Source organism: Canis lupus, chromosome 17 (assembly GCF_011100685.1).
Source record: "Canis lupus familiaris isolate Mischka breed German Shepherd chromosome 17, alternate assembly UU_Cfam_GSD_1.0, whole genome shotgun sequence".
Taxonomy (NCBI): Eukaryota; Metazoa; Chordata; class Mammalia; order Carnivora; family Canidae; genus Canis; species Canis lupus.
The window spans coordinates 53,963,067-54,102,369 of record NC_049238.1 but is presented as its reverse complement, the minus strand read 5'-3'; the positions used below and the strand labels follow the sequence as shown (position 1 = coordinate 54,102,369).

The following is a 139,303-nucleotide window of genomic DNA, read 5'->3' as shown; positions in this document are numbered from 1 at the left end:
CCTCATGACTGAGTCCCTGGAGTTTTTATCTCAAAGTTGTCTACACTGAGCCTCCAGCAATGTGCCAACCATAGTTCAGGTTTCCCTGCTCTGCTGCTCATTCCCAGGAAGGTTTCTTTCCCCACATTTCTGCTTTGGTAAGCTGGGACTCTGTATATTCACCTGTCTGTCTCCTCAGTTCAGAGGGCAGTGGCCTGCCCTGTGGCATCTCCCTCTTACTAATCCAAGAAGAGTTGTTGATTTTGTTGGTCTGTTCAATATTTTACTTGTTAGGATGAAGTGGTGACTTCCAAGTTCCTTACATGTGGAATCAGAGATCAGATATGCAGTATTGTCTGTTTTGAACTCTTGTTATTAGAGCTCATATACTGCTAATTATTAAAATGCTAGTCATGGTTTTATTTTTATTTATTTATTTATTTATTTATTTATTTTTTAGTCATGGTTTGAAACATCAAAATCAGACAGCTAACAAGTCAGATTGAAATAATTAAGTCCAATATTATGAGAGAAAGGTCAAGAAGGTCATTCTGGATATGTAAATGTCCTATTATTGCCTTGCACAGTAATCTTTCTGAATGATACTTTTTAATAGCTAGATATACTAGAGATTTTTAAGAGTATGTAAGAAGAAGGAGGAAGGGGAAGAAAAATACAAAATGAAGGTAACAGTTTTTATTTTGGAATAATGGAATAATTATGTGCTTTTATGTATGCATTTTTATACATTTTCTATAATGAGCATATGCTATTTATAATCAGCAAAAGGTGCATATGCTATGAATTCTATTTAAAATAAAACAAAGTAAAAACTTCATTTCTTGATGCTTCCCTTATATTTGCTTTCTAGTTTTGCCAATATTATTCTGCATAATTAGCAAACAGATTGAATTTTACAAATGTTTGAAAGTAGGAAAATATTATTAGCACAACTGTAAAGCATATATATCTGTGCTGGTTTTCTTTATTAAGATGTATCATGCTGAGGCAGGAAAGATATAAACAGAAGAAAACAAAAATATATGTAGGTCAGAGGCAGTAAGAGAACATTCATAAATCATTTTGCAGTACATGTCTATCTTTTCAAGGTAGCTATACAATTTCAGGGGCAAGTATTTGACAGAAATATTTGCAAGTATTTGGGGGAATTTCAAAAGAATCTTCAGAATGCATAACCAAACTCATTGCCCTCCTGCTTAGTATGAGTTCTGTGCTGGGTGCCAACAATGCAAAGATCCTACTGATTCCATAGATTCCTTCATTAGGTAAAGTTAGAGAGTCAAAACCAACGTATAAAGAATGGTATCATCAGTCCTGTACTGATAGGTCATGCCCCAGCTGGCACAGATAAATTGCTGTAGGGAATCATGGAGAGGAAAGCTGAGAGCACACTGAGTGCATACTAAGGAAGTAAATGCTATGGGAGGTAGGTGGGAGAGAGTATCTTAAGCCAGGACACAGGCACAGAGACACTGTCAGGGACAGAACAGTCCACCTGGAGGATGCCTGACTAGTTTGGAGACATTATCCAGGACACTGGATTGAAAGCTAAGATATTTTGATGTTTCCTTATAGGCAGTAGAGAGTCTTTGAAGGATTTTGAACAATATGCTGATATGATAGAGATTGTTCTTTAAAGTAACTTACTTGGCAGCTAGTTGTCTATGGGATTTTCCATCTCAACTAGCCTGTCAACCTTAGAGGCAGAGATTGTATCTGGTTCACTGTTGTCATGGGACTCAGAACTGATACTAGACATTTCAACATCCAGTGTGCAAATCAGAGAAGGGTGGCCCCTTTCTCAATCCTATAAGGCTAATGTTTGATGAGCTGACCATCCCTGTGTGAGCAAGACATTCCACAGAGAAGCAGTCCACGCAAAGTTTTATGGGTTGGCAAGTAGAGCACATTAGATTTCAGCCCCACTCATCCCTCACTCAGGTATCTTTATGCAGTACACAACCTAAAATTAGGTGCAGACCCTGAGAAGCCACACACGGGGTACTAGTTCAGAAGTGATCCCACTAGGCAGTGAACCAGGGTAAGAGCAGTAGGGTTAGGAAGAAGAGGAGAGATCTGAGTGATACTTAAACTCTCTAGCACTTTGGCTGAATGGCTGCTCTAAGAGGTCTTGGGTATTGTCTACCACAAACATAGGCCTTTCTTACAAATTTGCTTGATTCAGCTCCTCAATGACACCTCTAGTAGAAAATTCTGTTTTCAAAGCCTTGTCTGAGGCATTGGCTTCTCCATAGATTGGCCTCAGTTTCCTCCAATCCCATTTGATGGTGTTCAAGCACGAGAACTTACTCAAGGAAGTTTGTTTTTTTGAGTCAATAGTACTTATAAATCCTGTCCTTATGCTATCCTAGAAAGAAGCTTCAAAGGATGTTCAACAATTGGTTGTCAATAATATTGTGGTGGTGAAAAGAAAATGGTGGGGGTGGGGAGAGAGATTATTTCTTTTATGGGTTTCTGTGATATCCATGAAGACCACTTCTACCAGAGTGAGGTCCATCTGAACCCCACACCACTCAACATCTTCTATCCCAGAAACACTTGTTTGCCTTGTGTCATTTCTGGTTGCTCCATCTTGGTCTCTTTCATTGGTGCTTCCTCTTTCACTGTACATCTCTTTGCCAGAATTCCTTCTAGTGGTCTTGTGTTTTATTTTTCACTTACTTTACATACCTATTTAGCAGTCCTACCCATTCCCATGACTTCAAATATCCCACTTCCATGACTCCCACTGATAACCTCCAGTTCATGCCTCTCTTCCAAACACCAGGCCTTACAGTATCTTGACCATTTGGCATTTTCTTCTAGATATCTTGAGGATTTCTCAAAATCAACATATCTAAAACCTAACTCATTAGTTTTCATCTTCTATCATGAAAATAATAGTGAAACCATTTGAAATATAAAAGAAAAAATAAGAACTCTACCTTGCCTCTATATTTGTATACATATATCACTTAGGTTTTGTTTTGCTGTTTCTTTTTACAAAAATAGGATAATATTATATATACTCCTCTACATCTTGCCCCTACAATGTAGTGTATAAATCACTCCTCACTCTTGCCCTACTATGTTTGCTGCTATAGATAGAATGGACTCTTTAAATAGCTATATAGTAGTCCATTGTATAAATGCGCCACAATTTACTCCACTTCTGATGGGCATTCTTTGCCTGGAAGGTTTGAGGTTTCTGCCTGGAAACAATGCTGCAATTCACCTATCTTTTTCAGTAGTCTAGAACAGCTTAAATAATATAATAAATGTCTTTCCTTCAAAGCTCAGATACAACTTAGCTGCCAAAGCATTCTGGCCTGGTCTGGCCCTTTTAAAAGTGAAAAATCTCCATTTTTAAACATTTCTCAAAGATACTATGTTTAATTTTTCTACCCTTCCTAGAGTCAGTGTTGGAAGTTTACATGTGGCTCAAAAATCATCCATTTCCTCTAAATTTTCAAATTTACTGCCACAGACTTTACATAATAATGTTACTTTATGATTGTTTTCATCTCTTTCATACTAAATTCTTGATATTCCTCTCAAATCTTTTCTTCGTCTAGTTTTATGGATATCAGAAAAAAAGAACCACCATCATCCCCAAGTTGAAGTCATCTTTGACTCTTTCCCATACTTCATCTTCCACATTCAATCTTCCCTTCAACTCTGCTTGCCTCCAAGAAAGCTCCTGGGTCTACCACCAGTGCCACTGCTTCTCTATATCATCATTACATCTTCCCTGGACTATTCAGTATAAATCATCCTTCTACTTCCTTGCTTGTACCTCGCCACCATTTCCACACTGGGGTGAGCAGTCTTGTTTTTGTTTTTGTTTTGTTTTTTATACAGAAGTGGTGGAAACCAATTTTTATTTTATATATATAAGCCCCAAAGAGATGTGAGACTCCTGGTAATCTTAAAACGTAATCTTAAGGGATCCCTGGGTGGCGCAGCGGTTTGGCGCCTGCCTTTGGCCCAGGGCGCGATCCTGGAGATCCGGGATCGAATCCCACATCAGGCCCCCGGTGCATGGAGCCTGCTTCTCTCTCTGCCTCTCTCTCTCTCTCTCTCTCTGTGACTATCATAAATGAATAAAAAATTTAAAAACAAAAAAAACAAAAAAAAAAAACGTAATCTTAAAAATCTTAAAAAGTAATCTTAAAATACCCATTAGTTCATATCACTCTCCTGCTCAAACTCTTAAATGGAATTACATTTTTTCAATATATTTTTTAAAGATTGTATTTATTTATTTGAGAGACAGAGAGAGAGAGAGGCAGAGAGCACAGTTGAGTGGAGGGGGAAGAAGAGGGAAAGGGACAAGCAGACTCTGTGCCAAATGCAGAGCCTGGCAGGGGGCTCAATCCCATGACCCCGAGATCATGATCTAAGCTGAAATCAACAGTCAGATGCTCAACTAACTGAGCCACCCAGGCACCCCTGGAATTGCATTTTTGTGGTAAGTTCCAAAGTCCTTTTTTATGCCTACCACCTTGTGTCCTGATTCCTGACTACTTCTCAACTCTCATTTCTCAGTAATCCTCTCCCAAAGACTTTTAGCCCCAATTATCTTATTTCTCTAAAAGCACTAAGCTAGAAAGGATGCCTTGTTTAATAAATGCTGGTATAAAAACTGGTTCTCTACCCTGAATAAAATTAAGTTTTCTTCATCCTACCTCACACCATATTTTTAAGGTAAAATAAACTCAAATTTCTTAAATCTTGAAATGAATTTTAAGATAATACATGTAAAATCTAGGAAATTAGGTTTCAATCAAGAAACCCAGAAGCTATATAAGAAAATACAGGGACACCTGGGTGGCTCAGCAGTTAAGTGTCCTCCTTTGGCTCAGCACATGATTCTGGGGTCCCGGGATCGAGTACCACATCGGGCTCCCTGCATGAAGCCTGCTTCTCCCTCTGCCTATGTCTACCTCTCTCTCTCTGTGTGTGTGTGTGTCTCTCATGGATAAATAAAGAAAATCTTTTTTAAAAAAAGAAAAAGGAAATACAGATATATTTGATGATACAAACATTAAAACAGATTATGTGAACAAAGGCACCACAAAAACTAAAAAGGTAGATAATAGTTTGGGATAAAATATTCACAAAGTAAATGAAGAAAAAAAGTCACTATATGTGTCAACAAAGAGCTCTTACAAATGATAAGAAACAGACAAATATTCCAATAGAAAACATAGGGGAAAAAATAAGAGGAGAATCTCTCTCGTGCTCTCTCTCGCGCTCTCTCTCTCTCATATACACACACACACACACACACCCCATCACCACCACCACCAAATCAAAATGTCCAATAAAATAGGAAAGATGCTAAGCTTATCTTATAGTGCAGGAAATGTAAAACAAAGTAAGGAATTAAAGAAGAAATATCACTTTTTACCTATCTGACCAGCAAATGCTAAAAAGAGTAGAAAATTCTGTTGCTGACAAGGATTTGGGGGAACAATGCTTCTGACATTGTCAGTGGGACACCTGGGTGGCTCAGTGGTTGAGGGTCTGCCTTTGGCTCAGGTCGTGATCCCGGGGTCCTGGGATCAAGTCCCACATCAGGCTCCCTGACGCGAACCTACTTCTCCCTCTGCTTATGTCTGACTCTCTCTCTTTGTCTCTCATGAATAAATAAATAAAATCTTTAAAAAATGTTTTTGAAACACTGTCAATATAAGTATGAATCATTATTATATTTTGGAAAGTTTTCTGACAATATATATCAAAATTTTTAAAATATGTCCCAGAAATCTCACTCTTCAGAATTCAACCCCCCAAAATAATCATATATAAAAAAATATCAGATACAAGTAACAATGATGATGCCATCAATATTAATAGTTGACATATATTAAACACATTTCATGTCAGGTACTATTTTAAATATTTTACAAATATTAAGCCACTTTATCTACATGACAACCCAGCAAAGGTAAGTGCTATCATTATTTCCATTTTACAAGTGAGCTAGAATATAAGTACAAGAATGTATATTATAGCATTATTTATAATGGAGACAAAAGGACTGCCTATCGATGGTAGTTGAATAAAATATGACCATCCACATCATATGACAATGTGCAACTATTTGAAAATGATTAGGATTTAGTGGTTCTCGACATTAGCTAAATCATCTGTGGAGCTTCTGAAAAACATAGATGCTTGGAACCTACCCCAAACCAATGTATATATATATACATTAACCTCAGATGCTGATATATATGTGTGTGTGTGTGTATACACACTACCCTCATATATATGTATGTATGTACCTTATACACACACACACACACACACATACATATTTTTCCAGGTTACTATATAATATATAATGTATTATAATATGTATAATAACCTGAAAAAGTATGGAAACACGCAGATACAGTTATTAGTTAAGAGATGGGATAAAATGGCTCACAAGTGGGGGAAAGAGGGGGAGAAGGCAGAGACAGGTTGGGAAGAAACAAAAAAAGAAAGAAGCTTTCAGCTGCAGTTTACCAGATAAAACAACATATATTATCATAGTAGTTATCTCAAGGAAGTGAGATTTCAGGTAATTTTTTAATACTTTCCCATATAAAATATATTTTCTATAAGCACACATCATTTATATAATCAGAAAAAATATTCACATTATGATTTTTTTAAAATGATGTGTTACTTGTAGCTCAGATAATACCCTCTGCTGGATCCAGTTCCCCTTGATTCATTGCCTAGCTAACCCTTTTCCTTGAGGCCTCAACTAACATGGCAAATTCTCAGAATTACCTTGAGATGGGTATGTGCTCTTTCACACTCAATCCTGTCCCACCATCGTTTGCACTTAGTAGAAGCCTCCCAATTCATTCTCTCCCATTACCATGACAACCCCCATCAGTCACAAACAACCAGAACAACCAGCAAGTAAAGACTAAGCCTTTATCCTCAGCTCATGTGGTTTTATTTCAAATAGTCATCTTGTTTCTCTGTAAATTCTTGCCTTATTACAATATCAAGTGGCCAGTCATCAGCACTGGAGACATCCAAGGACTCTTGGACTCTCGGTACCATGAGCTGCTTAGATTCTGGTTTCCTCTTCAATATCCAATTAACAGAAAGATTATATAAATCCTCAGCTTTCCAGCTCAATCTAACTATACCTCAATCATTAAATGAGACTACAGTGATCTAAGATAAAGGGAAATGTTGAATGACATCAGACAACAAATAAATCATACAAAAGCCCTATCAACAAGGACATAAAGAAAACAGCATATAGATCAACCACATCTGCAATTTTTGTACCCCAGCTTGAGTGCCTAGTATAGTTCACCATAACTTCTTTTGATTAACAATCTCTGGAAGTTTCCTAAATGAAAATATCTATTATAAATATTTCAGGTTAATTGAGATGAGTTAAAGATATAGCAAATTATGGCTGTAATTACTGGGGAATTATAACATTTTTCTTCACAAGCTGGGGACAAAGCAATTATTCTTCATAGTTTATAACTCTGAATTGCATAAAATCCAACTACTTCTTGAAAGACTGATAAGTAAAGTAGACAGAAAAATACATTAAGTGACAAATTTGTGATTTGAGGATCTATCAATAACTTCATTTTAATCTCTTGATAAGTGAATTCTGCATTTCCTACCTCAGAGTCTTAAGTAAAGTCTTTACAATAGCTGCGTTCATTTAGGTTAAGCTGTAGAACACTGACAACATTCTTCTTTATGTTAAACATGGCACCACACTGAAAAGTAGCAAACTCATGGAAGAGAAATGAAAAGGACTTATTTTAATGATGAGAGAAACACAAACACTGAATTGTAACACAGGATGATAATGAGTACAACAGTGATAAATGGATACAAGACCATTAATGTTGCTAAAGTAAATAAAAGCAATGTTGCCCAGCAGGTTAGGGAAAAACTTCATTGAAGAAGGAACATTTAGACTGACCCTTAAAGGTGAAAATGATTCATGAAGGTTTAGGAAGAGAAAAATACTTATGAAAAGAAAATGCAGCTTCAAAAGCATGGAAGCAAGTGATGTCAGTGAAAACGGCAGAGTAAAGACCTTCAAAAATTCTCTCCTCCAGGATTCCTGGGTGGCGCAGCGGTTTAGCGCCTGCCTTTGGCCCAGGGCACGATCCTGGAGACCCGGGATCGAATCCCATGTCGGGCTCCCGGTGCATGGGGCCTGCTTCTCCCTCTGCCCGTGTCTCTGCCTCTCTCTCTCTCTCTGTGTGTGTGTGTGACTATCATAAATAAATAAAAATAAAAATAAAATTCTCTCCTCCATAAAAATAATGAGAAAATTGGCATCCGTGGACAGAATCAACTTTCTCGGAAAACAGTAAATTAATCAAAGCCTTGCAGCAATCTGGGCAGGATTTATGGTAGAAAAACTGCTGAATTTGGTAAGAAGAAAGAATTCTGTGCTGTTTTAACTTTTCCTCTATTTCACCCACCAATTCAATAGTAGCCTTGAAAATCAATAGCCCAGACTCATGGTGAAGACTAGCAGGCTGGTAGCCACCAGAGGAAACAGAACACGGGTGGAGTTCCTCCAAAGCCTCATTCCCAGAGAATTATTATTTCATCAGGCTACTAGTTCCTGTCCTTGCTGTCTATACCTGACCTCATTTGCTGTCTATATTTGACCTGACTCTGGATTTTTCCAGTACAAACAGACTTGTTCCTAAGTACATTTGTCAAAACAATTATAATCAATTGTTTAACTTTGTGGCTACCTGAAGAGATGAATAATATTTGCGGCAAACAATGGACCAACCAAGAACTTAAAAAGAAGAGCTGGGGAATGAGATGTTCATTCATAAAGGCTTTGGAAAGCTTCTATGTATTTCTGGAAATCTGAAAGGCTATGCCTACACACAGGATTGTGCACATTCCCATGGACTGTGAAAATGCTCAGAACAGACTTGCAAAGGCTCTATGCTCTCAACTCTGGGTGACTTGAGGCTTTCCACCGCAGGATGTTAAAGCTAAGGCAAAGTTATAGGCTGCTGGGCTGTTTGTTGAAGGCATACCTCCAACACACAACAGAGTCCCCTAACAAAGACTGGGAATCATATTGGTTCCAGGTGGTTAAGGAAATCTCTGTCTAATCACTGGCTAACCACTGAGCTAAATGAGCAGAGACTTCAAGGGCCACATATAACATAGAACACAGACTAAAGAATTAGGCCAGAAAAATCAGTAAATAAACAAAATAACCATAATAAGTAGAAACAACAACAACCAGGGAAGGGAGGAAGCTGATTTACACATTTGTCATGTTATATATTTAAGATGTCTAGTTTTCAACAAAAAATTATGAAACATTCAAAGAAAAAAGAAATGATGCAGCATACACACACACCAAAAAGCAATTAATAGAAACTGTCCATGAGGGAGCCTAGACATTGGATTTACTGGACAAATACTTTAAGACCACGATCTTAAATATGTTGAGAGAACTAAGGGAACCACTTCTAAAGAAATAAAGGAAAGTATACAAACAATTTCTCATCAAATAGAGAATATCAATAAAGAGAATTTATGTAAAGGAACCAAGTGGAGGGCAGTCCCAGTGGCGCAGCGGTTTAGCGCCTCCTGCAGCCCAGGGCGTGATCCTGGAGACCCAGGATCAAGTCCCACGTCAGGCTCTCTGTGTGGTGCCTGCTTCTCCCTCTGCCTGTGTCTCTGCCTCTCTCTCTCTCTCTTTCTATGAATAAATAAAATAAAATCTTAAAAAATAAAAAAAAAGGAACCAAGTGGAAATTCGGGAGTTTAAATGTATAATAACAAATGAAAAAATTCACTAAATGAGATCAATATCAGATTTGAACAGAAAGAAGAAAGAATCAGCAAACTTTAAGATAGGTCAGTTGCAATTTTCCAGCCTGATGAATGGAAGTGAAAAAAGAATAAAAATCAACAGAACCTCAGGGACTTGTGGGAAATAATTAAGTATACCAACAAACTCATTATAGGAATCCCAGAAGAAGAGGAGAGAAGAGAGGGCAGGAAGAATATTTGAGGAATTCCTAAATGTGATGAAATATTATTCTACATATCCAAGAAGCCTAATAAATTCCAAGTAGCAAAAACTCAGAGGTTCACACCTACACACATCATAAACTGTTGAAAGACAAAGAATCTTGAAAAACTCAAGAGAAGAGTGTGATGAATCATATACAAAAGATTCTCAATAAAATTAACTACTGATTTCTCATCAGAAACCATGGAGGCCAGGAAGTAGTGGAATGACATATATGATGTGCTAAAAGGAAAAGGAAAACACAGGGGTGGGGCAAGATGGTGGAGGAGTAGGGTCCCCAAGTCAACTGTCCCCACCAACTTACCTAGATAACTTTCAAATCATCCTGAAAAACCTGTGAATTCGACCTGAGATTTAAAGAGAGAACAGCTGGAATGCTACAGAGAGAAGAGTTTGTGCTTCTAACAAGTACAACTCTTTTTTAGCCACTCTGCACTGATCAAAATGACTAGAAAGAAGAACTCACCACAAAAGAAAGAATCAGAAACAGTACTCTCTGCCACAGAGTTACAGAATTTGGATTACAATTCAATGTCAGAAATCCAATTCAGAAGCACAATTATAAAGCTACTGGTGGCTCTGGAAAAAAGCATAAAGGATTCAAGAGACTTCATGACTGCAGAATTTAGATCTAATCAGGCTGAAATAAAAAATCAATTAAATGAGATGCAATCCAAACTGGAGGTCCTAATGACGAGGGTCAATGAGGTAGAAGAAAGAGTGAGTGACATAGAAGACAAGTAGATAGAAAGGAAGGAAGCAGAGGGAAAAAAGAGAAAAACAATTAAAAGACCATGAGGAAAGGTTAAGGGAAATAAATGACAGCCTCAGAAGGAAAAATCTATGTTTAATTGGGGTTCCAGAGGATGCCGAGAGGGACAGAGGACCAGAAAGCATATTTGAACAAATCATAGCTGAGAACTTCCCTAATATGGGGAGGGAAACAGGTATTCAGATCCAGGAGATAGAGAGGTCCCCCCTAAAATCAATAAAAACCATTCAACACCTCGACATTTAATAGTGAAACTTGCAAATTCCAAAGATAAAGAGAAAATCCTTAAGCTAGCGAAAGACAAGAGATCCCTAACTTATCTGGGAGAAATATCAGATTAACAGCAGACCTCTCCACAGAGACCTGGCAGGCCAGAAAGGGCTGGCAGGATATATTCAGGGCACTAAATTAGAAGAACCTGAAGCCAAGAATACTATATCCAGCAAGGTTCTCATTCAGAATAGAAGGAGAGATAAAGAGCTTCCAAGATAGGCAGACACTGAAAGAATATGTGACTACCAAAGCTCTGCAAGAATATTAATAAGGATTCTGGAAAAGAAAGAGGAAGTCCAAGTAAACAATCCACAAAAAAGGGACTGGATAGGTATTATGATGACACTAAATTTCATATCTTTCAATAGTAACTCTGAATGTGAATGGGCTTAATGATCCCATCAAAAGACACAGGGTTTCATACTGGATACAAAAGCAAGATCCATCAATTTGCTGTCTACAAGAGACTCATTTTAGACCTAAGGACACCTACAGCCTGAAAATGAAAGGCTGGAGAACCATTTACCATTCAAATGATCATCAAAAGAAAGCTGGAGGGGGGGGCGGGTAGCAATCCTCATATCAGATAAATTAAAGCTTATCCCAAAGACTGTAGTAAGAGATAAAGAGGGACACTATATAATACTTAAAGGATCTATCCAACAAGAGGATCTAACAATCATGAATATTTATGCCCCTAATGTGAGAGCTGCCATGTATATCAATTAATTAATAACCAAAGTAAAAACATACTTAGATAATAATACACTAATACTGGGAGACCTCAACACAGCACTTTCTGCAAATGACAGATCTTCTAAGCACAACATCTCCAAAGAAACATGAGCTTTAAATGATACACTGGACCTGATGAATTTCACAGATATTTACAGAACTTTACATCCAAACGCAAGTGAATACACATTCTTCTCAAGTGCACATGGAATTTTCTTCAGAATAGACCACATACTGGGTCACAAATCAGGTCTCAACCAATACCAAAAGACTGGGATTGTCCCCTGCATATTTTCAGACCATAATGCTTTGAAATTTGAACTCAATCACAAGAAGAAATTTGGAAGAAACTCAAATACGTGGAGGTTAAAGAGCTTCCTGCTAAAAGATGAAAGGGTCAACCAGGAAATTAGAGAAGAATTAAAAAGATTCATGGAAACTAATGAGAATGAAGATACAACTGTTCAAAATCTTTGGGATAAAGTAAAAGCAGTCCTAAGAGGGAAATACATCACAATACAAGCATCCTTCAAAAAATTGGAAAAAACTCAAATACACAAGCTAACCTTGCACCTAAAGGTACTGGAGAAAGAACAGCAAATAAAGCCTATACCAAGCAGAAGAAGAGCTAATAAAGATTCAAGCAGAACTCAATGAAATAGAGACCAGAAGAACTGTGGAACAGATCAACAAAACCAGGAGTTCGTTCTTTGAAAAAATTAATAAGATAGATAAACCATTAGCCAGCCTTATTAAAAGCAAAAGAGAAAAGACTCAAATTAATAAAATCACGACTGAAAAAGGAGAGATCACAACCAATACCAAGAAAATACAAACGATTTTAAAAACATATTATGAGCAGCTATATGCCAATAAAGTAGGAAATCTAGAAGAAATGGACGCATTTCTGGAAAACTGCAAACTGCCAAAACTGGAACAGGAAGATATAGAAAACCTGAACAGGCTGATAACCAGGGAGGAAATTGAAGCAGTCATCAAAAACCTTCCACAACACAAAAGTCCAGGGCCAGATGGCTTCCCAGGGTAATTCTATCAAACGTTTAAAGAAGAAACCATACCTATTCTACTAAAGCTGTTTCGAAAGATAGAAAGGGATGGAGTACTTCCAAATTCGTTCTATGAGGCCAGCATCACCTTAATTCCAAAACCAGACAAAGACCCCACCAAAAAGGAGAATTATAGACCAATATCCCTGATGAACACAGATGCAAAAATTCTCAACAAGATACTAGCCAATAGGATCCAATAGTACATTAAGAAGATTATTCACCATGACGAAGTGGGATTTTTTCAGAGAGTTGGAACAAATCATCTTAAGATTTGTGTGGAATCAGAAAAGACCCCGAATAGCCAGGGGAATATTGAAAAAGAAAACCAGAGCTGGGGGCATCACAATGCCGGATTTCAAGTTGTACTACAGAGCTGTGATCATCAAGACAGTGTGGTCCTGGCACAAAAACAGACACACAGATCAATGGAACAGAATAGAGGATCCAGAAATGGGCCCTCAACTCTATGGTCAACTAATATTCGACAAGGCAGGAAAGACTACTGGAAAAAGGACATCTAAGAAATAGGCAGGGCAGCCCAGGTGGCTCAGTGGTTTAGCGCTGCCTTCAGCCCAGGCCTGATCCTGGAGACCCAAGGTCAAGTCCCATGTCGGGCTCCCTGCATGGAGCCTGCTTCTTCCTCTGCCTGTGTCTCTGCCTCTCTCTCTCTCTCTCTCTCTCTCTCTCTGTCTGTCTCTCATGAATAAATAAATAGAATCTTTAAAAAAATAAAATAAATAAAAAATAAATAGGCAAAGGATCTGAATATACATTTCAACAAAGACATACAAATAAGTCAATAAGCACATGAAAAGATGCTCAACATTATTAGTCAATAGGAATATGCAAATCAAGACCACAATGAGATGCTTTTTCATATCTACTAGGATGGCTTTAATGAAAAAGACAGACAATAACAAGTAGGATGTGAAGATAGAACTCTCATACACTGCTGGTGGGAGTGTGACATGGTGCAACCACACTGGGAAACAATTTTGCAATACCTAAAAAATGTATTTATTTATTTTTAAATTTTAGTAATGTCTACCCCCAACATGGGACTCAAACTCAAAACCCTGAGGACGAGTCACATGCTCTTCTGACAAAACCACCCAGGCAGTACTTCAAAAATGTAGAGTTAGAGGGGTGCCTGGATGGCTCTGTCGATTAGTATCTGCCTTCAGCTTAGGTCACAATATTAGGGTCCTGGGATCAATCCCCACATTGGCTCCCTACTCTGGGGGGAGCCTGTTTCTCCCTTTCCCTCTGCCTGTTGCTCCCCTTGCTTGTGCTCCATCAAATAAATAAATAAAATCTTTTAAAAATTTAAAGTTGTCATATATCCCACAACTCCATTCCTATATATATATCCAAGATAAGTGAAAACTTAATGTTCACATAAAAATTTGTCCATGAATGCTCATAGCTGCATTATTCATAATAACCAACAAGGACAAACAACCCAATTATTCACTGACTGATAAATGAATAAATAAAATGTGGTATATTATTTTTAATGGATAAAAATTGGCAATGGCAAAGTGGAATATTATTTGGCAATGAAAATGAATTAAATGCTGTCACATACATGCTCCAATATGAAAGAACCTTGAAAACCCACTAGGGGAAAGAAGCCAGATACAAAAGGAGTCATGGAGTATCTATAATTAAGCAAATCCATACAGACAGAAAGTAAATTAGTAATTGGCAGTGGATGGGGCAGGTAGGAATGGGGAGTGATTGATAATGGGTACAATGTTTCTTTTAAGGGTGATGAAAATATTCTGGAATTAGTAGTGATGATTACATACTTCGTGAATATGCTTTAAAAAACCCCTTCTGAATCCTACATTTTTAAAGAGTGGAATTTATGGCATGTGAATTGTATCTCAATCAAAAAATAAAATCTGGAAACATAACAATTTTCCTAAAGCATTCTCTGTATGCTTCCTACTAACCTACAGGACACTAGTTATCAAAACTGGATTGTAATTAATGATACATTTGTCTCCCTCCTCAATCAATCTTATAAGATCCTTGAAGGTAGAATTTCTCAGAAAGACTGTTTTCCCAGGGTCCAGCATAATGCCTAGCAGAAAGTTGGCTTAAGTCAATATTTTAAGAAAATTTATGTGCATATATTTGCAATATAAGGTACTTAAGAGACTGGAAGCAGTTTGTTGTTGCTGGAGAAAGGAGGAAAGTGAGAAGATTTGAGACCCTAGAAGTCAGCAGTGTTCAGGTAATGGCTGAGCCTAACGTGAAGACGCAAATGAATTTTGTCCTATAGATAATGGGGAACAATGGAGAGTTTTTAAGTTTGTGAGTAAAATAACATCTGTATCTATAAATAAATCCCCCTGATGGTAGAAAGAAAGGTGATAGCAGAACAGAGATAATTAAGTTTTAAGGACCCTGAAGGACAGCCCACTTCCAATCAAATGGCAAAATAAGCCCAGGCATCAAAATCACTCCTCTACGTTCACCCCCAAATCAACTGAAATGGCCAATGAGAAAAGAAAATATGTTTGTTTTCAGATTCACATTGAAACTAAGGAGTGATACTATTGATATGTCAAAAACTACAGATAGACACCAATGGGAAGACACCAAGAACCAATTCCCTGCATTGATAGGGTAAGGCTCGATATGTTATAGTATAGTAGGTAAGTATAGGTTCTTCCAAAACCTTTTAATATTCCCTAATTTGGAAGGAGAAGGTAGGATACTGAGCAAAGGAGAGAGGCTTCACCTCTCTGGTTCCCAGTTCCCAGCTATTGCTTTGGAAGCCCCTAGATGAGAGGAAGCCAAACCAGACACTGATCCTTTTAAAGCCAAGAGAATATCCTACAAGGAATCTAAATATAGCCACATGACCAACTGGGATGGCAGTCAAGATAAGCAGAAAATGAAATTCATCAAACCAGACCCTGGTTCAGAGCCTTCACCCGGCCTGGAGGAGACAAAGTTCCCTTGCTGGAATACCATGCAGCTCCATTTGTTACCCCTCCCAAAAGTCATGGTACAGTGAATTAGTAGGTAAACTTTGATTAGCCATCTCCCAAAGTTAAAATCCAGGGAGCAAAATTCTAATACTATCCAGGTGAGGGGATCCAATAAGGATCCAACGAATTTGCTGGAAAGCATCATGACTAGATTTGACCCTTTGGTTCATTGGTGAGCTAAAAATGAACAAAGAATTGTGCAAATATTATACAATATAAAAACATGAAGGAAAAGCATCATTCAAGACGTGGAGAATGAGAATACTTATGGGAGGATTTACTATAAATCTTTTACATAAATCTTCTTTATGAAGATTTAGGAGATCCCTGGGTGGCTCAGCAGTTTAGCACCTGCCTTTGGCCCAAGGCATGATTCTGGAGTCCTGGAATCGAGTCCCACATCAGGCTCCCTGCATGGAGCATGCTTCTCCCTCTGCCTGTGTCTGCTTCTCTCTCTGTGTGTGTCTCTCCTGAATAAATAAAATCTTTTTTTAAAAAAATAAATAAGGGATCCCTGGGTGGCGCAGCGTTTTGGCACCTGCCTTTGGCCCAGGGCGCGATCCTGGAAACCCGGGATCGAATCCCACATCGGGCTCCTGGTGCATGGAGCCTGCTTCTCCCTCTGCCTATGTCTCTGCCTCTCTCTCTCTCTCTCTCTCTGTGACTATCATAAATAAATAAAAAATTTTTAAAAATTTAAAAAAAAATAAAATAAAAAAAGAAATAAGATTTAGAAAGTTTCTGTTTTCATGGTGTGTACAAAATTCAAGAAAATGTAGAATTGATTAATGAATGATGATCTTCAAAAGCAACAAAGAGGGATCTGTCTAAACTGAGTTAAAGGAGTATAAGAAATATAACAATTACCAGAAGTGAATTTAAAACAGAATTAAAAATAGAAAGAGAAGAATCTGTGTTCCTGAAAGTCAAATTAATCATGTGAACAAGTTTGAAAAATCTCTACTATAATAGCAAAGAAGAAAGACAAAAATATTAAAATGATGAGAAAGTGATGGATATGAAGGAAAGAAGATGGAAACCCAATGCAGAAAACTGGTGTACCTTCAGAAGAGATCAGAGTACAACAGAATCAATAATTAAATAAAAAATGGAAGCCTTCATCCAGTGAAACAATACCTGAATCCAGGGAGGGAATAAAAGACTCGTGTGTTCCCTACAATGTAAGTGAAGAGCCAAGATTATTTAGACATGCCCAAGCAAACTTTTTTTTTTTAAGATTTTATTTATTCATTCATGAGAGACACAAAGAGAGAGGCAGAAACACAGGCAGAGAGAGAAGCAGGCTCCCCTCCCCACAGGGAGCCTGATGTGGGACTGGATCCCAGAACCCCGGGTCACAACCTGCACCAAAGGTAGCCGTTTAAGCCACTGAGCCGCCCAGGCATCCCACACCCAAGCAAAGCTTTATAATTTAAATGATAAGCAAAGAAGTCTACCAACCAGGATGGATAAAAAAACAACCTAAAAAGGAGCAAAAAGTGAATTGGTTTTTATGATTTAAATTCAGATCTTACTCAGAGCACACTCTTCCTGAGTGTGGAGGCCGAGAAAATTAAGGCCATTCCACTTTAAGTTCAGCATTAGCACAAGTACAGCTATCCCAGGCCCCTGTGAATAAGAGCTGAAGTTTACGTTATTCAGTTACAGGAAGAAAACAGCTTACAGCTTAACGCCCTGGAAAGCCCCATATTAGAATAAGAACAGAGCCCAAGCCAGGGGCAGGAAGCCCCTAATAGAATGAGAGCAGAGCTCAAAGCTCTTGAAAGCCCCATATCAGAAGGTAAACAGAACTTGAGAAATTCCTCCACCCCTTCTGGAGGTCCCCTAGACCAGCCCTTAAAACTAAGCTGAAACCCACTTCAGGGTCCAAGTCCCTGCTCCGCTGTGTCGGGTATACTTGGACCCAAGCTCGAGCTTGTAAATAAACCCTCTTGTGTTTGCATCGGTGTCGGCTCCTCGGTGGTTTCTCGGATTCACAATCTTGGGCACAACATTTTGGGGCTTGTCCGGGATCCAAGAAACCCCCAGGACCCCATCCGGAGGGTTTCACGCGTGGTGAGTGCACTCAACTTTTCCCACCTTTTGCGCGCATATTTTCTGAGAGCTCTAAACTGTACTTTTACCTGTAGGAATTCCAATCTGTATTGGGTCGGCATTGGCTTAGGCGGATGCGCTGGCGGGCCATCGACCGGGGGTCTTGAGGAGACGTCCCTTGCCCCCGCCTGGAGGACGGGGTCCTCGTCTGTAAGGAGGAAGGAGGTCCTCATCTGTAAGGAGGGCTGGCTGCCAGCCCTTCGGGTTACTGTGTCTGTTTTGTCTCCACGGCCGCACTGGAACGTTTGTCTGTGTTACTATGTCCTTGTTAACTGTGTGCATTTGTCTGTGTTACTGTGTCTTTGTTAACTGTCATAACTGTTTACATAAGAAGAGGGAGATTTCAATTTTTTTGCATATCAGAATGGCCAACCTTTGATGTGGAAAGGCCCCAAGAAGGAACTTTCCACCTACCTATTATCCTACAGGTTAAGGTCATGATCTTCAGGGACAAACCGGACGGCCACCCTGACCTGGTGCCCAACATCCTGGCCTGGCAGGACATGATCCAGAATTCCCCTCCTTGGCTAAAACCCTTTTTACCCCCCAAAGCGCACAACTCGGCTGAAGGTAAGGAGAGACTCGGGTCCACGGCCAGACTCTAGGGGCAGGTCTCCAGGCTGCCGCGTGCGAGCCTACCAATCTAGCCAAGGTGTATGATGTGAGACAGGGCAAGGATGAGAGTCCAGCAGCCTTCTTAGAGAGAGTCATAAAGAGTACATCGCTGTGAACCCAGAAGCCCCGGAAACAAAGGCCGCAATTATCATGGCTTTTGTAAACCAGGCCGCTCCGGACATTAAAAAGAAATTGCAAAGAGTAGAGAGACTAGGAGAGAAGAGCTTGCAGGACTTAGTAATAGTAGCAAAAGAGTCTGTAATAATAGAAAGAGTCCGGAAGAGCAACAAACCAAACTAAGTGACTGGGAGACCCGAAACCTGGCCAAGATCCTGCTGGCCACAACCATAGACGACCCACAGGAAAGACAGAGGCACCTCAAGAAGCTGGCTTCAGGGACAGGTAAGGAGGATGGCCCTGGTCCCCGTCGGGAGTGCCCTAAGCTGAACAAAAACCAATGTGCTTATTGCAAAGAAGAGGGCCACTGGGTGAAAAACTGCCCTAACAAAAGATCTAAGGCCCCTGCCAAGATCTTGCAAATGGAGAACTTGGGACGATTAGGGGATTCGGGGTTCGGCACCCCTCCCCAAGCCCAGGGTAACTCTTAAAGTGGAGGGGCAACCTGTTGAATTCCTAGTGGACCCTGGGGCACAACATTCGGTTTTATTATAGCCCCAAGGGAAATTGGCAAACAAGACTTCATGGGTACAAGGGGCCACGGGCACCAAACAGTACTCATGGACTACCCGAAGAACTGTGGATCTCGGCACGGGCCGGGTATCCCACTCCTTCATGGTCATCCCTGAGTGTCCCTACCCGTTGTTAGGTTGGGATTTGCTCACCAAGATGGGGGCACAAATTTGCTTCCACCCCGAAGGGGCAAAAGTCCTAAACTAGGGCGGGCACCCTATTCAGGTGCTTGTCCTGAGTTTAGAAGACAAATATCTCTCTACCCTCAGCCCCAATGACTGACACTGACCGTTGGCTGCAGGAATTTCCCCAAGCATGGGCAGAAGCTGGGGGAACTGGGCTGGCCCGGCACCGACTGGCCACATACATAGAACTAAAGACGGGGGCAGACCCTGTCAGGGGCTGCCAATACCCCATGCCTCTCGTCTCCCTAACCCAGACTGGGACCCCCGTCTGCATGACTGTCAAGAAATTTTGGCACAGGTGCACGGAATCAGAGCTGATCTCCAGGACCAGCCACTGCCGAACGCGGACACCACCTGGTACATGGACGGCAGCAGTTTCATCCAAGAAGGAATCAGATATGTGGGGGCAGCTGTAACCATGGAAATGGAGACCTGATCAGGGGCACCAACCCTGCAACCCTGCCTGACACCCCCAACTATACTGATGCGGACTTACAGTGGATCAAATGCTTGCCTATGACCCAGTGCTTGCATGGCTGGGAGAGGGCCACAGACTCCAGCACCATCCTGCCAGAGGAACTAGGACGGCGAGTCCTATCCCAAATGCATCGGAGTACTCACATGGGGACACGGAAGATGGAAGACCTCATACGACATGCAAAGATCACTATTAAAGACTCTCGAGCAAAGATCGAGCAGATTGTGGTGAGCTGCCACAAATGCCAGTTAACTAATGCCACCGCCCATGGATCTTACCTGGGCACCCGGCTCCGAGGGGACCGCCCAGGAGCCTACTGGGAAGTGGACTTCACTGAGGTAAAACCTGGAAAATACGGATACAGGTATTTACTAGTGTTTGTAGATACTTTTTCAGGATGGACAGAGGCATTTCCCACCAAACATGAAACGGCACAGACTGTGACCAAGAAACTGCTGGAAGACATCTTACCGAGGTATGGTCTTCCTGTTAAAATTGGATCAGACAACGGCCCAGGATTCGTCTCAGGGAGTGGCACAAATACTTGGGGCAGATTGGAAATTACATTGTGTGTATAGGCCCCAGAGCTCAGGACAGGTAGAGAGGACGAACAGAACATTAAAGGAGATCTTAACTAAATTAGCCCTGGAGACTGGCGGGGACTGGGTGACTCTCCTCCCCTTCGCCCTATATAGGGTGAGGAATTCCCCATATAAGATGGGACTGACTCCCTACGAGATCATGTTTGGTCTTCCTCCACCTATTATCCCCAATTTAAAACCTGAGGTGCTTGCTGAATTTGATGATCACCAACTTCTTTTCTCCCTCCAAATGTTACAACGAACCCATGAGCAGGTGTGGCCTAAGCTGAAGGCCCTCTACGAGACTGGGCCACCCCCGGGCCCCCATCGATATCGGCCAGGTGACTGGGTGTACGTGTGGAGATACAAACACCAGACATTTCAACCTCGCTGGAAGGGACCTTACATCGTGATCCTGACCACTCCCACCACTCTCAAGGTCGACGGGATTACTCCCTGGGTCCACTACACCTACGTCCGTCCAGCCAGCTGACCCACACGCCGTTCTCAAGGACTTTGTTCCAGAATGGAAAAGTCAACTGGACAAGGACAATCCCCTAAAGCTAAGACTGCACCGTTCTCACTTATTTCCCACCTCCAAGACTCCCTAGTCTGAGGTTGTCCTTCAAATAGAAGGGGATTAGATTTAGTCTTCTTACAACAAAGGGTGGGGGTGGGGTATGTGCTGCCTTAAGCGTAGGATGTTGCTTCTCCACTGAAATGCAAATGGGAGCGAGAACAGCAACAAGGTTGGTTGGAATCCTGGTTTAATCATTCCCCCTGGCTCACTCTGAGAGCAACCTGGACCCAGGATTGGGTCCTTCCTTAGGTTCCTCTGAGAGGGGGAAATGTGGAGGCCAAGAAAATTAAGGCCATTCCACTTTAAGTTCATTGTTAGCACAAGTACAACCATCCCAGGCCCCTGTGAATAAGAGGGTTTACGTTATTCAGTTACAGGAAGAAAACAGCTTACAGCTTAACACCCTGGAAAGCCCCATATTAGAATAAGAACAGAGCCCAAGCCAGGGGCAGGAAGCCCCTAATAGAATGAGAGCAGAGCTCAAAGCTCTTGAAAGCCCCATATCAGAAGGTAAACAGAACTTGAGAAATTCCTCCACCCCTTCTGGAGGTCCCCTAGACCAGCCCTTAAAACTAAGCTGAAACCCACTTCAGGGTCCAAGTCCCTGCTCCGCTGTGTCGGGTATACTTGGACCCAAGCTCGAGCTTGTAAATAAACCCTCTTGTGTTTGCATCGGTGTCGGCTCCTTGGTGGTTTCTCGGATTCGCAATCTTGGGCACAACACTGAGCACATCCAAAGAATCCTCAAGGATCATTCTCTCTCCCCTGTGGCCCAGATCTTGGTGCAACCAGGGATCCTGGCTTCATCTCCCCAGGTCCCTGGTAGAGGTTTAGATGAAACAACACACACACACACACACACACACACACACACACACCCTTCCCAATGACCTCTCTCACACTTACCCCTCCAAGCTGGGTCCAAAAGGGTAAGAACGAAGATCTGTTGAGCAGGGCTAGAGGAAGTGATTTTTAAAAAATCCTTCCACCCCTCCCACCCCACCTGGAGGCTATTTCCTCCTCCCAACCTCCTCCCCCAGAAAAATGGGTGGGGGAGAAAAGGGAGGCAGCTTCCAGGCATTCTTCTATGGGAAATGCAGATCTTCAAGTACAATAAAGAAGAGGGAAATAGCTTTACAAAAATTTTATCTCCTCAGCTACATGATTAGTTGGCAAATAAAGTGGATCAGATGAAGATATGTTTTCTTGAAACATTTTTTATCAATGACATTTTTGGAAAAAATATGGCACTATGAGAGTTCACCTTTTTTTGTTGTTTTTTAAAAATGTGTGTATTAAGTCCTTGTTTTAAAATCCTTGGCAGTTCCTCAGTGGTACCATTTATTGAAGCCCTCCTACTTGGCAGTTGGAATTTTACATGCATATTGTGTAGTAATCAGCATAACAGACTTATAATAAAAAATGGCATTATCAGCATTTCATGTTAAAGAAGAAAATGAGAGTAAGTCCCCCTGATTCTAAAACCACATTCATGTGATATTGTGAAGACTATAAAAAGTACTTGAAATATCTTTTGGGAATATTTTGAACTACTACAAAGCTAAAATTTATTAAATATCAAATAAAAATGTTTAATGAAAAATGTGGGAGAAAAAAGTGGTGGCAGTTGGGAAGGCCTGGTTGGTTTGCTCTGGGCTTTGTATCCTGGCTAATCTGATAAGGGGAAATGTATTTATAAGAGAAAATGTTTGTTTCCCTTTGCTATTAGCAGCAAGCTTCTCTTCCCCAGATGACAGGGTTTAGTCTGTTAATTAATTTTAATTATTGGCATACATTGAGGGGTAGCTTAGAAGCTATATGACTTAGACTTCCCTTGAAATCACCAGTAGAAGTCTCAGCCATAGATCTTACTTCTCAAGAAACTCTTCTTTGAAAAAAGAAATCCATTTCTATTTCTAGCTTTCCCAAACTTGGATCCCAGAGACTATAATGTCTCCGCAGGCTGTAAAGCACCTTTGCTGTAAAGCAACCCCTCCCACACCCCATGTAGGTCAAAGACTCTGGGAAGGCTAACTGCTTCAGCAACCCTCATTGATTGCTGACAATGACAAGTCTATTATAGTGACTGGCACACAGTAAGCCACAATCTTTCTTGAAAGTACTTGGTGGAATGGCAGGTTAATAGTAGCCCTAGAGTGAATAATGAAAGTAATCCCAAAGGGCACCCTAGAGACATGGAGAACTTTTCCATCTCCTCTACAAGATCATAACTGGATTTGATCCATTAATAAGGAGTCTGAATTTTGACAAGCTTTCCAATTCATATTATTGACAAATGAATTCCTCAACTCATTTAATTCTGAAGAAAAAAAAATCTCAATGGTTCTAAAATATACTAATTAGAATCTCTCTTAAAATGGCCTGCCAGCAGGAGCCCAATCAAAATGTCTGAGCCTTGGTCTAGAATCAAGAAGACAAGAAACAACAGGTGTTGGTGAGGATATAGAGAACAGGGAGCACTTGTGCACTGTTGGTGAGAATGTACATTGGTGCAGCCACCATGGAAGACAATAAGGAGGTTCTCACAAAACTAAGCAGAGAAATACTATATGATCCAATAATTTCACTATTGGGTATTTACTAATTCAAAGTGATATATGCACCCCTATGTTCACTGCAGCATTATTTCCAATAGCCAAGATATGGTATCAAACTAAGTGTCCATCAGTAGATAAATGAATAAAGAAAATGTGTTGTATATATACAGTATATTATTACACAGCCATAAAGAAGGATGAGGTCCTGTCGTTTGAGACATGGATGAGCCTAGAGGGTATTATGTTAAGTGAAATAAGTCACACTACAAATACCATAATGTCACTCATAAATGTGATCTAGAAAAATAATGAATAGGGTTCCTGGGTGGCTCAGTTGGTTAAGCATCCAACTCTTGATTTTGACTCAGGTCATGATCTCAGGGTTGGGAGATTGAGCCCTGCATCCAGTTCTGCATTGAGCATGAAGCCTGCTTGGGATTCTCTCTCTCTCCCCTCTCTGCTCTTCCCTGCTCGTGCTCTCTCTCTCTCTCTCAAAAATAAAAAGTAAATAAAATAAATTTAAAAATAATGAATAAACAAAAAAACAATTAGAACTACAAAGAACAAACTGGTGATTGACAGAGGGTTGGGCAAAATGGGTAAAGGGGAGAAAGAGATGCAGACCTCCAGTTATGGAATGAACATCACAGGAATTAAAAGCAGAACATAAGGAATTCAGTCAGTGACATTGTAATAGCAATATAATGGGACATATGGTAGTTATACTTGTGGTAAGCACAGAATATAATGAGTAAACTTGTCAAATCACTAAGTTTTATACCTGAAACTAATGTAACATTGTATATCAACTACACACACATACCCATACATACAAAGTCTGCGTCTTGATTTCATAAGGATTCTACCAGTGTCTGTTCTTCTCATATTACTGTTCTTGCCCTGAAACTTGTCTGGAAACAGTCTTTGAAGGAGATGTGACCCCCTTTCCTTCAATTACCTCTTTCACAGGAGGCAGGCCAGAAGGGGTAATTAAGTGCATGGACCTTGGCAAGAGACAAAGGGGATCTAGACCTAGCATCACTACCTAGCTGTGTCCTTGAGAAAGTTACTGAATGACTCTAAATTTATTATTTTCACCAACAGAGGAGGGATTATAAGCCTCCCTAATGGAGTCGTTCTTAGAAGTACATTTAACATGGTGACATGGCACAGGGCACTTGATGCGTGGCAGTTACCATCCCCACTGCCAATAACATTATCATTGAACAGCCTGGCTAAAATCAAGAACCTGCAAGAATTCACAGTATAGCAGTCACTTAAGAAGTGAAGTCTGATGATCCAGGCTTTGCTAATGATGAGTTGCATGATGGGAAAGTTACTTAATTCCAATTAAGCTTGTTTTCTCATTCATAAAATGGAATCAATAGCATATATTCCATAGTTTTCTTTCTGAGGATTAGATGTGCCAAGGAATATAAATTTTTAAAATGATGCTCAATACGTGTTATCTCTATTAACTTGGAAACCCAGAATAGAATGCAGCACATAGTAAATACTCAAAATATTTCATGAATAAATAAATGTGATTTTTTTTTTCCTCCTGAAATAATCTTTGAAATACTAGAAACTAGTTAAGGAAATCTTTTGATGTTCTGTGCACAGCATCCTAGGATAAACTTGGAGCTATCTGAGATGGTTTGAAATGCTTGAAAGGAAACTGAGACACACAAAGCCCAGGTAGCCAGTCCGTTCCTCACTAGATGCCATTTTATGACACCTTGTCACCTAAACTTGATTCTACTGTTGTGCTTAACTCAAACACTTTGTTCTACAAGACAAAACCAACACAAACTTCTCTCCTTGAAAAACGTTTTCCCCAAATTCTCAGCTGCCTCCCTAGATCTGTTCCCCCTTCTCCTTATCAGCCACCTCCTTATCAAGCCTCATCCTTCTCCAGGTGGACTGGACTGGGAAGATAATAAATTCTTTCACTGTGAGAAATTTGTCTCTGCTTGAAGATGTTTGGGCAGCTACTTATAAATTAATGAATAGCGTCTTCTGGGATGTGGCAGACTGGAGAAATAAAGGCAATTATTTATTGTTCAACATCTCCCTTAGGGTTTACTTCCAGTTGTTTTCAGGTATGTATTCATTCCTCTGACAAAGCATTCCCCTGATAAATCAAAGGTGACTTATATATTAGTCAACATACAAGAGCCAGCTTCTCAGTTACCCAGGAAACAAAAATCTAGACATTGATCCAATTCCTAATGATATTTTTTTCTGAATATGCTGATCCCTCAAATGCCTGGAGTCAAACTGACACCATTTCTGAACTTTTTACATGTTCCCATTAGATGAATTATTTTAGGAGACCTAAATGTTACAACATTGATGGTTGTGCCAAAAATTCCTTAATTTAGGAATTTAGATAATACATTGCCTCTCTCTGGGGGCAGGGAAATGTCTCAGTTAAAAAGAAATCACCAAACCCATTTATTCTGTAACTCAGTAGGATGAATGGTATTTTGGTAAAAGTCTGTAAGCACATGGACAAGATTATTATTATTTTTTTTACAATACCATTGGCTATATTCTCTATGCTGCACTTTACAACCCCATGCCTTATTCCTGCCATAACTGAAAGCCTGTCCTTCCCACTCTTTTCCCCTTTTACCCACCCTGCTACCCCTTCCCCTCTGTCAATCATCAGTTTGTTCTATGTATTTATGGGGTTGTTTTTGTTTTTTGTTTCCTAGATTCCATATATAAGTAAAATCCTATATTTGTTTTTCTCTGACTTACTTCACTTATCAAAATACCTTCTACATACATCCCAGTTGTTGCAAATGGCAAGATTTCATTCTTTTTTTATGACTGAATAATGTTCCATTCCATATATATACCACATCTTCTTTATCCATTCATCTATGGATGGCTAGTTAGGTTGTTCCCATATCTTGGCTATTGTAAATGCTTCAGGGGTGCCTGGGTGGCTCAGTTGGTTAAGCAGCCCACTCATGATTTTGGCTCAGATCATTATCTCAGTGTCCTGCGTCTGGCTCTGCCCTCAGTGGGGAGTCTGTTTCAGAATTTTCTCTCTCCTTCTGCCCCTCCCCCTGCTGTCTCTCTTTCTCTAAAATAAGTAAATCTTTAAAAAATAATGCTCCAATAAAAATGGAGGTGCATATACCTTTTTCAGTTAGTATTTTCATTTTCTTTAGGAAAATTCTCAATAGTGGAATTACTGGATCATATAACATTTCTGTTTTTAATTTTTTGAAGAATCTCTATACAGTTTTCCAGAGTGGCTATACCAGTTTGCTTTTCCAACAATGCACAGGGGTTCCTTTTTCTCCACAGCCTCACCAACGCTTTTTATTTCTGATTTTGTGAAAAAGATCATTTAATAATCAATCCTTCTTTGCTTACTTCCATTTTCAATAGACATCTCAGACCTGGTTAAAGGGGATTATTTCTCTCTTGAATGTATTCTTGTCCTAATTCTAATTTTGTACAAAATGGTGAGGTTAGGTAGCAAGATGGTTAAAGTGGAATGAAGATCTTTCAGGTTACCTCCAAGTAGCTTTCTCAGATAAGTAATCCTTAAACCCCTTCTCAAGTTAATTTTGAGGAATAAGATCTCTTTGGAGTACACTACTTGATAGACCAGTTAAGCTAATCTTGACCGTCTTCTGTCTGGACATTGGTTTAAAATGTTAAATTCCTACTGCCTCACAAATACTGTGTCAGTTCTTAGTTACTAAGCGAATAAGATACAGTTTTTTTGCTTTTGAATACAGTGTAGCAATAGAGTTGATGTGGAGGAGTGGTGAGATATTCATGTATACCTTCAAAAATGTTTGAATGCCTAGGACATGTAGGGGCTGGCACAATGAGCGTTTAGTTAAAATAAAAGAAAGTCATGTGCCTTGTTTTTATAGAGCTTATGGCCTATGAGCAGCCTAGAGAAGACATCACCATTTATTAAATTATACAATAAGCACTATAATGGAAAAAATATAGGATGCCTAAGAGCACATAACAAAAGTAGGAGCACATAACAAACATAAAACATGACAAAGAACTAACAATAGAATTGATTTTGATAAGAGACTCCTGGAAACTGATAAGACACAGCAACAAATAAAACTCAAAAAGTTTTAGTAGAAAAAAAATAAAATAAAGAAAGTTTTAGTAGATTTAAATACTTTTGTAAGCAGTTCATTCTTTCAAACAATAAGTAAAAAACTTCAGGCTTAGCCAACGGGGTCAGTGAGGTCAAAAATAAATGTACATTTGAAGGTGTTAGCCATGGTCTGAGTCTAGTTTCTCCAGCAATGATGAGGTTATTCTAGAAAACTTACAGTCATACACTGAGCCAGCAAGTCCTGTCTACTTGGGATCCCTTGACAACGCACACTTAAAACCTGTGATAAGCTACATAGTTGCCCCCAGACATCCACATTCTAATCCCCAGAACCTGTGAATGTTACCCTTTATGGCAAAAGAGACTCTACAGATGTGACTAAGGTAAGGATCTTGATATGGGGAGATTAGCCTGAATTATCTAGGTGGGCCCTTTTAAGGCAGAAGCAGATCAGAAGTAGTAGGCTCCATGGCCACAGAAGCAGAGATTGCAGTGATGAGGCCAGGCCCAAGGTTTGTTGTGGCCTCTGCAAGCTGCAAGAGACAAAGCATGGAGTTCTCCCTGGAAAATTCAGAAGAAACAAGCTCTGCTGACATCTTCATTTTAGTTCCTGAAGACTCATTTTGTAGTCTGACCTCCAGAACTATCATAGAATATACTTGTGTTATCTAAAGCCACTAAGTTTGCGGTAACTTGTTAGAGCAACAGGAAACTAACATGACACCCTATTACTTATGGCAACAAAAAGGACCTTGGGAGTCTTTATGGAAAGGTTAGTAGAACTGGCATTTCCTTTCCACTGGTCTTTCCTGTTGCCATTCTTCCCATAAAAGCAAAATACTCTTCATTCTCCTCCTCTCCCTTCATTATAGTGTCTATTCAGAGGAAACTATAATGGAAAAATTAATTACAGTAAGTAATTTGGGAAGATTACTTGAAAGTGAACTACTGCTCTCTGCCAATTTTCTTCCTTATAAACTTGTGAATTACGCTTTTCAATCTATGCTGCATTAGAGGCAGGCATGTTATAGACATAACAGTTCATTTCAGATCACTGTTTTTCTATTTGTTATCAGGATTAGTGCGGGGGTTGGGGGAGACATGAGGCTTTAAATTATTTGCTGATGACAATCTTTATTGCCCCCAAAAGGATCAGCAATGTGGTGAGATGCCACCCTTGAGATTACCAGTATTTCTTTAGTGCTCACTGAGGAAATTAGTGGGCGGGGGGGGGGGGGGTCGGGGATATAAGAGTGGCAGAGCCCACTCCAGTTGTAGGCAGTGTAACACATGTTCCGGTCCCTCTTTTTCTACATAAACGTATCCATAAACGTTTATATCCATAAACGTATAACTTGATCGTGCTGCAAAATTAGATGGATACTTGCCGCCGGCAATAGCAAACAGGAGAGGAAACATCGGGTAATATGAAATGCATCTATAATCATTAAAGTGGTTCTAGGAAGCAAATGAGTCTGTTGTATCACCACCTGCAAGAACAGCTTAACCTCCATGATTTTAAAACCCTAATGATCTGATGTGACAGATATTCGCCAACTTTCAAGTGCCTCCCAGTGTTGAGTAACTCCTGTCTGCTTCTCTGGATCCACTCCTCACCTGCGCTGAGCCCCAGAAGGCTGTCCTGTGTCCACTGTTATCAATGGCCTTTCTTCTGCATACTGACTCCTCTTCTGTGGTTTCTGGAAGCTCTGCCCACATCTTGGTAAATCATTCATTTATTAAACTCTCCTCTGAGCTGAGTACTTTTTGCCCATTTTATACAATTATTTCATTCCATTTCTTGAAATTATATTTTGAGGCAAAGCAATTCCATCAGAATCTATTCTCTTCAAAGTCAATTGTTCTGTGGGGTCTGGACTGAAGTTATTTTAATACTAATTTGGCTACATCTGTCCTTGACGTTTTTCAATAAATAAGTAATCTCTTCTAAGCTCTGTATGACAGAGCTCTAGGGTCTCAGCTGAGAAGTTGTCTAAATGTTTCCAAAGATGCAAAGCTCTTTTTCAAGAGAATTTTTACCCTATAGAGAGGGATAAATGGGAATAACAATGAGATTTCTCTATTTTCTTGTCACAGAGTATCAATCTTGACTGAAACTATGGCTTAAAAATATTTGAATCTCTACAATTAGCAAGTACTCCAGTTGCTTACTAAAGAATTTAATCATGACATGACTCTGGTCTAGAAAAAACTCACCAACATTATTTTGTTCAAGAGTGTGGAGACTTCAATATATAAAACTCCTGATTCATTCCATTCCCTGAGCATAAAATTGCAGGTATTTTACATCCCCCTACTGAAGGTATTTAATTGTATTGTTTTCTTATAACTAAATGGAAATTTTTATACACATCTCCTTGCACACATGCATCAGGCAAGTAGTAAGGCAAATACTAAGCTTACCAAGTTTTTTTTTTTTTTTTACTTTTACCAGCTGTTTTGACCTGCTTATGAATTATGAAATCACTCTTCTGTGTCTTTATCAACATTCTTTTCATTTTAAAGTGAAATGTTATAAAATACAAAGCAATGCATCTACAAAGGGTAAGGATTATCTTACAAAACTTTATTTTTTTATGTATATGGCTATGTACACAGATGTGTGTACTATGTGTGTCATAGTGTAAAACACTTTTCTTATAATGAGTTAGTCAAAAATATCTGAAAACCATTCTATGATAAATACACAGAAGCACAATTTCTGTATCATAGAATATGCACATTTTCAACCTGCCTCACTATTTTTTTAAAATATTTTATTTTTTTTCTTTTTTAAAGATTTTATTTATTTTTTTAAAGATTTTATTTATTTATTCATAGAGACACAGAGAGAGAGGCAGAGACACAGGCAGAGGGAGAAGCGGGCTCCATGCAGGGAGCCCGATGTGGGACTTGATCCAGGGTCTCCAGGATCACGCCCTGGGCTGCAGGCAGTGCTAAACCGGCTGCACCACCGGGGCTGCCCAACCTGCTCACTATTAACAATCCAGTTGATGAATAAATTTATGCTTCTATTAGATATAAGCGAATTCTTTTTTCTTCATATTTTTGAATTTTAATTTCCTAAACTTCCCCCTCAATCTTTTTTTAAGATTTTATTTATTTATTCATGATAGTCACACACAGAGAGAGAGAGAGAGAGAGAGAGAGAGGCAGAGACACAGGCAGAGGGAGAAGCAGGCTCCACGCAGGGAGCCCAACGTGGGATTTGATCCCGGGTCTCCAGGATCACGCCCTGGGCCAAAGGCAGGCGCCAAACCGCTGCGCCACCCAGGGATCCCTTCCCCCTCAATCTAATGGATTTTAAACAATATCTTAATGTCATTTCAATTTACATTTCTCTGACCCTCCAGTAAAGTGGAGCATCTTTTCATCTGTGAACTGCCTAACAACATTTTTGTAAACTTCCTATTACTTTTCTGATATGCATTTTTTTAAAGAAAAATCTTAAATGTTACTTAAGATTACACATCTAGTAAATGACAAGGTTCTGAACTACACCCAGGCAATTTAATTATAAAATTCTTATGGCTTTGCTTGTAATCTGCTGAAATGACTTACATTTTCATTTTAATTTCCAATTGTTTGTTGTTAGGACATAGAAATACCTGATTTTTACATATGGACCACATCCTGTCACCTTGCTAAACTATCTACACCTCCTTGTACAACTTTTAGATTTTTGAGAGAGAGACAGAGAGCACGCGAGCGAGCTACGGAATGGGGGCTGGGGCAGAGAAGGAGAGAATTTTTAGCAGACTCCCTGCTGAGTGCTGAGACTGATAAGACACTCCATCTCACAACCCTGAGATCATGACCTGAGCCAAAAGCAAGAGTTGGACGCTTAACCAACTGAGCCACCCAGGAGCCCCAGCTTGCACAACTTTTCAGTTGTAGTAGCTTTTTTGTAAGTTTTTTAGATCTTTCTATGAGGTGGATGTTCCCTCTCCTCTATTTTCTGAAAGACTATGTAGAATAGTAACATTACTCCTTTAAATAGTTGGTAGAATTCACAAGTAAAGCCACCTGGGCCTCAAACTTTCTTTGTGGAAAGGTTTGTAACCATGACTTCAATTTCTTTCAAAGACAAAGGGTATTCAGGTTACATATTTTTTCGTGGGTGAGCTTCAGCAGTTTGTGTCTTTCAAAATATTTCTCCATTTCATCTAAATTATTTAATTTATGGAATAAAATTGTTTATAATGTTTTACCACCTATAGGATCTTAGTGATGTCTATTGTTTTATTCTTGATGTTGGTAATTTGCTGTACTTACTCTTGATACATTCTGAATATTAATTCTTATCTCTTAATAGTGTTGCAAATATTTTTCCCAAATTATTGCTTTTCTTTGAACTTTGTGGTATATTTAGTCATATAGAAGGAAAATTTAAGTTTAGATATAATCAAACTATCAATTTTTTTAATGATTTGTGATTTTCACTTTTTGTCTTGGAAATCCATCTATCTCACAAGGTCATAAGAATATTTTTCTATATAACTTTTTTTAAAAGGGATTTTATTTATTTATATATTTATTTGAAAGAGAGAGAAAGAGAGGGAGGGAGGAGAGAGAGAGAGCACATGTGCACACAAGAGTGATGGGAGGTGCCAGGGGGCGGGAGAGGAAGGGGGAAAGAATCTCAGACAGACTCTGTGCTAAGAACACAGCCCAAAGTGGAATTCGATTTCCTGACCTGGAGATCACAACCCCAGCTAAAACCAAGAGTCAGATGCTCAACTGAACTGAGCCACCCAGGCACCCCTCTCCTATATCCCTTTCTAATAGTTTTAAAGTTTTGCTTTTTTCTGTTTAGGTCTTTAATTCACCCGGAATTTATTTTTGTTATGGTGAAAAAGAAAGGACCTAACTTTATCTTCTTTGATATGGAAACGCAGTAGTTCTCACATTCATAATTGAATAGGTTGCTCTTTTCCCACTGATTTGTGATACCATCTTTTTAAAATGCCAAATTGTTTATATGCTTGGTCTTGTTCTGGGATCTCTCTTATGTTCAGTTGTTCTACTTGTCTATTGCTGCACCAATACTATAGATTATTTATAAGTTTCATTATCTGGAGAGTCACGTCCCTCTGCTTGCTCTTATTTTTTACGATTGTCCTAAATATTTTTGTATCTTTACCTTTCCATATAAACACTGGAATTATTTTGCCAGGTTCTATGTTAAAAATCTTGTTCTTGGGACGCCTGGATGGCTCAGTGGTTGAACATCTGCCTTTGGCTCAGGATGGAAGCCTAGTTGCAAGGGGCTTTGGGAAATGTACATTTTAGCTTTAAAGCCTCTGCAGTACACAGTAGTAAACAGTGGATTTCACACTATAGGTGGCAACCTATTAGTGGGTTATGAAATCACAAATGGTATTTAAGAAAATGAAATAGGGGACACCTGGGTGGCTCAGTGGTTGAGCATCTGCCTTCAGCTCAGGGCATGATCCCAGGGTCCTAGGATTGAGTCCTACATCAGGTTCTCCGCGGACAGCCTGCTTCTCTCTGCCTATGTCTCTGCCTTTCTCTCTGTGTCTTTCATGAATAAATAAAAAATCTTAAAAAAAAAACCAAAACAGAATATAGGTTATCAGTGTGCCTAGCAAGAATATTGTTTCATTAAAGTTTTATGTATACTTTTCTATAAGTTGTACCAAAACATCTATTTCTTTCATTTGTATCATTCCTTCAAATAAAGTAATTTGGTACCCCCCCCCAAAAAATATATATATATAAAACTATATACTACATATATGGAACTTCTATGAAACAATATTTATTCTTTTTTTTAAGTATCTTTTCCATCCAATGTGGAACTCGAACTTCCAACCCTGAGATCAAGAGTTGTATGCTCTACCGACTAAGCCAGGCATCCCAAAACAACACATATTCTTTTATATATATATTATAAAATATATACATAAAATACATGCAATATAAATAAAATAAAATACATAAAAATATATACATAAACATATATACACAGATATATAAAATATTTTAAACATTATATATATAAGGGTGAGAGAAAGAGAATATATATACATATATATATATATATATATATATATATATATATATATATAAACATTTCTTATTATGGGTCATGATCAAGAAAGTTTGAAGGCCAAGGTCCTAAGGAAGGTGCAGAGACACTGTGCTAATTCACCACATGGACTACAATATCCCTTATTTTACTAAGGAAGTTTCATCTGCTAATAGCTTTTATTTTGAATAGGTGAATTCTGCCAAATAATATTCACATATATATTGAGGTAATCACAAGTTCATTTTCCTTTAATATACTACGTTGATGAATTTTCTGACAACCCATTATCTTTGCATTTTTCTCCCTCTAAAAATATTTTTATACTTGCCTATTGTGCCCTACCTGTCATGACTCCCTTACTTTGCTACAGTTCTTGTACCACATACCATCCATAATTTCTAGCAGATTCTATACTTGTCCAGTTTGCCAAAGATGCCACTACACATCCTGACACGTTCTCTAAGAACAAAAAAGGGCTATGATTTGTGATTCTTTCCTAAATTATAGGAAGCCAAAATATCTGCACTTTATTTAGTTAAAAAATCCTTTATAGATATCTTTCAAATTCCAGAACCAATGATTTAATAAGAATTTGTAGTGGAAAATAAGTCCTATTGGAAAACCGTACTTTAATTCTGATTTGCCAGTGACAATTATTTCCATGTTCTTGTTAAGAATATAAATCTACTAACAGTTTCTTCATCAAATTGACCTCCACTACCTACCTACCTACCTAGGTAGGTAAAAATACCTACCTAGATTAAAATCACTTAAGCAATGTCCCTAAAACTTTCATTTCCTTATTTGTTGTATTTTCTTTGCTCATTTAAAAAAAAAACTTATTTATTTATTTATTTATTTATTTATTTATTTATTTATTTATTTATTTATTTATGAGAGAGTGAGCCAGTGAGAGAGACAACAGGAGCAGTAGGCAGAGGAAGAGAGAGAAGCAGACATCCCCCTGAGCAGGGAGCCCAATGTAGGGCTTGATGACAGGACTCCAGGATCATGATCTGATGATCCAAAGGCAGATGCTTAACCGACTGAGCAACCCAGGGGCCCCTCTTTGTTCATTTTTAAATACTAAAGAATATCTATATTGCTTGAAAGCAGCCAAATGACAAATACTGCATTTTCAATGGGCAATGGTTTTAACTCACCAAATCAGGAAACTTCAACACTGTTTCTTTTAACATATCAGTGTGGTACCAAGGTTCTGGACAAGCTGTTTTAAGACCTTTGACTCTAGAAACTGGGGGTTTCTTATGTGTCTTACATTTTTCTTGCTGCTTTTGAAGAGAAAAACATTTAATTTTGAATAGAGTAAAAAAGTAAAAAGGATGCTTTTTACAAATCATCTGCACAAATTATGTTACCTATAAATTCAAAGCTTTCTAAGAATTTAATCAGTGCAAATATACACATGTACACACTCTCTACAATCCTATTCTTCAATACTTAATATCAAAAGGAAAACAATCTGTCTTTATAAAAGGCGGTAGGATGAAAAAACAGTAATTATGAAACTTTGCCAAAAGACCATCTAGAAAGAAACAAGTACCTTATTAGTGACACAACAGACACGGGCAGCTGATGGCCTGCCTGGCCTTTGTAAGCAACATGTGTATCCCCCCTTCCTTTTTTCCACCCCATAGCTGGGAAAGCAGGATACCCAGGGAGGGAACTAATGGAATCCTCATTTATTTAGCCAGAGACAGAGAGAACCCCAGTGACAACAGAGAAATGGATTCCCAACTGGTCTTCAGTTAGAATGAAGCTATCACGCTGGCTGCCTCTGGGTGACAAATTTATTAACTTCTGGTTTCCAAATTTTCTGCAATGGGATGTATTGCTCTTAGAACGCAAAGAGCGCTCTGACTAAAGAGCACATATATGCTAGTTCATTGCTTTATTTTTAACTCCTGATCATTAAGAAGAGCTTCTAAGAGTCCTTGTAAGTTCCTCATCTCTTCCTCCCCTGGTGGTGGGCACGGTCTCTCTAATTGCCAGAGAAAGGCAGGATTCCACAGTTTGGGGGTTTGGGTCAGATTTGCCTGGGATTTATACAAAAGATACTCCAAGGAGTTCCCTAGTTTTCTCCATGTCTAGAAACAGTAATATTTATTAGGTCTTTCCTGTGTCTAGTCCATATTCTTCTGGGCACAGTAGATAGAAACAAACAGCAATAAAGATGGCCCCTATTTATGAAGAGCTCCAAACATAGCCAAGGGCATAAAGGACATAAAAATACTTTAACAGGTACAAAGGTACAGCCTGACAGAGTGCAAACCAAGAGGCTGATGTGGAAGGGGATGGGGTAGGTAGGGTCAGAGTCAACGGGGGGCAAGGCCAACAAGACATCCAGAAGCAGTCCCAATGACGTCTTCCCTTCATCTCCGATGCAACTTCCTTTTCTGCGAGAGTTAGTAGAATGGGAAATCCTGAAGACACAGAAATGTTCCCACTTGGGAAAGTGGCCCAAAGCCATGCTGTGCAAGCTTGCTGACTCCAGGCTAATACTCCAACTTTGAGAGAGTGTTCAAGTTTTGAGGGAAACAGATACTTCCAGCACATGGTTTTGGAAGTTGAAGTGTGGCAGACTTATTTGAAAGTTGGTGGTACTTCATGAAAAACCAATATTTCCTCCAAAATTACTTGCTTTCCACTCGGACTCCAGAGGCAGGGACTGATCTGGGATTGGAAGTGTTTAAGGTCTTAAATGTTGCCCAAGCCCCTCACTGCACAATGCCCAAACAGACCAAACAAAAACTCGTGACAGATGGTTTCCTTTTATTCCTTCTAAAAGCTGTACCTCTTCAAGGGTCTGACGTGTCACTTTGTAACTGCCCTCCACCTTTACAGAAGAACTTCATTCCTTACTGAGCACAGTTCTGAAGCTACTTGCTGGTACTAGAATCTGAGGTGGGACCTCCTGGAGGTGCACCTCAGAACTGAGGACGTGATACAAGTGGAATGTCAAAGGGAGTTAAGAGGGCTCTGCGGCCACACTTCTGGCTCTGAGAAAATCGTATCGGTACAGTTGGTTTTTCCCAGGGGATCGTCTCTGGAGCTAATGGCAGGAGGTGAAGCCAACCCTCAGCCTGCAAACCAAGGGGCAGCCCACCTTTCATCAGTTAGGGGAAAGCCAGAGGCCTTGGGGTACATTTAATCAATCACCTCTCAGTGCTTCTCCTCTGGCACAAAACTGAAAGGTGAACAGCAGTCTGGCTCAGGAGATTCCTGGTGAGGCGTCAAATATGGTATTAGGATGAAATCTTAAGGATGGTTTATCTTATCCCACTTCGCAGTGCGAAGAAATTTTACATGTCTGCCTTTAGGTCATGATCAAGGATAAGCAACATGATCAAACTTCCAGAAACAAATTAGCTTTCTTTTTTTTTTTTTTTTTCAAATTAGCTTTCCACTCCGGCATGTGTTTTTGAGCTCTCTGGCCAGAAGTCATGGTTCAGAAATAAACCAGAATTTTGGACTAAAGAGTGACTGTACCCTCAGAATGGTCATATTCTCTCTCATGAAATCCCTTCCCCAGCTTCCTCTGTGCCTGGAAAAAATGAGCCCATGCTGAGTACCTTCCACGTATGTTCAAGCCTGCACTTCCACCACTCTCTTAGGTTTCCTGGAAAACCTTGCCTTGGCCAGAGACAAGGAGACCATCTGTTTGGGAGGGGGAATCCGAGGCTCTTCATTTAATCATCTGGGTTTCTTCATCGGCATCAAAAAACTCCTCTTCTTCCTCACTCTCACTGCCTAAAGTGTTGTCCTTGTCAACAGACTGAGACAGGAAAGGAGAAAAGGATGGTCACATGATGCCATGACATTTCTAAAATGAAAATTATTATCTGACACTCAACTGACAAACGCACTTTCATGACATCTACTCTCCAAAGAATTTACCCTGCCATGTTCCAAGAAAGCCAGAGAGCAAATGACTCACTGGCTGTCTTTGTTCCTCTAAACCAACCAGCTGCTATTTATCCCGTATCTTTGTTTTTCAACAGTTTTGCTCAGTTCTGTTAAATCTAACCAGAACATTCTCCCCCACACCCAGAAAACTATCATCATCCAAGTGGTACAACTGAATGATCAAAAGAACTATGCCATACCTGTGGGGGATCCAAGGTCTGTAAAGATAACGCTTCCTCCCCCAGCCTCCGATACGAATACACCTGAAGGTCAGAAAAAGTCTCAAGCAATGGGCTGTTAAGGGTTTCTGGCAATAATAAACTTAGGAGGCCCGAAGTCAGGCCAGTGGCTCCAAAGACAACGAAGGGTAGAGACCCCTGCACATACCTCTGTGGGGGCAAGGAACAGAACAGAAACACACAAAAAATTAGTATCCGTTTCCTGCCACATGACAATCAGCAGTCTTATGACCGAGGGATGGCTGTGTTTACTACCCAATTCATGCCTTCCCACCAGAATCCACTACAAGCCACTTCTCTCCCCATGGCGAATTACCCTGGAAAGCCATGGAGTGGCTGCTCAGGCACGCAGAAGTGGGAGTGGGTACACAGAAAGCAGCCAAGGTATGCGGGTCAGAAGCAGTAGGGGAGGGAGGTATTGCTTTCACTGCTAGAGATTCACTTCTAAGACAAGGGATCTCCACATACTCTTGGCTTGGGCAACACCCCAAATACTCACGATAAATGTTAAAGTTCTCAACACTGGAATCAGTGAAAGGATCCCATATACGGTGGCTGACTCACTTAGCACCGAGTAAGGGACAGGTGGGGTGCAGTAGGGAGGGATAGGTAGGGGACTGCAGGATCAGGCTCACAGAAATCTCAAAAATGAGGAAGTATAAGGAAACAAGAGATAAGTTGCCCTAGGTATCTGAGGGGGGGGTGCTTTTTTATGACAGTCATCTGTGACCAACAAAGAATAACCAAACCCTAAAAAACTGTAAGGCATTAAAGATGTTATCACTAGTCCTTACACAAAGGTGCTGTGGGTGGAGACACTAAAAAGATTTACGTTCCCTGGTTAGCTTTCAATAAAAGACCAACCCTAAAAGCCCTCAGTGGCAACCTCATGAGGACCCCTCTCATTCCTGAGAGCTTTTTTTTCTGTACCCTTGCTTAATAAAAACTCTTTATCACTTTACTTGCTCTCCTTTGTCCGTGAGATTCATTCTGTGACTCCATGAGACAAAATCTTGGCTCTCCCGCTTCAGCATCATACCTCAAGGGCAGGGGTTAAAGGTAGGACTCTCCACCCCCGAAAAAAAAAAAAAAGAAAAGCCTCAAGAGCCCTAGAATATCCATGTGGTCTGGAAACAACCTGAACTGAACATGGTGATACAACATCGTTTCTGAGACCCAGAAGACATTCTCAGGAAAATTTGTTTCTTTAAACACAAACAGGTTCAAAGATAACATAGAAAACTTGCTCTAGAGCAACTGGGGTGTTGCTCTAGGGTCCTTCTGAGCTAATATTCTTGAATTCCTATACAGGAGTTGCTTAGCTTTATGATCTTCTCACTTGGGCTTCCACATTGTGTGGATCGGAACCGCTACTAGTTAGGATATCCTCTCAGATAATGGGTTGCTGATTTTTCAGAAGTAAAGAGATGATGGAGAAGGCGGGTGGAGGGCGGGGGAGGTGGACAGGGGGAGTCTCACCTCTGGAACCCACACACACACAGAGGTCCAACACCGTGGGTGTGTCATTGGAGGAAGGGGGACACAGCACTCTCACCGCTTTTCAACTGAGCAGGAAGAGAGACACAGTACTAGGTATTTGAATGTTCTGGGAGAACCATCCAGAGTCACAGATCTTTAGATTTAAACACCTAATGTCTGACACACTTGGCAGAATGGAACTAATTTATATTAGAGAATGGTCTTATAGTGTAAAATTAGGCATGAAACATGGAAAGAGATACTTATATAAAGGAAGTACACTGCAACTCAAAGACAGAAAGAAAGAAAAGGCTACAGCGACATTCCAGAGATATCCTTCTGTACTGGTGAGACAGGAAAACCAAAGGGACACCATGAGAGAAAAAGCTGTTTTTGCCCTTTGCTGTTTTTCCGGCTTCTCTTCTTGCTAGGACCTGCACCCTCACTCCACTTCACACAGGTCTTCATATATATATATATATATTTTTTTTTTATTTTTATTTTTTATTGGTGCTCAATTTGCCAACATATAGAATAATACCCAGTGCTCATCCCATCAAGTGCCCCCCTCAGTGCCCATCACCCAGTCACCCCCACCCCCCACCCACCTCCCCATCCACCACCCCTAGTTCGTTTCCCAGAGTTAGGAGTCTCTCATGTTCTGTCTCCCTTTCTGCTATTTCCCACTCATTTTTTCTCCTTTCCCCTTTATTCCCTTTCACTATTTTTTATATTCCCCAAATGAATGAGACCATATAATGTTTGTCCTTCTCCGATTGACACAGGTCTTATAATGCAAATAGCATAGGTCCTACTTGTAAGGGGCCAACACTTAATGATTTCTCTAGAACAGATAACGTCTAAGGAAGGACCAGGTGAGAATGACCAGTTGAAGCTATCAGATGCGCATTCCAGACTACTGGGAGCTAGACATCTAGACATCTCCACACCAAGACCCCCTGGCTCCAAGGAATAACACTGGGGCCCTTGTCTTCGGTTCTAACCAGTCCCTGGATGCCTCAGAGGACACGTACACCAGACCACCTCCAGCCCCCTGAACAAAGATGAGACTCCCTCCTTTCCTTTCTGAGCCTCCCAGTCACTCCATCTGTATCTGCTCTCTCTAGATCTTCGATAAACTCTGCTTTCACTTCCTGCTGGCTCACATTTGATTTTCATGTTGCAGGAAGCCAAGGACCCTCTTGGCTGGTCCTGTGGGAACCTCCCCTCCCCGGGTCCTTGGACCCAACCTGCCAGCATTGCTAGGAAGTGGGGAGAACAGTTGTCTACACAGCAAATCTAGTCACCCTTTGATGAACTCTGGCTGCAAGGGCCACAGATCGGACCAAGCAGAGACAGGCGCAGGGGCTCCATGGATTCCATCTCTGAATCCGAACCTTTCAAGACTGGAAGGACTTTAAGGGCTGCCATTAAGTCTATCCCCTTTCTTTTGACTATGAAATTTAGAAAATGCTAAAAACTCTTAATAGACACACTGTCAGGCATGTTTCTTTTCCAATTTTCTTTTCTGAGTGGTGTGCCTTTGGGCAAGTTACTTGACCTGTTTCTGAAAGAATTTCTCATGTTTAATAAAGGGTAATACCAATGCCCACCTCACATGGTTATTGTGAAGCTTACACGAGATGATGTGTGCTGAAGAGCTCAACACAGGGCCCAGCACACAGTAGAAGCTTAATAAACATTCACTAATTGATTAACTTATGAATGGTGACTTCCTAGGAGGGGGCAAGCTGGCTGTTGCTAACTCTCCACAATGAATGTAGATAAGCAACCACTCAGAGCCTTCAGGGTAAAAGCATCCTGGGTAACACCTCATCTGCCCTGAGGGATACGTAATCTAAAAGATATAAGGTTTACACTTGGTCAGGTTGATCTTAAGTAGCAGCTGTTCATTACTACTTTCTTTCCTTTTTTTTTTTTTTTTAAAGAATGTATAATATTTATTTATTTGAAAGAGAGCAGAAGCAGTGGGAGAGGCAGAGGGAGAAGCCAACTCCTCGCTGAGCAGGGAGCCTGATGTGGGGCCCGATCCTAGGACCCTAGGATATGACCTGAGCCAAAGGCAGATGCTTGACCAATTGAGCCACCCAGGTACCCCTATTACCACTTTCTACTCAAAAGCACAAGCATTTCCAAAGCAGAGAATCTAGAAAAACAAAACCAGGAGGTACAAACCAACCAGTGAGGGGATGAAGGGAGCAATAATCCCACCGATTCGGGAGAACATAGAACAAGTTCCAAGTCCAACATTCCTGAAAGGCATAAAAAAGGGGGAAACATTAGTAAAGTTTTAGGAAGGGAATGTAAAGACCCTGTGGGACAAGGGCCTATAGTAATAATAAATCCCAAAGTGGAGGGAACACAGGCTCCTTTAAAGCAGTGCTGCCAACTGGAACATTCTGAAATGCTGGAAATGTTCTGTAACTGCATTATCCAATATGGAAGCCACTAGATGCCTGCACCTATGAACACTTGAAGTGTGGCTAGTGAGAATGAGGAAGTGGATTTTTAATTTACTTCATTTTAATTAATTTAAATTTAAATAGCCACATGAGGTTAATAATACTAGACACTGTAGTTATTACAGAGGACAGTACAGAAATGACCATGTGAGTATTTCTTTGTCAGATGTTCTTGGGGGTTTTGGTGTGTGAGATATCCTATGAACTAATATATTCATGGAGAGCCAGGGGTTTATTATCTGAGATGTCTGCCCATTTATTTAGTTTCAACTAATTGACGATTAAAGGGTCAGGCAAAAAAAAAAATAAAATAAAATAAAGGGTCAGGCATATGACTAGGAACTGAGCACATATTCTCAGGAAACCAGGAACATTACCTTCCTGGGGAGTATGGACATGGAAGAGGTGAGAAGAAGTGGGAATGAGAGTGGTTGCAGTTGGGGTGGCCACCCATCACCCTTTCACCCCAGCCCAATTGTTGGTAACACCCCAGTTTGGACAAAATGGTCACCCCCAGTACCACAGCCAGCAGCCAGAGAAAACAGGTCAGAGGAATAATTAGGAAATAACCAGCCAATAACAGACAGCCTAGGAAAAATTGGAGGGAAAGAGATTTTAAATTAATAGGTAGAAAGAATCATTAAGTTTGCATGGATGAGGGAAAACATCTGGAATGATCTTGAAAAAGACAAGGGAGATGTTGAGCTAGGGAATACCTTCTGGGCCAACAGAGCCAGTTCTAAGAAGACTGAGCTATATCCCTGCCCTTCACATTTTGTTTTCAGACTTATGAGGGGAAATTCATATGTTCTTTTTGACACAAGCAGGTCCTACACATTAGAAACCACATTTAACAACTAATAGGTACACCTCATCTTCACTTCTTACTGGGCGGAATTACCTTTTTAAAAATGTGTCTTATTTTGAGCTAAAATGTAGGTTCTGTGAGAACAGGGACTCATCCCCTTGCCTGTCATGTACCTGACACAGGATGAGTGACTGAACAAATCCAGTCCACTGAAATCAAAATGGCATCCGGGCACTATCTGGGTGATGGATGCATTCAGTGGACAGTACTTCTCTTACGATTTACAGGAGGGAACTCAGGCCAAACTACAGCTATGTTTTCTCTGCTATGTAGCCCGAGTATCATCTACACATTTAGTTTCTGGGCTCACACCTGCTTGTTGAATTGTTGCTGGCGCACGCTAACGATGGGCCTGGTGGAATGAGAACTGGGCCTCTGTTGCTGCAAGCACCCACAGCAAGACATGCAGGATGTGGGAGGCGCACCTGATGACGGTAGGGTACAGCTCGGAGGTGTAGATGTATACCACGTTAAAGGCAGCGCTGATCGTCAGCTTCCCGAGCAGAGACAAGGAATGGCTGTTCACCACCGCAAACACACCTGTGTCTGAGGAGCACAAAGGTGACACCCGTGAGGTCCTTTAGAGAGAGAAAAATTTCTTTAAATGGCATAGTTAATTCTGAAGGAGCCAGAGGCATGAATATTGATCTCAAATGGGAGGAGGGGGTATAACGGAATACACATTCAGAAGGCTTGGTAGGCCCTCACAACACACACACGTAAATACTTTCCAAGTGTCCTGGCTGTCCCCATGACATCTTCCAAAGGGTGGTCATTATGGGTGATGAAAATTGCTTACTCCTCAATGACAGGGCTCTTGGAAGACTTCTGCCCTGCAGTAAAGCAAGCTTCATGGGGATCGTTAAGTCGCATCCACCATGGGGCTCCTTGCCTCTCTTTCTCAACCTTGTTCAACAACCAGTGAGGTGAAATGGTGGTTAGCATGACAAGCCTTGGCACGGGTACAGAGTAAGTCTGATGGATACAAGAGGCAGAGGTGAGGTCCAGGAAAACAACTCTCTTCAGTTTGCATTTCTTGGTGTTCCATTGGAAGACATGGAATAACCCTGTTAAATTACTACCAGAGGATATAAATTGTTCATGTTCTTTAAAGAACAAGATTCTAAACGTGCAACTACTTTTAATCATTCTTCCTGCTCAACTTCTTACTTGAATCTATTGATCACTAATGCTATTTGTTTCCTAATGTGACATCTTTCCATAAAATGCAAAAACACATACTAGGGCTGTTCATTTTCCTATCAAAATACTACTGATTATCCTGTGGTTCTTTCCTTTCTTAACGTTATCCTCCCTGGGGTCTTACAGTGTAATTATTCCCTTTCAAATATATTTAACCTCTCCCTTCAATAACACACTAGCCTTTGCTTTCAAAATAACAATTTTTCCTTCTGAGGAAAAAAAAAATCTCATTGACTCTGTTGTACTTTCCCCTTCACCGGCAGACATCATCAATGAGTGACCAATCCTTCATCTCCCCAATTTCTCTGCCCTGTAGCTCACTACAATCTGGCTTCTGAGAGCATGCTCTCCTCAAAGTCCTCCTCCTGAAGGTCAACAGCGAGGTCCTAATCACCAAAGTAATTTCCTCTCATCCTCCTTGACATTTCTGCCAAATAGAATACACTTGTCCCCTTCCTTGGGGCTGCCTGCATGGCTCACAGAAACCACTCTTCCCTTAAATAACTCACAAGCAATATTCCTTCCTTCCTTTGACCTCCACTATCTCTAGTCCCTGATCTATTCAACTGCCATGCTTCAGAAACACTCATGTAGCTGCTTCCTCTTCCATCTCATCTGCCCCAAATATATTTCAAGATACTTCAGGGGAAGGCTGGTATCTCGTTTGTATCTGTGCCCCTTGCACCATCTCCCATAGTATAATACTCCGTGGTGCTTGCTATTTGTTGAACAAATACGTAGAAGGACTGCAATGGGGATTAATTTAGTGAAAAAGAATCTGTGTTCATGCTCTCTCAACTTCTAAGGAAGGAGGCATTTAAATACCCCATCCTAAAATATGGTTCACCTTCCCGGCTGGACTATGAAATAAATCTTCATCTACATTAAAGATGGTGTCCTCGACACAGTGGCCCAGGCACTGCCCAACCCGACCATCTGGGGCTTTCTCCTCTTCTGCCAGGCCATTTGGAAGAAGATGCTAGCTTTTTAAAGTACTGAATATATTATTTTAAGCCATAAATGCTTCTGGAAAAAGAACTCTGTCTTCAACGTTTACTCCAAGATATATGTCTGCGCCTGAGATCTAACAATCACTTCCATTATAACAATTGTAAGGGCAATTCATCAATTATTTTCCAGAAAACTTAAGTGTGTCAAGAAAAGGTATTCGGTAGCTTTGAAGCAAACATGAATATGCTCATTTGCTCTACTGCAAATGATCTCTGGGACTGTTTTCAACCCATACATGATGGCATCTTTCAGAGCTGTATAGCAACACTCTGTAACATCTTTAACAACAGGTTAGGGGATTGCTATCCCGAAAATTGAATTTAAATGGCACACCACAGAAGGGTTTTATCCAAACACCCACAAGATCCAAAGCTGGAAGAAGTCTTTCACGTAAAACTCAGGACGCTTCCAGCTGTAACCCATTTGGGGAGCCAGGGTCCAGCCACGTATGCACAGAGCACTCACGTCAGCCTAACATCTCATCAGATGCCTGAAAAAACTTCTCTCCTGTGGTCCTGACAATGGAGTCTGCAGTCACCACTTGAACCTGGGGGAGATTACCTTATCCCAAGGTAGCCCGTATCAATGTCAGATAGCTCTGTTTATTAGAAAATTATTTTTTATCCTTTCTGGGGCTCCTGCCTGGGGAGCTGTTGGGCTGTTGGTCATCCTGAGTCAATGTTCAGGAGTGCTTTGCAGCCACTGGGCTGGTTCCTTTGATTCCTGACTTTGGTTCTTTATCTGAAAATAAAATCAGATGTTACTGGCTATTACCAGCAAATGTCCAAAGTGACTGTTTGGGTAAAAAAAAAGGTAATTTAAAAAGGAAAACTAAACTCAATTATTGGTGAGGGGAAAAAAGGTAATTCTCAAAACACCCGTATCCTTTATAGCACTGAATGTGAGAGGTTTTAAGTTTATTCCAATGATGCAGCTCTAAGGACATCATTTTTAGAACCAGCTATCTGAAAGTTTTCTCAGAGCCCATCTGAGGTTGCCAGAAAAAAAAAGTCTCAGTATGTTATAGTCATATTTCACTGACCTCAAATAGTAAAAATTCAACTTATTTATCTACTTCAGGGGTGCCTGGGTGGCTCTGTTGGTTAAGCACCTGCCTGTGGCTCAGGTCATGATGCCAGGGTCCTGGGATGGAGCACAATGGCCTCCCTGCTCAGCGGGGGAGCCTGCTTCTCTCTCTCCTTCTGCTTCTCCTTGCCTCTTCCCCTCCCTACTTATGCTCTCTCTTGCAAACAAATTTTTTAAAAAATTATCTGCTTCATTCACTGAGTGATTATGGAAAATTTCTGGTTGCTCATGCATATGTTAAATATCTTTAAGATAGCAGTATGCTCTTTGCTATGATACACAGGTGGGCAAAAAACTCCCCAAAATTATTTGCTTTCCATACATTTAAAAAAAATTTTTTTTAAATTTTTATTTATTTATGATAGTCACACAGAGAGAGAGAGAGAGAGGCAGAGACATAGGCAGAGGGAGAAGCAGGCTCCATGCACCGGGAGCCCAATGTGGGATTCGATCCCGGGTCTCCAGGATCGCGCCCTGGGCCAAAGGCAGGTGCTAAACCGCTGCGCCACCCAGGGATCCCCCATACACTTTTTTTTTTTTAAAAGAAAAATAACATATATGCACAAATTTCTGTCACTATAGTTTCACCATTTCTAAAATTTCACATGAATAAAATAATTCAATTTGTAGACTTCTGTGTCTGGCTTCTTTTAGTTAGCATTTAATGTTTTTGATATTTATCCATGTTGTTGTGTGTATCGGTAGGTCAGAGTTCAATTCTTTTGTTGTTGTTCTTAAGCAGTATTTCACTGTATGAATATGCCACAATTAGTTTATCCATTCTTCAGCCAATGGGTATTCGGGTTCCTTCCACTTGGGGGCTATTATTAATAAAGCCACTATGAACATTTGCATCAAAGTCTTTGTGTAAATCTGCGTCCCTGATTCACTAGGTAATGGTGAGTTTATATAACTCGATAATCCTATGAATGGGTTTCTGATTTCTCTCCTTCCGGGGGATAGGTGGAGAATGCTCATTAGGATTTGTAGTTAGAGGTTAACCATGTGAGCCCCTCATAGAGTCCATCCCCTGAGGTGGCACAGGAGGGCTGCACATACCAGTTCCTGTCCTGAATCCGGGTCAGGCCCAGTTTCTCCTGGATCTCATGGGGTTTCGTGGCATCAGGCAGGTCCTGTTTGTTGGCGAAGATGAGGATTATGGTGTCCCTCATCTCCCCCTCGTGGGGCTGTCACAGCTCAGGCCTCCTCTCTCCTCTGCTTTCCAAAGCTGGTTCCTGCTTGCTCCACCACGTCCCCAGCTGCTCCCCTCTGTCCCAGAGTGGCCTTTCCAAAGCACTGCTTTAATCCCATTACCTTTCTGCTATCAGTTCCAGAATCCAGAGAGGACTTTTCAAGAGCCTTAGCTGCACCCACGGCCCTTCTGAATCTTCAGCCTCACGAACCCCCTCTGTAGCCTGTGTGCCTGCCTCCTCCTCGCTGTAGCAGGTCTTTGCCCCCTTGGTCCCCCCTTCACAAGGCCAAGTTCTACCTGTCAAGGCCCAGCAAGACCCCGTTTCCTTCAGGAAGCCCTCGCTGATGCGTTGGTTGGAGGTCCCTGGGCCCCGCTGCACTGTCTGCCCTTCAGCCCAGGCCCCTCCTAGGACCCCCTGAAGTAGTGTGCCTTTCTCCCTTCGCACAGCCACACTCAGCACACACGCACCGAGCACCTGCTGTGGGCACACTCCCGTACAGCCCGGAGTCAGAACAAACCCTGGTCCTCGAGCTGCCCAGGCACTCCATGCTGCCACGCTCCCCATCCCCTCGCCCCTCCGTGTGTGCAGGCTAAGCATGTTCCACGCTGGGCCAAGCAGAGCTGGAGATACAGGCATGAGTGTCAAGGTCCTTGTCAGAGGGTGCTGACAAGGGGTCGGGGGTACACCTCTGTTTCAAACAAGTGTGTGCTGAAAGTTACAGATGCTCCAACAGAAAAAAAAAAAAAAAAGTGAGTGCAAGTGCAAATGTATATTTCCCTTTTAAATAAGCTACTAATGTTTTTCAAAGTGTCCATTTTACATTTCTATCAGCCTGGTTCTTCCTCATCATTGCCAATGACGGTAATTTTAATTTTAGCCATTCTAACAGGTGCATACTGGTATATATCTCATTGTGATTTTGATTTCCATTTCCCTAATGTCACATGATTGGACATCTTTTCCCATGCTTATTGACCATTTTCTTGTCCCTTTGGAGCAGCGTCCGTTCAAATCTTCTGCCCAATTTTTTTTCTTATTATTAAGCTGCAAGAGTCCAATTCTATATTCTGGGTATAAGTCCTCATCAGGTATATGCTTTGTAATTACTTTTCTCAGTCTGTGCCTTGTTCTTCATTTCTTTGTCTTTCAAAAAACAAAAGTTTTTCATTTTGAAGTCTAACTAATAAATTTTTTTTTTCGTTTTCTGTCTCATTTAAGAAATATTTGCCTAAATTGCAGTAAGGTTTTTCTTCTACATTCTCTTATAGAGCTTGTATAGTTTTAGCCTTTACGTTTGAGTCTCCCATCCATTTTGAGTTAATTACTGTATATGATGTGACAAGCAAATTGATGTAAAATTGTTTGCACATGGACATCCAATTATCCCAGCACCAATTGGTGAAAAGATTATCGTTTCCTCATTTAACTGACTTGTCATCTTTGCTAAAAATCAATTGACTGTGTGCAATTTTATGTATGTTACAATTGGATAAAACATTTTTAATAAGTGATCAAAATCTCAGGCCAAAAAATAAAATAAACCAAAAAAATAAAAATAAAATAAAAAATACCAAACCAAACCAAACAAACAAACAAAAAAACAAACTGACCGTATGCATGGGTTTATTTCATACTAAATTCTATTATCTATACAGCCATTCCTATCTGCAATATAATATACTGATTAACTTTGTAATAAGTTTTAAAATCAGGTAGGATAAATCCTCCGACTTTCTTTTTCTTGGTAAAAGTTATTTTGGTTATTCTAGATCCTTTACATGCCCATAAAAAATTTTGTTATTAACTTGTCAATCTTTTTCTCCACAAAAAGTCTGTTGGAAATTGTATTGAGATTGTGCTGAAGATAGACTGATTCGGGGAGAACTGATGCCTTAAACAAGATCTTCTGACCCTGAGCATGGTAATTTCTCTATGTAATAATAATACTTATTATTAATTAATTATTAATCACCACCAATTCATTTATTTAGTATTTTCTTTGACTTTCTCTCATCAATGTTTTGTATTTCATAGTTCTCTACAGGTCTCAAATATATTTTGTAAAATTTACCCCTAAATATATTTCATTTTTATTTATTATAAATGGTATTTTCTTTCAGTTTTGTTTGTTGCTAATACATAGAAATAAAAGTGTTCACATGTATTAATTTTAGTAGATTTTTTTGTATATTCCCTAGGATTTTCTATGGGGACAACCATGTAGTCTTGTGAATAAAAACAGTTTTACTTCTCCATTCCAACCTGGATCCCTTTAATTTCTTTCTATTGCCTTGTCATATTCACTAGTAATTTCAGTACAATGTCCACAGAAGTGGTAAGAATGGACATCCTTGCCTTTGTCCTGATCTTAGGGAGCAAGTATTTACTTTTTCACCATCAAATGTGATGTTAGCTGTAGGCTTTCCCTTGATGCCCTTTATCAATTACTTCAGTTTCTTATGGTTTTTATAATGAATGGATATTGAATTCTGACAAGTGCTTTTTCTACTTGTATTGACAGGATATGATTTTTTTTCTTTTGGCTTTTTAAAATGGTGAATAACACCAATTAGCCTTTGAATGTCAAACTAACCCTGCATTGGTAGCATATACCCTGCTTGGTCATGACATACTACCCTTTTTTGTGCACTGTTGAATTCAATTTGTTAATATTTAGTTCAGGATTTTTGCATCTATACTGATCTACAGTTTTCTTGTAAAGTCTTTCTTTGGTTTTAGCATCACGATAATTGCTGACCTCACAAATTAAGTTGGAAGAGTATTCCTTCCTTTTCTATTTTCTGGGAGAATATATAGAATTGGTGTTATTTCTTCCTTTAAGTGTTTCACAGGATTCACTGGTGAAGCCATCTGGGCTTGGAATTCTCTTGTAAGAATGTTTTTACCTACAAATTCAATTTCTTGAATAGATAGAGGGGTATTTAGGTTAATTGTGTTTTTGAGTATACATTGGTAGCTTGTATCTTTCAAGGAAGTGATCCATTTTTGCCCAATTTGAATTACTGGCATAAAAGTGTTCACAATATTCCCTTATAAATGGTGACAGATACTATAGGTTCCCCTCTTTCATTCCCGATATTGGCAATGTGCATCTTCTCTCTTTTTCCTCTATTCATGTGGCTAGAAGTTTACAGATCTTATGGATTTCAACAACCAACTTTTGGTTTCATTGATTTTTTTTCTCCTAGTGTTTTCCTGTTTTTACTTCATTGATTTTTGCTTATTATTTGCTTCCTCGTCCTTGTTTTGTGCTTAATTTGTCATTTTTTTTAAGTTTGTCTATTTTTTTTAAGAAAGAAGCTTACATCATTAATTTGAAGACAACTTTATTCAGACATTTTCAATTAAATTTTTCTCTAAGCACCGCTTTACTGCATCCCACAAACTTCCATATGCTAAACTTTAATTATTGTTCAATTAAAATTTTCTAATTTCCTTTGTGATTTCCTTTCTTCTTTGACTTGTGGGTTTTTAGAAGAGTGGTTTTTAAAATCCAGATATATGAGGATTTCCCTGATACCTTTCAGTTACTGATGGCTAGCTTAATTCCATTCTCATCAAATAACTATTTTTGGAATATTTCAATTCTCTTCAATTTATTGAAACTTATTTTATGGCCCAAACACTTGGTAAATGTTCCATGTGTCCTTCAGATGGAATGCACATTCTGCTGTGTTAGGGTAGAGGGTTTGACAAATGGCAGTTAGGTCAAGTTCAAGTCTTCATATCTGTAGTTTTGCTGTCTGATTTTTCTATCAATAGTTGAAGGGTACTGAAATATTGAACTGTAATTTCGGATTTGTCTATTTTTTCAATTCTATCCAATTTTGCTTCATGTATTTTGTAGACGCCTGCACAGTCAGGACTGTTTACATATCCTTGATGAACAAACTTTCTTGTTATGTGTTTATAGCTTTCATCAAATGTCAAAAATATCTGACCATCTTTTCTACAAGTAATTTTTTCTTGACTATCTCCTTCTTTGACTCCAATTACAAATATGTTAGGCTTGGTATTGTCCTACAACTCATTGATGCTTTTTTTGTTAACTTTTCATCCAATTATATTTTCCTGCTTCATTTTGCATACTTTCTTTTGTTCTGTCTTTTCACTGATCTTTTCTTCTCTAGGTAATCTCATTCACTGCATTTTTTTTTCATATAATGTATGCTTCATCTCTAGATGTCACACGATGTCTTTTTTATATCCTCTACTTCTCCGTTCAGGATGATCATACTTTCTTCTATCTTCTTAAACATGTGGAACATATTGATAATAGCTGTTTTAAAGTTCTTGTCTCCTCATTTGATCTGGGTCATTTCTGGCTTTGTTTCTATTGATATGTCTCCTGGTTGCTGGTGGTATTTTCCTGCCTGGTAATGTTGGTTGGATGCCATACAATGTGGATGTTATATTGTTAGGTGCTGGATTTTGTTGTATTCCTTTAAATACTGTTGCTCTTTGTTCTGGGATGCAGTTAAGTTATTTGGAATCACTTCATCCTTCTCAGACTTTTAAAGTACTTTGAGGGCAAGCATAGAACAGCCTTTAGTGTAGGGCTATGTTGACTCAGGAGGTCTCTACCTAGCACAGCATATCTGGCTGAAAAGAAACTAGGCATGGCCTTGGGTTCCAAGAACTGCTCTGAATGCTGCTTACTGGTGGTCCTCTGTGACCTCAGTAGCTTCCTCAAACTCATACAGAGATCAGTAAGCAGCCAAAGACTCGGAGGCCCCTTCTGCAGATATCTGGAGTTCTTCCTCTGTGTATCTTATTCCTTTTCAGTATTTTTTCCAGCCAATTCTTGAAAATTTGGCCTCCTCAAGTTTTAATACTGTCTTTTCAATATAGTAAAGCACTGAGATTTGCTGGGCTCCCAGTCTTTGTACAGTGGCTCAGAGATGCTAGGCTATGTAACTCTTAGGGAGCACTTTATTTCCTTCCTATTAGGGATCACTGTCTGTCCTGTGTAGCCTCTTGTCCAGTGTCTGACAGTGCTTCTTATAGTTTGTCTGGGTTTACAGTTGTCTAACACAGGAGGAAAGCTGGTCTCCATTAAGATTGTGGTCTGAAGTTCAAGTCCCCATAGCATTTTGTTGTCAATTCTCATATGGTACCTTCTGACTTTTATTGTTGTTGTTGTTGTTCTCTAATCAGTCATTTTCCCTAACAGACTATAAGCCTCTTGAGTCAAGGGTTTAGGTCTTGTTTATGAATAGCATCCTGTATATGGCAAGCACTAGAGAAGTCAAGTGAATAAAAAATGGACAGAGGTTGATAAAAGAAATGAGATATAAAGGAGCTCAGAGTAGAGTCTGAGGGTACTCTTTCACCTGTGAAACTCGTTTATCTGGTTGTGTGCTATGACTCCCTAGTACTTGGTCTCTGGCAGGACCACAACTGCCAGGACCTTGCCAACAAGAGCTCAGTGTCACTCTGACAATCTGGGTTCTTGAACCCTGGCCCATTCCCATCAGACCTGCCTACTGAAGAGTGAAGAACCAGCTCTAATTAGTTGGTATTAATTCTCTAAGACAAGAGCTTCACCATGTGCAATGAATACTCTAGTTATAAAACTCTAAGTGGGCAAAACAGCATTCCCTCAAACAGCACTGATTTTAGAGTCAGAAAGACCTGAAATCTGAATCCTGGGTGTGCTGCTTATTTGCTGTGCAAACTCAGACAAGTTACTTGACCCAACTGAACTTTAGTTGCTGTATGAAATGGGGACATTACATATTATCTTCTATATATGAAGAGAACCCAGTATATAGTTAACCTTTATAAATGACAGTACTGTAGGTTTAATTAGGGTCTTTTGAGCAAGGACAGAAATCAGGTAAAATGAATAATGAGAAATCTGTAGAAAAATATTAGTGGCCACCTGGTAAACTATCCCCAGGGAGAACATTTACTTGGAGGCCAACCAATGTGCAAATATGCACTGGGCAGGCTACTTTGCCTAATAACTATAAACCACAAGTTAAGGAATGCCAAATCATCTGTTTTCTAGCTTACTGGCTGTTTCTTCTAGGGGTGTACCTGTCTATATGTCTGTCTGCGCCTCTGACACAGAGAACCACAATCATACATAGGTACCAAAACAAAAGTCGGCCAGCACTGGGACATCTACATTGTCAGAAAGAAGACAGTGAATGTGTTTAGTGGGAAAAAGTAAGGGAAAATGGACATAAAAAGCAGTGAGAAGATGTGTGGTCTCCAAGCTCACACAAGATGCTAACAGAGGTTTTCAAACTATTAGATCTCTCTCTTAATATATATTTATCAGAACTTCTATAAGAAGTAGCTTAAGGTTCAGAACTTTGAAAAAAACAGATTTAAAACTGAGCCATCGAAATGCTCTAAGGAGTAAGTGTGAAAGGTTCAAAGAAAGTTTAAAGAACAAATTGTTTCAGCTCAATGAAGAAAAGATTCAGGAATACTTAAGAACACTCCCAGCAAATATAGAAAGGATTATGCAAGAAAAGGGACCGGCCATCTTTTCTCCATCTCTGGTGGTGAATTAAAAGGAAAGGAAATGGGCTCAGTTGTGGTGGAAGAGGCCCGTTCTAATGGCTATTAAAAATAGAATTTTCTAAGGGACACAGTGAGGTTTCTTTTCCTAGAAATCTTCAAAAATAGACCGGATGTCTACTTTTCTAGATATAACAGAGGTACCAAGTTGCTGAGACATACTCCTGGAGTACGAAAGATATCCTGCTAGCTGTTCCTTATTCCCTGTCCACCCAGGGGCACAGCCAAACAAAGGGCTTGAGCTTCTCTCTCTTAAAACAGACTTGAAGTGAGCAGAGAGTGAGGACGGGTCTGGATGGAGACCACACATCTCACATATCCTTTCACTTTGGGCTTTTGTAGAAAGGGCCATGTGCACAGTGTTGGGCTGGGGGGTCATTTCCCTGAAGTGCATAGCTATGTGGCAGGAAGAAAGACATTAACTGGGCAGGCTGGCAGAGGTGTGACAGGTTACAGGGGTGCTTATGGCAACAAGGAAAAATGTTTCTTTACAGGCAACAAAGAGAACACAGGACTATTACAGATAGAAAGCAACTGGAGCACCTGGGTGGCTCAGTGGTTGAGTGTCTGCCTTCCGCTCAGGGTGTGATCCCAGAATCCCAGGATCGAGTCCCACATCGGGCTCCCTGCATGGAGCCTGATCATCCCTCTGCCTCTCTTGCTGCCTCTGTGTCTCTCATGGAAAGAAAGAAAAGAAAGAAAAGAACAGAAAAAGAAAAGAAAAGAAAAGAAAAGAGAAAAGAAAAGAAAAGAAAAGAAAAGAAAAGAAAAGAAAAGAAAAGAAAAGAAAGAAACTGAGTTTCCAAGTTGCCTAGGAAAAACAGTATCTGAATCTCAACCTATGACTCTAAGCCTGCTACAGCCTCTCTCGCTGCCTCTCTCTGTGTCTCTCATGAATAAATAAATCAGAAAGAAAGAAAGAAAGAAAGAAAGAGAGAGAGAGAGAGAGAGAGAGAGAAAGAAAGAAAGAAAGAAAGAAAGAAAGAAAGAAAGAAAGAAAGAAAGAAAGAAAGAAAGAAAGAAACTGAATTTCCAAGTTGCCTAGGAAAAACAAAATCTGAATCTCAACCTATGACTCTAAGCCTGCTACAGCCTATCCCAGACAAACAGAACTGGGTGCTTGGTTCTATAAACCCACAGGAAGGTGAGAGCTGAGGACTCTCCCTTTTCTGGCACTAGCAGAGGTGACGATTTCCTTGGAGAATAAGAACTAGGCAAACTTACTGAATTTTCTAGTTTCTGTGATTCCATGAAAATCACTATAAGGTTGATCTAAATATGAGTCACATCCACAGTAGGGAGCAAACTGTCCCCTGGACTCAAGGCATAGAACTTGAGATGGCAACCAGCAGCACAGCAAGTGTTCTGGAGGGTTACAGAACTAGAATATGTGGCCTTGGGGGTCTTCAGTGAGACACTGCTACAACTGAATCTCAAGGAGAAGCAATGATCAAAGGAGTGTTTCATATGTGATATGTTGTGTCAGGAAGTAAATTCTTGTGTTTCTAGCAGCTGTCAAACTTTACATAAACTGCCTCACGATTCGCACTGAAGTAAAAGCTCCAAGATGGAGGCCTATTAAGATCCCAAAGCCCCCACAGGAGGGATTTTGTTGTACCATATGCCCCAGCTGCAGTGTGTTATAATCCATTCTTTATTGCCAGAAATCAGTCTTTGACACAATAGCTAGCTTCCTTAGGTGTGCCAGAGCAAAGAAAAAAAAAAAAAAAAAGATTGAGAACCATCACTGTCTATATAATTTCTATAGAGGGGCAGAAATCAAGTTAGATGAGGATGCACAGCAAAGCTACAAATATATAAAAACACCAGATTTCCTAAAGATGTTTTGTTCATACTTTATATAATACTGAGAAAATGTCAGTTGTCACCAATAGTGAATATCACTTTTTTTTTTTTTTTTTAGATTTTATTTATTTATTCATGAGAGACACAGAGAGAGGCAGAGACACAGGCAGAGAGGCAAGCCCCCCAGGGGAGCCTGATATGGGACTTGATCCTGGAACTCCAGGATCACGCCCTGAGCTGAAGGCAGATGCTCAACCACTGAGCCACCCAGGAGTCCCTATCACTCTTATTATGCTGTTACCATCAGGGTGCCCTGGGAATATGGATGGATATGCCGAGGGTGCCAAGGCTGCCTTTGAGAATCAGCGGCTCTGACCTCTGATCTGTGATTGGCTGGGATGGGGAGTGCAATTTGTAGCCCTGGATGGAGTTTCTCTCTCTGCAGAGCTAAATGGTCCTCCCCATCATCAAATAAACAACTCTAACATCACCGGTACCGCAGCCCAGACACCCCAGATGGTAGCTTAATCGCCTGAAAGAATTAATAGTGCACCTCTAAGCACATTATTCACCCAGAGAATAGTTTAGGCAATGGGAAGAATCTGGCCCATTATACCCCACACAATCACTAAATAATATGCAATCACAGAAATGAAGCATGGCATATGGTAATCTCTCTACTATATTGAGATTCATTGTAATAAAAGTGCTGTTCAAAACCCTTCTGTAGAATTCTGAAAGGCATACCTTTCTTTTCTGGAAGAAACATTACAATAAGACAAGCCAGTCCTCCTAGGCACAGAAATGCTGCTAATGTGCGCTTCCGACCAAACCTAAACAATAGAAAGAAATGACACATTTCTCTCGAGGATCTTATAAGTTCATCTGCTTCATCTCCTGAACCTTCTTTCTGAAATGTCCCCGGTTTCATTATATATGTTCATCGTTGCTTAAGGAATGGGTGGCAAATGTGACTGACCGGGACATAAAATACGTAACCATCACAAAACAAGGGAAAACCAGCTGGATGGCAGAATGGAATGGCGTGTGCAGGAAAAGAACAGAGAATCATTCTATCTCTGTGAGGTTCACTGTGTTTCAGGCAGTGCTGATGCCTTCCACTGAGTATCTTACTTAATCCTCACTATGAACCTGTATGGCATGTGCTCTGCTCTACATCTCCCGGAGGATGCAAATGAACCATGGAGAGCGCAATCTTCCAGCTTACTTCCTCTCCTCATTACATGAATCTTTTAGCAGTTCATTTTTTGAATTTTAGTTAAAAATCAATGAATTAACATACGGTGTATGAATAGTTTCAGAGGCAGAGCTCAGTGTTCATCACTTGTATTCAACACCCAGTGCTCATTACATCAAGTGCCCCCTTAATGCCCATGACGCAGTTACCCCAACCCCCGAACCATCTCCCCTCCAGCAACCCTCAGTTCGTTTCTATAGTTAAAAGCCTCTTATGGTTTGCCTCCCTGTTTCCCTCTTATTTTTTCCTTCCCTTCCCCTGTGTTCCTCTGCTGTGTTTCTTAAACTTCCCATATGAGTGAAATCATAGGGTATTTGTCTTTCTCTGACACTTCATTCAGCACAATACCCTCTAGTTCCATCCACGTCATTGCAAATTTTAAACACTGTAAAACAAAGTTCTCTCTCTTAAAAATACAAACTGAAAGACATTTCTTGCTAGTATGTCAGAATTAAGTGATGTGTGTTGCACACTTTATTAAGGGAAATAATTTTCAAAGAAGAGCTGGAGGCTTGGGGGAAAGGGACTGGCATTAACAAGCCTCCCCTCCCTAAGGGCCTATGACGTGGTAGGTCCCTTGGAGGAACTCTGGTAGTGCTTGTGACCTTTGTAACAACTCTGCCAGGGAATTTTATAAGTCCTAGTTTAAGGATAAGTACATGGAAGCTAACTTGTCAAAGCCATCCCCTGGCACAGCCATAAAACTACAGCTGGGAAACGGGACAGCATGTGAGCCTCCAGTTCGTGGCACCTCATTTAACATCAGTACTGAACGCCTTTCAACGGACAGGCACCATGCTAGGCAGGCAGTAGGGATACAAAGCCATACAGGCTACTCCCTGGGATGGCATCCTTCTAAAACCTTATGTGGTCATCAGAGGCATGCACAGAAGCTGTGACAACACAAATGAGGGATGTCTGGCACCCTAGAGGTGATGCAGACAGATTTCTGAATGTGCAGCCGGACTTGGCTCTTGGACTGCAATGACAGCAAGTTCAGTCACTAATAGAGGGGTCAGCGGAGATGACCGGGACCGCTCCCAGAGAAAAGCCTTCAGCTGAACAGAATCCCAACCTGCCCTTCAAAACGCACTGAGCCCGCTATCCACGACAATAGCACTGTGCATCACGCAAAAGGAACACTGTTTGGGTTAAAATGAGGATTTCTGGAAAATGAGAAATGGCACAATCCAGCTGGTTCACCCTGAGTGGGATGCTCAGTTGCCCTGGTCAGGGGCTCAGTAACAGAAGTGACCTAAGGAAACTGAGAAAGGTGCTCTATAAAAGAGCTTTTAAAAAGCATTGCTAAACTGCCTGCTGACAAGTAGCAAAAGCAGGATGCATTCCTCCCCTCAACAAAGTCGAGTGGGCCTTAAGAGGTTAAGAAAAGTCTTGTCAGGTCCTCCAGTTCTATGCCTTATGTAAGGACTTCTAGATGATAGGGGCTGGGTCCATGGAGTTCTATCTCCAGAGAGTCAATAACCTTATCTGTTGGGGCTCTCAGATTACACACAGACTATGCAAAACCTTCCAGTGGTAGTGTATTTCCATATTGGATTGATATCCTGCAGAAAAACTCATAAACACAAAACCCAAGAAATACCACACTAAAAAATGAATTCCAACTGCATTTGGTCTGAAAAGCATTCTAATCACCATGAAGCACTTAGCAGATACTGCCTATGGACAAAGACAACAGAACTTAAGTACTTATGGATTTAAGGGCATGTATATGTGCGTACCCTATGTGCTGCATTTCATATTCATCTATACTCACCATTTTTGATTAATCAAGTAGATGCAGATAGGGTAAGAGGGAATCTCTATGAGGCCGGACAAGGCCAGGTTGGCATAAATATTTCCGCCTAGATCGCCTGCGCTGAGAGTGAGGCCATAGTACACCAAGCTGCACACAAACCTGCAGTTGGGGATAAGAGACAAGAAAGCCAACAGAAAAAGCATATGAGAATCTGCCAGAGAAGATTCAATCACTAGCTCAGTATAATGTCATCTGTCTAAAGCAATAAGCTTGACGTTCCCAGTGACCTTCCTATCGCAACCTACATTTATACTAGGAAAAAAAATACAAATGAAAGGGGCCGTTGAGCTACAGCTAGATGCTTTTTGGCCGGCTCCCAAAAGGGCAAAGACATTGTCTGTCCTTTCATCAGGCATATCTGCATTTAATAGAAGACAATGACTATTCTCGCTTTATTTAATCCGGCAGTTTATGGAACACTTGCCACAGGCGACTGCTGTGATATTGTCAAAATGACTCGAGAAAAGAGCTCCCAAGGGGAAAGCCAACAGAGGATGGTGTTGAGAATGAGTGCTGAGAAGCGACTGGATGGCCAGTGGGTCACCTGCAGGCCAGAAATGACTGGCCCTCCAACCCTTGACCAGGTTCTCAACTCGCCCAGCATTTGCCAGGTGTCTATGCTGCCAACATCCAGATGGGAAAGAGAAGACCAGGAGCCCAGCAGGGGCTGGATCCTCCAGGAGGAGCAGCTGAGGAAGGACCCTTTGAGAAGCCATCAGTCTATTTCTGCATGCTCTTGCTGCAACACTTGGGGAGAGCCTGCTAGGCAGCAGGCACTGTGCCAGGTACTGATCCTACCTCCCATGGGCCAGGAACTGAGGAGCCCGGGAGCTCATAAGCCCAACAAAGAGCCATCCTGAAGCTCCAAGCTGGGGCTTTCTCTGACAAAGAAACAAACAAACGTCTGTGCCTAGGAAATGGAATTATTGAAAATAAAATGAAACAGAACAGAATGAACAAAAGCAAAACCCTAAAACTAGGCTTTACTAGTCTATGAACACATTTTGTAAACCATACATTTCTACCAAATGTACTGCAGGCTTTGAAAATCCATCAGTTTTTATGTTTTTGCAATTCAGCTTGACAGGTGTTTATTACAGGGAAGTTCCTGTTTGGTTCCCTTAGGTTTCCTTAGAAAACATCCGATGAGCTATGGCTATAAGGAGATCAAACAGAAGACGGAAAGCTTTCTTTCCATATCTGCCAAAACAGCAAAGTGGGTCATGTGTCCAGGGCTATTAAGAAGGGGCTGCAGGGAACAGGAGAGAGACAGGAGGAGGCGAAAGGGCCGGAGATGGACTGCTTAGTGGGTCATCCCTCCCTGGCAAATGAGCCAGTGGCAGCACCTACTTCCTGCTACAGCTCACTGGGTGGAGCTGTCACTCGTGTACTAAGGATGATGAGCAGTGTCGGAGCCAGGCCATCATGTGTGAGGATGCAAGGTGACACTGGGCTGTCTGTGTTCCCTGTCCCTAGCAGCTTGTCTGCAAGCAGTAAGGTAAACAAATTTAAACCCATGCAGCTTTCTAAACTATTTTAAAAATCCTTTCTACCTGCAGTAAACACCCTCTTCTGCCATGTGTTGTGTGTATCAGTGTGTGACTACTCTGCACTGAACACAGAAATCCTGGGGCTCCTAGGTAGCTCAGTTGGTTAAGCATCCAACTCTTGATTTTGGCTCAGGTCACGATCTCAGGGTTGTGAGACCAAGCTCGCATCCTGGGATTCCCCCCTCCCCCTCTTTGCCCCTCTACCCCTCTCTCTGCTTGCTCTCATGCTCCTTCTCTCTCAAAAACAAAATAAAACCCAAATAAATAAAATATATATATATATATATATATATATATATATATATATATATCCCAGTGAAGTAATTCCAACCATGGAAACACACATACATATTTAAACACAGTTTGAATAGTAGCAAGTCAGACACAAATAAACTAAGCCAGTTCAGGACATGAGAGGCATGCAGAACCTGCCAGTGGTGGGAGAGCATGGGAAAGGAGGGACTATGGTCCCAAGGCAGGGACTCTGCTCACGAGGTTCCTTAATGGCAAGTGGGTCATTGGGATGCATAATTACAGCTATTAAAATCATTTCAATCCTTTTTATGGGCTTCAATAAAAATTTAGAATGCTTGCAAAATATTTAACAGTATATTTAGGGCATCAAAGAACTATTTAAAAAAAAGTACTAGTGTGGGAAATAACCAAAGGAACAGATGTGAAACACAGAGGTATCATTTTACTCCCTGGTAAGGGCCTTCTTCGATGACAGATCCACAGAAAAGACTTGAGTTTTATGGCATCTTCAAAAACAACAGCAGTTATGTGCAATGACACTGTCTCTATTATGGCATATTTTAGCATTTGGAGCCCAGGGGGAAGAGGTTTATTTGAGAAGAACTCCTTTGGCTGTGTAAAATATAAAATAAACAGGGACATTCTCCCTGGCTCCCAGTCTACTTTGTTTGTTCGTCTGTTTTTTATCCCCTGAAGGCCAGAATCCAAAACTTAGTATGCCTCAAAAAAACCCAAAAACTTTAAAAACAAGAAGTAAATTATCCTCAAGAAGTAGGCAGAGAGTTTGCCTGTCTATATGACATGCAAATGTGGAATTTTTTATAGAGCCCAAAGCACCTGAACATATTTCCTAAGTGTCTGCGATAGGCAGATCCTCAAATGATCAGCTCCTGTGCCAGATTGTCAGGTTTGCTTTTAAAAGTTCCCTTAATCTCCATGTCTCCAAGCTTATGTCCTCTGTTCCACATTTATTCTGCATCTGTGATATTCCAGCACTGTTCTGGGTCTGTGGGGAAGGCAGCAGTTGGTGTGGCCCTGGCCCCTAACCATACAGGTGGCAGCCAGTGCTTGGCTGCATAGAAAAAGAGAACCATGATATAGAAAAATATATTCACAGCATCTTCCTCTCAATCTGCTGTTCTTTACAGCTTTCTATCTAAGATCACTTTCATAGATTATGCTCCTTAATTCCCACATGAAAAAGGTTGGTTTCCACGCTGCCTTCATGGCAAATGCATACCAACCAGCACAACAGTCCTTCAAGCCATTAAGTATGATGTTCACACCCTAACAATGGACCCGAATTATGGCACCCGAGCAGAATGTACTGGCATAACTAGGAGATGCTGTGGGTGAGGTTCTAGACTACCACAATACAGTGAGTAGATGTATAAAGCAAGTCAGATGAATTGTGTGGCTTCCCAGTGCATATGAAAGTTATGTTTACACTATATTCTAGTCTATTAAATGTGCAAAAGCATTATTATCTAAAAAAAACAAGGTAGATACCTTAATTTAAAATATCTTATTGCTACAAAATGCTAACCACCATCTGAGCTTCTGAGGCAGTCATAATCTTTTTGCTGGGTGAGGGTCTTGCCTCCATGCTGATGGCTGCTGATTGAGCAGGGGGCTGGTTGCTGAAGGCTGGGGTGGCTGGAGCAATTTCTTCAACTAAGACAACAGTGAAGGTTGTCACATCGATTGATCTTTTCCTTTCATGAATGATTTCTCTGTAGCATGTGATGCTGTTTGATAGCATTCTATCCACAGTAGGACGTCTTTCAGAATTGTAGTCAATCTTCTCAAACCCTGCCGCTGCTGTATCAACAAAGTTTATGTAATATTCTAACTCCTCTGTTGCCATTTCAACAGTCTTCATAGCATCTTCACCAGGAGTACATTCCATCTCAAGAAACCACTTTCTGTGCTCATCTGTAAGAAAGTGACTTCCTCCATTCAAGTTTGATCATGAGATTGCAGCGATTCAGTCCCATCTTCAGGCTCTAATTCTATCTAGTTCACTTGCTGTTTCCACCACACCTACAGTTACTGCCTATACCGAAGTCTCAAACCCCTCAAAGTCATCCATGAAAGTTGGAAATCAACTTCTTCCAAACTCCTGTTAATGTTGATATTATGACCCTTTCCTAGGAATCATGAATATTCTATTTTTTTAAAGATTTTAGTCATCCATTCATGAAACACACACACACACACACACCACACACACACACAGAGAGAGAGAGAGAGAGAGAGAGAGGCAGAGACACAGGCAGAGGGAGAAGCAGGCTCCATGCAGGGAGCCTGACATGGGACTCGATCCCGGGTCTCCAGGACCATGCCCTGGGCCGAAGGCAGGTGCTAAAGCGCTGAGCCACTCAGGCTGCCTGGAATCATGAATATTTTTAATGTCATCTAGATGTATCCTTTCCGGAAGGTTCCCAATTGACTTCGCCCAGATCCATCACAGGAATCACTATCTATGGCACCAATGTCCTTATGAAATGCAGGTCTTAAATAATAAGGTTTAAAAGTTGAAATGGCTCCTTGATACATGCACTGCAGAACAGATGTTGTGTTGGCAGGCATGAAAACAATATTAATTTCATTGTACATCTCCATCAGAGCTCTTGGGCACCCAGGTGTATTGTCAGTGAGCAGTAATATTTTGAAAGATCTTTTTTTTTTCTTTTTTCTGAGCAGTAGGTCTCAATAATGGGCTTAAAATATTTAGTAAACCATGTTGTAAACAAATGTGCTGTCATCCAGGCTTTGTTGTTCCCTTTAGAGAGCATGGGAAGAGTAGATTTAGTGTAGTCTTAAGGTAGCTAGGATTTTCCAAATGGTCAATGAGCACTGGTTTCAATTTAAAGTCACCAGCTGCACTGGCCCCTATCAGGTGTCAAACTGTCTGGGCACTGACTTCTCCTCTCCAGCTATAAAAGTCTTACACGGCATCTTCTTCCAAATGAAGGCTGTGTCATCTACATGGAAATTTGTTTTTTAGTGTAGCCTTCTTTGTGAATTATCTTAGCTAGATCTTCTGGATAACTTGCAGCTTCTTTGTTAGCACTTGCTGCTTCACCTTGTGCTTTTATATTATGGAGATGGCTTCTTTCCTTAAACTTCACGAGCTAACCTCTGTTAGCTTCTGACTTTTCTTTTGCAGCTTCCTCACCTCTCTCAGCCTTCAGAGGGTTGAAGAAAATTAGGATCTTGCTCTGGATTAGGCTCTGGCTTAAGGGAATATTGTGCTTGGTTTGATCTTTTATCTGGACCATGAAAACTTTATTCATATCAGCAATAAAGCTGTTTTGCTTTTAATCATCCGTATGTTCACTGGAGTAGCACTTTTCAGTTCCTTTAGGAGCTTTTTTTTTTTTACTGAAAATTCAGCTAACTGGCACAAGAAGCCTAGTTTGGTCGGTCTTGGATCCTCACTAAACTGATTCATTTCTAGTTTTTGATTTAAAGTAAGAGACGTGCAATTTTTCTTTTCACTTGAACACAAAGAGATCATGGTAGGCCTAATTAACTGGTCTAATTCCAATATTGTTGTGTCTCAAGGAATAGAGAGACAAAAGAGGGAGAGACACAGGGGAATGGCCAATCAGTGGAATGGTCAGAACACACACATTTATTAGATTCACTGTTGTATATAGGTGTGGTTCATGGTGCCCCAAAACAATAATAGTAATACCAAGGTTTACTGATCACAGATCACCATGACAAATATGATAATAGTGGAAAGGTTTTGAAATATTGTGAGCATTAACAAAACGAGTCATGAAGTGAGCAAATACTGTTGGAAAATGGTGCCAGTACACTTGCTTGATGCAGGGTTGCCACAAATCTTCAATTGTAAAAAACACAGTATCTGAGAAGCACAATAAAATGTGGTAGGCCTATAGAGTACTAAAACACACATGCAGTTCATATATTCTCTTCACTGCCCATCCACTTCTCTCCTTTCCACTTCATGCTTTAAGTGGAACCATCTTGAATCATTCAGTGTGATTCGCATGAATGCTAAGAGCATTTTGAGAGGCAGGAAGGAATAAGGTAAACAAGAAAATCAGGTTTAGAGAATGCCAATCTCTTCATTCACTGATTTGTACATGTGACTTTGAGTCCATCGTTTCCCACTCTCAGGATTCCATCTGTGCAAGGAACACCACTGCCTACCCACCCCCAGGAGTGAGTGAGTGAGCTAGCAAGTGGAAATGCCACTCAAAGTACAGCCCAGGGCACTACAACTAGAGCATGGTAACTGACCACTTGCTGCTAAAACCAAAGGGAGGTACTTTAAGCTCCTATTTAGAAACTCTTCTAATATGCTTTCTTTCCTCTTTTTTTTTTTTCTTGAGTTTGGTGGGGGGGTACTTAAATATTTACATTGAAGAGCTCAGGAGCAAAGATGTGTTTCTGCTGTCTATTTACTCAAGTTCAGTAAACATTCCATGGGTAAACCATGGGTTTCTCCTTGACCAGAAGAGGATGCTGCAAAAGCAGAGGAGAGAAGATGTGTTCTTATGAAAACAACTTCAAGCTGACAAATCAGGTCAAATTTTCTGTAACCCCGTAGAAGGAACATATTATCAACAGCCCATTTAGCAACCAGAGGTGAGGATCAAGCCCTTAGATATAATTACCAGATGAACATCAGGGTCAGTGTGTGCCCCAAGAGGATCCGGTAACGGAACAGATCCAGGAAACTTCCGGTCTCTCTGTAGCTCCTGCTGCCCGGGTGTGTTAGTGAGAACGTACACTTGAGCTTGCGGTTCCTCTTGGCAATGAGGTACAGAGCGGCTTCAGCCTCACTCAGCCGACCCTGGGAGTATAACCAACGAGGTGATTCAGGAATGAATCTGAAAGAGATGTCATTAAAGGCTGTGTATTCATAGAGGAATATGGGCACGGGGAGGAGAGAATTCACCTTGGAATATGTGGATTCTTTCACCACAACCAGAATCCATGTGAGCTTTCTTTTTCTTTTTTTTAAGGATTTTTATTTATTTGACAGAGAGAGGGAGCACTAGCAGGGGTAGGCACAGGTGTAGGGAGAAGGAGAAGCAAGCTCCCCGCTGAGCTGAGAACCCAATGTGCAGCTGAATCCCATAAGCCTGGGATCATGACCTGAGCCAAAGGCTGCCACTTAACCAACTGAGCCACCCAGGTGACCCCCCATGTGAGATTTCAAACTAACTCTCCCAATAACAGGTGAAAAAGAGAGGGGGGGGCCACTTTCAACAGTGTGCCAGTGTTAAAAAGTAGCCTGCTTTATGAATGGAATGGAAACCAAGAACATACTTCTAAAACAGCAGTGGAAAAAAAAAAAAAAAAGGTAAGCAGTATGCATTTATTTTTTAAACAAATTTTAACAGATGAATGGCAAGTTAAACCTAAAATAATGAATTATACAAGTTTTTCATAAAGCATAGGTCAGAAAGAGGGTTCTAAATCCTAACAAAGTGTGAAAATAATACTACAGAGGGGCAGCCCTGGTGCCTCAGTGGTTTAGCACCTGCCTTTAGCCCAGGGTGTGATCCTGGAGACCCAGGATTGAGTCCCACATCGGGCTCCCTGCATGGAGCCTGCTTCTCCCTCTGCCTGTGTCTCTGCCTCTCTCTGTCACTCATGAATAGATAAATTTTAAAAAATTAAAAAAAAAAGAAAATAATACTACAGAGATAGCAGGTAGTTAAGTTCTTACAAAGCCTCACAATTTTTATTGTCTCATCAGAAAAAATAAATTAAAAAAAATGTTTTTAACATAGTGATGTTTTTTAAGAAGGCAGAGATTATTTTAAGACTACATAAAAATTAAACAGGGTTTATCACATCTCAACTACTTTCAAGCATTTACTGCTTCAAAACACTTGAATCAGCTGACACACTCTGTCCTCAGGATATTTCCTGTCCCCCACAACCTTAAAGAATAAAAGTCATTTCCTGGTTAACTTCCAGGTACCAAACAATTGTTTTCTACTCTAACTACAAAGTATTGAACAATTATATCGCCACCGATATTTTCCGATAGTTTTAAGACTTAACTCTCTGATGTGTCTTTTTCCTCTTCACGCTTCTGTGTGCAGGTCTAGAGGACTTGCCAAAGACAAACTTGGACAGGAACAGAGATGCCTTATTTACTAAATACAGCATCTAGTATCTTTTGATCTACTGTGACATTATTTGCATAAAATGAGACTTCTATAAGTACCACCAGCTGTGGAAGATGCCTTTTAGAATTCTCCATGCCTTTCCATAAAGGATGGTGAAGTGGCAACAAATGCCACGGAATCTGGAACTTCATTGATGGCCAGTCCATCAATAACCACTTGTTGAGCACTTTCATTTTGTATCGAGCAATGCAGTAGGTGCTCAGAGGAAACAAGAAGGCACGAATCCTCTGAGAGCTTTGCTAGTGGGGAGAGAACATTTGTGCACATTCGTGCATTTGATTGTCAACAAAAGCAGGGACACAGGCCTTCTACAACAGCCTGAAAAATCCCTTGATTTGCAACTTCATTACCACTTGATTGTTATTACTGATACACAAGTAGATAATCAAGTAAAATATTGTTGTGTTGGAAATTAGGTCTGCTGATCATCAAGGGGACCCACTGACCCTCTCCACTGGGCCGCTTATGAGCTACCATGTAAACCACCTGTTTGAGTCTAAATGCAAATACAAAGAACATAAACGAAGCCTACTGTGATGAATAGAGAGAGTATGCCTGGGAAGGAAAAATAAGTGACATACCAGAAGACCATTGCAATAAAAATTAAAACTGAGGGAGGTGGGGAGGTGAGAGAAAAGAGATAGGAAAGAGCAGAAATACTAATAATCACTATCTCTGGGGAACTTAGGTCCCTGTCCTTCTCCTCCAAATTTCCCTGTTTTCAGAATTGTTGATAAGCATTAATCACTGTGAAAATGTTTGTAAATGACTGTTCTATAAATGTTTACATTACTGTTAAATGTTTATAAATCATTTTTATACTTGAGAGATGTTACTTGAGAGAGATTTTATACTTGAGAGATTTACATTACTGATAAATGTTTATAAATCATTTTTATACTTGAGAGATAGTCAAGCTTTGGAAACTTGAGTTAATACACTGTGTGAGGGAAAGGGTTTGACATGTACACAAACCTGACCCCAAATGTTCCCACATTTGGAGAAGGCAAATTACACAAAGGCTCACTCGCTGCCAATGGGTAGACTTGGGAAGAGAAATTCTAACACATGCAGATTTTGCACAGCAAACAGCAAGATGTGTTTTAATTTTTAATTTTTTTTTTAAGATTTTATTTATTTTTCTGAGAGAGTGAGTGAGAGAGAGCATGAGCAGAGGGAGGAGCAGAGGGAGAGGGAGAAGCAGATTCCCCGATGAGCAGGGAGCCTGATGCAGGGCTCGATCCCCAGACTCCAGGATCATGACCTGAGCCAAAGGCAGATAGCAGACACTTAATGGAATGAGTCACCGCACGCCCCACAGGATGTGTTTTTAAAAGAAAAAGCAGTCTTGAACATGCTGCCCCCTCCACAGTGCTGGGGCCACCTTTGGAAGCTGTAGTGCTAATTTAACAACGTTGCCTCTGCTCAAAACATGTCCTGTGAATTTCTTAGAAGGCGGGAAATCTTTGTAAATTTGGGGGGCACTGATTTTTAGAGTAAAACTGTTCAAATTCAAGTATTGTGAAAATGAGGAATTTTTAAGCACTGCAATAATATTTCTAATAAGACAAAAAAAACCAAGGTATGACTCTAAAATAACATGACTTATTCTTATGTCGTTGACAGCTAATCCTGGAGGTTAATTCCAGCTATTTTTGTGCCAACACCTGTCCCATGGATACGAAAGATCATCTGTGCGGGAGGCCCTGGGCTTTACTGTTGGGGGACATGTAACCGAGCAGAGAGCCTGCAGCCATCGGGAGGGAGCTCCTGGGGCAGAAAGAGACAGACTCCCACGTGAGTGGGAATAAGAGCACTGCTCAAAGGGCATGAGGCACATGGGGTAAGTGCTGTATAATTCAGAAACAAAAGCAAATGATGTGTAGCTGGAGATGTGATGGGGTGAAGTTTGCAGAGGGTGGCAGTTGAACAAACCTGGAAGGCCAGGAGTTAAATAGGAAGAAATGGAGAGCAGGGTATTGGAAGAGCAGGGGCAGCAGCAAGCAGGGGGCCTGGACAGGACAGCACAAGCTGATGCCAAACTACAGGCAGCTTGCCGTGCCTGGAGCACAGGGTCTGGGAAACCAGCTGGGAGACGATCCGAAAAGATACACTGAAGGCTGGCTGTGGGAAGGCCTAATGGAATAAATATGTGTTTCAGTTTTATATGCTCTTTTCTCTCTGCTTCCTATTTTTTCCTGACCTAAATTCATTTCCTAGGGTGTGGACGTCCCCACCTAGCACTAGGCTGTAACAAACTCAGACTACATTCAGGAAAGAAAGGCAGAACAGCTCATGCCATCCATTGAAGTTGCTCTAATAAGAGACTTATTAGCCATTTAAAAGGAAGATTCATTCATCTGCCCACATTTACATGAATGCTTATTAATTCAAAGACAATACTAGGCACCCATTTATCGCAAAAATTTATAATACATGAACTAATAAAAGGTTGTTAGTTTCCCTTTCTGGTAGAATTATGTCATTCCAATTCACATAACTAAATACATTTAATACATTTTGCTCTTTTAAGTATAGGCAAACCATTTCTATTATATTCTCTTTTTTAAAAGATTTTATTTATTTATTCATGAGAGACACACAGAGAGAGGCAGAGACACAGGCAGGGGGAGAAGCAGGCTCCCTGGGGAAGCCCGATGCAGGACTTGATCCTGGGACTCCGGGAACAAGGCAGGCGCTCAACCACTGAACCACCCAGGTGTCCCATATTATATTCATTTTTTAAAGCTTGTTTATTCATTTTTAAATAATCTCCACACCCAATATGGGGCTTGAACTCACAACCTGAGATCAAGAGACCCGTGCTCTTCTGCTGAGCCAGCCAGGAGCCCCACTATTACAATCATTTTTACATTTAATTCTCTTATTTCAAAGAGAATACAAAAACAGACTTTAGTTCAATCCTCAATCCACCAAACCTCAATTAGTAGAACTTGAATAAAGAACGACTCTACTAAAGAAGCATCTGAAGGAAAATTCTACTACAGATGTCCCTTACTTTATGGCACAGAAGCTGGTACCATTGGCTGAAAATTTTATTTATTCCAAAGATTTTATTTATTTATTTATTCATGGGAGACAGAGAGAGAGAGAGAGAGAGAGAGAGAAAGAGGCAGAGACACAGGCAGAGGGAGAAGCAGGCTCCATGCAGAGAGCCTGATGTGGGACTCGATCCCAGGTCTCCAGGATCAGGCCCTGGGCTGAAGGCAGCGCTAAACCTCTGAGCCACCGGGGCTGCCCCTATTCCAAAGATTTTAATGATTAAAATTAGAGGTCTGATACCGCAGGAGAAAGTCTTTCCCCCTAAGCATGTTAAAACTTCTGGTGAAATAAAGCTAAAAACTCAAACTTTTAAGGATTTAAAAGATTATATTTATTTATTCATGAGAGACACAAGGAGAGAGAGAGAGAGGCAGAGACACAGGCAGAGGGAGAAGCAGGCTCCCTGCAGGGAGCCTGACATGGGACTCGATCCCGGGACTCCAGGATCACGCCCTGGGCCAAAGACAAGCGCTAAACCACTGAGCCACCCAGGGATCCCCAAACATTTGTTTTTTTTTACGATTTTATTTATTTGAAAAAGAGAGGGAGAGAGAGAGCGTATAAGCAGGGGGAGTGGCAGAGGGACAGGGAGAAGCAGACTCCCCACTGAGCAGGAGCCCAACATGGGGCTCGATTCCAGGACCCTGAGATCATGACCTGAGCAGAAGGCAGACGCTTAATTGAGTCACCCAGACACCCCTAAAAAGTCAAACTTCTTAAGCACGTCATTAAAATGATGAAATAAGAAAGGAAATAGCATTATTTCTTTGTGACTAAAGATCAGAATGTAGTACCGTATTTATGAGTGAAACTGGGTGCCAATGAGATGGTCAGTATTGAATGTTAGTTCTATGGAGAACTCTGTAAGTTTGTCTTAAATATGTTCTATTGTTACTGGAGCCTGAGGCTATTTAGGGCTGATGTTAATAAGTAATATTCTTCTATATTGTATAATATATTATTACATAACACTGTTAATGGCATTATTAATAATAATTAATATAATTAATAATTATATAATTAATAAAGTATTTGCTACAGGAAGAAAGAACTGGTAAAACAGCTCTAAGTTGGTAGCTCGCCTTACAGCATTTAGAGCACCACCGTGTGACATTTGAGCAAGTTGTCTGGAGCATACTGCCCTTGACCAGGGAATCACCCTTTTACTGCTTTGAGTCCATCCACCCTAAGGATTTCTCCCACATCTGAGAGTTCCCACATCCACAACCATTTAGAGGCCCTGAGATAAGAGTCACCTATTGGATGGATAGTTGCTGCTACATATTCGATATGAATGGACTGTGATATTTGCAATCTCATACCTGAGTCAGACACCTAGCACCCGACCTGATTCAGCTTGAAGATCTTTAGGCTTGAGGCATTAGGTTACAAAAGAAACTGGTACCCTGTGGCAACAACTAGAATGTTAAAATACAGTCTATGGAGATGTGACTTGAAACAAGGGATACCTGCCTTCTGAATTAATTAAGCATCTCTCTTCCCGGCAGCTGCCAAGCATTGGAGCGCTTGCGGGATTTAGCTCTTCACCAAAGTCAGTTCAGGCAAACTCCTGAAAGGGAATAACGCTGCTCACTGACCCACATCCTCTTAAGATGTTCCTTCTGCTTATTCAATTAAACCTGTATGAGGAAAAACTACTTACAGAGATAGGAGAAAGACCACTGTTCCCTGCAGATTAACCAGAACGGCGAGGGTCCTCCAGGAGCGGATGAAGTATCCCAACAGGGCATACTGAGCGATGCCAACTGCGAAGAAGAGGCCACCAATCGATCCTAATTCAGGGAAAAGACACCTGTTACTAGAGAAATGCACCATCCATGCCATCCCTTCCAACCCAAGCCACAGAGCCAACACCGTCTTTGGGAGGTGTCAGCAGAAAAGACGAGGCCTCCACAAATACTGACCAAAGATGCTAAAACTGGAAGAGAGGCCAGTGAGTGAGTGGAAAAGGAGAAAGGAAAGGTGAAAAATACAAACTACGTGTGGTCAAGATGAATTTTAAGCATTTGCCCAAGTGCTTTCTGCACCGAATGCTCTCCTGCGGTCCACCTGAACATGTGCTGAAGCTTAGAAAGATGTTTTGCTGGGTGATGATAAGGTTTTCAGGTGATGAGATCATCGCAGTACTGGGACTTGATCTTCTCACAAAAGTTGTGCCTCAAATCCTCATCTTAAATCCCAGGCTGCTCTTCAATTCTCCCTCTTGCCTTTCCCTATTTCTTGTATCAGCACCAGATATATGATATTTCACAGCTATCTATTTCTTGTCTGCCTCCCCGAAACATGGATTTTTGCCAGCATGCTGACAGAAAAAAACAACCATGGGATTGTCAAAAATCCTATGCTTTTCGAAGTGCTGAGATGGTTATTAAGTCCACTCGTTTGCCCAATATACTTGTGAATTTATACCTCTGACATACTTTCTAACACTACCAGTAGTAATACTAGCTATTTTTATTGTGCATTAAGCCTTTTACATGCAATGTCCTATAAAGCAGGTGCCATTATGGGCCATATGCAAAGAGGAAACAGCACAGAGGTTAGGAGCCTCTGTCTAGGACACAGAGCTACACATAGGATGGTTGGGACCGTATCCTGTGTGCCTGACTACAGAGCCCGTGTGCTGTTCCAGTCTTCTCTCTCTACCCTTCCAGGGAAAGGCAGGCTTCTGCAGGGAACCCATGGCACAGGACCTTGTCGATCTTGTTACAAGAACTTTCTACAACAATTCTGTGAAAGAAATGTGTTCTTGTGTTCTTGCCCATAGATGATCAATTCTCTAGCAATAATGACTTGTATACTCTGTGCCCCAGTGAGGAAAGGGGGGCAGCAGGAGGGGGAGCTGAAGTGGCAGGATGGCCAGCATGTCAGAACACCCAATCAGAACATGTGGTCTGATGAGTAAGGGAGTGGGGACGCTATGATTTCCCTGGGAATTTAAGATAATCAATAGCTATTATAGCTTCATTATGGTGCATCAGACAGCACCTGGCTTCCAAGAATAACACTTTCTGTCATTGCTCAGAACAGCTCCCAGCACTTAGTATCCACTGACAACAATGTAGGCAAAAGGAAAACGGCCCATAGAATGGGACTGTTTCAGAGGGACTGAGTTCAGACCCTAGTTCTGCCACCTGCTGCTGTGTGATCTCATGCAAATCACTAAACTTCTCTGAGACTCAGTTTTCTTGAGGTGGTTGTTAGTTTAGGATGAAATAATGTGGGGCGCCTTACTGAGCATCTGCCTTTGGCTCGGGTCATGATCCCAGGGTCCTGGGATCGAGTTCCACATCAGGCTCCTCTCAGGGAGCCTGCTTCTCCCTCTGTCTGTGTCTCTGCCTCTCTGTGTCTCTCATGAATAAATAAATGAAATCTTTTAAAAAAATCATGACCTTTTTCTTAAAAAAAATTTTTTTTTACTTTTTTTAGAGAGAGAGAGACTGCACAAGCAGGAGGGGCAGAGGGAGAGAGAGAATCCCAAGCAGACTCCATGTCAAGTGTGAAGCCTGATGCAGGGCTCGATCCCAGGACCCTGAGATCATGACCTGAGCCAAAGGCAGATATTTCACTGACAGAGCCACCAGGCACCCTAGTTGAATAACCTTAAATTCTGTGATGACATTACTATAGATAGAGGTCCCAGAAGATGAAGATCTTAGGTAAAAGAAAGCAATAATTTTTATTTGAGGGTCCAATTGACCATTCATATCTTACGTTCAGCAAGAAGCTACACATGTATGCCTAGAAATGACAACAGAGGTAAGGTGTGGAGATGGAGATGTGCTAAGGCTGTAGGTTATTTGGTTAAAAAAAATTAATTAAAAAGTGAACATTTCAAATCACTGCTTTTGCATGTTGTAATTCTGGAGGGGTTTTATAACTGCTTATGGGCTGTTACATATTTATCCTATTTTGCAGATTTCCAGTCTGCTTATTTTAAATAATTTTCAAGTCTACTATTTTTGCTCAGTGTGCACTAGTAAAAACTACATTTCAGCAGGTTAGACTTCATTTTTGTCAATGGTACCAGCAATCCACCCAGTTTTCAAGCAAAGCCGTGAGGTTCAATTCCTTTCTTTCCCTGCTCTGATCCTTCAGTAAGTCACTGTCCCACCAAAATCCAGCTCAAGTGGCCGTCTTCCCTGCTCCTCTCCCCCTACCTTGTCTAAGCAAGCCCCCAACATGTTTCATGGGTGAACCACAACTACCTCCCGAATGGCCCCTCGATTTCTCCTTCTACCCTCCAATGGTCCATTCTCCATACCTCTGCGAGGGTCATCTTTCTGCATCCCACCTGATTCTATTGTTCTACTATTTAATTCGTCCACTGGCTTCCCATTGCACTTCAAATAAAAACAAATGTCTCATTTGGCCTAGCACAGGCCCTACATCATCTGGTCCCTCCAACTTGCCGTTCCTCCGCAATGCCCATGAGATAAATATTTAATAAAAAACATGACGGTGCTGGAAAAGAAGTGTCTAGGCTTTCTTATGTCCGCACTATTTTTCAGTTTAAGGTATAAACAGGTAATACCCTTCTGAGGAAAAAGACTCTCGGGATAATCTGGAGGCAATCTGTGAGGACGGGAGGCAAGCTCACCATCTACAGGAGGCAGGCTCCAGGGGAGAGAAATACGAATAGAATGACTTGTGCAAGGTCATACAGAACAAACTCTGGAAAGCAAATGTAATGCTTAGATAGAGTGCTTCAAGTCCAAGTGCATTTTTAGACTCTGGGATTAAACTGGTTCCCTGTGAGGTTTTCTGGGGCAGCTCACAGTCTGTTATCTGCATGGAGTGAAGCAGTACCTGCGAGTGCCCAGTAGGCGGTGCCCACACATTCGTTCAGCAGGACAAAGGCCACCAGGGACATTCCTCCATTCATCACGCCCACCAGGAAGCGAGTTATTGCAAAGAACTCATAGGAGGGGGAAAACCCATTTGCAATAGCAAATAAGATGTCAAGAGCAAAACCTAGAATGAGAGGAACAGTAGTCAACAATCTAGATGTAAAACAGCATTTGATCAAAGTAATAAATTATACTCATTTTACATTTGTAAAGATAAACCTTTGTAAACTTAAATTTCCTAAGCTATACTTTTTTCATTAAGAACATTTTCTCTTAGGGCATGTGAGTGGCTCAGTGGCTGAGCATCTACCTCTGGCTCAGGTCGTGATCCCAGGGTCCTGGGATCGAGTCTTGCACTGGGTTCCCCACAGGGAGCCTGCTTCTCCCTCCCCCTGTGTCTCTGCCTCTCTGCATCTCTCATGAATAAATAAATAAAATCTTAAAAAAAAATGTTCTCTTAAAAACTATAAAGAAAACTAAGGTTTCTCTATCTTTGTTACAAGTTGGCATCTACCAGGCATGCACAGTTTTCAATTATTCACAATAATGTTGGAAATAGAAAAATCCCAGCTCATGCTCAGCTTGTCAAGAGAACTATGCTGGGCCTTATAGAGCATGTTTGAAATGAACCAACATATAAGATACACGGAAATGGATTTAGTACACTGGCTCAGTCTCTGTTCTCTTTAGAAACATGGCTTAAGTTAGAATTTGGGAGTTGCAGAGAGCACCATCAGCTCTGAAAGGCTTAGATGCAAATACATGGCCTCCGTCAAGTATGGTGCTGGTCCCTTTAAAACGCTTGGCCAGCATCAACTCTGGCGGCAGTGTAGCCTCTTGCCAGTGTAATAAAAATCAGTTCTGTATCAACATGGCAATTCCCCAAGAACCTTAGGGAAATAAGTCCTCCTATTCATTTCATGAACATGCTTAACTGATTACCTGTGAGATAGACTTTTTTCCTTCCAAAGCGATCTGAAAGCTGACCAAAAGAGATAACTCCCACAAACACACCACTGAAGAAGAACGAGCTTGCTGCACTGACTTTGTAAGATCTGTCAGCAATTAAAAACCACTAAAGGAAGAAAAAACAGAAGAGACATTGAGATCACAGAAAAGGTGGATGGACTGAGTTAGCTATTAAAAAAACAAATGTGCAACCAAAACTTGTACACTGTAAATTCTCAACTGCATTACCCACTACTAACCAAAATGTGGTAGATTACCTATCTTGGATAAACTCCAAAGAAGTTTTGTCTTCAGAAACAAACTACAAATCATTATTTTTCTACTGTGCTCCCATAACACTCTATACATATCTTATTACAGCACTAAATATAGTATATAAAACAAACTACAAATCATTATTTTTCTACTGTGCTCCCATTAACACTCTATACATATCTTATTACAGCACTAAATATAGTATATAAGAGCTACTTTCATTTATGCATCTGGTGATAACGTTCCTTCTCCTAAACTCCTGCATTTCCTGAGAGAAGGAGCTGTGATCCATCCGTTCCCATTTCTCTGATGCCTAACATACTATAGGACATATATGAAGCAATCAATGAACAGTCCTTTTCTCCAGTAAGTTGATGGGTTTTAATAAATCCCTTTAGCATTTTTTCTTAAAAAATTAACCATGGAATTACCATATGATCCAGTTATTCCACTTCTGGGTATAGGCACAAAAGAACTGAAAGCAGAGATTCAAAGAAATATTTGTACCCTTCCGTTCATGGTAGCACTACTCACAAAAACCGAATGAAGGATAACCAAAGTATGGTATACACATACAGTAAAATATTACGCAGACTTGAAAAGGATTGAGATTTTCGGCAAGCTAGGACACAGATGAACTTTAACCTTATGGTAGAACTGGCAGGACTTGCTGATGAATGACACAGGGTGAGGGATGGAGAATCTAGGTTTTCACCTAAGGTGTTATAACTTTGGCCACTCAGTGGATTGAAATAGAGAAGGTGGCAAGTGGGGATCTGGTATGTGGTGGGAAAAAAAGAGCTCTGTTTAGACTTGCAGAGGTTGAGATGCCTAGAGAATACCCAAGTGGTGATGCCAAGCAGATATCTGGACATGAGCCTTGAGCTCCAGAAAGAGGTTATGAGGGTTTATGAACCTAGAGAGAGGGAAGAGGTTCAAGACTGAGCCCCGTGTTCATGTTGATGAGGGCGAGCTGACAGAGAAGATATCCTTGCAGGAGAAAAATATCTTGGGATAGGGTTGAGGGTACAAAGCAGAGGTCAGCCTTTCAGAGAAGCTGGGAGATGTTACTGTAAGGTGAACGAGAGAGGAAGGCAGGATGTAGGCTCAGAAGTAGGCAGCGGGAAACTCCCACCCGATTGCTTCATTTCTGTTTTATTGGAGTATCAAATGAGCTGAAGGAGAGCAGAAGTAGAGGGGTCATTTCAAGTTTCAGGAGGAATAGAACAGACAGACTCCTCTCAGAGTGGAATGTGACCCATTCAAGGGAAATGTCGCGGGATTGCCAGGCCTTGGTGAATACACATTTAAGCTTTGTGGTTAATAATTTTGTGAGGAGGATGGTGGAAGTTAAGCTTACATTGAGTTGGGGACTTCCCAGAAGTACTATAAAGAAAGAGAGGCAGCAGGGGGCATTGTGGGGATTCACAAAGGAGTGATTATGGAATATATGCTATTTAAGGAGAAAAGGCAGACAGAGGGGGATGGTGGGTAGAGAAATAATTTCATCATCAGAAAAATCCCCTACATCATTAACTTTCCTGTACTTCCCATTCTTGCCCTAACTGAAACTTGATGATCCTCTGCATCCCCTGCAGAAATCATCCAGTGAACTGGATCCCTCTCACCTGGAGGCTGCTTTTCCTTTTACACCTATGGACCTGAGAGCCTGGATGGGAGAAGATAACCAAACTCCAAAATCGTCAAATTGCCTGAAGATCATATTACCAGACAGGGTAATCCACGGCCCGCTCCCCTCTTTTTTTTAATCCACAGCCCTTCTAGAGCCGATAGAGATGCTTGCTTGTTTTGAAATAACCATTCTTTCTCTCTTCCATAGTAATAATATGCTTGCTGGGCATATGGCTACCTAGATTGAAGGCTAATGTCCCAATCTCCCTCACGATTAGGTATGACACATTATCAGGTTCTACACAATGAATGTAAGCAAAAGCACCATGTCCAAAGCTTCCAGGACTTTGTCTTAAGAGACAGGTGATTTACCCTTTGCCTCTTCTTCCTTTCTATCCTACTACTTAGAATGTCCACATGAAAGCTGGAGCTTTATCTGGGACCATGATGAATAAGGGCCACATATTAGAAATGGTTAAGTTAAAAGCTGAGAAGCCTGGGTCCCTAAGAACAATGGGGTAGGACTTGGGCATTGTCATATTTTTTAAGTTCTCCAGATGATTCTCATAGGCAATCAGGTTAAGAACCCCTGTCTTAGACCTGATCATCTTCAATAGCTGCTTTATCTCTAAAATCCTACTTGCTATGTCCTCCTATCCCCTACTCTTCCAATTTACTTCTCCCAGTACCCTACTCCAAACATTCTTGAACCTCCTCAAGATCCCTGGTCACGGGATCCCTGGGTGGCGCAGCGGTTTGGCGCCTGCCTTTGGCCCAGGGCGTGATCCTGAAGACCCGGGATCGAATCCCACGTCGGGCTCCCGGTGCATGGAGCCTGCTTCTCCCTCTGCCTGTGTCTCTGCCTCTCTCTCTCTGTGTGACTATCATAAATAAATAAAAATTGAAAAAAAAAAAAAAAAAAAAAGATCCCTGGTCACCACATTCTACAGTAAGTATGGCCTGAGTCTGCAAAAAAATAAATAAATCATGGTAAGAAGATTTAAGGATTTGTAAAGAATAGGGTAAAATATGTTGTAAAGTTTCACATAAGAGATTAGAAGGGCTCTGGAATTTGAAGGATAAATTTTATTTTGTGAAAAATTAACTATTTTGGATTATAAATAGTTCTATGGTAGATTTTTAACTCATGAAAAATGTCTATGGTGATACTTTTTGGGTTGAAAAATAAATCAAATCTTAGATATCTGGTTGGCCTACAAAATAGAGGACTGTGTTTCTTACAAGGATATTCCTTCTCCTACAATGGCCAATAAAGAAGGCCTCATTGTACTAATTTTTAATATCTTGAAGTTCAAACAACTTTTTTTTATGGTGTTAGTGTTTGCTTTGGTGTTTTCATATCTCTAAAATATAGACTGCACCTTTAGCTTTGATTATCCTATACCTCAATTTGTGCTAGTCTGTTTATATGGCCAAGATGTTTAAGCTCATACTGATCTGTTTTATGCTTAATTAACAAAAAATGGCTGATGTGTCTTGCCAGTAATCAACTGTTCTGTTGACCACATTTGCAGAACTTCTCAAATCCACCATAAAGGCCATAATAATCATCCTTCCAACAACTGGAAAGCCGCCAACTTGGATGGCAGTTTTAGGAAGTAGTAGCCCACCAGATGTTTGACCGGCAAATTCCAAATTCTTATTCTCAGGCTGCCAGCTTCATGTATATCAAGGAAATTTCTAGTAATTCTTCTTCATGTCAATGCTGACTAGGGTAGTACCCTTCCTTATTTCTCCTAGAATACATTCAGGAATGGGTAGAAAAATCTAAAGGCACTGTCAAGTTTTTTAAAAAGCAAATTAAAGCATGTGAAGCTGGAATGCAGAATTCTCTGACAAATCTAGGTAAACTGGGTATGGTGGACTCAAAAATGTCAACTCAAGGACTTAGGACAATATGTTTACAACCAGCTTTCCATATGCATCATCCCCTAACATGTGAGACTTTGGTTTAAATGTTTTGCTTCCAGGGATCCCTGGGTGGCTCAGCAGTTTAGCACCTGCCTTCAGCCCAGGGTGTGATCCTGGAGTCCCAGGATCAAGTCCCATGTTGGGCTCCCTGCATGGAGCCTGCTTCTGTCTCTGCCTCCCTCTCTCTCCCCCTCTCTTTCTCTCTCTGTCTCTCATTAATAAATAAATAAATAAAATCTTTAAAAAAAATAAATGTTTTGCTTCCAACTTTTAAAACTTTTCAAATATATTTTATATATTTATCACATACCTATTATGTGATCTGAAGAGTTCTATTTTCTCAAAGCTCAGACAAGATACACTATGATAGTGGTCCCAACAGTATTTGAGAAGTGTACTGGTGTAACCTATTTTTTTTTTTAATTTTTATTTATTTATGATAGTCACAGAGAGAGAGAGAGGCAGAGACATAGGCAGAGGGAGAAGCAGGCTCCATGCACCGGGAGCCCGACGTGGGATTCGATCCAGGGTCTCCAGGATCGCGCCCTGGGGGCCAAAGGCCCGCGCCAAACCGCTGCGCCACCCAGGGATCCCCTTTTTTTTTTTTTTTTAATTTTTATGTAACCTATTTTTAAAGTTTTGAAAAGAGGTCTTCCACCAGACTAGACTCAACTGCTAGCACATTTTTCTTGTGTCTTTGTCAACACTTAGTACCAAAGTAAAATCCAAACCAGGATATCACCAGGACATTGGAAACTAAACTATAATAAAATAAATATGATGGCTGTTACATTCTCCAAAAAATGTGTTTTTTATGAAGCTTTAAATGATAAAATTCATAAATATATAAGTCACTCAAACCCTTAATTGGCTAGAGATGATTAAAGGGATGACTCTCCTATTATTTTTTAATGATAAGTCAAATTCTAAAGCTAGCATGTTCTTTTTATACTAATTTGTTTCAAACTGAAAAAATCACTTGCAAATTGAAAAAGCTGGAAATCTTCTATTCCCATACATTAACAGAAGAGGAAGAATATAAAAATACAATATTTTCAGTCTTTCAGGATGACCTAGCTAAGTCTATTTTTGTCTTCTAACCCACATCTTTATTTTTGATCATACGCTTACCACAATCACTGAGTTCATAAGATGGGCATTTATTATACTGTATTTTCAAAAAGGATTTGAGAGGGATAATACTAAAGGCAAAGACACAATCATTCACTCATCGAAAGAAAGTAGACCTGAGAGAAAATCAGACCCTAGCAGCAGGTGCCTCAAGAATAAAAGATGAAAGAAACATAAATATGGCGAACACTGGTGTTGAGTACAGCGTTCCAATATGGTACAGCTGGTGCCATGCAGAGCCATCCAGCTCTTAAGGATGAAAAAAGGCATGCTAGCAGAAATGAAGAGGTTGACTACTGACATGGAAGGAGTGAAGCATCCAGGAAGCTTTTTAATATTTGGATTCTTACTGCTCAGAGGCTAAGAATAAGATGGCACGCCCACAAAGGGATGAAGTATTCCGTATGTCAAGAAAAGGTCCTCTAGCTGCAACACAAGACTGGAATAGACCCATCAAGGTCATTATGGTGATCCAAGCCAGCTTGGACAGGGTTGGGACCTCAGAGAAGAGAAAGGATTCAAGCTGGAAATAGAGACTTGGGTTGAGCCATCCATAAATAGCTATCATTTGACACCAAACAGATCAGTCACAGATTAAAGCTAGAAGATAAGTTTTAAAGGAAGTTACAAAATGTGTTTTTAGCATCTCCCTTGAAATCATCAAACCTTCAGCTTTATGGAAATGTCACAAGTCAAAGCAGTCATTTTTCTGACATGGCAGAAACAGGATAATCTAAAAAAAATAATTATTGCTTTAAAGTGAACTTCATGCTTCTACAATCCTAAAAACAAAATTAACATCTAAGTGATGAAAAACAGGTACCAAAGATGCATCAAATGGGAAGGCTCAGTACTTTACAACCAGATAATTAAAAACCAACCAACTGGGGATCCCTGGGTGGCTCAGCGGTTTGGTGCCTGCCTTTGGCCCAGGGCACGATCCTGGAGTCCTGGGATCGAGTCCCGCATCGGGCTCCTGGCATGGAGCCTGCATCTCTCTCTGCTTGTGTCTCTGCCTCTCTCTCTCTCTCTCTGAATAAATAAATAAAATCTTAAAAAAAAAAAACCAACCAACTTTCACATAGTATTCTCCCCTAATGCCAACAACCACCTTTTATAATTGGTATTATCATTATTATTCCCATTTTCTAGATGATGCGGCTATAGATCAGACAGGAACACCCTAGAGTAAACCAGAGAGCCTGTACCTGATGCTGACATCGGTCTCAAAATCGCCTACTTTGAATACTGTATGCTTGAATTAATTAAGCCTGAGAATTCTGGAGCTAACCAGTGATACATAACACTACATTTAAGTGTGTTAAATTCAAAGCACAGCAGTTACCATATACTATTTCTTCACATGTTCCATCCAGGAAGCTATAAAAAAAATCAACAGTATTCGAAGGAACACTAGAAACATGTAGGTCTTTCTGGCTTAGGGTAACAGAATCGGGGGCTCCTGGAAAGGAGAGGGCAAAGAAAGAAAAAGAAAGTCCTATGTCAGATAGGAAGTTAAGGTCATGTGGCCCGTGAGCTTGGGAACGTGAGAAGGCTGAAGGTGCAGAGAACAGTATACTGTACTTAATAATCAACTTCCAAAGTGTTTTATTTGGGGGAAGGAGGGATTTACTGTATACCACAGTATATGTTATAAATACAAGTACCTAAAATTTATATATTTTTAAAGGTTTATTTATTTATTTCAGAGAGAGGGAGAGAGAGTGTGCACACAGACATGTTGGGGGGTGGGGCAGAGAGAGAGAATCTCAAGCATACTCCCCACTGAGCACAGAGCCAGATGCGGGGCTCCATCCCACTGCCCAGGAAATCATGCCCTGAGCCAAAACCAAGAGTCAGATGTTCAACTGACTAAGCCACCAGGAGCCCCTAAACTTTCTATATTTTTTATTGAACTTTGATGCACTATGTGACATCCTAGTATACCCACATGACACAAAAATGCACCCCCAGCTTGTCTGCTTTTTCCCCCTTCTGCTGAACAGTATTCCACTATCCCTTCCCTGTGGCACTAGAACACACATTATAAGATGCTTCTTAAATTGGTCATGAATATCAGGAAAACGAAAAAGCAAAAAGAACCCCTCTTACTAGTGTAACCCCTCTTACTAGTGTACTCTGAGAATTCAGATCCATATCCAGCCTCTGCCCTGAGCAACTTCTCACTGGCTCTGTCAATGTCACAAATTTGTCAGTCTCTGCTCCAGTTTTTTTTGCCTGTGACCTGAACTGTCCATTCTCCCCATCCCCTGCCAATGTATGGGGACATTTCACAGACTAGGAGCTGAAAAAGATGCTGTAGCCACAGACCCCTCTAATGGAAGGGACAGTTAATGGTAAATAAAAACCGTGTACCCTAAGCTTTTCCAAGCAGTGGATCATTTCCCTTCCCTACAGAGGCTGTGGCATGCCAGTCCTCGTTTTGGCCCACAGTAGATGAATGTAAATAAGGCCTCAAACACAAGTGAATAATGTAGGGCCACTGCCATGCAGAGCCCAAGGGAGGGCATGGCTCCCCACAGCAAACAAACATCCATCACTCCACTTCTGCATGAAGCCTGGCACCTCCAGGAACTGGTTCAGGCTGTGCCCCATCCGCCCACACTCGCCCCAGCCCCATCTCATCCCCGGTTGGCTCCTATATATCCTGCAAGGTCCTGCGTGATCCACTGGAGCTGACCACCTTCTTCATCCTATCATCTCTCCCTATTGTTGCCTTCAATACAATGTTCAGTGAATTGCATGTTCACTTGTCTTTCCCATACAATGCAGTGAGCTTCTTTTTTTTTTTCTTTAATGTTATGTTTTGACATATTCTTTTTTTTTAATTTTTATTTATTCATGATAGGCACACAGTCAGAGAGAGAGAGAAGCAGAGACACAGGCAGAGGGAGAAGCAGGCTCCATGCACCGGGAACCCGATGTGGGATTAGATCCCGGGTCTCCAGGATCGCGCCCTGGGCCAAAGGCAGGCGCCAAACCGCTGCGCCACCCAGGGATCCCCTGCAGTGAGCTTCTTAGGATATATTTGTGTCTAAGTGCTTACCTGATGGGGCCAGCATTAATGAGGTATTTGCTGAGTTATTTCTGTAACAAGAGTGAGCGCTATGGTTTATAGGCATCTTCACCTGCAACATCTCAATGTCATGGCCTCACGAATCGAGTTGCGAGTTTATGGACAGGCAGGGCAGGAGCTGCCATACTAGTCACCCAGGAGTGGTGTTCTCAGGACAGGAAGAATGAGGGAGTTCTGGAATCAGAGGGGTTCCCTTCTCCTATCTGACATATAGAATACTTTGGCTTTATCTTCAGCCTCTATGTTAAGCTAGAAAGGGAGAATCTGTGTCACTGAAACATACTTCCCAAAGCCGGTGAAACAGAAGTGTGGCCCCTGAAAGCACTTCCACTGGACCACAGATACCCCCACGGAGAGAAGCATGGAGGAGTAAGAACACTGCTATGGACAACCCACAGACCGTAGGCCAGGGAGGGGCCATGGCAGGGGCCATGGCAGGTCTCTGAGTGGCACCCAAGCCCCATGCATGGCTGCTGTGTCTCTTCTAAGGGTGAACTGGTTCACGAGCCTGGTGTCTACCACTAGACCCAACAGACTTCCCTACAGGGGGTGCAGACCCCAGGGCACAGCCTACTCGATCATAAAGATAAAGGAAGACCAAGGGAGCTTCTTCCCCCAGCAGTCCAGACGGGCAGATGAAACTGTGCAGGTGCTTCCTGACAGAGTTCTCTGTCACCCCCAGTCCGGCTTTGGTGAAAACCAAGTCCTATTACAAGGGCCAGAGCCCACCCCAGACCCTCAGCTGGTCAGTACCTCGAGGCTCCAGGGCTGGAATAAGCAATGGTCCTGCCTGCCCCACACTGGGCACCTGCAGGACATCCCTGAGGAATCTGCACAGTGCCACCAGCAAGCCAGTTTCTGCTCTCTGGCAGATTCTGATTGCTCTGATAACAAGCTCCAACCAAACTGCAGCCCCCACTGTCCTGAATTCCCATAAAAATATTTACAGCTTCGTACAGGAAAAATCTCACTTCAGTAGAAAATCAGGTAATCAGAGGCCTCCAGTGACTTGGGAGTAGTTGGACAGGGTATTTCAGGGATGGTTTCATGGTGATTAACTAACTTGCTTCATTTCAATGTAGTTGTCACTCTGAATTACCACTTAATGGGTGAAATGTGCAGACTATAACAATCAGTAGTACAGGCATAAGGAAGCAAGACATTAAAAAAAATTAGCCCCTAAAGCAATTATTGCAGTGAATTTTTCAAATAGTTTTAATACTCGGTCTTTTGACCCCAGGGTATGGCTTGGGGAAAATATATTAATCTCAAGATAATAGTCAATTTCAGTTCTTCAATATCAACGATGGTATTAAAGATTCCAACCTTACTCTTTTTGGTTGCAAACATTAATTAAGCATGATAATTGTGTGCCTCCGTGATATTTGGTACTTTCTGAATGAGTCAGAGCTCGGGGAATAATTTGAATACAGCAGATAGCAATTTGCTACATAAATTCACCCCAATGGCTATTAGCTCATTTTAAAATAGTCAAGACTTCTAGATTAGAAGGGTTCTTTTCTGCATTAATACCAAGTTAATCACATCTACATAACCTTTTATTCACCCTTCTCCAAACCCTCCATGAATAACTTCTGCAAGGCCTGACCTGAATGTAATAAGGTGTGTGTGCGAGTGGGAGGGGGGGAGTTTAAAGGGGGGGGGGTAGGAGTTTTAAAATATGCATTTTTAACCCAATCCCCTTAAACCATATGGTTCTACAGGTCCTATCCTGATATTTATTTCAGGGATTTTATATGAGTGTGTGAGTGGTCAATGGGCTTTACACTTGGTTGTTTTGTTTTTTTTTTTAACTCTTACTTTATACCAAACATTCTCAATAAAAACCACAGAGTATCAATATATTATAAATCTGAATATTAAGAGTATTTACCAACTAATGGGTAAGTTACCTGACAAGTTCAGGTACCAGTTTCGATACTACCACTTTGGAGATTTGGAGGAGCAACTAAAAAATTACACAGGTAATTAAAACTGAATTAATGCTGAGAAATTAATGAGGGGTTTGGTTGGGAACCACATCCACCGAAACAAAGATGAGCTCGACTGGGGGGCACAGAGGCAAGCAGCCCCTAAAAACGCACTGGCTAAAGTGTGGCTGCAGTTGCCAGCCTATCCAGCACTGGGGCCCTGGGGTGCTCCTTGATCCCCACTCTCTTTAGTCTTCCCTCTGCTACCTCTTGTCATTTTGGTAGTGGCAGCGGGAAACTTGGAAGCCACCCATACCACCTGCTTCGAACCACTCCAGGACTTGGAACACCACCCACACAGAGCCCCGATGCTGGAGGAGGAAGGAGAGTGTGGGAATTCACATGGGACTCACGCTGCCTGAGTGGTGAGCACGAGGGTACACAAGTTGGATATTTTATTTGTACCCTGAAATAAAATGAAATGACTTCGGGGAAAACATGAGATCTGCTCTAAAAATGTAAAGCAGACGAGTGTCCTCTTGGCTCTGCCAGGATATATTCGGAGGAGAGACACGAGTGGCACCATCAGTGTGAGGGCAGCTGGCTGCTGGGCCTGATGCAGGCGAACCTCTGTGGAGCACGGGGGCTGCTGCTCATCTGACCTAAGTCTCCTTGTCTAATTTTGGCTAAATCAGTAAACTGCTAAGTTTCTTTGGGCTTGACAATTACTCAAGCTTAATGGGATCATTACTATTTTGGTAGTACTTGTGTGGTTTGGGGTTTTGTTTTTTTGGAGGGCTGGGGGGACCGCCAGCCAGGATCCTCATGAGATGGATATCAATATCCTGAGAGTTGCAGGATCACCTTGGGGAAGACAACCTCATGACAGATTCACAGGTAGGCTGATTCCCTCTTTTCTTTGGTCACATGCCACAGTGGAAAGGCCAGGGAATCTGTGACCAGGCTCCTCCATCTACTGTGTGACACTAAGTTGCCAGCTACTCTGAGCCCACACATTCTGATATTTTTCATTTGCAAGCCACAATACAAATATTATGACTGTTTGCCCTTCTTCCTTAGAATTCACTCTGTCAGAGGCAGATCCAAGCAGGGCATGGATAGCCCGGGGTAAGTGAGTATTTATTTTGCTTGGCTTTCCACTCAGTGTGTATGTATCATGTGCCACTGTTCTAAGGTCACTTGGCCAACTTTCATTCCCATCGATCCACTGACCCATACTTGCTTCCATTCTTCCCAGGTGGAGCCAGCTCCTCCCCTGTTTCTGCGTGTAAGTGCTTCTAAGCTGCAGAGGATGGCTGGCAGTGGCTGGAGAGGTACTGGAGCCCTGGACCCCGCTCCTCTTCACTGACAGCAGCAAAGTACCTTGTTCTTTTAAATACTGAAATGCCACTGAGATACCATTAAACCTAAAGGCTTCTGATTGTTAAGAAAGATAAATTTTGAAAATTACTGGGATAGTGTAAAGAATATAATCTCATTGAACCCAGACCAGTGACTTATTAAATACATGATTTAGGGCAAATTCTATAAATTGTCTACATGCCAGTCATTCATCTACAGTATAGGGTTATGGGCTAGACTAACTAAGCAGCACATGAGGAAGGGTATCTGGGAGACAGCCTCTCACACAGGAGCAAAGTAAAAGGTAGTCACAGTTACCTACCTCTTCACTGTCCTCTACCTACCGAGCCTCATAAAACTCATCTGCATCCACAAACTCTTGGTCTGGAATGGTCTCACTGCAGCTGAGGATCCAGTGAGGACTCTGGGCTTCTGTATCACTGTGCAGCCAGTAGTGCCACCTGTACTCCTCCATCCATAGAGCGGCCACCTCGGCAAAGCATCATGAGCCCACTCAGGCTGAAAGCAGCCCATTTAGCATCTGGACGCTCCAAAGATAATTCATCCCAAATCATGATGCTGGCATCCCCATGGAGCATGCCCTGGAGATCCTGTAGAGCAGTGGTGCCTTGATACCCTCAAGTGTGCAGCTGGATGACCCCACCCCGACCCGCTGTTCTGGACACATCTTGGAGTACCTGCTGGAGACTGAAGATCATTCTTTGCACAGAGAATACTTGTGCCTTGATAACCACCCCTGAGGTAGATAACTGTCTGACCTCTTGATGGGATGGGAACCTGATGTGCGCCTCTCTTGTGGGGGAGAAAGTAGCAGGATCTATAAATCTATAATAATTGGGGCACCTGGCTCAGTCAGTTAAGCATCTACCTTTGGCTCAGGTCATGATCCTGGAGTCCTGGGATTGAGCCCAACATCAGACTCCCTGCTCAGTAGGAGTCTGCTTCTCCCTCTCCTCTGCTCCTCCCCCCATTCATGCTCTCTCTCTCAATAAATAAAATCTTAAAAAAAAAAACAAACCTGTAATGATAGACATCTAATCCAGATGCATAGCAGCGTATATATCCAAGTACATGTGCAACTCGGGAATGAGAAAGGACAAATGAGTAACAGGAAGAGGGAGAGGGGGTGAGGAAGAAAGGGTGAGAGACAAAGAGAAAACCAGGGAGACATATGCAGAGAGAATGAGGCAGAAACGTGGGAGAAAGAGACAGAGAAAAGGGCAAGACAGAGATAGCTGGTGAGACAGAGACATAGAGAAAAGAGAAAGAAATGAGAGGCAGATGAGAAAGGCAGGGACTCAGATAGGAGAGCAGTGCACAGACAAACACAGGTACCAAAAGACAAATGACAGGGACCAGGAGAAAAAAGGAGAGAAGAGACTATGTGACAATGAAGCCAGATGGCAACAGGGACACTGACTCACAGATGCACCCCAGCGGTGTCCAAGGGGACATGACAGGTGGATAAGGTGAGGCTGTCTTGGCCCATCATCCTTTTTTTTCTCAGAGCTTCTTTAAACATCGTCAACACTTGCTGGGGAAGCTATTCCAGCCCATTTCTCCTGCATCTACCAACTCTTTATATCTGGGGAGCAGTAGCTCTCTGGGCCCCCTTGTCTCCGTATTCCACCCCCAGGGAGCCCTATGAGGAGTGAGCCCCTCGGTGCCAGCACAGGAGGTGTGCTGTCCTGGAGTATAGGTCCAATGGCGCTCTCCTTCTGTGGCTTGTATGAAGGCTTTCTCTGGCATCAGGCAAGTAGTAGCTGCTCAAGGAATATTTGCTAATAATGGTGTCCCTCTGGTGATATGTAAAAGGGCTCCCAATGATAGATTTCATTAGCATTAATTTAATTCAATTCCACTGAACTATGTTGAGGTTTGCTGCGCTGAAGCACAGTGTTGCTATGGCATCTGATTTACTTCACAGTATGAAGCACATACTGTGGGATATTCTAGATAAATGTTACTTAGCTTCCACCCTGGTATATGAGCATTCTAGTCGAGGCTGCACTGTCTTTCTCTTTAGAAAGCCCATTCTCCAAAGGAAGCTCCTACAAGGATTTGAGTCATCACGGTCTCTTTCAACAATGCTTGCTATGCTTCTATCTGATTAAAATAGTGGCCTGCTGACTAGCAGTGATGACTATGAAAAAATGGGCTTTCTCTGACAAAATTAAAGATACTCAAGATACATGAATTAGCTCAATATACTTTAGAGACATTCACTTCCCATCTGTGAATCTCTGAGATAATCAGTGTGCTCTTTATTCTTTATATGGGGGTGATGCCCTAGGGCTGAAATCCCTCCTTGTTCCTGAGACAATATGAATTCTGGAAGAGTCTGCCTGCTAGATGCTGATGAGGAGGGGAGGTAGCAGTACCATCCCTGTGGAAAATTGGCATTTTTCTGTAGTGACCTGTTGTGCAAAAGTATTCAGAACCACAGAGCTAGGACTTCTCAAGCCTGCAAGATATTTTATTTTGTGCTTCTCTGATAATAAGAAATGTGTTAATAAATGTTTCTACACGTGGCAGAGTTTGCCCTTAGATCCACTTTCATTGTAATGTGGTAATGGACCTGTTGGAGGGCAGACCTAAGGCTCGCACCCACTGCAAAATCTTATGGGTGTAATAAACAGAACAAGAGCCTTTCAGAGAAATGGCTGATTCCACAGCTGGGATGGGAGGGGGTGTGAAAGATCAATCTGGAATATCTTGTTATGCCAAAAATGTTTTAAGTGCTCAAAGAAACCCCAAAGTGATAGACACATCAAAAGGGTTTCTCTTTGCCTCACATACCAGAGACTGGGTGCTGGAGAAGACAGCAACTCAGAAATGCTAAAAGGAATGACAAAAGAAACCCCAACAAAGCTTGCTCTCTCCAGCCAGAGGCCCAGGAAAGGGGCAGCCCAGCAAGACAGAACACTTTTAGACAAGAACTGCTTTATTCCAGCCAATGACCACCACAAAACAAAAACAAACAAATAAAACTATGGCTACACCCCAACCACAGGGACAAAGACTAAGTGGGAAACTTAAATATCCTCCCCAGCTGGGCAGTAACAAGTCACTGCACTTCACTCCATTTGGATGTGTCAGAAAAAGACAAGCAGGGAGCCAGCACTTTCATTCGTGCCACCTGCGGTGAAGAGCCCTCCATACCATCACCATCACCACCACAACCACTACCACCACCACCACCCCTGGTGTCAGTGCAATCACATGGGGAGACTGGATTTCCACCACCATGAGATAGTAATGAGTCACCCCTCTCCTCTCCCTCTGCCAGAGCTATGTCCGAGAAAGTCAGCTAAAACAGGAAGATTTAACTAAGACCCAGAACCACTTAACATAATCCCCTTGACTTCACGTTAATACCTGAATAATTTGTGATACCAACAACCAGGAAATAAAATCTCAAAGTAGAACGAAAAAAGATGCTGAGATGATGGAGACGTCAGAACTATTTGAGAAGGAAGCTAAAGCTGCTATCCTAACAGTGCTTCAATGAGCACCTACAAACATGCTCGAAACTGATGTCAAGAGACTCAGTGAAAACACAGAAAGTCTCACCAAATACAGAGAATATATCTTAAAAAGAACAAAATGGAAATTTAGAACTAAAAAAAAAATATATATATAATGTGTGGGTTCAACAGCAAAATGAAAGGGACAGATGAAAGAATCAATAAACTTGGAAATAAAACAATAGAAAATATCCAATATGAAAGCAAAGATAAAACCAGACAGAAGAAAATGAACAAAGCTTCAGAAATCTATGGAGCTATAACAAAAGAACTAATATTTTTGTCATTGGAGTTCTGGAAGAGAAGGAGAAGGGATAGGCTAAAAAAAAAAAAAGAGTACTTGAATAAATAATAGCTGCAAATTTCTCAATTTGTCAAGAACCATAAACCTACAGATCCAAGAAGCTCAGTAATCCCAAAGAGGATAAACTTGAAGAAATCCACACCAAGAAACATCATAGTCTAACTTCTAAACACCAGTGACTAAAACACTACAAAATCTTGAAAGTCGCAAGAGGGAAATGTCACCTTCCCTATAGGAAAAAGACAAATCCAAAAAAAAACAAAAAACAAAAAACAAAAAACAAAAAAAAAGGAAAAAGACAAATCCAATAACAGCATATTTCTCATCAGAAGCCATGGAGGCCACAAGAAAGTGGCACTGGAGTTTTTAAATGCTGAAGGAAATGAACTGTCAACCAAGAATTTTATTGCCAGTGAAAACAAGAGATGAAGAAGAAACCAAGATATTCTCAGATGAAGGAAAACTAAGAGATTCTGTTGCCATCACAACTACCCTAAAACAATGGCCACTGGAAGTTCTCTTAAAAAGAAAGAAAACATAAAAAAGAGATCTTGGAATATCAGGAAGGAAAACGGAACTCTGCAAGAAAAAGTTGTCATAAATACAACAGACTTTCCTTCTCTTGAGTTTTCTAAATGATGTTTGATGGTTGAAGCAAACATAATGCTCTGTAATGTGATTCTAAGAATATGTGGAAAATATTTAGGACAATTGCATTATAAACAGAAGGCGGCAAAGGAATGTAAACTGAGGTAGAATTTCTGTATGTCACTCAAACTGGAGATCTGACAACATCAGTAGACTGTGGTAAATTATGTATATATAATGCAATGCCAAAGGCAATCATTGAAAAAGTGATACAAAGAGATACACTTAAAAACACTATAAGTCAAAATAAAATACTAAAAAATGTTCAGGTAACCTACAGAAAAATAGGAAAAATTAAAGAAAAAACCAGAGAATAGAAAACAACAAAAAATAATAAACTAGAAGAGGTAATTTCTAGCATATAAAAATTATATTAAGTGTAAATTATCTAAAAACACAAATAAAGACTGACACTGACGGAGTGGATTTAAAAGTTTGACCCAATTCTATGCTGTCTATAGGAAACGAACTTCACACATAACAGTACAAAAGGTGAGAGTAAAAGAGGCAAAAATACATATCATGCTAACAACACTAACTGAAGAAAGCAGAAATGGCTAGATTACTATCAAACCACATTTCAGAACATAGAAAATTAGCAGGGACATAGAGGTACATTATAAAATGATTTTTTAAAAAAAAGTAAATCCACCAAGAAGACATAGCAATCACCAGTATATGTAGACTAAACAATAGAGCTATAAAATATATGAAGAAAAAACTGTGAACAGTGAAAGGAGAATTCAGCAAATCTACAATAATAATTGAAGACATAAATACTCCGTTCTCAACAATCTCTAGAACAACTAGGCAGGAAATCAGCAAGGATACAGAAGAAATCAACAATACGATCAACCAATAGGATCTAAACAATATTTATAAAACACTCCACCCAACAGCAGAAGTTGGTTGCAGTGTCAATGGAACATATACCAAGAGGACCAGAGCCTGAGTCATAAGAGAAATCTCAACAAATTTAAAAGAATGGAAATCATACAGTGTCCTCTGACCATAATGGAATCAAACTAGAAAGCAGAAACAGAAAATTAATAGGAAAATCTCTAAACACAGGTAATTAAATAAAAGGCTTCTAAATAATTGCTGGATCATAGAGGAAGTCTTTAGGAGAAAAAAAATAAATTGAGCTAAATGAAAATAAAAATACAACATATCAAAATTTGTGGGACACAGCTAAAGCAGTCCTGAGAGGAACATTTATAGCAATAAATACTTACATTTGCAAAGAAGACAACTCATTAAAAATCTAGGCTACCAAGTCTATAGCCTAAAAAAGAAAAAAGAAAAAGAAAAGAAAGAAACCCAAGCAAGCAGAAGAAAGGAAATAATAAAGGTAAGAGCAAAAATCAATACAGTTAAAAATAGAAAAATAATAGGGAAAAAAACCAATGAATCCTGGTTCTTTAAAAAGATCAGTAAAGTTGACAAATCTGTATGACAGACAAATAATTAAATCAGAGAGAAGACGCAAATTACCAATATCAGGTCATAAAAGGGGAGATTTCGTTTCAGACTCTGCAGACATCAAAAGGATAATAAAGTGATACACTGAAGGACTCTATACATAAATCTGACCACTTAGAAGAAATGGACTAATTCCTTGAGAAGCACAAACTGTCACCACTCACAATTCAAAACAAATCACTCCAATATCCCTATAACCTTTAAGAAAATTGAATTCATAATTTTAAAACTCCCAAAAAAGAAATCTTTAAAAAAAAAAAAAAAAAAAAAAGCCCAGATGACTTTACTGGAGATTTCCACCAAATATTTGAAGAACTAACACCAGTTCTACCCAATCACTTCCAGAAAACAGAAAAGGATGGAATACTTTTCAATTCATTTTATGAAGCTAGTATCCGATACCAAAACCACACAAATGTTCAAAAAAATAAAGAAAATAAGAGATCAATATCCTGCGTGTATACAGAAGCAAAAATTCTTAACAAAATACAGCAAACAGAATTCAGCCATATATAAAGAGGTTATACCATCCAGAGAGGCAAAGCTGGTTCAATATTCAAAGTCAATCCAGACAATCCACCGTAGTAGAAAGGAAAAAAAAAAAATCACATGATCATTGCAACTGATGTAGAAAATTGCAAGTTGATTTATTTGACAAAATTCAGTTCCTATTTAAAATTTAAAAAATTTGGAATTGGGGATTTTCTCAAATGAATAAAGAACTTTTACAAAACCTACAGGCAACATTGTACTTAACAGTGAAAGACTGAATGAAGCTTCCCTCTGGCTGGAAACACACATGGAATGTCAGTTCTCACAATCAACACAGTGTTGGAGGTTCTAGCTGGAGCAATATGGCAAATAATGAAATTAAAGGCATACAGATTGGAAAGGGAGATTTTTGACGTGATTATCTAGAAAATCTAGTGAGTTCAGCTATAAGATTGACATGTAAAAATCAATATGTCTATATATTAGCAATGAACATGTGCACATCAAAATTTAAAACACAATACCATTTACCAAGACTCCAAAAAAGAAAATATTTAGGTGTAAATCTAACAAAACATGTATGTACAGGACTTAGATGCTAAAGACTAAAAACACTGAAATCAAAGAATCTCTAATCATTATTATCATTAACACATACAGTGCTCACAGCATAGCAAAGATGCCAGTTCTCCTCTAATTGATGTATAGTTTTAATGCAACTCATATCAAAATCCCAAAAAGATTTTTTTGAAGATATAGAAAAAATTATTCTAAAATTCATATGGAATGCCCAAAGAACTATAATTGCTAAAACAATTTTGAAAGAATAAAAGGGAATAAATCTACTCGATTCCAGAACTTACTATGTAAGTAAAGTAATACAATTAAACTGAGATGAATCTGTAGAGAATCATGCTGAATAAGAAAATCCAATCCCCAAAGACTACACACAACATGATTCCATTGTTATAACATTCTGAAATGACACAGTTAAAGTACAGGAGAACAGGTTAGTGGTTACCAGGGATGTGGAATGAGTAGGGAAGGGAAGTGGTTGTTGCTAAACGCATGCAAACACTCACACATACCCCCATGAGGGACCCTTGTGGTGATGGAAATGTTCTGCGTCTTAGCCATATCAATGTCATTATTCTAGCTGTGATATTATCCTATGATTTTGCAAGATACCATTGAGAGAAACTGCATAGAGGTTCACAAAATTTTTCCTGCAACTGCATGTAAATCTACAATCATCTCAAAAACTTTTGTTTTGAAAAAAGGACACAAAAGTCAGCTTGAAGAAGTTCCTAATGATAACCTGGGGTAATTTGGGTAATTTGGGCACCAAAATAATAAATGTAAGAAATTATAAGTAATTGAAAAGACCAGAAATCTCTAAGTACATACTAGTGATAGATATATAGGTAGGTAAGTAGGTAGGTAGGTAGGTAGATAGATATAGATAGGCAGGTATACAAACAGATGAGGGAGAAAAATGGGCTTTTGCTTACAGCTGAAAACAGAATGCCATGGAAATCTTAAAAACAAAACAGAACAAAACAACCAAGCTTATAGATACAGAGAACAGACTGGTGGTGGCTGAGGCAGGGGCTGGGAGCCAGTAAAATGGGTAAGGGAGTTCAAAGGACACAAATTTCCAGTTATAAAAAAATAAATCCTGGGAATGTAATGTGCAGCATAGTGAGTATAGTTAATAATATTGTAATTGCATATTCAAAATATGCTAAAATGCTAAGAGAGTACATCTTAAAAGCTCTCATCACAAGAAAAAAAATGTAACTATATATGGTGGTGAATGTTAACTAGACCTACAGTGATCATTTCCTGCAGTGCATTCAAACATGAAACATATTGTATACCTGAAAGTGATACAATGTTATAGGTCAATTACACCTCAAAAAAAAAAAAAAAAAGGCAGAATGCCAATTGGTAAATACGGAGAAGTGCTAGAGTAAAGAAATCATTTTGCAACCATCATAATCTAGTTTGGCTTACAAAAGAATCATCCAAAGATGCTATATTTGGAGCAGGGAGATTCTGATAAGGAATAAAAACTTTGCATAATCTTAAAGTGATTCTCCGTAGATTACTTATTCCTTAAATGAAAAGGATATTAACTGTACAAGAGAGAAATCAAGCAATTCCTGGAGTGGATGATCAAAATTATCACCGAAAAGGGGCAGATGGGATAGTGTATGCCCAGATGTGATCCAGAAGGACACAACGTTACTTATTACTATTCTGACTTCAGATACACAACCTTAGTGAGAAATTATCAGACCCAAAATGAAGAACATTCTTGTTTTTAAAAAGAGAGGGGTTATGTACTCTTCAAAGGTATTAGTGTCATAAAAGGGAAAAAGCTGAAGGTAAGAAGACCCAAGGAGTCATGACAATTAAATGTAACATGTGACCCTAAAATGGAATTGAGTACAGGATGGGGAATCAATGCTATTGAAGATTGTATTGGGTCAAGTGACAAAACTGGGTACAGGTGGTCTATACCTGTTGAGAGAGCCTGGCGTGTGACTCAATCCTGGGTCTCCAGGATCACACACCCTGGGCTGAAGGCAACGCTAAACCACCGAGTCACTCGGGTTGCCCCTATTTAACTATAGAATCAATGCTAAATATCTTCAAGTTGATTACTATGGTTATAGAAGAAAATGCCCTTATTTTCAGGAAATACATGCTGAAGTATTTGGGCATAAAAGAACAACAGTACTGTATATGGAACTTTCAAAAGGCTTTAAAAAATTGAGATGGTGGGGCACCTGGGTGGCTCAGTGGTTGAGCATCTGCCTTTGGCTCAGGTCGTGATCCCAGGATTCTGGGATCGAGTTCCGCATCCCGGGATTGAATCCTGCATAGGGCTCCCCGCAGGGAGCCTGCTTCTCCTCTCCCTGTGTCTCTGCCTCTCTCTGTGCATCTCTCAGGAATAAATAAAAAAAATCTTTTTTAAAAATTGAGATGGTAATGATAAATGAAATTATAGGATATAAGGGTATTCTCTGTATGAGTCTTAAAAATTCCATTACTTTGAAATTACTTCAAATTTTAAAAAAATTAACTTCTTTGGCTACTATTACCTATCAAAAGGAACTAGGAAATGTGCATACCAACTTGGATTGGATAGGTTCCCAAAACGTACAATAATTAAGAGCACAGGCCCCTGAGTTAAGACATATCTGGGTTCAAATCTAACTTTGCCCCTATAAGCTGACCTGACCTCAAGAAGTCTCCATTTCTTCATCTGTAAAATGGGGAAAATAATGTTATCTCATAAAATCATTTTGAAAGTTAACTAGGTACTATGCTATATGTTGGCAAACTGAGCTCCAATAAAAAGATATACAAAAAAAATGAATAAAAAATAAATAAAATAAATAAATAATACAAAACAAATGAGTTCAGTACTATAAACTATCACAATGCCTGGCATGGAGTCACCATTCCACAATGTCACTTGCTATTTCAATAGATTATCAGTGGTGGTACTTGGTTAGTACTTATGATGATGGTAGTTGTTCCAATAGGCCCAGAGATAAAAAGATAACCAAATCATGGTTTCTGACCTCAAAGGACTTAAAAAATAGAGTTGAACCACAAACTAATGTAACATGAGTGCAAATAAGACATTAGTGGGGTGGAAACAAGCATATTTACTTCTTCAGGGGAGTAGGTTGGGAAGGACTTTCCAGGGAAGAAGACAGTCAAGGTGAGCCATAGAAGGTAGGTTAGTGTTTCACCAGGTGGACACAAGGGTGAGGTGAGGGCATGCCAAGGTTAGTCACCTACCAAGATGACTGGTGGGCCAAGTGCTCAGGGCCTGTGTGGGACAGAGGTAGCAGAGGGAAGTACAGATAGGGCTGGACCAAGCTGTGGAGGGTAAAGGGTCTTGAATGCGCCACCTGGTATGGAATGGGTTTCACAGCTTCCTGTGTCCAGTGGGAGAATCACTGGAGGTCTTGAGTGTGGGGCGACATGACTGGACTGTTGTCAAATAGAAATATACCACCTGGGCAGTCGCTCGAAAAATCAATCCAGTAATTATTCCTTCGAATGGAAACTCTTAAGAAAGCCAGGCAAAAACTGCCTTCATGTCTCTTGTTTGCAGCACGTCCCACTCAAACGGTGATAATGAAAATAATCAACAATAGGTAAGACAGCTGATGCCATGGTGCAGGCACACACACACAAGACGCACATGCACACAGAGAAGAGGGTGGACATCTGGCAAGCCCTCTGGTAGCCCTCAGGGGAGCAGCCAAATGGATATGGGGGGAGCTAACTAGCATGGCAGTCCACACTAACTGCTGGAGAGGGTTGTGGAGGCCCCCTGCACACCAGGCATCAATCTCATAGTTACTGGCTCCCTGATTCCAAGGCCTGGGCCCTGGTGGCAGCAGGCAAACGGGCAGCTTGTTGGAAGCATGCAAAGAACTGGGTATTTCCAACTTTTTAACAACCAATACACATGCTTGCCACCTGAGCAAGAGCCCTGACCCTCTTAGCCCAAGGTTTTTCTTTACCAGATGATCTATCTTCAGCTTGTTTTACCTCAGGCTGCCTCAGCATGCACCGTCCTTACCTTTTACCTCAGGCTGCCTCAGCAGGCACTTCCTCAGCAGAACCATCTCGACCACAAAGCCTCCCCTGAACATAAAGCCTCCTGCCCCCACGAGGCCATGCCATGTGCATCCTGTGCTGTACCATCCCCGGGCCCCACGTGGCCTCCACACGGGACTGGCCCAACACACAGGGCTGCAGGTGTTGTACATGGCCATAGCATCTCCCTCTTGTTAACTTGGGGGTAGGTAAGGGAAAAAAATATGCAAGTTTGCATTCACTTTTTCAAGGGAACTATAAGGGGCATGCGGCTCGGCTGGAGTTGGCGTCTTCATCTCACCAGTTTGGTAAGGCCCGAAGGAAAGAGGATGTTCTCACAGGACATCCTCCTTGAACTCTCAAAGTCACTAGACAGCATCTGAAGATGTGGCTGACATCTGAAGCACCAGCACAGGGGATCCCTGGGTGGCGCAGCGGTTTGGCGCCTGCCTTTGGCCCAGGGCGCGATCCTGGAGACCAGGGATCGAATCCCACGTCGGGCTCCCGGTGCATGGAGCCTGCTTCTCCCTCTGCCTATGTCTCTGCCTCTCTCTCTCTCTGTAACTATCATAAATAATAAATAAAAAATTAAAAAAAAAAATGAAGCACCAGCACAGGAAACAGTTCCGTGTGGACGGGGAGAAGCGCTCCTCTGGCCGTCAGAAGGGCCTGCCTTTGTTTTGCCCTCCCCCCCAAGGACCCCCTCTGCTGTTACCTCGGAGGCAATGGACGTGAAGCTGCTGCTGAAGTGCACGTGCTTGCGGACCTCGCTGCCGTTGGCCGTCAGCAGCCAGTGCCCCAGGGCGCGGTCGTCACCTGCCGACAGGTTGCTGTGGCTCTGGTTGGGCAGGAGCTCGGCCAGGTCCCAGCGGTACGACGGCGTGGCCCCCACCAGCGCGATCAGGATGGCCTCCGTGGCCACATAGAGCTGAAGGAGCAAACACACAGAGCCATCGCCACTGGAATCACAATCAGCAGGCTTGCGGGCCTCACGAGGCCAGCCTCCCGCCTTTTGTGTTTCTAGGAGCTACAGAAATGAGACGGGTCAGAAGCGAAGGAGAGAAACATGAAAAGGAAGCTTCCCAATCTACCACCGACAGAGTCATCAGTGATCTTACTTGTAAAGCACCCTAGGCTTTTTCGGGGCGGCGGGGGGAATTTTCTTCTACATTCGAGATACCTCTGATGCTCAGGAAACAGCACACAGCTGGTTCAACCCTGGAGAAGGTGTGTGTGGGGGGATACTACTGGCTCTGGTTTGCAAGACTGACATTCCAGCTATTTCCCCTCAACGCTATACCCTCCTTTCAGGTAAGCAGGCACAAGAGCCCAAGAGTATCTTGGCTTTGACTTCACAATCTAAACAAAACCAACTGTGACATAAATGTCTTAGAAAACAGCATATACGTAGAGAAAAAATATATATATATACATACACATATATATATATACACACATATATATATACATAGCAAAGGAATATATAGAGTATATGCATATAGAGAAGAGAGTATATACAATGTATATATAGAGAACATAAGAGTATACAGAGTATAAACAGAAAAAAAACACATAGAGACAGCATATACACAGATAGATAGATTATATATATAAGGAGAGTGAGCACCAACGAAAATACTTTATTAAAGCAGATAATCATAATATGTACTTGAGTAGGTATTATTTTATTTTATTTTTAAAGATTTTATTTATTTATAAGAGACACACAGAAAGAGGCAGAGACACAGGCCGGGGGAGAAGCAGGCTCCATGCAGGGAGCCCGATGTGGGACTCGATCCTAGACCCTAGGATCCCTCCCTGCGACAAAGGCAGACGCTCAACCACTGAGCCATCCAGGCGTCCTGATTAGGTACTATTTTAAAAACAGTATACAACTTACAAAATGTAAAGAAATTCAAAATCCCAGTAATGGATACTCACTTTATAACCCTTAGCTCTACTTAATCATTGTTCAATCTAAACATTGTTGCACTCCCACAGCAAAAAAAAAAAAAAAAATCATTCACAAAATTTTATTAAGCACATATGCCACTTGCTTCTGATTGTTCTGGGCCTGATAGTGATTCACAATTGGGTTTATAAGCTGTTGAGCCCTCTGCAGCCTTTTTATGCCAGGAATTTCCATTTATATTAGCTCTCATTGTTGGATGATGATTTCAAGCTGCAGATGAATTAGGATAACACAGAATTTGTCTGTTCCAGTGCAAATTATTTCACTAAATGATATAATCTTATTTTTAGAAATTATCCCTATTAACCACAAACCTGGTATCTTAAAATACCTTTAAGCAGATAAGTGTTTCCAAAATACAAAGCTGTGATTTCTCCACAGCATACAGTAACAGCCCCACTGGATGGATGCACTGACTGAGGAACAAAGAGTTGGCGACTTGCCAACAGCTTCAACAGTCCCCCCACCCCCCACTATCAGTGAACCTAGAGCCTCTTCCACCACACTCCATAGGGGCATACTCAGTTGTTGGGTGGATAAGCTAAAACACCAAAGGCAAAATGATTTATCACAGGCAGATGACAGAATTACTGTCAAAGAAAGAGAAAAGAAAAAAAAAAAAAAAAAGAAAGAGAAAAGAAGTCGTGACATTGTATGTGTCAGAGCAGAAAGCTAATGTAAAACCCAAGGTGTGTGATTCTTGCATTCAGGGAAAGGCTGCGAGGATGTAAGGCAGCCCCCTGTCTATTTTGAGGAGAATGATGGTGGGCCTCTCGAGGGTCAGTCTGCGTGGGTGATTTATTGTAGAATACAAAGGAAATCGCGTTTCTGGATTTATATTGCTTCCTGGCCTCCATTTGCATACTATCAAGGAAGTTTTAGAACAGGAGGCAGTTTATAAAAATAAAAACCTTAATAATTACAAGCACAGATAGCACACTTAGCAGCCACTAGAATTGCAAAGCCGTTTGCATGGTTTTAGTAACTTCCCCTCCTTCTTACAATCTGCTGAACTTAACTGATGGGTAAAGAAGTGAAAAATTATGGGGCAAGGGAATGCTGGAGATGAGGCAAAACACATGCTCAAAACACAGCCTTCAATCAGGCAAAACAAACTAGCTCTATTTTCTCTCTAAATATGCTGTTTTCTGCTTTTGTTCCTACCATTCACTTCACCTGGAAAGTACTTTGCAGGGTCCAGCAGAGTCTCTGAACCTTTCCCTTCCTCCCAGATGCGACTCAGCAGCACTTCCTCTCACCCACCCTTCTCTCCGACCCTCCAGAAGCCCTCTCCTGCTTCTGCTCACCCCTCAAAAGCACCATCCTAGACTTTTCTTAGAGACATATCCTTTCCTTTACTCCATTATATTTATGTGTTTGCTCATCTTATTTTTTCCTACTGGAACATTCTGTCCCTGAGGACAGGATCTTTGTATGATCCAGCCCTGGGCTTCCAAAGCAAACACTTCACCTTCTAGATACATGATAGCACACACTAAACAAGTGAATGAATGAATAAATGACCAGGATGTAATGCTAATAACAAAAGCAAACATTTCTTTAATGCTAGTTATGTGCTAGGCATTGTTCAAAGTACTTGCTGGAAATATGTTAACACATCATATTTTTATCTGGATTGTTCTAAGATAAGCAATAGTCTAGGGAAGAGAAGAAATGCTCAAAGGGTCCTCTAATCTGAGGTGTGTTTCTTCATGGAAAATACCATTCTCAGCAATAGCTACAATGTGTAGAAAGTAGGTCTGAGGGACATCTGGGTGGTTCAGTGGTTGGGCGTCTGCCTTTGGCTCATGGCATGATCCCAGGGTCCTGGGATCAAGTTCCACATCAGCCTCCCCGCGTGGAACCTGCTTCTCCCTCTGCCTGTGTCTCTGCCTTTCTCTGTGTCTCCCATGAATAAATAAATAAAATCTTAAAAAAAAAAAAAAGAAAGAAAGAAAGAAAGAAAGAAAGAAAGAAAGAAAGAAAGAAAGAAAGAAAGAAAGAAAGAAAGAAAGTAGGTCTGAAAATACATGCATCCCAATGTTTATAGCAGCACTATCTACATTAGCCAAACTATGGAAGCAGGCAGGTATCCACTGACTGACAAATGGATAAAGATGTGAGATACATACACACACAGGCACACAATGGAGTATTACTTAGCCATAAAATAGGATGGACATGGACAGAGCCAGAAAGCACATGCTAAGCAAAATAAATCAGAGAAAGAAAGACAAATACCATACGACGTTATTTCCTATGTGGAATTTTTGTTTTGTTTTGTTTTGTTTTAATGATAGGCACACAGTGAGAGAGAGAGAGAGGCAGAGACACAGGCAGAGGGAGAAGCAGGCTCCATGCACCGGGAGCCCGACGTGGGATTCGATCCCGGGTCTCCAGGATCACGCCCTGGGCCAAAGGCAGGTGTTAAACCGCTGTGCCACCCAGGGATCCCCTCCTATGTGGAATTTAAGAAAGAAAACAAATGAGCAAAGAAAAAAAAAGAGGGAGACAAACAAGAAACAGACTCAACTGCAGAGAACACAAGGACAGTCAACAGAGGGGGGGATCCCTGGGTGGCGCAGCGGTTTGGCGCCTGCCTTTGGCCCGGGGCACGATCCTGGAGACCCAGGATCGAATCCCACGTCGGGCTCCCTGCATGGAGCCTGCTTCTCCCTCTACCTGTGTCTCTGCCTCTCTGTCTCTCTCTGTGTAACTATCATGAATAAATAAATAAAATCTTTAAAAAAAAATATTAACAGAGGGAAGGGCGGGGTGAAACAGATGATGGGGATTTCCAAGGGAACCTGCTGTGACGAGCACTGGGAGATGTAAAAAAAAAAAAGTGTTGAATCGCTGTATTGTACACCTGAAACTGATATAACACTGTATGTTAACTCTGGTGGAATTACAATTTTAAATTTAAAAATTAAAAAAAAGAAAGCAGTTCAGAAACAAAGAGGTGGTGCTGATCCATACTCGAATTCACAGAAGGGAGCAATGAAACCTAATCAGTATTATTCATAGCAACCTGTAGCCTCAGTGAGCACTTCGACCTTCTCATCTTCTCTGCCCTCCTTCCACCCCTCACAATGTTCCCAGGGCCCACCCCACCCTCATGCACACCCCCACACACACCCACACACCCACCCACCCACACACACACACACACACACACACTTTTCTCCCCAGAGTCCAAATACTCTCTCCATCATGTCTCTGCTATTACCAGTTACCACGCACACCCTCACCCACATATTCTTGTCTAATGACCACATCCATCAGCAGATGGGCCTTAAAGCCACAATCAGAAACCACCACCCGCGCTCCTTCGGAGTGAGGCCAACAACATCGCAAAGAGACCATTATCTTCTTCAACACTACCTCCAGGAAAGAACAAGTGCCACAGATGGCTACATTTTTCCCCCCTCTCAATATCATTATAATAAGAAAAGTGACAAAAATGCACTAGGGAACTGAAATTTTTGAAGTTGCAGAAAGTGAAGGTTTCAAAAATGATTTTATGTCAATGGCATTATAATGTAATGCTCCGGAAACCAAAAATGCCCCCCATAAATTATCTCATCACAATACCTTGTGCTGTGAAATCATGGTAAGTATGACGCTGATGTTTTCAGTAGGAAAAATGGGCAACAGAACAATTAGGTGAATCATCCAAGGTCATGTAGAATAATAGCAAAACCAGGATGAGAATGGGAGTCACCAGACTTCAAGGCCAGAGATTCCCTCAGAGAAAAGGGAAAAAAAAAAAAAAAAAAACGGGAAAAAACAAAGATGACTTTATTGTCATTACTGTTGGGTCTTTTCTGCACCACTTCCAACTCAGTTATGTAATTGACTCAACCAGTAGCATTACATGAGCACAACAGGACTACAGGACCAAGCGCCCAGGGCTCAGCACAAATTGGGTATTCAATAAATATTTGTTGGGTGACTTACCAATACCACTGTTTTTTAAATTTAAAATATTTAATTATTGGGGCACCTGAGTGGCTCAGTGGGCTAAGAGTCTGCCTTTGGCTCAGGCCATGATCCTGGGGTCCTGGGATCAAGCCCTGAGTTGGGCTCCCTGCTCATGGGAGAGCCTGCTGCTCCCCCAGCTAGCGCTCACATACACATGTGCTCTGTCAAATAAATAAAATCTTTAAAAAATATATTCAGTTATTGCCTCTGAATTAGTGATGTCTCAAGTCCTGCTTCTTCCTGACTCTAATTCATCCACATAATGCCATCAGATTGGTCTCCCTGAGATGCTCCTCATGAAGCTCTTCTGGCCAAAACCTACTAATGGGTAAGTGACAAATGCCCTAACATTCCGGATCTCCACTGTATGATCCAACTGCCACCCAATCTGCATTCAAGCTTTCTGTCCTAGCCTACTTAAATCCCCAAATGTGACTTTTCATCACGTGGTATAAAAAGCACGTGGAATCTCTATTCCTCAGAACCTCAGCTCTAGTAAACTTACAGCAAATCAAAACCTCTCCAAAAGAAATTTCAGTGAGATTGAATGCTAGTAGTCCACCTCTTGATCTAATTCATTGGGATCTAATTAACCTATTCAGAGTGTCAAATGGGATGTTTCTTCACCCAACCATAAACTGTACAGCCCCTTACAAGTGGTATCTATCAGCACTTCCCAAACTTTTCTGATCCCACAGCCTGGGGGAGACCCAGTGCCACATCTCTAGCAAGTTCTCATGAGTGCAAGGCTGCTGGTCTGGACCACACTTTGTGTGGGCAAGGGTACAGGCCACTCTCTCTTCTCCATGTTTTTTTCCAATTTTATGGTTTTCCATCTGAAATGACCCTCCCATTTCTCTTTAAACCCAAGCTCCAAAGTTCAGCTTAAGCTCAGTCCCTCTGAAGTCTTCAACAAGCCACTCCTGACGACACCAATGGCTCCCTTCTTAATTTCCAAAGCATCCATTGGGTGGCTGCACTATTTACGGGGGGAAATATTATTCTGCACATTGTAGATATAGTGAAATTCTAATTTGTTAATGATTTCTCATATCTTAAAGGAAAGAAACCCTAACTTACATTTCTCTATCCTTCCAAGTTAACCCACTGTATACATAAGAGCCTAGGATACATTTTGTTAACTACTTCCTTACAGAATGGTGTAGGGGGAAAAATAGATGATGATGGATGACAACCTAGTAATTCCAGGACCTAATCCTGGTTCCAACCACTAATGAAGACTTTGGACAAATTAAGCATTTGGGTAAACAGTGATTTAATCTGCATCTGTTTTTCCCTCCCTCTCAATCTTTTCTCTCAAATAAAATGGGAATACCATCACCTGACCATCTTCCTTCTGTTACTTCTGCTTCATTCTTAAAAAATTGTAGTGAGTACCAACACTTTACAACACATTATATTATGAGCCTCAGGTGATAACAAGGATGGCTAGGAAACAATTACTTCCTTCTAGGCAAATACATTCAACTGAGGACAACAAATATGCACAAAGCCGCAAACACAAGGCCGATTTTGACAAACGCGGTATTAGCCATGGTAGAAATGAGGTTAATGAGAACACAAAGAAAGTGAATGGGAATTCCAACTGGGAGAATAAAGAAAAGCTTGCTTGACACCCGAGCTAGGAAGTAAAAGACTTGTAAGGGGTTATTAGGCCAAAAAACCCCCAAAAAACAAAAAAGACAATCGGAGTCAGGAAAGCAAAGAATGTATTTTTAGTGTTCTCTGAAGTATTACAGGGTTCACTCAGTTTTTCCCAAATTTCAGTCATCTGGTTATCTGGTTATCTGGTTTTATGTACCCATTTTCTCTTTTCTATTATTTACTTAACAGTCTTTTAATTTTATTTAAATTCCAGTTAGTTGGGGCACCTGGGTAGCTCAGTTGGTAGCTGTCTTTGGATCAGGGCATGATCCCAGGGTCCTGGGATAGAGTCCCACATTGGGCTCCCTGCTCAGCGGGAAATCTGCTTTTCCCTCTCCCCCATTTGTGTTCTTCTCTCTCAAATAAATAAATAAAATCTTAAAAAAAATAAATTCCAGTCAGTTAACATACAGTGTAATATTAGTTTCAGGTGTATAATATAGGGATTCTACATTTCCATACATTACTCAGTACTTACCCTGACAAGTGCACTCCTTAATCCCCATCACCTATTTCACCCACCCCCCATCCTCTCCCCTCTGGTAACCATCAATGTGTTCTTTAGAGTTTAGTGTCTCTTTCTTGGTTTGCCTCTCTTTTTTTCCCTTTGCTCATTTGTTTTGTTTCTTAAATTTCACGAGTGAAATTATATGGTATTTGTCTTTCTCTTACTGATTTATTTTGCTTAACATAATACTCTCCAGCTCCATTCATGTCATTGCAAATTATTAGATTTCATTTTTATGGGTAATATTCCATTGTGTGTATACACACACACACACACACACCACATCTTCTTTATACAGTCATCAATTGATGGACACCTGGTTGTTTCTATGATTTGGCTAATGTAGATAATGCTGCTATAAACATTGGGGGGCTGTGTCCTTTTGAATTAGCATGTTTGTATCCTTCAGGAAAATACCTGGTAGTGCGATTGCTGGATTGTAGGGTAGTTCCAATTTCAAATTTTTGAGGAAACTCCATACTGTTCTCCAGAATGGCTACACCAGTAGCATTCCCACCAACAGTGCAAGAGGGTTCCCCTTTCTCCATATCCCTGCCAACACCTGTTATTACTTGTGTTGTTGATTTTAGCTATTCTGACAGTTGTGAGGTACTATCTCATTGTGGTTTTGATTTGCATTTCCCTGATGAGCAGTGATATTGAACATCTTTTCATGTGTCTGTTGGCCATCTGTAAGTTTTCTTTGGAAAAATGTCTATTCATGTCTTCTGCCCATTTTTTTAAAATGATTTTATTTATTTATTCATGAGAGATACACAGAGAGAAAGAGGCAAAGACACAGGCAGAGGGAGAAGCCAGCCCCATGCAGGGAGCCCGACGTGGGACTCGATCCTGGGTCTCCAGGATCATGCCTGGGCCAAAGGTAGGCGCTAAACTGCTGAGCCACACAGGCTGCAATTTTGCCCATTTTTAAATTGTATTATTCATTTTCGGGGTGTTGAGTTTTAGAAGTTTTTAATATATTTTGGATACTAAGCCTTTAGCAGATATGTCATTTATAAATTCAATTAAAATTTTTTAACTTAAGCAAATTTGCAGAGAAATACAATTTTATACCAATAGAGATATGACCAGTCAAATAGAACTACAAAAATAAACACCATGTCATAATCCCAAGTGTTGCCTAGTATGTTTTTATGTAAGGTAGGACACAAGAGGGTCACCTGGGTGGCTCAGTCAGTTAAGTATCTGCCTTTGGCTCGGGTCATTTCAGGGTCCTGGGATTGAGCCCCCCATGGGCCTCCCTGCTCAGCAGGGAGCCTGTTTCTCCTTCTCCCTCTGCCATTCCCCCCAACTTGTGTTCTCTGGCTCTCTTGCTCTCTCTCTTGCTTGCTCTCTCTCTCACACACAAATAAATAATCTTTAAAAAAAAAAAGGTGAGCCACAAGAGGTATTTTCAAGCAAGATCTGGGGAGAGGAGTGAAAGCAAAGGAGCAGCCATTCTTGCTTTTTATGCTCAGAAGGTTGGGGCACGTGCTTCTGTGCCTCCCATACATTGCCAGTTCTTTGTTGGTTCACTTTGTTGGTGGAACAGGGCAGCTGAGCCTGCAGTTGAGCCACAATCCCCTGGACCCTCCCTCAGCATCTCTGACTCCTGGGCTAGGTGTGCATTGAGTTCCACAATGAAAGGCAGGTGCTTCATCAAGGCTGAAGGCAGTGAGAATGACACAGTTTCCAGTCAATTCTGATGGCTTCCAGGTCAGTTTCCCTTCCAGACTGCCTTCCCTGCAGACTCAAGCTCTAACATCAGACACAAAGACAGCAACTTCACAGGGACTGTTTAGCCAGCTCCCCCAATTGCATATGGTCAAATTTCTGTAATAATTCATTGACTACATGCATAATAATATATACAAATATATATGATAAACACACACATTTATATATACCCACATGTGTCCCCATCCCAGGAGTTCTGCTTCCTGCCTCTCTGGCTGAACTGTGACTGACACCACCTTGAACAAACATGATACATTAGCACTTAACAAATCTGGAAGTAGATATACGTATGTTTATGACATTATTTCCTGTATTTTGTTTGAAATGTTTCAGAACTTAAAAAAGAAGTTTTAAATGAAAAGGTAGAGTAAATAAATTAAAACCAGAATAAAGTTATTAAATTCCAACAGGGTAATGTTTTCTGCTCAGAAAGCTCAGAAAGGTCTGAGCTTTCTTTAAGCCTTACTTCTAATCCATTCCCTTTGCTCAGACAGAAATATTTGCAAATGTATTGAGAAGTGCTAACACCAAAGGAGACTTTCCTCTTAGATAAAAGACAGATTAAGGAAGAACTAAAGAGGGAATCACCTTGTCACTTTATTAGCTGATGCAATTTAATACTATTTCCATATACCCCTAAACCTACCACGCAAGCCATTCTTTGGGACATCATGTCATGTAGAAAGATAAAAGATTAGAAATGAGGAGAGGGCACTTGTGATGAGCACCGGGTGTTGTGTGTAAGTGATGAATCCCAGAATCCTACTCCAGAAACCAATGCTGCCCTGTAGGTTAACTAACAAAATTAAAAAAAAAAAACAAAAAACAAACCGGGATCCCTGGGTGGCTCAGCAGTTTAACGCCTGCCTTTGGCCCAGAGCATGATCCTGGAGTCCTGGGATTGAGTCCCACATCGGGCTCCCTGCATGGAGCCTGCTTCTCCCTCTGCCTGAGTCTCTGCCTCACTCTGTGTGTGTCTCTCATGAATAAATAAATAAAATCTTTAAAACAAAAAGATTAGATTAGAAATGACTAATGAAATGGAGTAATACAGAATCAAGAACAAAGGTCAGAGGATATCCCTGGAAGGAGGGTAGAGATGTCTTCTTCTTGGACGTTTGGAAAACTATAATGCTAGGTGAGCATTCAGAACAAAAATTTCAGAATAAAAATTCTGAAGTAAAAGGAAGGGGTATTTAGGAAGTTGACATTTCTATACCACCCATAAAGTTGAAAGAAAGAACATCTGGGGTGAAAGGGAGCAATGGAGTCAAGAGAAATCTGAGCTTAGGAAGTGTAGTCAACACCCAAGTAGGAGAAGACTACCGCCCAAGTGCATGGGTTTCAGAGCTGTGAAAAAGAGAAACCAACAAGCCTACATTTGCAACAAGAGAGAACGGAATAAGCAAATTATAGTACAGCCATACGTTGGAACACCACACTACAGCCATTAGAAAATATGTGGTTGTTCATTTATGAGCACAGTAAGGCATTCACAATACCACTGAGAGACAAAAATCAGATTAGGATACAAATTTACACACACAAAACGACAAATGTACACATTCGTATAATAAAAAGTCTGGAAGGCAAGCCACTGAAATGGGAGCATGTTTCATGTCTGGGTGGTCGAAGTTCTGGTGGGTTTTTTTTTCCTTTTTTTCTATATTTTCCCTTTTTTGTACAATCACTGTATATGACTTGATGAGCATCACATGATTCCCATAAGTGCAGACGACTGTTTCTGCCTGAATATTTGGTTAAGGAAACCAGAGACGAGATTCCTGTGTGTGTCTTGGGATTTGCTGGCTCTCCCTCCTAAGGCAGCCTCTGACTGTGTGGATGAATCAAGCTCATATTCTGCAGACCTCAAGGTGACACTGACACAATGCCAACCAACTGCCGGGCATTGGGCAACTTTAAGAAATTCTGAACTTGCAAAACAAATTAATTAGACACTCATGGTCCAGCCATTTCCCAGAGCACAGTAATGACTGAGACCTACCTACAGAGACGCCCTCAGCCATCTCACAGCAGAGGGTCACAGCATTCCAGTCTGGTGGTCTTACTGTCTTCACAATTTTAATGACGTGTGTGTGTGTGTGTGTGTGTGTGTGTGTGTGTACTGTCTTATTAAGGTAATACCTTCTGTGTCAGGGCACATGTTAAGCAGCTGTGCTGTGGGTGGCCCTGGCAGGCATGCTGCTGGGATGTGGGCGCTGCAGAGGTGTTGAGCTTTGCTTTCCAAGGCATATTCCAATTCTTGAGATGCCGGAGGCTCCAGGCTCAGAGGAGCTTCCTTAAAGCTCCTGGAGGCTCCATTTATCTCCATAACCGCCCTAGATGGAAATCTGGTCTGCAACTTCATCTGCTTTACACCAGGGGGCAGTGTCTGTCTATAGACAACAGCTTTCCTGAGGACAGACTGGGGCCAAGTGTAGCTCTGGTCTCTCTGAACTATGGTGCCCCATTCACCTAAAGTGATGGAAGAACACGAGAAAAGGGTCCCCGGTTTATCACCCCAACTCACGGCCACAGTCTGAGGGCAGAGAGTACTACATCTGAGGGTAGGGCAGCATAAAACTTGCTCAAACTAGCTGCAAACCATGGTGGATGCTCGATGTTCTTGGAGTCAGGATAGAGCAGCTCTAACTGATGCCACAAGTTCTCATCCCGGCTGAACACCTGGTGGTGCTGAGAGAGAATCCCTTGAGGCACAAGGACTGGTCCTAATGACTAACATGGAGAGGTCTTCACTGATGTTTCCTCTAGGAACTTGCTTAGGGTGGAGGGGTTGGGACCACCTTAGAGCTATCTCACCAAAGGAAGTCTTTCCATGCATCTCCTGGGGAGATTAAGACACGGAGGCAGATGCAAGCCGGCAGGAGACATTCGTTGTGACAGTGCTCTATACAGAGTTTAGTAAAGCTCCCTGAACAAAACTCCCTCGACCCCAAGCTCCTAACTGTGAAATTCACTGACCGCAATTTCCAAGGCTAACTGGTTAAAGGAACAGCAATGGGAGAGTGGACGGGTATTCCCATATGGTGAATTTTCTTCTAAGTATGGACATCTTTTCTTTTTTTTTTTTTTAATTTTTATTTATTTGTGATAGTCACAGAGAGAGAGAGAGAATGAGGCAGAGACACAGGCAGAGGGAGAAGCAGGCTCCATGCACCGGGAGCCCGACGTGGGATTCGATCCCGGGTCTCCAGGATCGCGCCCTGGGCCAAAGGCAGGCGCCAAACCCCTGTGCCACCCAGGGATCCCTGGACATCTTTTCTAAACATTTTTGTTTTTCAAAACTTAACAGAGAAGCAAAACAAAATAAAATTCATCAACCCACCCATACAATTAACTGGTTTCTTTTATTATATTTGCTTCCGATTTTTAAAATACAGTATTACGAATACAGAGCAAATCTCGTTGATAGCCTTTCTAGTCCCAACCTGTCCCTTCATCCCCTGGAGGTAACCAACCTTTGAATTGAGCGTGGAGCCTTCCACTCCATGTGTTTATACTTCTACATTGTCCATTTACATTCATAAACCAAATGTGGGATTGTTTCCTATGTTTGTACAAATTTTTATGAAGAGCTAAGTATCACATTGTACACATCACGCTGGCTGTTTTTTTTTTTTCTTCATTTAACATCGTGTTTTAAAAATTCATTCCTGTGGCTATTTATAGATCTGCTTCATTTACTTCAACTGTTATATTCTATCAAATTTCTACCACATTTTAATTATCTGGTCCCTTTTTGAGAGTCATTCAGGTGGCCACTAACTTTTGTTATTACAAATGGTGCTGCAATAAACATCCTGGATATGCATGACATCCTTATGCACATGTTCAAGAGACAGCGGGATGATGTACACTAGGAGTCCAATGCTGGGTTTTAATTGTGTTAGTGCCAAATTGTTCTCTAAACTGCTAGTCCCCGCTTCTCCTCATCTTCATCACACCTGTACTGTTAGACTATTTAATGTTTGCTAATCTAATAAGTGTGAAATGATATTTCATAGTCCTTTAATACACCTGTCCCAGATGACTACCGAAGGTAAACATCTTTTCACATGTTGACTAATGCACTCTTCTCTTCTGCACACTACCTGGTCAATCATTCGACCTCCTAAAGAAGGTATTTATTGCGTAAATGACTTGAATGCACTGGATCTGATAAATAAGGTTGGGGTTATTAAGAGTTTCTATTAAAATAATGCACATCATTGAGGACCATACATACCTCAAGCTCTGGTTCACAGTGACATCACGATTTTGCTGGTGAAACTAATGCTTGTTATGGGTTATAGGTTCTTGCTTGCTAATGGATGTTTTAGGCCCTGTGCAAATTATACTACAATCTGTGATTCGTGATCCCTAGGAAAATGAAGGAGCTGGAGTCTATAGCTTAGAACAAAGAAGTAGGATCCATTTTCACTCTGTGTCTAAAGGGATCCAAAAACAAAGAATTGTATTCCAACACTCCTCCTCCAGACAGCCTGGCAAATAAACACACACATACACAAACACCAAATAATGATGATGGTGTCAACCCTGAATCACTGTCAGGAAATAGAAACAATGTACACAGAATAATTCATATTTAAATACCACAAATAGCTCTTACCCAAGGGAAGGCACACATTTCTGGAGAGTGAGAATTTCACTAACTGCAAAACTGTAAACACTACCGCTTGTTCATAAGACTATTTTTATATAAGGCACTTATTTTTTCCTTTAGATTTTTGCTTATGTACTTTCAAACCACATTATCACTATTATCAGGGGCATCTGCATCATATAAAGAGAAGTCTACAAAATCTTTTTTTTTTTTTTTGAACTCTACAAAATCTATATCTGTTCCTCATGTATCTGAAAGCTGACCACTACAGAGATTTCAAAGATTGTGTTTACAAAGAGTGTGAATGTTAAGTCTCCTAGCTGAAGGAAACTGGATATTGAGGTAACTTTTGATGAGCTCCAAGATGGTATCAATAATCCGTGAAAACAGTTAACCTAAAGACCCTGAGAGTTGGCTTTGTAATGTGGTTTTGTGCTTTTGATTTTTGATTTTTATTTTTTGAAGATTTTATTTGTTCATGAGAGACACAGAGAAAGGCAGAGACACAGGCAGAGGGAGAAGCAGGCTCCTCAAGGGGATAGCAATGCGGGACTCAATCCTGGACCCTGAGATCACGCCCTGAGCCCAAGGCAGGTGCACAACCACTGAGCCACTCAGGCATCCTCAGGTTTTGTTCTTTTAGTTTGAACTTGGGATATGTCTGAAGTAAAGGCAGTTAAAACCTTTATTTAAAAATAATAATAATGGCCCCAGAAGGAAATAAAGGAAAGGATATAAAACCTGCTATCTCTGTCTCTCTAGTTTTGTGTTTCTCAGCTGGGGATGGTCATTACCAAACCACAGATGCAGAAAAGGCTCCTGCTGTAGCAGAGGCTCCCTGTCTGGCTGACCCTCTCTCTGGCAATCCCATCTACAACGTGCAGGGCTCCCTGGCAGGGCTCCCTCTCCCTGGCACTGCTGCTGCGCAGGTGGTCTGTTCGTTCCTTGGGCAACGGTACACCAGGGCTTTGGGTTTTATCTCGAATTTTTTTAAGTCACCTCTATACCCAATATGGGGCTCGAACTCACAACACCAAGATCAAGGTTCCACCAACTGAGCCAGCAGGCACTCCGGGGCTTTGGGTTTTAAAGCAAACATCAACTTCCCACCTGAGCCTACCCTGAATAGGGCTTCTTACTTTTTCCTCTGTTGGAAGAAGCAACCTCCACAAGATAATGAAAGCATCATTTTACAACTGTGTAATAAGGCTCCCAGGACTCCCACTCACAGGCCGAGCCTAGCTGAAACCATCTCCAACAACAGACTTGGTAGAGAGATCTTTGGTGATGTCACTGTCATATCCAGGATAGCTATGGGCGACCTCAGGACCACCTGAATCATGTATCTCAATGGGGTGGTTAAGTCCTCATAAACAGGTACCACTATGAAGGATTCACTTCTGTCTGGATGGACCCATCTACCCTGTTGGGATAGATACAGCTACAGGGTGCCTCCCAGCCCACACCTACAAAATAAACATCACTTATTCCCAACGTTTTTTTTTTTTTTTTTTTTTAAGATTTTATCCATTTACTCATGAGAGACACAGAGAGAGAGAGAGGCAGAGACACTGGCAGAGGGAGAAGCAGGCTTCCTGCGGGGAGCCCGATGCAAGACTCGATTCCAGGACCCCGGGATCATGCCCTGAGCCAAAGGCAGACACTCAACCACTGAGCCACCCAGGTGCCCCCCAACACTCTTAAGATCTGATTCTTTGACTCCTAACTCTGGGAAACAAACAGGGGTAGTGGAAGGGGAGGTGGGCGGGGGGCTGGGGTGACTGGGTGATGGGCACTGAGGGGGGCACTTGATGGGATGAGCACTGGGTGATATGCTATATGTTGGCAAATTGAACTCCAATAAAAAAAATAATTTAAAATTTAAAAAAAGATCTAGTTCTTTGATGGCAAACACTGACCACATGTCAGGCAGGCATCAGTGGACAGTCAGTCACAGGCTTAGAGCTCTTTGCTACTAAACACTAACCAGGGCAGCCGGGGTGGCTCAGCGGTTTAGCACCTGCCATTAGCCGAGGGTGTGATCCTGGAGGACGGGGGTCGAGTCCCGTGTTGGGCTCCCAGCATGGAGCCTGCTTCTCCCTCTGCCTGTGTCTCTGCCTCTCTCTCTCTCTGTCTCTCATGAATAGATAAATAAAAATCTTAAAAAAAAAAGATTAAAAAATTAATAAAATAAACACTAACCAACTGGGTCAATCATAAAGAAGAGTAAGCAACAGAAACAACAGGTCCTGAACTCAGATCAGTGGCTATTCCAAGGCGGCACTCCCTCAAGATAAACTTCTTCTCTGTGCGTGGATACCTGTCTAGGCCTGTAAGAAGATAACGACAGCAGGTGGAGTACAGGGATGGGAGGTGGCACTGTTCAGAAAAGGAGTCATATTTCTGGGATGCTTGGTTAGAAGAGGAAAGAAAAAGAATTTTCCCAAAGAAAACGTATTATAAATGAACATCAGGCATCACGGATACAATTCTGTTCACTCTTTTGTGATTTAGGAAATACTTTTTCCCCACATGAAAATTACATTTAAAGCTGAAACAACGAACATAAAGGAACTTCAGAATACTGCAGATTTGTGAACTAACAACTGGCTTTGCTAGAAAAAGGACTGACAACCTCTATCAGTCCATCATTCGAATAGGTTTTCTGGCTGGTGATAAAATCGGCTGAACTTGCAAATATTTTAGTGGAAAAAGTAATCAGTAAGACAGCCTGTACCCTTCCCCACCCCCATCTTCCTGTTGAGCAGTTGCCTTATGTGGGATTTAAGCAACTGGTTGGAGTGGCGGTTAGACTCATGACTTCCCTATACTTTCCCCAGGATAATTATCATTGCAGGTCATTGTACTCGTTTAACTGTCTGCCTGCCTCTCCCCCCAACCCCCCAGAAGATAAGCTTCAAGGGAAAGGGGCTTTGCTTTGTCCACCACTGTGGCCCCTGCTAAGCACATAGTAGGCACTCACTAAACAGGTGTTGAATGAAGGGGTGGTACAAGGACTCACTCACAGTAGATACCAGTAAAGAATGTGTGAATGAAGCGCCTTTAGAATATCGGGAGAAGTAACTGATGCTCAGTGGCCCAGTCAGGCTGGCAAAGGAGGAGTAACTCCTGCCTGGCAGAGTCTATCTATAGTGACCTTGAGCATTCCAAAACCTACATTTCTAAGCTGGGGTGGGCAAGCAGTCTGAGAGTTCTGTGCAACCAAGAAACGATTCTATTTTATAAGCACACGTCGTAGACGGCCTTATTCAGCTTGTAAAAGTCTCAGCCCGAGGCTGGCCTCTGGGCAGAATGACCCAGCAGAACTTGCACCCGAGTGAAATAAAGCCTCTTCACGGAAAGCATCTGGCACAGGAGGCCCCCTGGAACCCAGGGAAAGACGGTGAGCGGAGACCCAGACGTGAGGGAGGCCGCTCGGGATGGGGCCGGGCTCTCCCAGGGCCCCGGATTCCAAGGTGACCGGAGCCACAGGTGAGGACAATCCCCTCCATCCCCTGGCGCATTCCCCGCGTCTCGCAGGTAACCGGGGAAATGGGCACCGTTTATCCTCCGGCTCAAAGGCTGAAGCACAGCTCCCGCGCTCCTTCCCCCACGCGGGGTGGCGGGGTGGCGGGGGGGGCACCGCCCTAGGGGGCAGGCTCGCAGGCCAGGCCCGGCGGCGACCTCGGCGACCTCGGCGACCTCGGCGACCTCGGCGACCTCGGCTCGCGCGGGGGGCGGGGGGCTGGGGCCCCCGGGGTTGGCGCGCCTGCGGTGGGGGCGGGGGTCGGCGGGGGCGGGGCACTCACCTGCAGCAGCACCGCCAGCAGGAAGCACAAGTACATCTGGTAGATGCCCATCTCCCCCACCGCCTGGAACGCCTCCTCCACCTCCATGGCTGGCCCGGCCCGGCGGCCCCGGCTCGGCCCCGGCTCGGCCCCGGCTCGGCCCCGGCGGCGCGGAGCGGGCGCGGGCGCGGGCGCGGCGGCGGGGGCGGGGGCCGCGGCGGGGAGGGGCGGGGAGGGGCGAGCGCGGGAAGCGGCGGGGGCGGGGCGGGGGCGGGGCGCTGCTCTGCGGCCGCCGCCCGGACCGCGGGGCTTCCCGGCGGGGCGGTGGGTGCGGGCGAGGCCGGGGTGCGCGGCCTCGGGGGCGAGGGAAGCGGGCGTGCGCTCGGGCTGCGGCATCCCCGCGGATGGAGACCCGGGCCCTGCCTGGGCGGGCGCGCGGAGGCGGGGCGGCCTGGCGGCGGCTGGCGCGGGTGCCCGTTCGTACAAGTCGGGGGCCGTGCGGGAGCCTCGGGAGGAGAGCGCGGGCCGGTTCCTGCGCCGCCCTCACGGTGCTAGCTCGGTGGGGATCGCGGGGCCGCAAATCCTCGCAAAGCCGCGAGATTCATTTGCGAGCCGCAATCTGCCCGGGGGCCAAGGGCCTGCGGAGAGCGCGGGGGGCGGAGGGCGGGAGGGGAGGGCGCCCCGCGGTGGGAAGGGCCGGCGGCATCCGCGGGGCGGGCGGGGTGGAGGAAGGGGGGCCGGGCCCGGGAGCCGGTCCCCTCGTTCCCGCACCGCCTGAGCTGCCGGCCTTCCCTGGGCCAGGCCCTGACGCCGGGACCCCGCATGTTTTACTGAGGCTGCACATCTAGGACAGTGAGACAGGCCTACGGTTTCTTCTCTTCCTCCCTTCCTGCCCCCGTCTGCGTTTGGCCGTGAGCTCACGGCGGCTTCGTAGCGGGGTTGGAAGTGTCTGGTAAAACCCTCCTTGAAACCATCTGGACTGGCTTGCTGTGCAGGGTGGTCCCCTTCCTTACGGAGATAGATTGCGCACATGGTTATGACTTTCCGTTCTTAAATTACTTTTTTTGGTTTGTAATAAACTTGTTCATCTTGTTCTCTTAGGGTTTATAAAATCATGCTCTCTCTCTCTGTCTATGCCATATTTTTCATTGTTAATATTGTTTATTCTTCACTCGTACCAGTCGTGCTAGAGGTTTCTCTCTTTTTTTTTTAAAGACCCATTTTTATTTTGTGGTTTTTCTCCTGTGTTTCTTTGCTTTCTATTTTATGGATTATGTGGATTCCTCCTTACTTTTATTCCTGTGTGATTGTTTTATTAGGTACATGACTTGAAAGTTTAGCTTAATTGCTTTTCATTTTACTTTTTAAAGAATAATTACATTTCAGGCTATGCATTTCTCCTTGCTCTGTCCTACAACTTTTGTCATGTGGCTTTTGTTGCCTTTAGTTTGAAATATTCCATGACATAATGTCCTCTTTAAACCAATGAACTGTTTGTTAAGGCTTGCTTGCTTGCTTGCTTGCTTTCCTTCTCTCTTTTCCTTCTTTCTCTTTCTTTCTTTCTTTCTTTCTTTCTTTCTTTCTTTCTTTCTTTCTTTCTTTCTTTCTTTCTTTCTTTCTTTCTTTCTCCAAGTTAAATGTTATTGCTGTTTTTAACCATCCTTTTATTGTTGAATGGTACTTTAAATATTTAAATGCTTTGCGAACAGAGATGATATTAAATCTTGGATATTGTTTGAGGTTTCTTGGGACCAAGTATGCGGTCATTTTAGAAAAATGGACTGAATGTATAGCAAATATTCTCCATTTGTTTGGGTGTAAGGTTCTCTATATATTAGATCAAGCTTGTTAATTGTACTCAAGTAATGTTTCCACTGGATATATCAGTTTTTAATAACTGTCAAAATCTTCCAAAATGTTTATCATTATGCAGTTTTTATCACGTTCTTTTTATTTTTGTAGGTTTGTAAAATTACCAATTGAATCATTTCTTTTATCATGATAAAATACTTCTTTTCCCTTTTAATGCTTTTTGTCTTGATTTTTATTTTGTCTAATGTTAATATTGCTGCATCAGAGATTCTTTTGGTATTATTTTCCTTGTAATCTTTATTTTCATACTTTTGTGTTCATTATGTTCTAGGCATATTTATGGAAGGAGGATCTTTTTGTCCATCCAATTTGATAGTCTTTATCTTTTAACATGTGAATTAAATCCACTTATATTTATTGTGAGTGATATATTTAGAAATATTTCTACCATTTCATTTTGTTTTCTGTTTGCCATCTTTTTCCTTCTTTTCCTTTTTGGCCATCTGTTGGGCTCCAAAAGCCATTTTTATCCTGCCCATCTCTTTTTTGCTCTTTTGGGGACCTACAGATTACATTATTATTATTATTTATTATTATTATTATTATTTTGGTAGTTACTCCTATATTATTAGCATCTACATAACTACACACTCTTCTCTAATGTTCATAGGTACTTAATACACCTATTCTCTTTTCAAACTTATAGGAACCTACCTACACAAGATTCTGAAGGTATACAGAACAAGTCTCCCCGAAATGTGTCACTTCAGCATGTTGACTATTTTTAGCAGAAGGCAATAGAGGTACAGCGGACTCAAGAAACATTTTTTTCTCCTTAAATTGCCTAAAAGAATTTAGATGGGAGGCCTAACCCAGAAAAAGAATGATTACTAAGAGATAACTTTTTTTATCTGAAAGACTTATCTGAATGGCAAGACAAACGTAATTACCAACCATCTGCTCTTCTTACTGTCCAATGAATCACCCTTTACCTTTTACTCCAAGCCCCTTTTCCATTCCTTATTTCAGGGTAGCATATAGGTCTCAAGTGCCCCACTTGTCCTTGGATATCATATTCCCTGTATGCATTAAATTAAATGTTTTTCTCCTGTTAATCTAGCTTTGTTATTATTAAATGAGCCAAAGAACCTCGAATGGTAAGAGGAAAATGTTTTCTCCCCAATAATTCTAAGAATGCTTTATCTGAGAAAACACAGGAGGACATAAAGATGTTATATTCCAGAATATTTCATAAGGTGACTCCAGAAATTACTGATGTGGTGCTAAAACATTGGTGGAGGGCAGCCCGGGTGGCTCAGCGGTTTGGCGCCACCTTTGGTCCAGGGCGGGATTCTGGAGACCCAGGATCGAGTTCCACATCGGGCTCCCTGCATGGAGCCTGCTTCTCCCTCTACCTGTGTCTCTGCCTCTCTCTCTCTCTCTCTGTATCTCTAATAAATAAATAAAATTAAAAAAAAATTTTAATAAAAAAATAAAACATTGGTGGAGAAAATTCATGTGAAATGTTTTATTTAAAAAACTTAACTATTGGGATGCCTGGGTGGCTCAGTTGTTGAGCATCTGCCTTTGGCTCAGGGCATGATCCCAATTCAGGGATCAAGTCCCACATCGGGCTCTGCATGGAGCCTGCTTCTCCCTCTGCCTGGGTCTCTGCCTCTCTCTGTGTCTCTCATGAATAAATAAATAAAATCTTAAAAAAAAAAAAAAAAAAGCTTAACTGTTGTTAAGGAAAATTAACCTGCACTTGGAAATAATAAGAAAGCAAGAGGAAGACTATGTATCCTTTCAATGTAGTAATGAAGCATTGTTTAACAGGCCCACCCTAGGATTATTTGATTTTTTTTTAAAGATTTTATTTATTCATGAAAGACACAAAGAGGCAGAGACACAAGCAGAGGGAGAAGCAGACTCCCTGCGGGGAGCCCAATGCTGGACTGGATCCGGTACCCCAGGATCAGGCCCTGAGCAGAAGGTAGACACGGAAGGCAGATACTCAATTCCTGAGCGACCCAGGTATCCCAGGATTATTTAATTCTGTAAGAGAATTTATCTCCATTTAACTTTGTATTTACTACAAGTTGGATTCTAGATACTGTGCAGCTCCATATAAATTTGTAGATTTCTGTTCAGTGGAGATGTAAATGATTATGTTCGATAAAAAAGATAATCTATTATTTCATTACCCTATAAAACATTCATTTGTTTTGTACAAATCTAGAAATCCTATTTTAACATGCCTTTTTTTCCCCTAGAAATTACCAGTTTCTCAACTGCTCTTGGCACCAGCTTTACCATAATACTGGTTCTTTCATCAATTAAAATCTTTGACATGGGTTCATTCTCTATTGGTAAGGGAGTCCTATTTTTAACTCTTGAAAATTTTCTTTGACATCATGATGTATGGGGAATGAAAACATTATTCGTATGATATATGGCTAAATTAATAAATTGTTGAGTAGAAATTTGGTTATTTCATCTTACTTCCTAAAAATTTATATATTAATTCATCTTACATCAGACATATATGCTAGAAGCAGTTGGCTAGTGTGAGAGCAGAAAATGCAACCTGTGGATTGTCAGAAATGAGGCCTGACGGGTTGATAGAGGCCAGGTATGCATGCAGTGCTAAGGAGCTTAAACTTTCTCCCACAAGGAATGGGGAACCACTCAAGTGTTTTAAGCTGGAGTGGTATGATTTTTAAAAGACGATTTGACAGCAGTGTTAAGAGCATGTAACACCAGTTGAAACACTGCTGTAATGATCCAGGCAAAAACCAATGAGGACCTGAGGGCTCAAGCCAGAACAGTAATAATAGAAATGGGGAAGTGAAGTCAGATTTAAAGTAAAATTTCAAAAATTGATAGTGACTGCATTTTGCACAGGCAAAAGAGAGGGAAATCAGGAATGACGCCTGTATTTCTGACCTTGATGACTGAGAAAATGGAGGTACTATTAACAGAGGTAGGGAACGCGGAGGGTGGGGTAGGTTGATAGAGGTGGGCTGCAGGGCCTCCCACCGGAATGGTCCTGTTGAGAGGCATTGCTCTTTTAAATGGCCGTTGCCCCTTTAAGATCCTGCCCTCCCCCCGTAACCCACCCAGGCCCCTGCTGGATTTCCTTGCCCTAATTTACAGTCCTCGCCGAGCTTCTGAGCATGCGCGGAAGAAAGAGCAGGACTAATTAAAGCTCTCCTGAGGCTCCAGGTATTGCATCTGTGGCTCTCAGCAAAGAGTTCCTTTTTGAGAGCCTGTTTTCCCCATCTGACTGTTTTTGGTTTTTTTTTTTCTCATTTTTCTTTTTCTTAAGCCCTTTCCTACCGTACTTTTATAGTACCTGAATCTGAATCTATCCTTTATCACTCAGGAGTAATGAGCATCGCGAGGTTCTTTTTTTATTTTTTTATTTTTTTTAGATAATAAAAATTAAAATAATGTTTAGAATAGGTTATCAAATACATACTTTTTGGGATCTGAGAAGAAAAACGGTAAACTTGATTTGGTAAATTATATAAAGCTCTGAGGCGAATAGAATCAATCATTATAATCTTTTTAAAGTTATTATTCTAAAAGCTGCGCGCCTAACCACTGTATCCTGTCTTCTGCCCTGTTGGTAATTTGGTGTCCCAAAAGGCCACTGAAATTTGCAAGGTAACAGGCGTCATGCATGTCCAGTGTTGTTTAAGTCCTCGGGAATCAGTGTCTAGACCCACCTAAATGTACTGAGAATTACTATCTTCTCTAAAAATCTGAAGAACATTTTTCCTTCTGCATAAACCTTCATGCTGTGATAACCCTTCATTGTTAGTACTTCACAGCAACGTACCTTCATAAAGATAACCAAAGGACAAATACCTCTGTCAACATTAAGATGATATAAACACAGCAAATATTATGGGAATAAACAGATCACAAGGAAGCCTCCCTCCTGGGTGGAAGGAGCAAGAGGACTGAGGGAGGAGAAGCAAAAAGCAGATGGAATTGGCAGGGGGATGAACATGTCTCGGTCAACTAGCCTCCCAAACCAACAACTGTCATTTAAAACCATCTTTGAGTGGATGACAAACGTATACTAAAATAAACCTAAATGAATGGGGAGAAATTGGCCATTCCCATGTATTAAATCTTCGCAATTAAAAAAAAAGAGAGAGAGGATGGGCATTAAAGAGGGCACATAATGTGATGAGTACTGAGTGTTATATGCAACTGATGAATTATTGAACTCTACAACTGAAACTAATGATGTACTATATGTTGGCTAATTGAATTTAAATTAAAAATAAAACAAGAGGGCAGCCCGGGTGGCTCAGCGGTTTAGCGCACGCCTTCAGCGTGATCCTGGAGACCCCAGATCGAGTCCCGCATGGGGCTCCCTGCATGGAGCCTGCTTCTCCCTCTGTCTGTGTCTCCGCCTCTCTCTTTCTGTCTCTCATGAATAAATAAATTTTTTTAAAATCTTAAAAAAAAAATAAATAAAACAAGAAAAGAGGATGAATAGAGTTAAGTCTAAAATTCAGGAGGTTATGGTAGAATATGAAATATGAGGGAAATTTGCCATTAATTGTCTTTGAATTTAGATAGTAGAGTGTTTTGCTTGCTGAGAGTCCAATTTTACATGCTGTCTGTCCCAAGAGGCACTGAGCTTAGATAATAGGACATTCATTTAATTCAACAAATTCATTCCTAAGTGCTCAACTTTAATGTAAATGTCCATGTTGCTGTTTCTGGGGTTGCTGCTACTATTTCTTACATGGAAGTTAGCCAACAAGGGAGTACAGCCCGAAATGATGAATTTGCTTTACCCATGGGGTTGATAAACTGGGACAACAGTGCAGTAGGATGGATGAACATTTATCCCATGCAAGGACAAGGGCTTCCAAGGTGCCCAGGATTAAAATCTGGCTGCTGTTGAAACTGCCTACACACTTTAGCTGGTGAGTATTGCCCAAAGTTGAAGATAACCTCCATATCGAGAGTTAATCACAACTGGATCTTCCAGTTAAAACCAACAATTGACACTGCTTGCAGAAAATAGGAAGCCAAAGTAGACTTCAGAGAATCAAGGGTGAGACCCTTGATCTACTCAATCTCAGAAAAGAGAGGTCGCCAATTCTAAACTCTGAAAATGCAAGCATTAGATTCATTCGACAAACGCTTGCTGAGCAACTCCTCTGTACTGGGTGGTGTTCTGGGTGTGAGGAATATGGCATTAAACCAGGAGAGCCTCTCCCTCTCCCTCTGCCTGGGCACTTGCATTCCAGGGAAGACTTCCTTCTTAGCTGCAATTCTGGATGGCCTGGGTGGAGAGGGAGGAGGAGTTGGAAACTATGGAAATTGGACACTTGCTCTATATATCTGATCATGAAATCAACCCCAAATCCAAACTAACAATGTGGACTAAGTAAATCATAAAGGGGGCTTTGCAATCCAGTCAATCTTCAGTCTAAGAGCTCTTGTCCCTGTGTTTATCTCCTTTAAGAAGGTAGCCAAATGTCTTTTATCTCCCGGTAGTGAAAGTCATTTAGTAGAAAGTTACAGTAATACACAAATTCACAAAAAGAATCTCCATGATCATCAGAACCAAACGAATCCCTCGTTTACTGGCATACAGCTATTTGAGCCAAAAGATCATAATGTATTTTAATATAAACTCCTCTTCATCAGCCTTCATTTGCATGAGGAGAATGTCCTATTCACAGCCAAACACAGCGAATCAGATCTTCCTGTCAATCATCTATTCTAGCACCAGATTTTGAATATTCTCAGTTTCATTTTCCACTCCTACCAGGACTGAGATGCTTCCATCACCCTTTTTGTAGTCATGTGACCTTTTGCAAATCTAATGCAAGTGAATGGTTTTTCTCAGGAAAATGAGGGTACAGGACAGGGTGTACTCACACACACATTTGGAATACTATTTTTTCAAAATCACCAAGTCCAGCCCCGACATGATAGAAATGATGAATGTAAGGCTATCAGAGATTAGGCCATATATTTTTTTTAAGATTTTATTTATTTATTCAAGAGAGACACAGGCAGAGGGAGAAGCAGGCTTCTTGTGGGGAGCCCAATGCAGGACTTGATTCCAGGACCCTGGGATCACGCTCTGAGTCAAAGACAGATGCTCAACCACTGAGCCATCCGGGCGCCCCCTAGATCATATGTTTAAGATGATAAAGGAACATCACAAAAGTCACAGGGTTGGTAGAGAAGTACATGAAAACCCAGTTCTCAAAAATTTGTGCCTTTTTGGTTTTTAAAACTACCAGAGACCACTCTCAGATGGTAGGTCCCATCTCTGAGCATTTTTTTCTCACATGGAAATATTAATACAGAACAATATTATCTTTGTAACACATCTGTGCTCTGATTCCTCTGTAAACAGAGTAAACATGTCCCCAAATCCACAATGATGTTAAGATTAGGGCATTAGTTCAGTAGACCTTCCCTGCCTGTCTCCCAAGCCAGGGGCTCTAGTTGGGTCTATGTAATAACTCAGCAACGTGGCTGCAATCACAAGCACACGCAGAACAAGCTCCCATTTGTTGTGTTTGAAGCTGAAGAATGGAATAGTGTTGTCACTTTCCTTTGTGGATGATTCCTCACCCAACAGCCATTCTGCTTTTGACCTGATAAAACTGGGCCACAGAGATCCCGCACCATCAGGCATATTTCGTGTTGGGCTGTGAACGTCTAGCATATGGCTAATTACAATTCACACCTCCTTAAGTCCTCTACCAACCCACTGAAGGCTGTTTTGTCTCTGGTTTACTGTTCAGAGCACCTTTTGCAGACAAAGCAGCAAACAGTTTTTTAGGAGGTACTTTTAAATTTCAGATGATAATGGGAGATGACAATCTTCTGTCTAGGTCATCAGTGATGTATTCTCAGCCTGGTCTGTCAAATGGCTGTGTTCCTAATGAAGTGTCATCATCATGACAGTGTCCGGGTGACCAGCTTTCCTCTCCTTTCCATCTTCCTCCCTCGCCTGTCTGTGGAGGGTCAAAGGGAGAACTAAGGTAGGTGAAAGAAGGCAGGATGTTAGGAGTGCAATGGCTGAGGCATAAAAATAAACCCATAGAAATGATAATGGAGATATTTGAATAAAGATCCCCATCATTTGGAGTTTGTGTCTTCACTCTTATCCTGGCTTTTCCCAGCTGTATGTCTGTGAGATAAAAACATGCTCTGTTGCAAGGAGATGGGTGTCTCTTTGAACAACATATAATGAGAAGATATTGCCTTAAAGTTCATTTAAGTTTTTAATTTGTTGTTTATTAAAATACAAGCTGATAACTAGACATCACTTAAGCAGAGAGGTTTCCTCTTCAGTGGAGTGGCTTGCAGGGGGAGTGGGCATTCTGATGGAGATGTTCTATTGGAAGCTGGATGTAGAAGGCAAGGATGGATTTCGTCCTGGGGCTCTTCTCTGGCCCTGCCAACAGGTGACCAGCTGGCACCAAATATAAGCATGACAGCTTGGTGCACTCAACTGAGACCCACGTTTCTATTTTCCTTCATCCAGGGAACAGCTAAAAACGGGATCTCTAATTCCCTTACTGGCACGGAGCAGTGCAGAAATAAATGAGCTTTCAGTTGAAGATTCTAAATAAAAATATGTCCAAGCAGTTACAGTTGTAAAGCTGACACTTGGTAGTCGTGTTTTAGGAACAGAGTGATCTCTGAACCAATGCAATGTAAACCCCATGCGTTCTCCATCATAGGAACAAACTTGAAAAGACTGATGATGTGAGAGATTTCACATCTGAAAAATTCAGCTTTGAGGGCAGTGTTTATGGGATGAATATCTTTCTAGTTGACCTACACCTCCTCGAGGGGGATGCAGAGCTAGGTGAGAAGGTTCAGCCCTCTGCTTTTACCCCCTAAAATGCTCCATTTGACCTCTAATCAGCATAGCCGTGCTAAAGACTCACAAATATCTCAAATGAGCTCTTGAATGTTAATGCTTTCCCTTTCATTAATGTTTCTCTTTTAATTTTAAGGGTACCTTAAAAAATGCCCTTAAAGCTCTCAAAGGATGGTTAAAAGGAGGGAAAAAAAGATAAAATGGCCAGCAGTTAAAGAGCTCTGGGGGTACTGGGTGGCTCAGTGGGTTAAGAGACTGACACTTGATTTTGGCTCAGGTCATGATCTCAGGACCCTGAGATCTGGCTTACGTCTGGCTCCGTGATCCGCAGAGGCAGCTCTTCCACTTTCTCTTTCTCTGCTCCTCCCCTTGAGCTCCCCAACCCCCTCAAATAAATAAATAAATAAATCTTTACAAAAAAGATAGAGCCTGTCTGTAACAGGCTCGGAACTGTTAGATCTCAGGTTCAGATGGACCACGATGCAGGTGCAGAGACAGATCCCCAGGTCCTGTATTTGCTACAATGTCAGTTCTGGGCAGGAGTGCGCTGGAACTCTCTGGCAGTCCTACCCATCTCTCTGATACCCCAGCTCCTGCAAGGTCACTTTATTCCTTCAGGATATAGATGATATCCCCAAGATCATTTAAAAATTCTTCCATATGGGGAAACCAAAGGAGAAACTTACCTGAAATAATATCTTTCATAGAAAGAAGCTGCAGGGCTTACTTAGTTATAGGTTTTGGGGAGTGTGGGAGGGGGAGGTTTACTGAAAAAGAAATCTTCATATGATTGATTAGATTTTCATTTTTTACAGCTTCTGCTTCTCATTATATTTATGTTTTCCCTCAAATACATGGACATTTTTATGATAACGTTTGAAGTCCTTGTCTGCTAATCTAATTCCGTTATCTCTTCCTTTTGTGGATTTTTTGTATTGATTGATTTTTCTCCTGATTTAGGTCCCAATTTCTTGTTTTCTCTTATATACATTTTTTTTTTTTAGAATGCTGGAAATTGTGAAGTTTGGTTATTGAGCACTGGAGTTTGTCTTAGCTAAAGCATATTAGATTTTATTCTAGCAGGCAGATAATCTATTTGTGCATCAGCTTGACCTTTTGAAGCTTTTCCTTAGGCTTTGCTGGAGTGGGTTTGGAGTAGCCTTACCACAGGGCTAATTTAGTCCTCCAACAAAAGCATGATTCCTCTGCTGTGTCTAGTGGCAACCCCAGGTGTTCATGGTAGTCGCTTCGCACCAGTTTGTCTTTTGCCTTTTCTATACCAAATGGCTCTTTATGGGAACACCAATAACTTTGACATCCAAAGGAAACTTTCCAGTTTTCATCTTACTTGACCTCTTGGTGGTAGCACTTAACGCTGTTAACCACTCCCACCTACTTGAAACAGTCTCTTCTTGAGACTTTGGTTTCATGCCATTCTCCCTGTTTTGCTCTCACCTCCATGGCAATTTTGCTGGTTCTCCTTCTATCTAATTTTTCAATATTCCTCACTGTTTTCCTGAAGCCCTCTTTCCATTTCACTCTACACTCTCTCTCGTTCTCCAGGGGAGCTCATGCTGCGCTGTGGCTTCCATGCCCATCTATCTTACAATGAAAAAAAAAAGTTTTTTTTTTTTCATTGTAAGAGAGGTGTGTGTTCTCAATGTGTGTGTAGGTGTGTGTTCTCAATCCTGGGCTTTTTCCACACTTTGGACTTCCCATTACCAACCCCATCCTCAATATCTCTTCTTGAGTATGTCCAACACATCATGCACTAAAGTGACTTCATGAATCCAGCCCACTGCCCTACACCTGCTTCTCTTCCCATATTCTGTCTCATGAAAAGGCATTATCCAGTTTCTCATACAAAAAAATCTGAGTCATCCTTGTAGCCTCACCCTTGATGTATATGAATAGCAAATACAATCATTTTTTCCTTTTAGGTAGATATCTGTTGACTCTGTCTCGGAGATCCAACAAGAATCTGTTGGTCCTATACACCACGTGTGGTTCTAGAGCAGAAGAGAGACGTGTGGAATGTTAATATGGATGGCAAGATTGAAACATCTTTAGAGTGTTGTCCACAGCCAGATTGTTTTGGAAGACGCAGAACATTTTCTGTTGGAGAACAGATCAGACATGGTGTAGGGAAGAGGGGACACAAGTAGGTTTCAAGATGGGACAAAAAGGGTACAGCAGAAGCCCGGGTGAACCTCTGACCATAGGTCAGATGGGACCAAGGACTCTGCTGTGAAAAGTGATCAAGGAGACCAGATTGTTCACCCTACACCCGCCTTGTACAGGATCTCGGCATACCTTGACCCCTAAATTCAGGTCAACACCAAGGAGGTGGAACCCTCCCCCCCAACTGACTAAAATTAGATTGCCAACTTCCAGACGAATGAGAGCTTGAAACTGAAATTAATTTCACATATATACAAAATAATATGCTCCTCCTTTGCAAAAGAATAAAAATCATACCCAGCATGTGAACAATGTCACTGATAAGACTTGATGTTTAAGCTAAATTGTAAGTGTAAATGCAAAGATGAAGGGGCTCTGCAGTCAGGCAGTCCTCATTGCCACCATCCTCACCCGTGCCACTTGTCATCTCTTGCCCTAATGCCAATAATCACCTCCTTGATATTCTCTCACCTAAAATCTTGTTTCCCTCTGATCTCATTCTCTGTACCAAAATAGGAGTGCTCTTTTTGGTATGCAAACCTAAGGCCATGCCCCTCTGCTTATAACCTTAACAGCTTCTCTTTGTTCTTAGAGTGAGGTCCCTACTCGGCTTACCCATCCGGGCCTCCCTCTCTCTCTCTCTCTCTTTTTTTTTTTTTGTATGTCTTTTTATTGGAGTTCGATTTGGCAACATATAGCATAACACCCAGTGCTCATCCTGTCAAGTGCCCCCCTCAGTGCCCATCACCCAGTCACCCCATCTCCCCGCCCACCTCCCTTTCCAACAACACCTGTTCATGTCCCAGAGTTAGGAGTCTCTCAGGTTCTGTCACCCTCTCTTATATCCTTCATTCTTAAGCACTGGGCTTCCCCTGCTCCCCGGGGTGCTAATTCCACAGGCCTCCCTCTGCCTGGAATGTGGCTCCTGGGTCCCCTCCACAGGTACCCCAACCTGGCCAACTCCCATACATCCTTCAGTTCCTGGCTCAAGGGCCACCCCTCTTAGGAACCTTCTTCCTTCGCCCAGATCTGTCTGGGGGCTCCTTGAGCCACTTGCCTCTGCTCCCTGCTGTTTTGCCCTCACAGTGTGCTACCTCCACCGTGCTCCACAAGGGCAGGGCCAGGGCCTACTAGCCCTGGTACCCAGGGCACACACTGCACCCCAAATGGGGCCATCTGACACAAGAGGGATTGCAAAATGTGCTGGATGAAGGAAAGGAGTCCAGAAAGCGAATTTGCACTGAAGCGTTAACTGATAATGTGTTCAAGTGCTTGTCTAGAGGATGTTCTGATAAATTTAAAGGAGCGCATCTCTCTTGGTAAAGCCTCAACTATTGGCATATTGCTGAGGTAGACACTTTTCAGCTCCTGACATTTCCAGGCTGTTTGCTAGGAGAAAAGGCATCAGGCACTCTGCCATTACCCCCAAACCCCAGATCATCGAGGGTGAGGGGGCTGCCTGCCTCTCCAACCGACCTCCCCTCCCACCCTGCTCTGCCCAGAGGGGTTTTGTTTCTGTCCCTGAAACAGACAAAGCTCTCCCCCAACCCGGGTCCTTGAATGCTGTCTGCGGGATGCTCCCTTCACCCCCACTTGGTTTTTTAAGAGGTGAGCTCATTTTACAACCCCAATGCCACTTCCAAAGAGAGGCAGGCTCCCCTATTCCCTGTCTCTGCCACAGCATTTGACCGAAGGCAGTACTTCTATGCGTTTGTGGTTTCCTTGCTTCAACCCAGGTTCTTTACTAATCTGTGAGAAGACGGGGTGTGTGTGTGAGCACATGTACCTCATTCATCGTGTGCCAGGATCTAGCACAGTGCCTCGGGCAGAGTAGGCACTCAGTCGGTATTTGTTGAATAAAAGAACGGATGTGTATAAAAGTCTATGAGCTGACAGTTATATAGTTATTAACGATCAGACCATATGTAGCTTGACAAGGACCATCGGGATGTTTTTGTTAAACTATGGAGGTTTGGCGAGTCAGACACGTAGAAGTCACCTGGAGGGTGCATCTGGATGATTCCCTGAACTCAGGATGGAGAGTGTTGGGAGGGGGAGGGCTGGAGAATGGGATGATAGAAAAGCTGAGGGAGCAAATGCCATTTGGAACATTTACCCTTTGATTTGTGTTCTTCCAAGACCTTTCCCTTAGATATTTCTACGTTCCATGGTTTAAGCTTGCAAAAACTAATGTGATTGAAGAGGAAAAATATTCAGCCTCTAGGTTAATTTTGTGAAGTCACTGGAGTCCTATTTTAGTTTCCTATTGCTGCTGTTACAAATTGCCACCAACGTAGTGGCTGAAAACAACAGCAATTTACTCTCTTACAGTCCTAGAGGCCAGAAGTCTGAAAGAGTCTTATGGGGCTAAACTCAAGCTGTCAGCAGCCTCCTTCTTGGGGGCTCCAGGGGAGAATCTGTTCCCAGCTGCTTCCAGGTCCCAGTGGCTGCCACAAAATGTGGCTTGTGATACATCACTCCTATCTCGGCTTCCTGTTCACCTTGCCTTCTCTTCTGTGGTCAAGTCTCCCTCTACCTTCCTCTTGCAAGGACACATGTGGTTATATTTAGGGCCTACCTGGATAACCCGGGATCCTCTTCCTATACCACAGATAATCTTTCTCTAGAAGGATCCTTAATTTAATCACATCTGCAAAAGTCCCCTTTTTGATATAAAGTAGCAGTCACAGCTTCCAGGGATTAGGGTGTGGATATGGATCTTTGAGGGCCCATCACTCAGCCTACCTCGGGCCCATCTGAAATTTGAATTTCTCTTGGACTGCTTCTTTTAAAAAGCAGGTGCTCTATTTGCTTGGTTTGGGGTTTGAGAGCTCAGCAGTTTCTTTATTCTTCAGAACTCCAGCAATTGTCAATGTTTATCAAACTTTGGTTCACTTTTTAAAAAGACTTTATTTATTTATTCATGAGAGACACAGAGAGAGGCAGAGACCCAGGCAGAGGGAGAAGCAGGCTCCATGCAGGGAGCCCAATGAGGGTCCATCCCAGGACTGCGGGATCATGCCCTGAGCCGAAGGCAGATGCTCAACCGCTGAGCCATCCAGCCGTCCCCATACTTTGGTTCTAAGTGGCAGTTGCCTCTCATTTCTCATTGACCAAAACTTTATTTTTATAAGGAGGAGCAAATGTATTATGATACCAACAACATAACAGCAGTTTTGTTTTATATCAGGTGTCTCTTTTGAAAGCAACCTCTAGTGAGACAAAACTTAAATAAATATTTATTTGATTAAAGGTTTGTTTTAGAGGTGTAGAAAATAAAACACCCAGAGGTTTCTGGTCGGCAAAGTGCTGATGGACACATTTTCATGTTTCTGATCCTAGCAGACCCAGTCCCCTCCTACCTAGGGGAGGGAGGAATTCACTGCTTAGGGTCTTGTGCTTTAGCTTCCGGCTGTTGACTTGGCTCAACTGATGCTTGAAAATCAAGGAAATGAGTTGGCCCTTGAGGCCATTATCTGCAGCCCCTGAAAACCTGCTCAGCTACATATCCTCAGGTGAAAGTCAAATTATCCTTAACTTTAATGGTCACTCCCTGGAGGCACATCATTTGAGAGTGCCTGAATCCGGAAGCTTGGAGCTGCTCTTCGAAGGAGACCCTAGTCTCATGCCCTCAGAGAGGAAGCTGCTTCTAGAAAGAACTCCAGCCTTCTCGGCTCAGTTGCAATGGGCAGGCGTTCAGGATTGGAAGGGTGATAGAACCACCTCATGAGGACTCCAGTGAAAAACCACATGTTCCCCAAAGGCAGCAGTCACACCCTCTCAGAATAGGTCAGATTCTGGAAAAAACTTGCTCTGCCCTAAAGTAAAAGTCCTGAACTGGGAGTCAGAAAACCTGGCTTACATAGCTGGTTGGGAGGTCTTGGGTAACTTATTGAAATTGTGTGAACCTCAGAGCACTCATCAGTAAAATGATGAAGTCAGATAGGCCAGTGGTTTTTTTCATGCTCAGCAGTGAACTCTCTTTCCAGAAGTCTATTTTTTTTTTAAGTAGGCTCCACATCCCAGGTGGGGCTCAACATGGGGCTTGAGCTCACAACCCTGAGATCAAGACCTGAGCTGAAATCAACAGTCAGACACTTAACCAACTGAGCCACTCGGGTGCCCCTGAACTCTTGTTTCCAAACAAAACTTTATGGAGAATCTCAATACATTAAATATATCCAAGAGAGGCAGCCCGGTGGCTCAGCAGTTTGGCGCCGCCTTCAGCCCAGGGTGTGATCCTGGAGACCCAAGATTGAATCCCACATCAGGCTCCCTGCGTGGGGCCTGCTTCTCCCTCTGCCTGTGTCTTTGCCTCTCTCTCTCTCTCTCTCTCTGTCTCTCTCATGAATAAATAAATAAAATATTAAAAAAAAAATATCCAAGAGTAGCTACTCTGATGGCAGGAAGAACAGAGAGTGAAAGGAGATGAGGGGTATATATGGGAGCAGGATGGACCAGAGCCCCGTGCCTCAACCATCCTTTGCGTCTTAGGCACAGTTTGAAACTCTGACTAGATGGTCTCCACCATAGCTTCCAGAATTAAACATTAGCATTCTCTGTTTTTCTCCATTGTACTCTATCAACCAATGCTCTCAATTAACAAGAAAAAGAACACAGTAGATAAACAACAAAGTGGGTGGTAGATCATGACTATGAATGTTCAAGGCTGCCTTAGGATTTGCAAAGCCTAAGCACTTTTCCTTTGGAGTCCCATTACCCCATCCTAGTGTATCAAACATACAAGTTTCTTTTGGTATTAGAGAGAGGAATTTTTTCTGAGACATTTCTGAAAGTCTTTAAAAACTGAGAGGCTGATGGCACCATGCCTTCAGTATGTGATGGAAAAATAGCCTGCAGGAAGGTGTCTCAGTGTCCTGTCTCCAACGGTCCAACTTTCTTGATTTCCAGTGATGAAACAAGATGGAGTAGAACTAAGGTGCCCAACCCTCCATTTCTTCTGGCAATCATTCTTTAGCCTAATCTAGGATATATCAAAACCATTAACAAATGAATGGAGGGAAATATAAGCTATGTAAAAGTTGCAGTAGAACCAAAGCTTGGTAAATGTTAAAATATCTGATCCAAATCTGAGTATTTCAGGGTACATGGCTATGGACATAACACATAGTGTCTTATATTACTGAGAGAAAAAAATGGACTTAATTATAGGCCAAGTAATTATTGGCTGATGAACTGCTTTTATTTTGTTTTGTTTTTCCAATCTGACTGCCTGTTAGTAATATTATTCTAAATGTAACCAGTACGCCATTTTGTGGCCCTTTGAGAGAATGAGATATTCTACTTGAATAAAAAACAAATTAACCCTTTTCAAAAAATCATATAGGTCCTCCATTTAAGCTCTGGGGCAATTTCTTGATATTTTCACTGAAACCACCTTTCTCAGAGTTTGAATATCACAGCTGAGGCATGGGAGGAGGTTTCTGATTCCTGACAAGAGGGTAAACTTTGTTTCATCTCTTAATCTCAGCCCTAGGGATGCCAAAAAAGTGAGAGAGAGGTTGACAAACCGACCACACTATCAAACCAAATCAAGAGAGAAACAAAACAAAAATATTGAGAGAGGAGAAAAAAAAATAAACATAAGAAAAAGTCTTAGTAATTTAAGAAAATAGAAGAGTAAAGATAGAATGTGTGTGACTTTGGACTATTATGATTTCTATCTCTGCTGAAATTCCTTCCTACTTCTTGTCCTCCTTTCCCACTAGATCCTTAAGCACATTAATTATAGTTCTTTAGGATCCTTGCCTGATAGTTGGACCATCTAGGTCATCTCTGAGTCAAGATCTTTGATTGCTTTGTCTTAGTAATATTGTTACCCTTTGATATTTGTATGTCTTCTAATTTTTTATGTATGTAAAAACACAGTCATGACTGAGATAAATAGCATTTATGTCCAAAAATAGGTATGCTGCTTTTTTCTGACTGGCCATAGAGACGGAGGGTTAAGTCAACATAGCCAGGAGTTGAATTGAGTTTGGTACCTTCAGTACACCACAGGATTTCTGTTCAATAAGGAAAATCTAAACAAAAGTAATTCAAAGATGATAAATTGGAAGAAGATATTTCCAATGTCTACCATATCTAAAATAGACCAGAAACAACTCCAAAGCAACAACAAAAACAGGAAACCCAACAGGAAAATGAGCAAAACATATGTCTAGACAATTCTCAGAATAGGACATTAGAATAGCTAACAAGTATACAAAGACATGCTCAATCTCAGTTTATGCAGAAACGAAAATTAAGATGTGGCTTTTCACCTATCAGCCTGGCAAAAATTAAAAGTCTGCTGACACTGAGCATTGACAAAAGTATGAGGAAACCAAAGGACTCACATGCTGCCAGCACACAGACAAATATGTGCACAGGGGGGTCGACATTCAAGGAAGAGGCATGTACCTATTCCTGATGAGTACATGCCTCTTGGAAACTCATACCCATGACCAAGATGAAATATTGCTCAGTAAAAAAAAAAAAAAAAAAAAAAGCATTTTGAGTGAAAGTTTGAAGGGGTTTAAACCCAAACACCACAGGGGGCACCTGAGTGGCTCAGTGGTTGAGTGTCTGCCTTGGGCTCAGGTTGTGATCCTAGGGTCCTGGAATCGAGTCCCACATTGGGCTCCCTGCATGGAGTCTGCTTCTCCCTCTGTCTGTGTCTCTGACTCTCTGTGTGTGTCTCTTATGAATAAATAAATAAAATGTTAAAAAAAAAATCCCCCAAACGGCTGAGTCAGTAAGCGCCATACTCTGTGGCCTGCACTATGCTACATCCTCAGGGCCACCCTGTAAGTTGGGTACTAGTGTCCCCATTTTGCAGATGCTGAAGCTTGGGGAAGGACAAGGCCTTGCCAAAGGTCCCCTGAAAGGTTGCCGAGCTGAGATTCAGCCCAGGTCTTTTGGCACAAACTCCCACAAGTCCTCCATTCTGCATTGTCACTGATTTCTATGCTCTCAATTGCCAATTAATTAACCTTGACCTAAATGGTGCATTTCTGTATTTAATTTCCTTTTTTTCTAAAAACAAGTTACCAATAATTTGAAACACTCTCTTACTTTAGAATAGTCACTGGCCTAGTGAAGATTAATTAGCAAATGGAAATTTCCTGCAAGGAAAAAAAATCACTTGATAATAAGAAACACAATTCAGGTCTTTTGAAGCCAAGCTCTGTTTCTGCCAGCCTGGCTATTCTGTTGGGGAGGCGTCTCCTTTCGGTGGAGCAGGTTTGTTTACTGATTTAGCAAATGCTTCTAGGGTGTCTTATATACTGGGAACTTTCCAAGACCCTTTACAAATATGAACTCTCTAGTATCCACATCTCCCAGGTGAAGAGACTGAGGTTGAGAGAGATCTATTCGTAAGTGGCACAGGCAAGATCTGAGCACAAGAAGTCTGTGTCCAGGGTCTGGGGCCTTACCCACTGCCCCAATTTCCTTCTTTGCAACTCACATTCTGTGTTATGGAGGCAAAGTAAGACAGTAGCAGATAAGAGGGGAAAGAAACAAGGAAGAGGCGGGAGACCTGGCTCTGTGGACTGGTTGAAGAAGCTTTGAAAGCCACACAGCCCAAGATGGAACTACCTACCCTCTGTGTCTCCATCAGCTTCTGAGCTGTTCCAGGTCAGTATGGTGGGCTCAGAAATCAAGAGAGCCCCTCAGCTTTGTTAGCTGACGCCTGGGGTCTGCAGCAACATCATGTGAAGGAGGAACATGTTAGTCTTCCAGGTAGCCCATAGCAAAAGGACAGCCTGCTGCATCTTTTCTCACCCACCACCTGCCTGGCATGGCAGACAAATGATCCAGATGTGTGTGTCTGGACCACCTTAGCCTAAGTACAGCAGGTTATTGAATCAGAAAACGATACCTTTTCTAAGGAAATGGACCTACACGTTGAGTTCATAGTCCTGAAATGGAAAGAGAAAGAAAGAATTCCATTTTGCTTCTGCTTTTAGACTATAAAGAACATGAAACGCTCTCAGTTCTGCCTTTAATCCCCAGAGAGGAGCAGAGGGGTTATCGGAGGCCCCGTGTCAGCACCACGTAATCAGGTTCTATCCCTCAGAGTCTGCTTCTGAGGTCTGTGGAGGATCCCAGGGGCTTGCTTCCATTTCATCTCATTCGGGGTTCCGGCCTTTGGAACCATTCATCAGGTCACAGGAGGAAGAATGGAGTAAAACCAAAATGATGAAAGACAAATTAGTTTGCAAGCTTCCTTTTTCAATAGTAGGCAGAGTTTCCAACAGGATCATGTGATTGTAAACAACAGATCTCCCCCAAAACTTCTTGGGAAATGCAGAAAGTCCCAGAAGCCTGAGGCCAGGTCTCTCTCTTGGCATCTCTGCTTTCTCCCACTTCTCTCCCCTTCCTTGTCCTCCCTCAGAGCTTCTGAGTGTCTCTCTGCCCATCTGCTTGGTAATCTTCTCTCCACCAGCCAGCCTCCCGACCCTCGGTTTTCCAGAGCATAGATTCTATCTATCTAGTCTATCTGTAACATCAGCTTCTGTGTGAGTTTTCTCATCCTTTTGGCATCAGGCGCCCTTCATCCTCAGCTCCGCTTCTAGCTCATTCCTTGTTCCCGTTTCCCAATTCCTGATTCCTAGGACAGCTCTCTGAGAGGCCCATCTTTTTAACACAGGCCACACGAGCCACAGGCTGGTCTGCCTCAAAATTGGTGGCCTTGGGCAGCCTGGTGACTCAGCGGTTTAGCGCCGCCTTCAGCCCAGGGCATGATCCTGGGGTCCCCGCATCAAGTCCCGCATCAGGCTCTCTGCCTGGAGCCTGCTTCTCCCCCTGCCTGTGTGTCTGCCTCTCTCTGTCTCTCATGAATTAAAAAAAAAAAAAAATCGGGCCTTTGGGCAAGCTGTCCATCGCCCATCGGTGGTAGCGGTTAGTAGTAAGCGCGTCTGCTTCGGCTGCAGGGACGATGGGGGTGGGAAGGTTCTCTTCCAGGGCACGTGGGTGGACATGCTCCATGAAGGAGTGGAGACACGGCAGGTGAAGTGAGTTAAAATGAGCACATGGCCTGCAGCCACACTTTCCAGGTAAACCTCAGTGTCTGGGCCAAGGACCATGTTCTACATTAAACAGTGACCAACGCCTTTATGGTCCTTCCAGAGCAAAACCCTTTGGATGGACTCCAAAATAGCTGCTTTTGGCATTAACTTCAATTATGGCTGAGCAGTCCTCTGCGGATTGGGAGGGTAAAAGTTCTGGTCTTGCCCTCTGATCACATAAAGAAATGAAAATCATGGTCTGGTACACGGCAGAGAGTCTGGGGCCTTTGGGGTTAGACAGACCTGGGTCACTTGCCGGGTGTACCAAGTGTGACCAGTCTCCAAACCAGCTTGCCTAACTGCAGACATAGGCAGCACAGGAATATCTTCTTCATAGGGCTGATAGGAATCCTTTTCTTTAAAAGTACTTTTTTTATAAGTAAAGTACTTTTATATACTTAAGTACTTTTCATAGTACCTGGCTCATAGTAAGTACTCATATGAAGTACATGTGGTATTTATCAGCAGCTGTACCCCTTTCCCGAGGACATGGTTTTGGCCTGAATTCTGAAACTGAATTCTCCTGAAACTGAAACTGAACCTCTGACTGCAGAGGGCCCATTTACTGTAGAGACTTGGTAAAGTCTACAACTTTCAGTAAAGTATATTTATTCTCTAGCCATCTTTTAAAAACTCTGGGGAATGCCAAAAAGAACCGCAACAAAAATAGAAAACCCCTCTTCGTTTTCAACGAACTGATTAGCTGTGTGATCAGTCAGACTTCTTAGCTACACACCACAGAAATTGGTTCTTGCGGATAGAAGCAGGAAAAAGGTATGCTGCAGAGGTGTTGGTAGCTGACTGACTCACTGGGACAGCTGGAGAATCAGGGCCAGAAAAGGATCTGGAATGAATGGAGGCGGGAAGGGACAGCCACAGCCTGCGGGGCTGCCTGCACAGCTGAGGGGGTGCCTGGGCCAGCACCCCGCCAGCACTGGACCTTGATGCTGCCACAAAGCACTGCTGGCCTGGAAACCGCTGGGGCCAGCTGCAGAATACATTTTCTGCTATCCCTTGGCTTTTTTTTTTTTTTAAGACTTTATTATTATCATTATTATTAGGGCAGTTTTAGGTTTATAGGAAAATTGAGAAGAAGGTACAAAGATTCCCCATCTGCCCGGTACCTGCACAGCCTCCCCTGTTACCACCGCCCCACCAGAGTGGGGCACTGGTTGCGTGTGATGACCTCCACTGACACACCATTATCACCCAGAGTCCCCGCTTTACCCTAGGGCTCACTCTTGGGGATTCACGTTCTACGGGTTTGGACAAATGTATAATGATGTGCATCCACCATTAGAGAATCCCATGGTGTTTTCACTGTCCTAAAAGCCCCCTGTATTTTGCCCACTCGTGTCTGGCTCTGCTTCCCCCGCTTCCTCTCTCCAGGCTGGGCCTCAGCTATCTTGGCGCCACAGAGAGATGTGGCCAAGCGTTGAGGATGGAGGAGTGGCCGCCTGGAGAGAGCCTGCTTCTCGCATGACATTGCTGAGCCACTGATCCACCCTTGGATGCCTCCTACCAGCCTTCCCGCGATTTAGGTGGTTACGATTTAGATCACTTTTAATGTATTGCTGTCGTTGCTACTTAAGGCCAAATGAACCCTGATATATTCCCCTTAAACAGTGGGGCTCAAGCACCCTGACCTACAGCAGAGCTCCCTTTTTTGACTGTTCACCATCATCATGAGGAGCTTAAAATGGCCTGGAGACAGTCTCAGCTTCTGATTCAGTGAGACTATTGCTTGCTCCCCCAGGACTGTTCCTTCTTTGGATTCTAAGTTCTCTACATCAGTGGGGCGCTGAGTTATGGGGAGCATAAGTGGAATTTTACAAGTAGTAGTGAGGCATAACTCTTGCTTCTACCCTCCTGATTCCCAGGTAGGGTCATCTCC

The 139,303-nt window shown here is 41.6% G+C and overlaps 1 protein-coding gene and 1 long non-coding RNA gene across 8 annotated transcripts; one reads left to right on the top strand and one right to left on the bottom strand.

Annotated features, from left to right (window-relative positions):
* Positions 1–35,299: 35,299 nt before the first annotated feature.
* Positions 35,300–116,612, bottom strand: SLC22A15 (solute carrier family 22 member 15). 6 transcript variants are annotated; one of them, XM_038561865.1, is made up of 12 exons: positions 116,479–116,612; positions 98,892–99,104; positions 75,707–75,839; positions 74,724–74,888; positions 71,557–71,686; positions 65,301–65,516; positions 58,799–58,939; positions 56,511–56,596; positions 43,335–43,455; positions 41,755–41,831; positions 38,041–38,103; positions 35,300–37,709 (listed from the first exon to the last, which is right to left on the bottom strand). In XM_038561865.1, the coding sequence occupies exons 1-12, from the start codon at positions 116,563–116,565 to the stop codon at positions 37,702–37,704; spliced, it is 1,440 nt and encodes a 479-aa protein (XP_038417793.1). In that variant the 5' UTR covers positions 116,566–116,612; the 3' UTR covers positions 35,300–37,701. The 6 variants fall into 6 exon arrangements, 5 of the variants coding, with proteins under 5 accessions (XP_038417793.1, XP_038417791.1, XP_038417792.1 ...); XM_038561863.1 differs by having other exon boundaries at positions 38,041–38,229; positions 41,759–41,831; XM_038561864.1 differs by having other exon boundaries at positions 41,759–41,831.
* On the top strand, positions 115,552–119,384 carry LOC119877175. 2 transcript variants are annotated; one of them, XR_005372623.1, is made up of 2 exons: positions 115,552–116,161; positions 118,976–119,384. It is a non-coding gene; the product is annotated as an uncharacterized LOC119877175 (long non-coding RNA). The 2 variants fall into 2 exon arrangements; XR_005372624.1 differs by lacking the exon at positions 115,552–116,161 and adding an exon at positions 117,484–118,688.
* Positions 119,385–139,303: the final 19,919 nt, after the last annotated feature.

Bases quoted from the DNA above. Each gene is read 5' to 3' on its own strand.
- SLC22A15 (XM_038561863.1), bottom strand. From the start codon at position 116,565: ATGGAGGTGGAGGAGGCGTTCCAGGCGGTGGGGGAGATGGGCATCTAC. The intron at 75,840-98,891 runs GTAACAGCAGAG...TTCTTCCTTTAG, and splicing joins TCACGTCCATTGCCTCCGAG to TGGTTTTTAATTGCTGACAG. The intron at 37,710-38,040 runs GTATGGCATAGT...TTCCTGTCTCAG, and splicing joins AGACCTTGGATCCCCCACAG to TCTGTTGACAAGGACAACAC.